This window comes from Myotis daubentonii, chromosome 7 (assembly GCF_963259705.1).
Source record: "Myotis daubentonii chromosome 7, mMyoDau2.1, whole genome shotgun sequence".
In the NCBI taxonomy this organism is placed as follows: domain Eukaryota; kingdom Metazoa; phylum Chordata; class Mammalia; order Chiroptera; family Vespertilionidae; genus Myotis; species Myotis daubentonii.
The window spans coordinates 3,245,617-3,367,512 of NC_081846.1; the positions used below are offsets into that span (position 1 = coordinate 3,245,617).

Sequence of the window (121,896 nt, forward strand, 5' to 3'; positions counted from 1 at the left end):
GGGAACTTTTGACACCTCCAAACTGATTTTTCTGTGCGCTCAATTAGAAAAAGCCATTAGGCCAAATCCCCTACTAAGGTACTGTTCTCAGAATGCCCACAAGAGGGAGCCATTGTGCCTAATCCCTTATTAGGGTGCTGTTCTCAGAATGCCCTCAAGACTGAATCCAATCAGCCTGCAGGCAGAGGTGGTCTCTGGAAGCTTTGAGTCTTTGCTTGATGTAATTAGTCAGAAACAGCATTTGATAGGTAAACACCGGAGAATGCTGCCTCGCACAACCACTTCAAAAATACAACTAAAAGACGGAACGGACATCACCCAGAACCACAGGAAAGCTGGCTGAGGGGAAATTCTTCAACTAGAAGGAAAGAGAACAGCATACTGAGATTCAGAGGAGGCGCAGTGCGGAAAATACAAAGGTGCAGAGGTGCGCGCGGAGCGGCGGTTGTGGTTTTCAATCAGAAGAGAGGCTCAGGCCCTGAGCTCCAGTTCTGGGCGAGTCTCTAGGGACCCAGACTCAAATGGGAGAAGCGGGACTGTCTGGCATTGGTCAGAACGCGAGGGCAGCTTTCTCTCTGAGGTTTGCAGCGGTTGCTGGGACTCTGAGAGGCAGAGCCTCTGGGGACGGGACTGAGAGCAGCCATAACTGCTCGACCGCCCTCTTGATCCTGTGCGACCCGCCCCGCCCAAGCCCTGCACGGAGCCATTTGCCGGATAGCCTCAGGCAAAGGCTAGATTAGAGGGCAGAAGTTTTCCCACTGCAGACACAGCTGACTCTCACAGCCAGTTGGCCTGGAGGTCAAATCCCCCCAGTATTAACTACAACAATCAAGGCTTAACTACAAGACTGCGCACAAAGACCACTAGGGGGTGCACCAAGAAAGCATAAAAAATGCGGAGACAAAGAAACAGGACAAAATTGTCAATGGAAGATATAGAGTTCAGAACCACACTTTTAAGGTCTCTCAACAACTGTTTAGAAGCTGCCGATAAACTTAATGAGATCTACAAGAAATCTAATGAGACCCTCAATGTTATGATAAAGAACCAACTAGAAATTAAGCATACACTGACTGAAATAAAGAATATTATACAGACTCCCAACAGCAGACCAGAGGAGTGCAAGAATCAAGTCAAAGATTTGAAATGCGAAGAAGCAAAAAACACCCAACCGGAAAAGCAAAATGAAAAAAGAATCCGAAAATACGAAGATAGTGTAAGGAGCCTCTGGGACAACTTCAAGCGTACCAACATCAGAATTATAGGGGTGCCAGAAGATGAGAGAGACCAAGGTATTGAAAACCTATTTGAAGAAATCATGACAGAAAACTTCCCCTACCTGGTGAAAGAAATAGACTTCCAAGTCCAGGAAGCGCAGAGAACCCCAAACAAAAGGAATCCAAAGAGGACCACACCAAAACACATCATCATTAAAATGCCAAGAGCAAAAGACAAAGAGAGAATCTTAAAAGCAGCAAGAGAAAGAAAGTCTGTTACCTACAAGGGAATACCCATTCGACTGTCAGCTGATTTCTCAACAGAAACTTTGCAGGCCAGAAGGGAGTGGCAAGAAATATTCAAAGTGATGAATGCCAAGAACCTACAACCAAGATTACTTTACCCAGCAAAGCTATCATTCAGAATTGAAGGTCAGATAAAGAGCTTCACAGATAAGGAAAAGCTAAAGGAGTTCATCACCACCAAACCAGGATTATATGAAATGCTGAAAGGTATTCTTTAAGAAGAGGAAGAAGAAGAAAAAGGTAAAGATACAAATTATGAACAACAAATATGCATCTATCGACAAGTGAATCTAAGAATCAAGTGAATAAATAATCTGATGAACAGAATGAACTGTTGATTATAATAGAATCAGGGACATAGAAAGGGAATGGACTGACTATTCTTGGGGGGGAAAGGGGTGTGGGAGATGTGGGAAGAGACTGGACAAAAATCGTGCACCTATGGATGAGGACAGTGGGTGGGGAGTGAGGGCGGAGGTTGGGGTGGGAACTGGAAGGAGGGGAGTTATGGGGGGGAAAGAGGAACAAATGTAATAATCTGAACAATAAAGATTTAGTAAAAAAAATATAAAAAATAAAATAAAATAAAATAAAAAAGAAACAGCATTTGACATTGTCCTGCACTAGAGATTGAGAGATGTAGCAGATCTTTCGAATACATAGTCACAAATCCAAACAGGCAACCAAAATGGGGAGACAAAACAACCCCCAAATGAAAGGACAAGAGAATTCTCCAGAAGAGATAAATAAAATGGAGATAAGAAATTTATCTGATAGAGAGTTCAGAATAATGACAGTAAAGATGCTCAACAGCATGATAAAAGATACAGCAACTATGAAAAAAGAGCAGTCGGAAATAAAGAATGACCTAGCACTAATAAAAAACACATTGGAAGGGATACTCAGCTGATTAGGGAAAGCTGAGGATTGGATCAGTGAATTAGAAGACAGGGTAGAAAAAAATCACTCAATCAGAGAACCCAAAAAGAAAAAACAATTTAAAAACAGGAGGACAGCTTAAGGGAGCTGTGGGACAAGGTTTTATTTTCAACCTCACCAGCACCCTGACTCACCCACATCCCTCTCCCTTCCTTAATTATTAAGCTCTCAGGACAATGAGGTCTGGTCAGCATCCAATAGTCTTAGGAACAAGATCTTGGGTCTATTGACCATAAAGACAGAGTTTTCCATCAAACTAAGGATAATATCTCAGTTGTGTTTCACTCCAACCCAGGAAAGTAAAATGACCCCACTGAACAAATTCTTGTGAAATTAGATAGAACAATGCCATGGCTGGCATCAGGACCAGATGCAATGATCAATTACCGCTACGCTAGCACCAACCAGTCAGTAGAGAAAAGGACCCCAACTCCTTCAGGCATCATGATTAATGATTTTTCCCCCTATACTGCCGGAAGCCAGTCCATCCTTGCTGCTTGACACAGTCCCTCCAGGGAAGAAACATCTGCACAGCATATGTTTCTTTTTTTTTTTTTTCCTTTTCTAATATATATATATTTTTTTATTGATTTCAGAAATGAAGGGAGAGAAAGAAACATCAGTGATGAGAGAGAATCATTGATCCACTGCCTCCTCATGCCCCTGAGGATGGAGCCTGCAACCCAGGCATATGCCCTGACTGGGAATTGAACTGTGACCTCCTGGGTTCATAGGTCAACGCTCAACTACTGAGCCACGCCAGCCAGGCTCTACCTTTTCAATTGCCTGTGATTATTGTTTTTTTTTTTAAATTAAATCTTTATTGTTCAGATTATTACATTTGTTCCTTTTTTTCCCCCCCATAACTCCCCTCCTCCCAGTTCCCGCCCCACCCTCAGCCCTCACTCCCCACCCACTGTCCTCATCCATAGGTGCACGATTTTTGTCCAGTCTCTTCCCACATCTCCCACACCCCTTTCCCCCCCAAGAATAGTCAGTCCATTCCCTTTCTATGTCCCTGATTCTATTATAATCAACAGTTCATTCTGTTCATCAGATTATTTATTCACTTGATTCTTAGATTCACTTGTTGATAGATGCATATTTGTTGTTCATAATTTGTATCTTTACCTTTTTCTTCCTCTTCCTCTTCTTAAAGGATACCTTTCAGCATTTCATATAATCCTGGTTTGGTGGTGATGAACTCCTTTAGCTTTTCCTTATCTGTGAAGCTCTTTATCTGACCTTCAATTCTGAATGATAGCTTTGCTGGATAAAGTAATCTTGGTTGTAGGTTCTTGGTATTCATCACTTTGAATATTTCTTGCCACTCCCTTCTGGCCTGCAAAGTTTCTGTTGAGAAATCAGCTGACAGTCGTATGGGTATTCCCTTGTAGGTAACTGAGTTTCTTTCTCTTGCTGTTTTTAAGATTCTCTCTTTATCTTTTGCTCTTGGCATTTTAATTATGATGTGTCTTGGTGTGGTCCTCTTTGGATTCCTTTTGTTTGGGGTTCTCCGCGCTTCTTGGACCTGTAAGTCCATTTCTTTCACCGGGTGGGGGAAGTTTTCTGTCATTATTTCTTCAAATAGGTTTTCAATATCTTGCTCTCTCTCATCTTCTGGCACCCCTATAATTCGGATGTTGGTACGCTTGAAGCTGTCCCAGAGGCTCCTTACACTATCCTCGCATTTTTGGATTCTTTTTTCATTTTGCTTTTCCGGTTGGATGTTTTTTGCTTCCTCGCATTTCAAATCATTGACTTGATTCTCGCGCTCCTCTGGTCTGCTGTCGGGCGTCTGTATAATATTCGTTATTTCAGTCCGTGTGTGCTTAATTTCTAGTTGGTTCCCCAATATAAGATCGAGGGTCTTATTAGTTTTCGTGTAGATCTCATTAAGTTTATCGGCAGCTTCTAAACAGTTCTTGAGAGACCTTAAAAGTGTGGTTCTGAACTCTATTTCTTCCATTGACAATTTTGTCCTGTTTCTTTGTCTCCGCATTTTGTTATGCTTCCTTGGTGCACAGTCTTTGTTCACAGTCTTATAGATAAATCTTGATTGTTGTAGCTAATTCCAGGGAGGGTTTGACCTCCAGGCCAAGTGGCTATGAGAATCAGCTGTGTCAGCAGTGAGAGAACTTCTGTCCTCTAGGGAGGTGCTAATCTAGCCTTTGCCTGAGGCTATCCGGCAAATGCCTCTGTGCAGGGCTTGGGCAGGGCGGGTCGCACAGGATCAACAGGGTGGGCCGGAGAGAGCAGTTATGGCGGCTCTCAGTCCTGTCCCCAGGGGCTCTGCCTCTCTGAGTCCCAGCACCCGCTGCAAAGCTCGGAGAGAAAGCTGCACTCGCTCTGACCGAAGCCAGACAGTCCCGCTTCTCCCGTTTGAGTCTGGGTCCCTAAAGACTCGCCCGGATCTGGTGCTCAGAGTCTGCGACTCCCTCCCGATTGAAAACAACAACCGCGCCCTCCGCCGCCAGCCCGCTCCGCACACTCCGCACCTCAGAATTTGACTTCAGCACTGCGCCTCCTCTGAGTGTCCGTGTGCGTTTCTCTTTCCTCCTAGTTGTAGGACTTCCACTCAGCCAGCGTTCCTGTGGTTCTGGGTGATGTCCGTTCCGTGTTTTAGTTTCACTTTTGAAGTAGTTGTTCAAAGCAGCAAACTCCGGCATTAACCTATGCCGCCATCTTGGTTCTCTGTCCTCTGTGATTATTGTTTTGTCTGCACAGCATATGTTTCAAGGGACCTGGCGTATATGGCATACTGTTCTTAATATGTTTACTCCCCTATTTAGCACTATGTGTTTTAACCAAGGTCACCTCTCCGAGAAAGGTTGTTTCCCCAGGTGGGGATTTTTCCCTGGAGTTAGGGATTTACAGGACTGAGGAAGGGAATAAATCAGTAAAACCCCTTAACTAAGTGCCAGGCAGGTAGTTAATCACTTTAACTATGAACAATCACGCTTAAGCTACATAATCTTTACTTAGGATAATCTCCTTCAGTTACTTCTTTGTAGCTTAACAGAACAATAGAGTAGTGACCTTGGAATGGAGATAACAAATGCCCTAACCTTTAAATAGAATGGATAGGATTAAAATCAACTGGTATAAATACAGATTTAACAGAATAAAGACAGAACCTAGCAAGAGAACCTAGCGAGAGAACCTGGCTATGCTGATCAACTGAACGCTGCCTCCGTGTCATTCCTTCTTCGCCGACTCCCTCCACACCTTTGGCAACCCCTGGACCTGTTGGGGCTGGACCCCAACACTATACAATCCATTCCCTGGAAGCTATCAGGGAGCCAGGTCTTTGGGCATTAGCTCACCTGTGACTCAGGGCGTGGCCCCATTTCCTCCACTAACAAACCCTCACTTTCTTGGTTGTAAACTCCTGTTTGTGTCTTACAGGGCTGTGGTGCGCACAGGCAAATGGACCTCTTCCATCTGGTAATGATGCTCTAAACATGGTTTTCTCCGAGTACATCTTCACCGAGGCACCAACTCAGATAACAGAATTAGTCATTAACTTTTCAGGCAGCCTTTACGTTTTCTTTATGTAGTGTGTTCTATACTCATCGTAATATTGTGCCATTTTTATCAACTAGTTAAGATTTCATTGTATAAACAGTAGCTGAATATATTCATGTCAAAGATAATCATTCCTTTAAAAGGTTTCTTTGTCAGGTATTCATTAAAGTAGGTTTCACATCAAAATGAGTCACTAACAGAGGGCAAACATCTTACCTATCTGGCAGGCTTTTAAAATTTTTTTTTTTAAATTTTATTAGCACTGTCTCAAATCCTCAGCCTGTATTATGTGTCCTTAACAGCACAAAGATCTGTTTTATGAATACACACAATTGGTGGGCATGCAAAGTGGAATAATCTGTGTATCATATAAAATATAGGAAACCACAATAGATGATGTTCATGGATGCAGCAGAAATTAATTACTGCTCTTTGCACTAATGCTATGCTTTGTAAACAGTGCTTTTACTTTCTTAATATTGGTCTTCAGATATTCACTGTGTGATTAAAAAGGTTTCTTGATGTCCCCAACTCCAGGCTGCACGGAGCACTGGCATCCTGCTTCAAGGCAGGAGGCAGCAGGAATAAATAAAGCGCTGCCACGCTTCCTTGGATCAGATCGGATCTGTGAATGCTGTGAGCATTGTGATGGGGAGCACGGGGGACGCAGAACCTCACGAAAGCGCCCACACCAAGAACAGCCCTTCTTCAGGGGCATGGCTGCCCCGTTTGTCTCCTGTCAACACAGTTCACAAGCTCCTCCAGGGTTCCAGCAGCAGCTTTCAGGCACAACGTTTTTAACCTAACCCTGATGGCATGGGATGATTTCTTTAGGAGGGAGGGCCATTGGATTTCCAGACCGTGAGAGGGGAATAGAAAAGGGCACACGTGGAGGTCACAGCTGTAAACATCTGAGTTCCCGAAAGTGAGAATAGACACTGGCAGTCATTAAATTAATGCCAGTATAAAAAATCTACATTCCTAGGTTAGTTCATAGGAGAGACCCATATTTGTCCTGGGGGCTCAGTGGTGGGGGTCAGGGTGAGGGTAAGTCATGGGTCCCACATGCCATGCCTTACGCTTTCTGGGGAGTTCTGTGAGAAACCAGCCCGGGACTGCTGCTAAGGAAGCCCCGCCCACTGTACTGACCTCTGGAGACTCCGATGGGCTTGACTGTGCATGTGTCAATCACAATTATATATGTAGCACTGTAGCTGTTTGTTGGGAGATTATAGGTGAATTTTGAAGTTGTTAGCTTTTTTTTTTTTTTTTTTGGTAAGTCACAGCATCTATCTAAGTGAGAGTTGGCTTTCAACATTGTGACCTGACATTTTTCCAAATTTACTGTCATTGCTTAAAACATTTTGGGGTATATCTTTCAGAATTCCATTCAACCCCAGGGGCATATTCTTTTCTATGTCCTGAGTAATATTAATCTCCATCCTTTGAGGGGATATTTTGTTTTGTTCTATTTTTTGTATGTAGTTTTTTTATTGTGGTAAAATACACGTAACATAAAACACATAGCGTTGCCATTTCAAAGTGTACAATTCAGTGGTGTTTAGCACATTCACAACGTCCTGCAACCATCACCACAATCTAGGTCCAGAACATAGTCCTCACCCTAAAAGGCAGCTCCCCACTCATTAAGCAGTCACTCCACATGGCCCTCCACCAGGCCCTGGCAACCAAGAATCTGCTTCCTGTTTCCGTGGATATTTCACATAAAAGAAACTTTCCAAGTGTTGTTTTCATGTCTGGTTTCTTTCACATCATGTTTCCAAGGACCACCCATATTTACTTTGAAGCAATAGGAACTCATGGGATAATTCTCGCTGGTTAAATGGAATACCAGTTACGACTGCCAGGGGGCACTGCGGGCCAAGTTAAGTGTTCTTTCCATTCCAGTGTTGCAAACTATAGAGGTTTCTGAGGACCTTCAGTAAAAGACGGTCCTTGAAGGCGACACTATTCCTGCCACCTTATGAGTCAGATGTTTCAGCTAGCTCAAGGTCCACCAGAGTGCTGCACAAAGAAGGCACCCCATGCGTGCGTGGGAACTGGAATCTTGTGATGTTATACTACCAGTTACATCAAGGTCTAGGCTTTAATAGGAAGGTGTATTCACTGGGTTTGGATTTGTGATCACGCAGTCACTCCAAGTATTGGGTGCCCATCTGATGCAGCTTTACTCCGGGTCACTTAGAGCTACAGCGCTGGGAACCTGGAGTCCTGGTGTGCCGGAAAGGAACGTGAACTTACTTACAGAAGTCACAGAATAGCTCCCCCTTCTAATCAGTAAGAATGAGCTGCTTCATTCTGTATTGCTTTGTAAGATCTGCGGGTGGTGTATGACAGTGCCTTATCTTCCAGAGTCACAATAATAGAGAATTATCCACTTTCATTGTCTTTCCCGAGTCAGGAATCTGAGCTTCACATCACTCTAATCCTGAGTTGGGCTCCCCAAAAACCCATTTGGAAAAATATTAGTCTAGAAAAATAAAGAATGAATGAAAACAAACGCAGTTTGATGAAAAAAGAATGGCCTCAATCTATTTTATAGAGTTTGATAAACGTTCACCATATTCTATTTACAGTCAATTTGAAGGCACTATGAATTTTATATTCTACTAAAATAAACCACCGCTAAAGAAGACATATAACTACAGAGATATTATTTCTAGAGTATTTGCTTTTAAGAGAAAATACTCAGAATCATGCAACCATAGAAATAGAAACCTCTTTTTATCAAGTCTGATGGAATTTTAGGTTCTTCTTATGCCATCTAGTGGGGGGACTAAATGGTTTTATTTGAGTTTTGTGTAGATTATTTAACATCAATTTTTCCAGTGTCTCACTTGTAGCAAGTCAACTATATTATACCTACTATATATGGTACATGTCAAATTATATGTCAAAAATAAAACTAAAGTACAAAACAAAGTGCTAACCCTGCCTTATGTTACAAATAACTTTATGCTCAAGTTTCCAACTCACATCACTAATGACACTAATTTAAGATTTTATGAGTAAGATATAGGTCATTTCTGCTATTGGTAAATTATTATATTATGGCATGATGACACATACTGATTTATTCAGTCAAGAATATCCTAAAGACAGATTTCTAGATTTTAAATAGAATGTAAGGCCTTTTCTCATGCTGTTTCCAGTCTTTCCTCTCCTCTGCCTTTCCTCTTCTCTGCATGGTGAAATCATACTCATCTTTCCAGAGTCCTCTAATATCATGTCCTTTGTGAACCTTGCCTTTGTCACAGTCTGCCTGCATATCTCTCTCTCTCTCTCTCTCTCTCTCTCTCTCTCTCTCTCTCTCTCACACACACACACACACACACACACACACACACACACACACACGACTAATTGGTCCCTCCTCACTGCATTTAGAGTGTGCTGCTCTCCACTTCAGTTAGTGCACTAACTCACATTATGGTTTTCACAGAGCTGCTTGAGGACAAGTGTCATGTCATCTTCGTCTTTGGAAAAGGAAGGAAGGAAGGGAGGGAGGGAGGAAGGAAGGAAGGCTCTATAGTCATCGCTACTGCTCTTTCTTCTTCCTCAGTTGATTGCAGAAGCCATGCCTGTCCAATTCCCAGTGCCTGGAGGCAGTGGAGGATTACAGAGTGTGTGTGAGATGAAGAGACAGGCAGGGGTGGGCGTGTAGGACGTGACAGAGCAGCAGGAGCAGCTTTCCAAGAGGTAAATGATGAGCTTCCCCTTCCTGATCCTTCCCCCTTTGTCTGAAGCCCCTTCTCCCCTAAGGCTGGAGACAAAAAGCACAAGAGATAAACCATCTCACAGTTGGATTTGGCTCAGTTCCACACATGCAGCTTATGGAGAGCAGGGATAGTCACAAAGGACTCAAGTGCTAATAGTGACAGTTCAGTTGGAAGTGAAGGGAAAAACTATAGGACTTCCCCTTTGCATGGATATGCATATGCAAAGCCTGTCCCTTGAGTCCAGCTCCAGGTACCTGACCTTACTGGCCTCTGGTCAGCACTAGGGCTCCTCACATGATCATGTTCCAAAAGAAATGGCCACCATCCCTGTGGGCCATGGGAAGAACCATCAGCAACTGACCACTCCTCCTGAAAGAGCAGCTTCTTCAGTCCCTACAGCACTGACAGTGAGCTTGGTCCTGTTGGGAAAACATTACAATAGCCCATTCCGTTAAGGGGCACATCCAAGCGTCAGAACATGATATTAAGCACAGTCTGCCTCCCTCTAACTTTCCTTGGACCTAGTGTCCTCTTTGGAACAATGTAGAGCCACACGAGACCTTCCTTCCCACGGCAGACCTACAGGTATCTGAGGAGAGCCACCTTTCTCACACCCTGGAGTCCTGAATGACCGTGGCTCATCAATTCTGTGAAAGTACAGTGACCAAAAATGGGCCTCATCCTCCACGGAGACTCTGGTTTGGCACAGCCATACAACATCAGCTCATTTGTGCTCTTTCTTCCCCTGTCCCTCAGCAAATATTTCTCTGCTTTCTGAGACACATTTAAAATGAATCCTTCTCCCCACACCCAGAGCTGCCACCTCCTTTCACTCCCCTGAAATTCTCTCTTACATTATTTCCTATTTCAAATGCCCTTTGATAGCTACCTGTGATTTTTTTCCCATCAGATTCAAGTTTCTCGATTTTACTGTTACCATCTGACCCAAATCATTATTTTTACTGCTTCCTGATTTTCTTGGTCACCTTTCTCCTCCACAACTTTGTACTGAGTATACTGCTGATCTCACACTGAACTTTGAAATGTTCAGCCCATTTTCATTGTTTCCTCTTTTACAAGTCACTTTTATATAACCACTTTATGTTTAAAACTTAGAGGAAATACATGCACACATACACACAAAATCCAAATGATATTTTCTCCTTCAAAGATCACAAGTGTCCCCGTTTTAGTGCTTTGATCTCATTCTCTGACTTTCTCTGAATTAAATACTAGTGTCAAGGGTAAACTGTTAGTGCCAAAATCATAGCTTACAATGTTTGATGAAAAGATATGCCCTGTATAATTATGTAAAATCTATAGAACTTGAAGTACATTGGAAATAACACTTGAAATAACATTGGTTGACAATCACTTCACTGAAAGATGTATCTTATCATATCGATCATTCAAATGCTGTATAATGCTCTCATTAGAGTATTTGTCACACAGGACTCACACTTAGCTCTGCTCATTGTGAAGAAGCCTACAATTCAGGCCTCTGAGCTTTGATGAAAATCTACTCCAGCTCCTATTTTAAAGACGATACCAAGTTAAATATGCAGTACTGAGTGAGAACTTGCTATCTATATCTGGACAAAAGCCAAGTTAAAAAAACAACAACCCACATCTACCCTGCCAGAGGGGCTCAGTTGGTTGAGCATCATCCTGTGCACCAAAGGGTTGAGGGTTTGATTCCCAGTCAGGGCACATATCTGGGTTGTGATCCCTTGTTGGGCACATACAGAAGGCAACTCTTTCTCTCTTTCTCCTTCTCTCTCTCTCTCCTTCCCTCCCTCCATGTCCTCAGGTGAGGATTAAAAACAACAGCAACAACAAATAAAACATTTGAATACTAGTTTGGGAGAACCAAGATGGCGGCATAGGTTAACACCGGAGTTTGCTGCTTTGAACAACTACTTCAAAAGTGAAACTAAAAGATGGAACGGACATCACCCAGAACCACAGGAACGCTGGCTGAGTGGAAGTCCTACAACTAGGAGGAAAGAGAAACGCATACGGACACTCAGAGGAGGCGCAGTGCTGAAGTCAAATTCTGAGGTGCGGAGTGCGAGGAGCCGGCTGGCGGCGGAGGGCGCGGTTGGCGTTTTCAATCGGGAGGGAGTCGCAGACTCTGAGCTCCAGATACAGGCGAGTCTTTAGGGACCCAGACTCAAACGGGAGAAGCGGGACTTCCTGGCTTCGGTCAGAGCGAGTGCAGCTTTCTCTCCGAGCTTTGCAGCGGGTGCTGGGACTCAGAGAGGCAGAGCCCCTGGGGACAGGACTGAGAGCCGCCATAACTGCTCTCTCCGGCCCACCCTGTTGATCCTGTGCGACCCGCCCTGCCCAAGCCCTGCACAGAGGCATTTGCCGGATAGCCTCAGGCAAAGGCTAGATTAGCACCTCCCTAGAGGACAGAAGTTCTCTCACTGCTGACACAGCTGATTCTCATAGCCACTTGGCCTGGAGGTCAAACCCTCCCTGGTATTAGCTACAACAATCAAGGTTTAACTATAAGACTGCGAACAAAGACCACTAGGGGGTGCACCAAGGAAGCATAACAAAATGCGGAGACAAAGAAACAGGACAAAATTGTCAATGGAAGAAATAGAGTTCAGAACCACACTTTTAAGGTCTCTCAAGAACTGTTTAGAAGCCGCCGATAAACTTAATGAGATCTACAAGAAAACTAATAAGACCCTCGATCTTATATTGGGGAACCAACTAGAAATTAAGCATACACGGACTGAAATAACGAATATTATACAGACTCCCGACAGCAGACCAGAGGAGCGCAAGAATCAAGTCAATGATTTGAAATGCGAGGAAGCAAAAAACACCCAACCGGAAAAGCAAAATGAAAAAAGAATCCAAAAATGCGAGGATAGTGTAAGGAGCCTCTGGGACAGCTTCAAGCGTACCAACATCAGAATTATAGGGGTGCCAGAAGATGAGAGAGAGCAAGATATTGAAAACCTATTTGAAGAAATAATGACAGAAAACTTCCCCCACCTGGTGAAAGAAATGGACTTACAGGTCCAAGAAGCTCGGAGAACCCCAAACAAAAGGAATCCAAAGAGGACCACACCAAGACACATCATAATTAAAATGCCAAGAGCAAAAGATAAAGAGAGAATCTTAAAAACAGCAAGAGAAAGAAACTCAGTTACCTACAAGGGAATACCCATACGACTGTCAGCTGATTTCTCAACAGAAACTTTGCAGGCCAGAAGGGAGTGGCAAGAAATATTCAAAGTGATGAATACCAAGAACCTACAACCAAGATTACTTTACCCAGCAAAGCTATCATTCAGAATTGAAGGTCAGATAAAGAGCTTCACAGATAAGGAAAAGCTAAAGGAGTTCATCACCACCAAACCAGGATTATATGAAATGCTGAAAGGTATCCTTTAAGAAGAGGAAGAGGAAGAAAAAAGGTAAAGATACAAATTATGAACAACAAATATGCATCTATCAACAAGTGAATCTAAGAATCAAGTGAATAAATAATCTGATGAACAGAATGAACTGTTGATTATAATAGAATCAGGGACATAGAAAGGGAATGGACTGACTATTCTTGGGGGGGAAAGGGGTGTGGGAGATGCGGGAAGAGACTGGACAAAAATTGTGCACCTATGGATGAGGACAGTGGGTGGGGAGTGAGGGCGGAGGTTGGGGCGGGAACTGGGAGGAAGGGAGTTATGGGGGGGAAAAAAGAGGAACAAATGTAATAATCTGAACAATAAAGATTTAATTAAAAAAAACAACAAATAAAACATTTGAATGTAGATACAAATTCTGATATACAATATCATAATGTTGAGTCACCAGAATTCCTTTGCTTATATTTATACAACATTTTTATTGAAGAAGCTTAAAGTCCTCCTTAGATATTATCTATAGAACCCTCATAGCATTCTCTTTAAGCAAGTAGAAACTGAAACAGTCCTTTAAGTGGAGGCAGCGGCGCCTTCCCCTGGGGTCATTCCTCTTGACAGACTGATGGTTTGCCTGAGGTCAAGGTCACACATAAGGTGCTAGTGTGGCAAGAAAAGATTCTAGTTTAATGATCCACCCCGAGACCCGGCTGACTTCCATAAGTACAAAGTCAGCCCTGAGACACTGCGGAGTAGGACACTGACTGAGGCACTGTCTACAAAAACTCAGTTTTCTGATAAAACATTTCTGGAAGAAGAATACAAACATACAAGTAACATATGAATGCTATTCACATGGTCATGATCCCTCAGGCCCCATCCTTTCTTGATATCATGATAGAAGACTAGCTTGGCCAGCAAGCCCTAATGAATTTATTTCCTTGTCCCAACCTGCTTTTCAGTTCCTGCCCTAGACCCTGTCCTCATTCTTTTTTTAAAAAATTTACTCTTTATTGTTAATGTTTCTAATAGACAACTAGTTAGCCTGCTGCTGCCCCTCTCCTGGAATTAAAAAAAAAAAAAAAGCCAGTAAATTTACACAATAACCCTCTTTGACCCCACAAATCAGTGGGCTTTGAAAACAGTCATACTAGACAGTGACTTGACTGAGCAGCAGCCTTCTTCACCTACCCTGACACCACCATGGGAAGGGCAAGCCACCTCTCTGGTGTCTTCTGCAGGGTTCTCTCTGTCTTTCTTAAGGTCACAGGTAGGAAGGGGCCTTTGTTTTTCTGAGTCACCTGACTGAGGCTTCTTCCATTCCCATTTCTACCAATACTTTAGTGCCTCTGATTGGGTCTTTCTCGTCTTCCTTCCCGCCCTGTACCCCCAGAGATTTCCTGGAAATACCCTGGATTGCTGGAACCTTCTACCCTCTCTGCTCTAGAATTCTGAAGGTGTACCCTCATCTTACCATCCCATCCACTTGGACTGAGCCTTTCCTTGGATTACCAATGTTTACCCAGAGTGGGTCTGACTTTGCTTTCCTCTTAGAACTTGCTCTCCAAAAGCTAACCTTCATACATACTGCGGCCACCATTCCCAGTTGCTCCAGGTTCCCATTAGTTTCTTACTAATCCCCTTTCTCTTGACTGACTTCCTCGTCCTCTTGCTCCCCACAGGCCTCATGGCCATCGCCATAGAAGTGTGTTCTAGTCCTTGCTGAGGACCTGAATTGACACCACCTTCCTCTTCACATCCTTGCTTTCCTGTTAGATTGTCACCCAGCCTGTGCGCAGCGGGCTGCTCACGCACAGCAAGTGGTTCTTGCCTAACCAGAAGCATTAACACCAACCAATGAACAAACAACCATGGCTAGGACAGATCTGCCTCAGAATGAGGGTCATAACTCAGTATGTACCCCCAGCCTGGCATGTTGACCTGGGTCACTCAACTGCCTGGATTTAGGACACTGTCTCCCAGAACTTACAAATGTCCTGCGTAAGAACTGCTTCTTAACTGGGGAAAACAATTTTCAAACCATATTTCTGATAAGGGATTTTTTATCCAGGATATACTAGCACAAAGATTCACAGCTTAATAAGGCAAACCACCCAATTACAAAATGGACAAGATAAATTAACAGATTTCACAAAAGAATATATTCAAATAGAATAGAAATACATTTTTAAAAAGATGCTCTACAGCATTAGTCATTAGGGAAATGCAAATTAAAACCAAAATGAGATACCACTGTACATGTGTCAAAATGCCCAAGTTAAAAAGACAACATCAAGTCTTGTTTGTTAGCATTCAGGTTAGTGTTACATGAATTCTGCTAAAAATCAATAGTTAACTAAGGGTAGTTTCCTGATACCTAATGATGGATTATGTTTAATTTTAAGTAATTCCTTAAAGTCACTCATTTCCTTTCTTTAAATATTTTTTATTGATTTTTAGAGAAAGAGGGAGGAGAGAGAGAGAGAGAGAGAGAGAGAAACATCCATCTGCTGCTTCCTGCACGCTCCCACTCCCTACTGGGGATCGAGCCTGCACCCTGGGCATTTGCCCTGACCAGGAATCGAACCAGCAACCTTTCTGTGCACAGACCACACCCAAACAACTGAACCACACCAGCCAGGGCTGAAGTTACTCATTTTTAATAGAACTTCAGTTATCTTTCTATCTTTCATATAACAATTTCAGTTAATAGATCAAACAGCATTACATTTTACCAGTTAAACCTTAAGCTCTTTTTGTTAAAGACAAATTTGCACAGCATTATCCTGCTGTGGTTAAAAGATGTTGCTAATGCTGGAACCAGAGGCAAATTGTATTCTGTTGCATAGTTAACTCTAGTGAGCAAGGCTGAAATTTCGTGTTTAAGCCTCGTGGACTCTGGCTGCCTGTGGCCTGGGTTTACATCCTGTTCCCGGTCTCAGTTTTGCAATCTTTATAATCTCCTTAGCTTCTCTGACTCAATTTCCTCCTGTTTAAAATGGAGATAATAGTAGCCCTTCACGTGCACTAAAGATTAATGGAGTTTATGTAGCTAAAGTTCCTGGAACAGTGCCTGGAGCACAGTAAATACCACATGAGTTATTAAGGCAGGCCAGTGGCTCAGCCATGGGAAGTCTTATTGCTGGTATTTCTCCCCTAAGTCCTTTATTTTTTTTTCTTCTTTTTTTAATTTTTTTTAATTAAATCTTTATTGTTCAGATTATTACATTTGTTCCTCTTTTTTTCCCCCCATAACTCCCCTCCTCCCAGTTCCCGCCCCACCCTCCGCCCTCACTCCCCACCCACTGTCCTCATCCATAGGTACACGATTTTTGTCCAGTCTCTTCCCGCATCTCCCACACCCCTTTCCCCCCGAAGAATAGTCAGTCCATTCCCTTTTTATGTCCCTGATTCTATTATGATCACCAGATTATTTGTTCACTTGATTCTTAGATTCACTTGTTGATAGATGCATGTTTGTTGTTCATAATTTGTATCTTTACCTTTTTCTTCTTCTTCCTCTTCTTAAAGGATACCTTTCAGCAACAACACTAATAAAAGAGAAAAATGGTAATTGGCGTACGACGATACCCTTTTCATTGGCTAATCAGGGCTATATGCAAATTAACTGCCAACTAAGATTGGCAGTTAACTGCCAACAAGATGGCGGTTAATTTGCATATGTAGGCACAATGCAGGGAGGCGAAAGGGAAAGCAGGAAGAAGCCCCCTGCCACTGACAGTGATCGGAAACCTAGGGGGGAGCTAAGAGCTGGGGGGCAGGGCAAAGGCGGCCCTGGGGCCGCCTTTGCCCTGCCCCCCAGCCATGATCGGAGAATCAGGTGCCTTTTCCGCCCTGGCCAGTGATAGCAAGAAGTAGGGGTGGAGCCAGCGATGGGAGCTGGGCACGGTCGAAGCTGGAAGTCCCGGGAGCTAGGGGTCTCTTGCCTGGGCCTAAAGCGGAGCCCACGATCGCGGGGCCACTGCAGCTGCGGGTCCCCGCTGCCTGGGCTGGAGGCCTAGGCCAGAAGCATCAGGCCTGGGCAAGGGGCCGATCCTGCGATTGGAGGGTGATGGGCTCCCAGTATGTGAGAGGGGGCAGGCTGGGCTGAGGGACACTCCCCCCACCCCACACACACACCCAGTGCACGAATTTCGTGCACCGGGCCCCTAGTTTCATATAATACTGGTTTAGTGGTGATGAACTCCTTTAGCTTTTCCTTATCTATGAAGCTCTTTATCTGACCTTCTATTCTGAATGATAGCTTTGCTGGATAAAGTAATCTTGGTTGTAGGTTCTTGGCATTCATCACTTTGAATATTTCTTGCCATTCCCTTCTGGCCTGCAAAGTTTCTGTTGAGAAATCAGCTGGCAGTCGTATGGGTACTCCCTTGTAGGTAACTGACTTTCTTTCTCTTGCTGCTTTTAAGATTCTCTCTTTGTCTTTTGCTCTTGGCATTTTAATGATGATGTGTCTTGGTATGGTCCTCTTTGGATTCCTTTTGTTTGGGGTTCTCCGCGCTTCTTGGACCTGTAAGTCTATTTCTTTCACCAGGTGGGGGAAGTTTTCTGTCATTATTTCTTCAAATAGGTTTTCAATACCTTGGTCTCTCTCATCTTCTGGCACCCCTATAATTCTGATGTTGGTACGCTTGAAGCTGTCCCAGAGGCTCCTTGCACTATCTTCATATTTTCGGATTCTTTTTTCATTTTGCTTTTCCGGTTGGGTGTTTTTTGCTTCTTCGCATTTCGAATCTTTGACTTGATTCTTGCGCTCCTCTGGTCTGCTGTTGGGTGTCTGTAAAATATTCTTTATTTCAGTCAGTGTATGCTTAATTTCTAGTTGGTTCTTTATCACATCGAGGGTCTCATTAGATTTCTTGAGGATCTCACTACATTTATCGGCAGTTTCTAGAAAATTATTGAAAGACCTTAAAATTGCGGTTTTTAGCTCTATATCCTCCATTTCTGTCATGTTTCTTTGTCTCCGCATTTTTTATGCTTTCTTGGTGCACCCCCTTGTGGTCTTTGTGCGCAGTCTTGTTGTAGTTAAGCCTTGATTGTTGTCAGCAATACTGGGGGTGATTTGACCTCCAGGCCAATGGCTATGAGAGTCCACTGTGTCTGCAGTGGGAGAACTTCTGTGCTGGATCTCTAGGGTGGTGCTAATCTAGCCTTTGCTGAGGCTATCTGGCAAATGGCTCTGTGCAGGGCTTGGGCGGGGCGGGTCCCCGGGGATCTTTGTATTTTCCGCATTGCACCTCCTCTGAGTCTGGGTATGATATTCTCTTTCTTCCTAGTTGTAGAATTTCCACTCAGCCAGCCTTCCTGTGGTTCTGGATGATGTCCGTTCCGTCTTTTAGTTATATTTTTGATTGGTTGTTTGAGGCAGCAATCTCCGGCGTTAACCTATGCCGCCATCTTGGTTTCTCCAACCCTAAGTCCTTTTAATTGTCTATGACATCTCTGGTCAAAGCACTGTGCTCCCCCAGATCAACTTCCTGTCCAGGGAGAGCAGAACCGCAGTGTCCTATAATAGACCGTAAGCCTACCTGGCCTGTCACCTTCTCAATCTCCGGTGACTTCCCATTGCAGTTATTTCTCCATTAGCAACACCCTTATGGTTTAAGTGTGATCAGCAGGATCTTTTAATACCCCAAGCATCCACTCTATATAGCGTTTGGCATATAAAGAGAAGTGGATTAATAGCGATGTTAACTACTAAAAGATTAAATAAAGAAAAAGGTTTAGTTCAAGATTTGGAGAAAGGCAGCAGATGGCAGCTGACGTGTCTACCTGAGCTCCTCGGCACAGGAGGGAAGGAGAACCCCTGATTTCTTGCGGTGACTTGTTTCCAGAGACGCCTGCCAGTGTTTCTCCATTTCTTGGCGTGCTTCTGCACAACGTCGATTCCTAGGGCTCTCCCATGCAAAAAGATTTTGGGGGGTGGAGGAGACCTAGCATCTCCCCATTTATAACATGTCCGCCCACGTGATTCTAATGCCCTCAGCTCACCTGCTGCTGCCTCATTTCTCAGAGTGATAAACAGGACACAAGGTGTTGGTCCCAGAAATGTGGGATATGAGGAGGCCTTGTAGGCCATCCAGGGTGCCTCCCCTCCATCCACAGGACAAGGAGGTCCATAGGTAGAAGCCGAAGGACTAGCCCAGGGTCACTCGGACTGAATAATTTCAGCACTGCTGAGAGGTTCCGGATCTAAAGAATTGCTTACCCACAAAACCTGCTTAAAGTGTAAGTTATTTGTTTTGCTAACACAAAGTATCAAGGCAGGACAATAAGGTTCTGTTTTAAAAGACTGCCATTGGCACTACATAATTCAAACATCCATAACTAGTATATCATGGGAGTTTTCTAATTAGCTTTCTTTTTTCTTTTTAAAAATCAACATCATTTTATGCTCTCTTGGTTTCCATAGATCAGAATTTCAGGAAGACTCAGTTCAGGATTAGGGGTCTGTCTTTTTAAAATATATATATATATTTATTGAAATATAATTCATATATTATACAATTCACCCATTAAAGTGTACAATTCAATGATTTCTACTGCATCCACAAAGTTGTGCAATAATCACAATGTAAGTTCATAACGTTTTCAACCTCTCAAAAGGAAATCCCTGCCGAAACCGGTTTGGCTCAGTGTATAGAGCGTCGGCCTGCAGACTGAAGGGTCCCAGGTTCGATTCCGGTCAAGGGCATGTACCTAGGTTGCGGGCACATCCCCAGTGAGAGATGTGCAGGAGGCAGCTGATCGATGTTTCTCTCTCATCGATGTTTCTAACTCTCCATCTCTCTCCCTTCCTCTCTGTAAAAAATCAATAAAATATATTAAAAAAAAAAAAAAGGAAATCCCGTATCCATTGTCACACCCATTTCTCCCAGCCTAGCCCATGCTCCCAACCCTACCACTGCTACTATCTTCTAAGAAACCACTAATGATATGGAACATTTTTTCCTGTGCTTATTGGTTATTTTATCTTCTTTGGAGAAATGTCTATTCAAGTCCTTTGCCCATTTTTAAATTGAGTTATTAATTTTTATATATTCTGGAAACTAACCCTTAGCAGATACAGAATGTTAAAACATTTTCTCTCATTCTGTAAGCTGTCTTTTTACTTCCTGTATAATAGTCATTGATGCATAAAAGGTTTTAATTTTGATGAAGGCCAATTTACTTTTTTTCTTTTGTTGCCTGTGCCTCTGGTGTCATATTTAAGAAATTACTGCCTAATCCAGTGATGGCGAACCTATGACACGCATGTCAGAGGTGACACGCGAACTCATTTTTTTGGTTGATTTTTCTTTGTTAAATGGCATTTAAATATATAAAATAAATATCAAAAATATAAATCTTTGTTTTACTATGGTTGCAAATATCAAAAAATTTTTATATGTGACACGGCACCAGAGTTAAGTTAGGGTTTTTCAAAATGCTGACACGCCGAGCTCAAAAGGTTCGCCATCACTTGCCTAATCCAAAGTCACAAAGTTGTACACTTATGCTTCTCATAAGAGTTTTGTCGTTCTAGTGCCTTTATTCATAACTTTGGTCCAATTGGAGTTAATTTTATAGATGTATGAGGAAAAGATCCATATTCATTCTTTTGTATGTGGATACTCAGGTGTCCCAGTACCATTCATTGAACTTTGTATATTCTAATCGATATTTTGCCCAGATTATAACATAAGTGAAGTTAGTTATTCCATGTTGAATCCCATCAGAAGATATTATCTGGAAGAACTATCATTACAGATAAGAAACATACTATACATTTAGTGTCATGACTACTGGATACATCCAGGATACAATAATATTTTTCTTTGTGACTAGAAAATAATCTGTGTGGTGTGAATCTGGCATATAGGAATGGCTACTTATGCATAACTATTCTCTTAAGGATTTTAGCATATAGTAGTTTTACTGCTTGTCATCATCAAATTAGGCATTTGTTGTCTGGTTTACAAAATGAATAACTAAGACCAGATGGTCTTAAATATCACTTTCCATTCTAATATTTTATTCTCTTAGTCTAAATGTTGACTTTATTTGAATCACGCCATATTTTATTTTCTTCTCCAGTAATAAAATGAGACTATTACTTCAAATGACTAAGGGAGTGGTCATATAACCCCAGGAAGAGGGTGCAATCCTTTGGTGAATTTTTCTTTTCCTAACACAAGCAAAAGTTTGTTTAGAAAGTCACAGACACAGAAGAGGTGAGCTGGGGAAGAAGCGAGCCAGTTGGGCTGCATGGGCTCAGGAAACAAGTTACAGAGGCAAAGGAAGGGCCCTTGGAGCTTAGGAGAAAGAAAGCAAAGGTCTGCACCTTGAAAGAAGACAGGGGAAGGAAAGCACAGTGTGCTCCAGAGAGCGAGCCAACCCTTTGGTGAACATTTCAAGGAGATAACCTATTTGCTCTCCAATATTTGTTCTGTCCTCCTGCTCTTTCATTGTGCTGCTCATGAGACTGATATAACAGCCTTAGTTAGAGAGTTTCATATTTTCATGTCATGGCCCTAAACATCGGTGACACCAAGTCCAACCTCTGGAGAAATGTGAAAAGCTGCCTTTCCATAAGTCAGCATTATGACGATAGAGATTTTGTGGCGATTTTCCTGAAGCCTTGGGAATGTATTAAGGGAAGAAGACTGGAGAAGACTAAAGAGAAACAAAACTGCTGTTTCTAAGAATCTGAAAGGCTCAGATCTAAACTTAGGAAAGCAGAGCTAGTCTTTGTAGCATTAAGACCAATGGATGGACTTACAAGGGAAGACAGACTCAAGGTCAATGTACAGAAGCTCTCTCTAAAATCCATGCTGTCCAGGATAGAGCAGGCTGCTGCCTTATGAAGCAGACAGCTCCCTCCCTGGACGGGTCTCAACAGAGGCTACTGGGCCACCATTTGGGAATGCTATGGACAATAATCCTGCATTGGGTCAAAAGTGAGGCTGAATAATACCTAAGGCTCTTTCCACACTTAAGAGACCTGGGAGTCATCCATGACTTCTTCCACATTACTGAACTCTACTTGTCATTCCACCTCCTCGACATCTCTCACATTTATCCATTCTCACTCTTAGCTCTGCAGCCACTAGGGCTAAAATCTCCTACTACTCCTCTACATGAATTTCACACTCAAGGCCAACTTTACCCAAGTTGTTGCTCCTGCCTCCTTCTTCATTCTGAATGTCTTTTCTTCTTGCCAATCAGTTCAAACTCTCCTCCTCAGGAAAGCCTCTTCTTACCCAGCCAAGCAGAGTTTTTTACTACCTCCACTGAAGAACAGAAAATACTGTGTACACACTTCCATTATGCACTTATCATCCTATATTGCAGTTTTGTGTTTACACATTTGGCTCCCTACTTAGATGATAACCTCCTTGAGAGCAAGGATCATGCTTTATCTGTGTATTAGCAGAACCTAGAAAAGTATTTCCTATAAACATTGCTCAACAAATATTTGGTGAGTAAATAAATCAATGAATGAATCACCAGGATTTCACTATTGCATTCAGCTGATTTTTTTGTAGCAAGACTTTCTTGATTTCTATTAACAGTTCTTTTAATCATATGACTGACATCTTTGGGGAATGAGACTGTAGTGCTTGGTGACTGGTACCAGTATTTTTGTATCTAGAGTAAGTACTTTTTAGCTTTACATTTTTATTTTTTAGTAGAGGCCCGGTGCACGAATTCATGCACCAGTGGGGTCCCTCGGGCTGGACTGTGGGATCAGGCCAAAACCAGCTCTCTGGTATCCCCCGAGGGGTCCTGGATTGAGAGATGGGGCAGGCCAGGCTGAGGAACCCAACTGGTGCACGATCAGGGCCTGGGAGGGACACGGAAGGTTGGCCAGCTGGGGAGGGACTGCAGGAGGGCTTCAGGGCATGTCTGGCTGTCTCACTCAGTCTTGATCGGCCAGACCCCAGCAGCAAGCTAACTTACCGATCAGAGTGTCTTACCCCTGGTGGTCAGTGCACATCACAGCAGGCAGTTGAGTGGCCTTAGCATATCATTAGCACATTACAATTTGATTGGTTGAACAGAAGACCAGTCGACCAGACACAGCATAGTAGGCTTTTATTATATAGGACTGAATTTATTGGGGTGACATTGGTTAATAAAATTATATTGGTTTCAAGTGTACAATTTTGTAATACATCATCTGTATACTGCATTATGTGTTAACCCACCAAAGTCAAGTCTCCTTCTGTCACCATTTATCCCCCTTCACCCTCTTCTACCTTCCCCCACCCGCTAGCTTTAAATTTTTTGTTCCCCATATCTTCCTCTGAAAGGATGCTTTTACTACAGGTGACTAAAAGTGTTGATTACAACAGTAAAAGGAAAGTGAAAAGTTATTGCCATGAGATTTGGCTCTGAGAAGATCCCACCTGAAGACTTCATTAATATTGATGAGAAGGAAGATAAAACAGGAAGTACAAAGGATACCATTTGATTGACAGGAGGAAGAATAGGAAAGCAAAAAGAACAAACATGGGCAGGAGAATGTAAACATCAGAGGAAAAAGTAGATGGACCACAATTTGGAATATATATATATACATATTAGTGCCATTTTGACAATCTGATTAGAAAATGGTGCTTGGAAGATCCTGGAAGTTTTTTGTTTTTTAAAAAATATATTTTATTGATTTTTTACAGAGAGGAAGGGAGAGGGATAGAGAGCTGGAAACATCGATCAGCTGCCTCCTGCACACTCCCTAGTGGGTATGTGCCCGTAACCAAGGTACATGCCCTTGACTGGAATCGAACCTGGGACACCCTTGAGTCCGCAGACCGACTCTCTATCCACTGAGCCAAACCAGTTAGGGCAATCCTGTAAGTTTTCAATCTATGGTCAAGAATAGAGTACAGCCCTAACCGGTTTGGCTCAGTGGATAGAGCATCGGCCTGCAGACTGAAGGGTCCCAGGTTCGATTCTGGTCAAGGGCATGTACCTTGGTTGCGGGCACATTCCCAGAAGGGGGCGTGCAGGAGGCAGCTGATCAATGTTTCTCTCTCATCTATGTTTCTAACTCTCTATCCCTCTCCCTCTCTGTAAAAAATCAATAAAATATATTTTTAAATAAAGAAAAGAATAGAGTACAAAGGGGCAGAGCATGGCTCCTGAAAAGGCTTTACAAAGATCAGCAGATAACGATTAGCCTAGAGATGTGTGTAAGGAAGGATGCTCAAATAGCTGACACAAGGTTTCTTCCCTTCCTGGCACAAGCAGAATCCCTTCACCCCTGTGCCATGAGAGGTAATTTTTGGCTTTCTTGGCTAACACCAGCCTGAGGGAAATTTGAGAAGTAAACAAAGTTTAACATTTATTCATCCTTTTTGAACAGCTCCTTCCATTATCTCATTTTCTTTAACTTCCTCACCATCCCTTAATTTCACTGGTTTTCCCGGCCCTCTCCCCAGTCTGTGATAGCCCAAGGCTTCCCAGCATTCCATTCTCTGGGCTAATTCTCTCCTAACCTTCCTCGGTGGCCATGGCACTATGTCCATTCTCTCTGGCAAAAGTGCTTGGCCAGTCTCAGCTAAGTTGTTAGTGACTGACTCTGGCTTTGGTTCCTACTGTGTTATTTTTCCCACACATACTTCTGCTAGAGATTTTCAGTGGCTTAATGAAAAGGCGAAATAAATATTGAACACTAAATAAAGGAAACCATTTGCAAAGCTAACACACAATAAACTTTTTATTTCAAATGGAAGTCTCATCTTTAAGGAGCTTGAGAGCCTTAAAAACAGTTTCATATTTCATATTTTATTAAAATAAACAGGACGCGCAGTAGTTCATTTTTTTTGTTTCACTCTAAAAATTTTTATAGCAGCTGTTGCTAATTGGGGAGGAGTATATTTGTCAAAGCAGCTAATCGTTTTGTATTAAAAAAAACACAAGACAGAATGTAACGGAAATTTGGAATCTGCCCAGGATGCCTTTTGAGAAATGGATGGCAATGGTTGGCATCTCTTTTTTGTACCTCTTCCTGACACTCCCTCCCAGGGGCACACCCTGCCTGTTCTCTGGGAAAATCTAAAGACGGATGTTGTCTAATACTTTAATGACACAGAAATGTGTTGTCTTCAAGCTACACTGAAGGAGCATCAAATGAGGCAGCCATAAATTATTAACAGTTGTTCCTATGAACTTGCTCTTCAAGAATGTAATACTGGTTGTCTGGAAACTCTTTCCTGTGTGTTAAGAGAAAAAAAAAATGCATACAGGAAAAGAGGAAAAATTAGGAAGGACTATCCCAGCTTCTTACTGTCAAGTAGTTCTGTATCTTTGAGATGTCAACATTTTGAGATGAAGCTTCTTGGAATATTAATTTTTCCCAAGACTTAGCCAAAGTCTCCATTGGCAATACTTGATCACTGTATTGCCCATATATTTTTTAGTAATTATATACATATTTCCATGTTTAATTTTATCCCTCAGGGTGAATCTGTGTTAAGATGCTTGAAATCAATATTTTAGGCATTTATTTTTCCTCTCTCTAATGAAGGCTATCTCCAATTCTCTCTTGCCTTTGCCTACATTCTTTTGACTTTAATTTAAAAAAAGATCTGGCCTGGCCCGTGTGGCTCTGTGGCTGAGCATCCACCTATGACCAGGAGGTCATGGTTCGGTTCCTGGTCAGGGGACATGCCAGGTCGCAGGCTGGATCCCTAGTAGGGGACATACAGGAGGCAGCTGATCAGTGATTCTCTCTCATCACTGATGGTTCTCTCTCTCTCCCTCTTCCTTCCTCTCTCTGAAATCAATAATAGAAAAAAATATTTTAAAAAAATAGATCTGGCCCTGGCTGGTATGGCTCAGTTGGTTGAGCACTGTCCTATGCACCAAGAGGTCACCAATTTGATTTGGTGTACAGGAGGCAGCTGGCCAATGTTTCTCTCTCATCAATGTTTCTCTCTCTCTCCCTCTCCCTTTCTCTCTCTCTAAAATCAATTTTAAAAACATTTTTAAAAAAATAGATCTGAGCCCTGGCCGATTGGCTCAATGGATAGAGCATCAGCCTGTAGACTGAAGGGTCCCGGGTTAGATTCCAGTCAAGGGCTTATGCCCAGGTTGTGGGCTCTACCCCCAGTAAGGAGCATGCGGGAGGCAGCCAATCGATGATCCTCTCTCATCATCATTGATGTTTCTCTCTCTCTCTTCCTGTCCCTTCCTCCCTGAAATCAATAAAAAATGTATTTTTTAAAAAATCTGATAATGAGCTTTAATGGGGATGAGCCCCAGAAATGGCTGAGGATTCAGGGATCAGCATACTATGGCCCACAAGCCACAGCATGTTTGCTGCCTGTTTTTAAAATAGTTTTATTGGAACACAGCCACACCCATTCATTTATATACTGTGTATGGCTGCTTCTTTGCTATAATGACAAAGTTGACAGAGATTTTATGGCCCTAAAATTTTTACTATCTGTCTCTTAACAGAAAAAAAAAAAATTGTTTGCCTTTAAGCCTTAGGTCATTGTCACCAAAAGCATGGTTTACAGACCGTAATCGGTCTATGTACTATTTATTACCCAATTGTAGTACTATAAGGAGCTTTCACGAACTATGTCATTATGCACACTATTGCATCCAGCTGATGTTTTTTGTGGTGAGACTTCCTTGATGAAGGAAGCAGTATACAGGTTTACATTCTGTGGCAAAGTCTTTCTCTCTCTGTGGATCAGCACTTTTAGTGCCAACAGGTTATAGGGCCTGCTTACGCCTGCCCCCACACTGAGAGTTTTCTTTAGTACATTGCCCAAATGCCTGCAGCCAAGAGAAAGGCAACTTTTCTTCTGTATTATTTCCTATTACAAAATTCCCTTTTCCAGAGACAGAACATTCAGGAGAGAGGCATTAGCTTCAGAGGACAGGGACTTTTTGTTATATGTTTTGTCACTGACATATTCCAACTACCTTAAATAATGTCTTAGCATACTAGGCCTTCAATAATAATTGGAGAATTGAATAACATTGCTTGCTTTTATTAAAAAAAAATAATCAAGATGCAATAATGGGCACATTTCCAGAGTTCCGTTATTTCAGAACACCACCAGAAAAGCCTCACCAGGAAGCCAACCATGGCTTCCTGGTTCACAGGTTGTCGCTCAACCTGAGCCACACTGGCTGGGCTGTAGTGAACTTCTTTGAGAGCAAAATTAAATATCTTAATGAGAGCAGAACAATAAATGTAATGTTTTTAGGAGCCTTTGATAAAATTCTAGACTAAAAATCACTATTAAAACAAAAGTCATCACGGAAAACAACTTGTGAAAGAAGTGCTCTAAAACCATTAAACAAAGCATGAAGGGAAGTGGGCAGGTGCACATTCAATCAGTGCACTGAACAAGCACTAACCTGTGGAATGTACTCAGAAAAACAACTTTATCTTTTCTCCTTCATTGTCCACTTACATCTATTCAGTGGGTCTCATCCTTCCCCTGCTTCTCTGTAGAAGTTTGGCTTTTCTTCTTTTCCTTAAATGTGTTCACAGTGCTTGTCCACTTTAGGACTCACTCTTGACTTGAGATAAAGTGGGAGGTGTTGATGTTTTTTTTGTAATCTCTCATTAAAAAAAAAAATCAAAACACTTTACAAATGCCCAATAGAACCTTTATGCCCTTGATATAGGTAAGGGCTCTAAGAAGGTTGTAACTCTAAAATTCGCCGAAGCCGGTTTGGCTCAGTGGATAGAGCGTCGGCCTGAGGACTGAAAGGTCCCAGGTTTGATTCCGGTCAAGGGCATGTACCTGGGTTGCGGGCACATCTCCAGTGGGGAGTGTGCAGGAGGCAGCTGATCGATGTTTCTAACTCTCTCTCTCCCTTCCTCTCTGTAAAAAATCAATAAAATATATATATTTTTTTAAAAAAATAAAATTCATAAATTCACAATTCACTTAGGTATCTGATACTCTAGGACAGGGGTGGGCAATCTTTTTGTGAGTGCATGCCAAAACCAGCAAAATCTCTGACTCAAAATTCTGCGTGCCAACCCTAATTTTTTGAGAACGTTATGCCTACTTGATATTTCTTAAGGTGTACATATGTGAAGAACCTTGAAGAAATAATAAAATTCATTCAAGTGACAAAAACACAGTATATGATGATGAAAAATACATTTATTTTTTAATGTATACATGTATACTGATAGTCCGGCAGAAAACTTTATGACTCCGTTTGATATTATCAGTGGGACTTTTGCTGCTGCGTCACTGATGACAGAGATTTTACATCAGGTTTATATTTCACAACCTTCAGAGATATGCATGAGCTACTACTTTCATCCATCAGGCTACTCCTATTATGAGACTTAACAAAATTTATCACTGAGAACAAAGATTCACAAGTGTCTGTGGATGAAAACATGGAGAGTAATGCTGTTGCAAAGTTTTTTAAACAGAAAAAATTTTCTGGAATGGCATTCCAAGTCCTCAATAGTTCGTTTTTGATACTTCTCTCTGGTACTCCTGTCTCTAATCGCTTTTTTCCAATGTTTTCCAAGTCAATTCTAAGGTCAATAAATTTCTGCTTCCAAATTGAGCTACTCTGAAATTCAGTCAACTGCATTTCAAAGTCAGCCATGTCTAGCCACGAAAACATTTGTAAGTTTAGTTCCTCCAGTTTCATGCTGTCTGGAAACCTCATGAATTTTGCTGTTTCTTCCAGTTCTCTGAATTTCGCAAATCTTGAGAAGAACTGCTCAACAGTTGACTCAATGATGTTTAAAAACAGCTTTTGAAGGCTTTGACAGTCTGTTCTGTCATCTTTTGGGAGGTCTTTGATGTGCCTCTTGAGGTTTGGGAAATATCTAAATCTCTCACCATCCACATCCTTCTTAAAGACTTCCAGTTTCTTTTCAAAAGCCTTTTTGTAACCAAACATAACATCAAGTGTCTTGCCAGTTCCTTGTAATTTAACATTTAATTCATTCAAATGTTCACAAAAATCTGCAAGAACATCAGTTTAGAAACCCACGTGGCATCAGACAATTCTTGGTAAGAAACATGTTGGTTATTCAAGCAGAGTGTTATCTCATTTAAGCATTCAACGAATCATTTCAGAACCAAACCTCGGCTAAGCCATCAAACATTGTACATTTTCAGTCCTTTATACACAGACTCTGCCTCATTCAGTAAAACTTGAAATTGTCTTTTATTTAAAGCCCGAGCAGAAATGTAATTAACAACTTTGGTAACTGTTTGCATCACTTCCTGCAGTTCCTTCAGGCCAGCTTTTGCACATAAAGCCTCCTCATTATGATGCAATGGAAACCTATCAGTGTATGACCAACTTCTTTCGCAAACAGATTTACAAAACCTGCCTTCTCACCAGTCATGCAAGGAGCACCATCAGTGGTGACAGACACTACTTTTGAAATGTCAATTTGTTGAGAAGAGAATTCGTTCATAACTGCTTTACATATTTCAGCCCCGGTAGTACGCTCAGGTAGAGTTAGAAGGGCAACCATCTCTTCACATATTTTATCACCTTTACAAAGTCGAGAAAAAATGGCCAGCCTAGGTGACAATGTAATGTCTGTACTTTCATCAAGACAAATAGAAAAAAATTGACATGAAGACAAATCTTTTGTTAATTGTTCAGCAGTATTACTCTCCAACTTAAGTATCCTATCTTTAACTGTTTTCCTGCTCAAGGACAAATCTTTAATGCGCTGAATAATCTTTTCTTTTTCTGAGAGGGTTTCACGTGCCAGCAAAAGTTACTGGCGTGCTATGTTTGGCATGCGTGCCAGGGGTTGCCCACCCCTGCTCTAGGATCTCAGCTGAAACTTCCACTTTAACATTTCATTCCACCTGAATAAGGAGGTTTAAACAGCAGAGTACACCAGGGATTGGCTCTAACGCATTCTTATGAAATAGTCTGGTAATGATTCAGGGGTGAGCATGTGTGTGAAATATCCAAAGTGACATATGACATGAAACTTTCAGTTAGTAAAATGCCAAGTGCAGAATAAACTGCAGGAAGATGGCACCAGGCTGGATGAGTGGGCAGAGACATGACAGATGAGTGTTCAAAGATACACTAGAAGATGCTTTCCAGACAAATAATTCAAACACCGTTTTCAGGGTAATGGTCTCCAGGGCATTAGTCATGACCCCTTGAAAGGATGGGCTTCAGAAAGGTACAAAGTTGTTCACAAAATAAGGATCACTTGAGATACAATTAGAAGTCTTCAGGAGCCCAGCCGGCGTGGCTCAGTGGTTGAGCACCGACCTATGAACTAGGAGGTCATGGTTCGATTCCCAGTCAGGGCACATGCCCGGGTTGTGGGCTCAATCCCCAGTGTTCCTCTCTGAAATCAATAAAAATATATTAAAAAGAAAAGTCTTCAGGAGACTGTCAAGATTTTTTCCCCCATTGAAAAGATGAGGCATTGGATAGCTGGTACAATTCCCACTAATAAAAATAAATGCCCTTCAGACAGGAATCAGATAAGCAGCTTGTTTCCGCAAAAGCTGAACTGTAGCCAGTTCTCATAGAAACTCATTTCATAAATACTTCCCTCTTCCAGAGAGAGAGAGAGAGAGAGAGAGAGAGAGAGAGAGAGGATAAATGGATTAAAAATGTCCAGGAAGGTGCTGAGGATTCTGCTTGGGATTACCCAGGGGGAAGGACCATCTGTTCCCTCTAATAGGTTAACTTGCTCTACTCTCTCTGTATTTCTTCATCAGGACTTTGCAGTTTCTGCATAAGATCAAATATTTTTCCCACTTCCCCTTTTATATTATTAAAATACCACAATTATTTGAAAAATCATTTCCCTGCTCTATTGCTTACAGTATTTATCTTAGGAGAGAGGAAATATTTTATCACAAAAGATTTCATGACATCTCTATGGCTATACAAATATTTATGTATCTTTTTAAGTGCCTTGATTGATTGGTCTCAGATCCTCTCAGATTTTATCTGATTTCAATCCCTGCTTTATTTCCTATTTAATCCTGCTTCCTAGGCCACAAAGGTCACCTTCAAAATAACTATGACTTTTGCTCAACTGGTGTGGCTCAGTGGTTGAGCATCAACCTCTGAACCAGGAGGTCACGGTTTGATTCCTGGTCAGGGCACATGCCCGGAATGTGGGCTTGATCCCCAGTGTTGGGCATGTAGGAGGCAGCCCATCAATGATTCTCTCTCATCATTGATGTTTCTTTCTCTTTCTCTTTCTCTTCCTCTTTCTCTTTCTCTTTCTCTCTCTCTCTCTCCCTTCCTCTCTGAAATCAATAAAAATATATTTTTAAGTGTTATGACTTTTATGTCATGAAAACACCAAACATAACCATCACTTAAATGACTTCAATATGAAGCATGATTAAAACCCAATGTGAGTAATTTTCAAGTAAACAGGATGTAAAGGTAATTCCAGAAGAGGAACTCCACAAATCTTAGCATTGGAACAAGCACATAACTTTCATCTGCTGAATTCTTTGAATATATGTGCTATAATATTTATTTACAAAATCGTTTAACACTTTTATACTCTCACCTCATACTTGGTATTAATATGCTATACAGTATCTCATATTTGGAGTAAAACACTTTCTTGTTTTAATGTATTCATGTAAATAATAGCATTCAGAAGTGGGTAGATTTTAATTTTTAGTAGTCTCTTGTTTTTATTCCATACATTCTCACATCTATAATAATAAAAGCATAATATGCTAATTAGACCTGATGTCCTTCTGGACGTCCTTCCGGGACGAAGCAAAGTCTACAGAAGGTACTTTCAACTCCCCTGTGAAGGGCAGTACTCTGCAGTAATTCTTTTCTGGCAGGCTCCTGTAATTTTCCATCACAAATGAGTACTCGAGCTCCTTCCAAGCAGACACACCTTCCATGTGCTCTAAATACGTGGCTGACCTTGAAATGGAAGTGGAAACCAGCCCAAGTCACATTCTACTTTGCCCTCTCCTGCTCCGAACATTTTTATATGGGAACATCAGCTGAAAAGAAATCAACCTTAAACCAAAGAATGAGGAAGAGCCACACCCAGTCTGGGCAGAGGGTGTGCATAGAAGATAAGCCAGTCTGACCTGCTTGCCTCGCTGACCCAGGGGATGGCAGGAGGTTGGGCACTCATCAGGAAGAACTTTTCCCCTAAAGGATGTTGAGGACACTGAGTTTTATACCCCTGGGAGACAGGGAGTGTTCTTATCCCCATATTTACAGGTGGGAAAACTGTACTTCAGTTGTTTTTAGTACCAGTTGGGGAATTGGCCAACTGCCTGAGTGAGTCATAGTCCAGATGCTCAATCCTACAGCCATGAGGGCCTAATGTTCTTGTCACTACTTGCATTAGCTGTGCCCAGCACACACCCTGAATATTTGATAATATATGCTTAAAAAGTAACTCCATATTGTACTGATTATCACACAAATATCAGTGTTTGTGAATATTTATTTTCAGTATTTGCATCACTAACCCTCACTACAGTACTGATTTTCACCTCGGCCGTTTGTGCCAATATAAGGAAGCATTGGCACGGACATTGGAAGTGGGCAATTCGCCCACCCAGCAGGACCATGCTCCTCACACAAATGTGCCAAACACTGAAATTTGCTGTCACTTCATTCCTCTACAAGTAAAGCTAAAATTGAAGAAAACTACCACTAGGGGGCAATAAATATCTTATCATCTGGTCTGAACCAGAGATAAATTGGTGGCCAGCAGCCATATTTCGCTTGATTCAAATGGTTTGTTGGCATGTTCATTTTAAATTTAAGTCCACATTTAATAATAAGGAGTGTTCGCATAACAATAAAGATTTTTTCAGTTTTTCTTGGAAAAAGAATGAGAAGATCTAGCAATTATTGGCTCTGTGTTTCCTCACAATAATGATTGGCTGTCACTGAGTCCAACCGCTCCATTCAGACAGCGAGGCTGTCTCCAGCATTCATCATTCATATAATCCATGCACACGTGCTCCCCCCAGCCTGCTACAGGTTACCCACCTGGCCTCTGTGGCATTCACGTTTGTGAACTCCTCATCCAAATATTTAGGCTAAGGCGGGAAGTATGGTTTTAAGAAAGATTGTATTCACTAAATGTTAGGCTTCCTTAAGTAAAATTTTAACTTTGTTTTAAAAAAACAACAACACTGTATTATCACAGATACAATAATTAAACATTACATGTTTGAAAGTGACCGAATTTTAGGTATGATTGGATGTATTTATCACTAATGTTTAACTAGCTTATTCTAATTCTGTTCTTAATCTCTGACGAAAACAGAAATTTGGATAGTCAGTCTAAACCCACACCCTGAAGGAATCAGGACCCTCCTAGAGAAGCTTCCAACCCACCTGGCACCTGGCCATTCTCTTAGCTGCAGGGGGAAGCAAGAATTGTACAGCTGCCATCAGGGTCTTGCTTAGATGCAGCCTCCCAACTTCTTACCTATTTCCTTCTCTCTCTAACAGGTAAGCTTACTCACAATCAGAACGGGCAGAGAGAGCAAGTGATGGTCAAGAAGGGCTTTGGCAAGGATACAGTATTTCTATTTCCAGACTCCCAGACTGCCCTCACTGATTAGGGTCAAACTTTCTGGTCTCCTAGAGAAATTTACTGTTGCTCTACAGAGGTAGTTTGGAGTGGCAGACAGAGATCTAGGTCTGAGAAAGGTGTGGTTTGAGTTCTGACTCTTATCACTCGCTGACTAGACATTTCTATTGTGCCCTGAGGCTCAATTTTCCTGACTATAAAGTGGAGATGTTACTATTTGCTCTTACCATTTCCCCATGTTATTGTTAAAAAGAAAATAAAATAATACAATGAAAACAAAGTGTAGAACACTGTATAATACAATGTGTTAGAATTTGAAAAATGCTTGGGAGGCAAACGGGCCTAAGATGCCTATTTTTCTTATCTAAAAGGTTTAGTAATTAAGATGCAGGTGAGCAAAATCCTCACAGTGAAAGAGACTTTTGGTAAGAGTTAGTGAGTCTTTGGGAAAGGAGCAGGCAGAGTAGTCAGCACCAGGAATCTGACTCCCCACGTAGGTAACAACTGTACTCAAATCTGCCTGATATAACTATTTGGAGTCTATTAAAGGCTCCAAAGTTCCAGGAGAAGGCTTGAAGGGTAAATTGTGGTTATTTTTTACAATGTCAGCTCTGAGCATAGTAGCCACTACCCAGGCCCCCACCCGTGGCAGGCAGCTGCGCACTCGTTCCTGGGCAGCTTGCATGCAGCGTGCCAGAGCCAGCATGGGGTTGGGGGGTGGGGGGGTGGGGGGGAAGAACACTGTCCTCCAAATATCCGGATCTGCTCTCTGATTGCTGACGGCTGTTTATGACCACAGAGGAGCAGACAAAGAGGCAGCTGCCATGTGGTACACCTACCCTCCTGCTGCAAGCCCCTCCGCCTCTGGCTGAAGTTAACTTCCATGGGTTCAAAGGGCTTACCCTTAATTTTTCTCTCTTTTTTTTTTTTGGAAGGCATACATTAAGAACTAGGACATCAAAAGCAACCACATATACAAGGGAAATTAATTAGAAAGTCACTGCACATATCCAGGCAAAGGCACAGGCTCAGAAAAGACCTGAGAAGACCTTAAAGTTACACGTCTGCCTGATTCTCAGTACAGAGACAGCCTACAACAATAAAAAAACCAAACCCCAAAAATAAAAACAGAAAACCCTAGGGAAGGAGGAGTCTTATTGCCAGAGTTACCAAATTATTGGATGTAAATGTCCATTTTTTTCAACAACCAAAAAATTACCAGGCATACAAAGAAACAGGAAAATATGGCCCATTCAAAGGAAAAACTAAACCAACAGAAACTGTCTAGATCAGTGGTTCTCAACCTTCCTAATGCTGCGACCCTTTAATACAGTTCCTCATGTTGTGGTGACCCTCTATTTCATTGTTACAAATTGAACATAATTAAAGCATAGTGATTAATCACAAAAACAATATGTAATTATATATGTGTTTTCCGATGGTCTTAGGCGACCCCTGTGAAAGGGTTGTTCGACCCCCAAAGGGGTCGCGACTCATAGGTTGAGAACCGATGGTCTAGATGGTGAATCTACTTGACAAAGACATTGAAACAGCTGTCTTAAAGATGCTCAGAGAACTGAAGGAAGACATGGAAAAAATCAAGAAAATGATGTGTGAATGAAGAGTGTAGGCAAATATAAAGACTAACAGATAATGCAGGTAGACCTTAGAGGTGAAAAGTCTTAGACAATGAAATGTGAGTAGGGCTGCCACAGTCAGACTTTTAGTCTGAGTGTTATGCAGATACTTGATAGAGCAGTCAGGGGAACTGAAATTCAGACCCAATTTCACTTGTCAAACCTCATGTCTTGGGGAAGGGGGGAGAATGGACTTTACCCCTAAAAACAGGTACCTTTTTCTAATTCACAGAAAGACACTACACAGGCTATCTGTGCCCCTGACTCCAAAGGTGTGCCTTTAAAACTGAAAGTATTAAAGAGAGAGACAGTCGGTGGTGCTGGTACTCTGCACTCAATCAAGGGTCTTCTTAACAATTTTCTCACATATTTGGAATTCAAATGTATATTTTCAAGACTTTCAGGTATGTATATCCTGGGCTTATAATAACCAGTAACAATAGATTTTTAAACGTGGTGCTTAAGTTCTTCATCTATTTTAAGAGAATACTTTAATACTATATGAGATAATCTATAATAATAAAAGCATAATACGCTAATTAGACCAAAAACGACCTTCTGGACGAAGCCAGGGCAGTGAGGGCCGAGCCCCTTGCACGAATTTTGTGCATCAGGCCTCAAGGGTATTAAATGAAACAAAATACCAATGTCTTGTTTACCTTTATATTATGCTATAATGTTTTAAGAATCATATTATTATTATTATTATCATCATAATACTTGAGAAAATCACCAGGCTCCAATGTAAAACATGGTCATTTATTATTTGAATAATAAATTCCTCATGGTAAAAGAAAGCAGCTGTGCACTCATGTTCATACAAATTGTAGTGTGAACCTAAAACACAAAACCTTGTGTACATGTATATTTTATGAAACCTAAAGTTTTATAGCTTTTTCATGTGCCTATCTAAGACATGGTGTTTTTTGGTTCCATAAGTGTCAAAATTCATTAAGTGTGCATTGTGCAAAGCATTGTGGAATTAAGCAGAGAAATATACGATTTCTGCCTTAAAAGGGATAGGTTATTTTGGCATTAAAATATCAGTTTTAATGAAGATTATAACAGCAGGAAGATGAGTCGAATATGAGCAAAATTGTACAGCTGTCTTCTACTGTTTTGATTTGTCTTTGAGGAGAGGGAGGGGGCGAGGGGAGGGAGGAAGAGGCATGTGGAGATATTGCTAATCCTCCCATGACAGGATGACAGGATGACAGGAGAATGCCAGGAGTGATATGCTGGCTCTCCAGATTGCCAGAGGCAAGCAAGTTATGAAAGCTGAGCACACCATTGCCTCCAGGTCCAACCGTGCTGGGCCCCGGCCCCAGTTCTCTCAGGCAGTAGTGCTGCGAGACTGACTATACAATGCTCACTGCCAACGCTCCCCATACGTCCTCACAGCATAGCTGTGTTCTGTACACCACTCCCACCCCCTTGGAAAGTGTCCCCCTGTGATTTCTGAGTCACCAGCAGGGTCCTCACCTGCACAGAAAAACCAAGTCCTTCCTCTCCCGTTGGGTTCCCTCTTGCCAATGTCCGCGGCACCTGACTTCAAGGACCTGCTGCCCCGCGAAGGACAGTGAAGCAGCCTTGAGTGGCCTTCACTGGGCAGAGCCTCGAAGGGGAGCCCCAGCCCCTCTCCAGGCAGTGGGCTTCCGAGGCCCCCTGCTGGCACCTAGTGCCTCTCAAAATAGAACGCCCTCCCTTCTTTATGCCTTTAAGCAAAAACCTGTCTCAAAAAGAAGCGGCAACAGTTCTCTCTGTGTTCCCACTCCTGCATCCCTCGTCCAAGAAAAATGTTTCCTTTCCCTGCCGCTGAAATGCACGCAAACACGCGCACGTAGGCCGTCAACCCGAGACTTGGGGATGAAACCTCGCCCCACGCTACCCCGCCAGCCACTCCTCCTACCACCCCAGGATGCTGACTGCCCTGCTCAGGGGAATGGCCCTTGCTTTATATTTGTGTAATTCTGGGCATGATTTTCTTTTAAACAGGAAACAGTTTAAAGATGAATGAATATTTACTTGTGGAGACCCAAACACACAGAAAAAACTTCACAAATTTTGAAGTTCAGCCTCAGCCAAGACCCTCTATTGCCTGTGGGTGAAGACATCAAGAGTCGGGAACATTGAGTTTGGTGGTTAAAGTCACCCAGGCAGCGGCCAAGCCGGGGAGAGCCCAGGGTGTCTCCTTCCCAAGCTCATGCTCACCTTGGGAGAGGGAGAGGAGAGGAGAGGAGGCTAAGCGAGGTGTCGTTGGATGCTTTTCCCTCTAGGAGAAAGAAGAATGAATTTCTCTGTTCTCCTTTGCCTAGTTTTCTTGGTCATCTGCTTGGTATGTGTCATTTCTGGCTCCTGCGTTTTCAACACAGCCGGCTCTTGTCTCCTGAGCGTGGCGGCTCGGTGGTTTTTCTGGAAGCTCAGCCTGGGCCTCCTCGGAAGGGAGCGTCGGCACAGCCCTCCCCACCGTAAAAACACGCTCTGTTTCAGCGGAGGTGGGTAACTTATGATTAAGTCTCGTTTTATTATGGCCTGAATTGTGTCTAAATTCCTTTCACTGGTTTTCTTTCCAACTTCGCGTGTTCCGGTCCACCTTTTCACATTCCTATTTTTATCTTTTGAATAAACTGATTGTGATGTGCTCCCTGGATCCCAGCATCACTGACTTGTGCTTCCTAATAAGTCAGTGTCTGCAGGCTGTCATTCATGTGCAAGCCCTCTCCTGGAGCATGGCTGCGTGGAGGTGCTGCCACAGGGCCCGCCATGGGGTCAGACCAGGACCAAGGCCCCCTCCCTCTCCCTGGCCCAGGGCAGGGCTCCTTCCCCCAGCTTCACCAGGAAGTAGAACGTAGGCACGTGTCAGCTTCATAACTGCCTAGGCTGCTCAGTGTGCCGTGGGAGAAGATATTGGGGGTTTGTGGTGGCTGTCTTACCACATTCCTGTGAAAAGCCTGCAGACAGACGGCTCCACTCAAGGGCCAAAAAGCCTTCCTCCAGCCTGTCACCTGCGGGGCTGTCCCTGCTAGAAGGCGTCAGTATCAAAAAGAAACCCCTGGGGGGCAAGATTCCTAGGACGTGTCCCCAGGCCCAAGGATTCTGTCCTTTTTGGATAGAGCCCCAGGACCCTCCGGCAGCACCCACATAATCCTGATGCAGGCTGTGCAGAGCATTCTTCGAGAAATTCTGATTACAATTTCAGAATTAGGCTCCTTATTCTTTTAAAAATCCTCTTCTTTAAACTGTGGGTGGATAGTCAATTTTAAGGAATGCTAGAGGAGGTTAACAAACAGATGGGGGAGCGGGCCAGATTCCTTCCTTCCCACCTCTACCATTCTATGATTCTGCATTTTTTAGGCTGTTATAATACATCAGAATCCACGGAATTCAGGCTCAGTATGGAGAGACAGCTTGGCATCTTTTTTCCCTAACTGAAGAATCTGCCAGATGAAGGCTTATATTAAACTATAGATACTGTATATATAGAAGCAGCTTTGGTACCTTTCTGGAGTGACTCTGCTGATGAAATAAAACCACAGACTGTGGTCTAGGTCTGTCCCCGTTCTCACCCTGTGGGCAGTAGGCTTGGTTTTACAGGATTAGGACTAGAGTGAACAGTCTGTAAAGAGGAGCAGAGGGGGAGTGTGCCTGAGGAATGCGGTGAGCCCTGAGCCTTAGAAGCTGAAAGGGCGGGCCTGGAGCATGGGGACAGGGCTGGCTCACTCCTGGTGGCGCAGACCGGGCTCCAGTGGTGTGATTTTAGAGCCCAGGACACCTGGGCATGTCATTTCTCTACAGGGGTTAAGGTGGCTGAGTGCCAAAGCCTCAAACTGTGTAAAAATAAAACTTAAAGATATGTGCCTGGAACATGATCTCTCATACTATTATAGATAAAGGATTTCCATGAACGTTTAAAGAAAGCTGTTTTCAATGTGGAGGGCGGAAATTGCCATAGAAAGTTGGAGTGGTGGGGGTGGAGGTTGGGGAAGGATGCAAATAAAAATAGATCATTATCACCATGACATAGTTCTTCTTTTTTGTTCTGTTATAATGATGGCTCCTTTTATTTTATTTTATTTAAGATAATTCAACTACTTTTATTTATTTACTAGTGGCCCAGTGCATGAAATTTGTGCATGGAGGGTGGGGGGTGTCCCTCAGCCTGGCCTGCACCCTCTCCAATCTGGGATCCCTCGGGGGATGTCCAACTGCCAGTTTCACAATCCGGGACTGCTGGCTCCTAACCACTGACCTGTTTGCCTGCCTGATTGGCCCTAACCATTCTGCCTGCCAGCCTGCTAGAGGAGGACTCAAAGTGGGCAAAAAAAAAAAAAAGAGGAAAGACTGTCAATCTAGACAGACAACCAAGGCCAGAGAATGCAGAAGAGAAGGTACCTAGCGTAGTGGCTGGCACTTAGGAACAGTCATAAATATGCATGAAGGAAGGGAGGAAAGATAGGCTTTCCTATAAAAGCTCCTATATCATTGGAAGAGGCGATGGGCTATAAAATGTGCTGTCATGATAAAATACAAATGTGACCAAGTCCAGAATCCAACCAGAAAGGATTTTAGTACTGCCTTTCAGAGGCCTGTGCAGAAGCACAGCTCGGGAAACTAGAGCAGGTGACTTAGCCATTGGTAAATGATTCAAAGGCTCATGTGATACGAACTAGAAGCCAGGTACAAAGACACGCGTGCAGGGGTGTTTCTACCGAAAGCTAAGGGGAGGCAGGGCCTTGAGGTACTTTTTGTTCATAGTTAGCGGCCCCTTCTCTTCCTCTTTCTAAAATCCCTCTTTTCACATAAAGTTCAGTTTTGCTCCAGAATCATTTGCAAATATTGACACGCGGTGGCAGAGGTGGGGGGGGGGGTGGCGGGGGGAGAAAGGACGCTAGTTAAAGAGAAAGCAGGAAGAGGATGAGACACAAAGGCACAGTATTTGATGGAGGCATTTTCTTTCTCTTTTCCTCCTGGAGGCTGGCTCACGAAGAACCCCCAAAGTTTGCCACCAGGTTGCCTGGAGTAATGTTTTCCCATGTTTCATTTGTGTGGGAGAGAGATCTTTTGATAGGGGCAGAAATAGAATACTGGGTGACCGCTATAATTGTAAGAAATATTAATCATACCCTGTTATTTTGTTCTGATTAAAGAAGGCACATTCTAACCTGGCTGAGAGGTGCACATGGGACCTGGGAGCTCACCCGGAAATGTGGCCCCTCCTGTCCATCTGGGAGCTGCCTATGATCATGGAGAGATTAACAACCTAGTGGCAGAAACCGGAGCTGCCAGCCCTTTGAAAGCCCCCAACCCTTTGCAAATCTCCAGCTCCCATTACCTGTGAACTGCCCATTTGGCATTCCCTTTTGCCTACATCACCATGTAATCTTTGTCCTTCTACCCAACAGAAGCAGCTGAAAGCTTATAGTGGGGGGCAGAGCAGATTTTTATGGATGATCTGCTACTCTCCAATACTGCTGGCAGGATTGGAATAAACGCGCATATGATTCAACCCTGTCTCTGCTTAATTGGCTCAAGTAGCAACAGGCAGCAGGGACCCACTGATTGTCCAGTTACACTTTTATTACATCCGCAGGTAGATTCTCCAGCAACAAGCACGCCCTGCACCCTTCTCTGGGCCAGCCTGTGGCCGTGAGAGAAGCAGGCCTGCTATCCTGGCCCTTATGTACCTTACAGTCCAGGCGGGGAGAAATGGTCACATAGGATTATTCATTCGATTGAAAGGAAAGAACAGGTGATAGAATTTTAACGGGGAAACACATCTGAGGAAGTGACATTTAAGCTGAGACCAGAAGAGTACGATTTGGCCAGCAGCAAAAAGGTTAGATGAGGGTTTCAGGCAAAGGGACAGCATGTGCAGAAGCAGTGACAGTCCCCAATTACATTCAGAAGGGCCTCTCCGGCAGCAATGTGGCTCTGAGCAGTGCAGTCAGAAGCTATTTTTGCACAGCATTTTACATAACATTTATAGAGTATCAACTGTGCATATTAAATAAGTTGGGGTTGATGCCTATTACATAGGAGATAAAGCCTCCAAATCTCCCCTTGTGCTCCTACCGTGTAGGAGCCATGAGGCAGCCCTGCCCATCTGAAGACCTGGAAGCAGGCAATGCGGCCACAGCATAACCCTAAGGCGAGACTGGCTGACGCGGTAGCTAAGACTTTACTAGTAGGCAGTGCCGAGGCGGCCTTGTGGGAAGGCTATGAATTTTTAACATTACCCTTACTGCAATGGGAAGCCATTCAGCTGGGGAGTAGTAACAAGACCTGACTTACAGCTTAAGAAGATCACCTGGGTTTCTTAATAGAAGTGGACTGCAAGGGACAGGAAGCTGACATCTGGTGAGCTCCTGGGCCTGTCCCTGAAGAACACGCACACACTACTCACTGAATTCTCCCCACGGTCCCCCAAAGAGGTGCTACTGTTTGCTTTACAAGTGAAGAAACAGAGTCCCTTTGAGAAGCAAGGTAAGGGTGCAATTTGTGTTATCATTGTGCAGTTCATGCATGGGGCAAACTATACACCCAATAAAATTACAGGGATTGTTTTACCATAACGTTCTGTAGGTGGGTGATTGTCATATCCAGAATGCAGTGACCATGGAAGGGTTAATATGGGTTTTGGCAGCAAGAAAGTGCCTGACCCTGGCTGCTGATCTGAGAGAGAATGAATACAGCCATGTTTGATTGAAGCTATTACAGCATTTTGCTCTTAAAACCTCTCTTATCATTGTTAAATGTGCGAAAGGCCTCTTTTCACTGTTTTGATCTTTTTGTCAGGTTGTTTTCCAGGAAGTGGTTGCTAGGAGTGAAAGAGTTATTATTTAGAGATAAATGGAGCCTAGATATCCCATTCCCTTAAAAAGTACACCCCCCTCCCAAATAAAAACCTACAGTAATTGACTTGAAAATTATTTTCGTGACACTGGTTGTGCCAGTCCACCTGCTTTCTATTGACACTGCGGTTATCTCCTTCTGCTAATGGCTCTCTAAAAGCACACACCAAGCTTCGCACCACTATGCTGTCCTGGGGACCGTCAGAGGAGTCCGGCTGTAAAGCTCTTAGAGCCAACAGCTGCTTCTAAAGGCAGGAGCATGTGTGTGCCGAGCGGCTCCTGAGCCCCCTGCCGTGGGTCTGAGTGCCAGCTGGCCAGTGTATGAATTACCCGCAAACATGGTTGCCTTATATTCTGATAATGTCTGCCCCTGGGGAAAACCCCACTGAGACTCACATTATAACAACCAGATTACAGTGACATTGTTCCACACACTGGGACAAGTTCCCACCCAGGCTCTGAGGTTCTTGGCTGTATATATCCCATTGCCCCTTCTCGCACCATCCCTTAACAGTATCTTTAATTATTAATCTAAAGGTGCATGTGCCCTTTATTGCTCTTGCAAAACTGCCATATGCTAGGCGTTTATAGCTTTTGTCTAGTCACTGGCCTTACAACAACCTTTCACCTGTTTGATATTTATAGTGTGTCACCTTGAAAGTAATGCCCATAGTATCTGTTGGAAAAACAAGAGACATGAGAATTCATCAGCAAGTGTCAACTAATCTCCAGACAAAAGCCACAACTGCATGTAACCCGTGCTCAGAATCACACTTGGGACTCAGACAACACCTTTGAGGTCACTTAGTTCAAGCTTCCATTTTAGAGGCAGGGAAACTGAGGCACTGACAGGTCAAGACACTTGCCCGGGTCAACCTGCTAGGGCAGCGGCTGCCAACTGGTGGTCCATGAGGTCCAAAAGGTTGGCGACCACTGCGCGAGGGGATGGCCAGCCTGGAGCTGGAACTCCAGTTGCCTGACTCTCACAGTTCAGAAAGCCTGCAGAGATCTATATACATTATTAAAGTTTTTAGAAAATGTATTTTTATTGATTTCAGAGAGGAAGGAAGAGGGAGAGATAGATAGAAACATCAATGATGAGAGAGAATCTTTGATCGGCTGCCTCCTGCACGGTCCCCCCTACCCCACACTGGTGATCAAACTCACAACCTGGGCAATGTGCCCTGACTGGAAATTGAACTATGACCTCCTGGTTCATAGGTTGATGCTCAACCACTGAGCCATGCCAGCCAGGCTACATTCTTAAACTTTAAGTAAACAAATTTAGTCTTCAGAAATGGACTTAAAATTTATTTATTCAATTTCTCACTGTGCAGGGACTTGATTTTCCTCTCAACATCTGTGCAGACTCTAGAAAGTTACACACTTGAGGCACTTACCTTGGCCTACTTCACAACTTATTGAGAAAAAAACTACAATTATGAAGAGACAAAGTTTATCTCCATCTTTGTTCCACATCCCCTTGTCTTCTGTTGGTATTTCTCTCAGTGTTCAGGTATCTGAAAATATGTATTCCAACCGGTTCATAGACCCTTGACCTTACATGTTTCCAATTTAGGACAACCCCTCATGTCTAGACCTTTTCCTACCTCATTTCCTCCTCTGCCTACATAAGCTTACCTCTACAGAAACTACAAACTCTTAGCTCCTCCTCTCACGGAGGGTGTTAGCAAAGCTCAGGTGCTAATCAACACCAACATTCTTTTTTTGCCTATCATGAGATGTCAAGTTCTTACTATTTCAGCCACATTCTTGGATTAAAACAATATTTCTAGAAACCTCTGTTAAAATATAATGTTAGCTGGGAGGTAAAAATCCATGAAGGAAAGAAAAAATCCACGAAGGCAGTACTGTGTGAAGGTAGTACAACCTACTGGAATTAAAATCTAAACCTGTCTCTCTCCAAATTGCAAGCATTTTCCTTTGTATCATGCCTCTTGCAGTAAAAATGTAATGACAGCTAGTGTTCAATACCAACGATAGCTAATATAGACTAAGGCTACAGATGTCTCTGGATACTTTTTTCTACCTGGAACACAAAGGTCAGTGACTTTGTGACTGTAAGATTAAATAAAGCTTGGATTATGAAGACATCTTTTTCTTGACTTAAATTACATTGGTCAACTTTAGAGTTAGTTGTGAAATAAGAACAGCTAGTCAGAAATGGCATTCAATCGAAAAAGCATAAAATGTGTTTACTTGAATTCATGAATTCAAATATTTTGGCAACACACTTTTAGGTAAATGGTCATTTTATAAACTGACCTTTATATATGCTGCCAATAGGACTGGCTTCTCAATGATCTTCCTCCTACCTTCCTCTCATATTAGGTGGGTGGATCAATCAGAAGAGAATAAAGTCCCCAAATCACAGAAGTTTAAACTGACAAAGTTTCTCTCTCTAAACTTTTATACTCTGGTAGACAAAGCAGCCAACAGCTTTAAGCATTAACAGTTATAGGGGCATAGGAAAGGAGAGACTGGAAAATTCTGCATTGGCCTGTTAAGTTTATAATCACATTCCCCTGGCCAAAGCAAGTTGCCTGGATCCATCCAACTTCAAGGGAGTACAGATATGCAATCCTACACAGTAAGAGACTGGAAATATTTAGTGGAGAGTACTAATAAGACTATACCAGATTATTTGTAGTTCCCTGAACCTACCATTTAACTTCACTCTTTTTTGTTCTTGAAAGAATGCCCTGGTCAATCTATACACTTGGGTTTTTACCTACCAAATGCCACCTCCTTTCTAGAATATTCCATAACTCCCATCGATAGAATGCATTTCTATACATATTTACCCATAAAAATACATATATATGTGTAAGGTCTATAGCATCCAGAATACTGTATTTAATTAGGAGTTTATCTATCTGTGTTTTGTCTAGCTCCTCAAAGCAAAACACCATGTTTTTTTAATCTATGTAATCTCCTTGGTGGTTGGCACAGGTAGACAGTCACTAAAAACAAGGGGTCCATACAGCCCTTTTGCAATTTGATTTTTAAAATTTCCTCCTCTTTCTGAAATATAATAAAGAATAAATTTACTCAAGATTCAAAAAGTGTCGGAAAGGTTCATTTTTTCTTATATATTTCTTTTATTTTATATGTTACATTAAACAGCCTCAATTATGTGATTGAAAATGTTACTCAAAATGATGGTAGATATGTTGAAAATTAAAAATACTAAATCCTCAAAAAACAAACAAACAAAACCCCCCCACTAAATCCTCCTATCTAGTTTGAAGACAGAGGCACACAGAGTACTGCAATAAATGAAGATATTACCAAAAGAACCCTGATACAGAGAGAAAGGACCCCTTAACTCTGCCTGGACAGGCCAGGGAAGACTTCTCAGAAGAAATGACATTTGAATTCTTAGGAAAGAGGAAGTATATCCAGATGAAAATGGAAAGGGACAATGGTAGGGGTAAAAGACATAAAATCAAATATTTGGTACTTTTGAGGCAAGTTACTAAAATGCTGGACAGATTATTTAACATTTCTGTGTCAATTTTCACACCTGCAAAATGAGATTGTACCTACTTGCCCATCTTCAACGGCTGTTATGAGGGTAACAGCTGTTACCAGGGTAAAAGGGCTGTTACATAAGAAATTGCAGAGCACCATGAAGATGTAAGATGGGGACCTGGAAAGGTCAGTGGGATTTGATAAGTAGAGAAAGGGGCTTAGGACATATACGGTGATAAGAATGGCATAAGCAAAAACTCCCAGGAGGAAAGTTGGTTAGGTAAAGGAAAACTGATCATTTTGGCAAGAATGAAGAATAGCAAGTTAAAGTCCAAACATTAATCAATCAAGCACAAGCATAGAAGTCTAGTTTAACACAAGGGCAAAGCTGGTTGTCTTAATATGGCTCAATATTATTTTTGTTGGGAGAGAAGGGAAGCAAATCTAGAATGAAATGAAAATGATTGTGAGTCCAAACTGAAGGTTAGGTGCTGGCTTCTTATGCTCTCCGTATCTCCAACTCCATCATTCTATTTTAAATAATGCGAGTCATATCATGTGTATATAGGTTAAAACATCCTATACTAATAAAAGAGAAAAATGGTAATTGGTGTACAACCGATACCTTTTTCATTGGCTAATCAGCGAGATATGCAAATTAACTGTCAGCCAAGATGGCGGCTGGCAGCCAGGCAGCTGAGAATAGGAGGCTTGGTTGCCCCAGCGATGGAGAAAGTCAAGGATCCCCGCAGCTGCAGGGCTCTGAGCTCCTGAAGCAACGACTCCAAAAGATACAATGTTTCAATTATAGAAGCTAAAAGATGGCGGTTAATTTGCATACTCAGGCTCCAAGCAGAGCGAAGCCAAACAGCCCTGAAGCAGCAGGGCAGAGAGGCCTCAGGGCCTGGGATCAGCAGAGTCAAGAGGCCTCCCGGCCCCAAGATCAGCGGAGCCGAGAGGCCTCCCTGCGCCGAGATCAGCGGATCTGAGAGGCCTCCCGGCCCCGGTGATCAGCGGAGCCGAGAGGCCTCCCGGCCCCGGTGATCAGCGGAGTCGGAGGCCCCGCGATCAGCGGAGCCGAGAGGCCTCCCGGCCCCAGTGATCAGCGGAGTCGAGAGGCCTCCCGGCCCCGGTGATCAGCGGAGCCGAGAGGCCCCGGTGATCAGCGGAGCCGAGAGGCCTCCCGGCCCCGGTGATCAGCGGAGTCGGAGGCCCCGCGATCAGCGGAGCCAAGAGGCCTCCCGGCCCCGGTGATCAGCGGAGTCCAGAGGCCTCCCCGCCCCGGTGATCAGCGGAGCCGAGAGGCCTCCCGGCCCCGGTGATCAGCGGAGTCGAGAGGCCTCCCGTCCCCGGTGATCAGCGGAGTCCATAGGCCTCCCAGCCCCGGTGATCAGCGGAGCCGAGAGGCCTCCGGGCCAGGGATCAGGGGAGCCGAGAGGCGTCCTGGCCCTGGGATCAGTGGAGCAGCGAGGCTTCCCAGCACCGGGATCAGTGTGACAGGGTGCGGAGCCCCAACCCTCTGATCGGCCCTGCTCTGTGCATGACAGGAGTGGCGCTGCAACCTCCCTATGGACCCTGCCTTGAGTGTGACAGGGGGTGGTGCCCCAACCCCCCAATCGGCCCTACCCTGAGCATGACTGAGGATGGCATCGCAACCTCCCAATCCGCCCTGCTCTGTGCATGACAGGAGGCGGGGCCCCAACTCCCCAATGGGCCCTGCTCTGAGCCCGACCAGGGGTTACACCTAGGATTAGGCCTGCCCTCTGCCACCCGGGAGCAGGCCTAAACCAGCAGGTCCTTATCTCCTGATGGGTCCCAGACTGTGAGAGGGCACAGGCCAGGCTGAGGGACCTCCTCTCCCAACCCCGAGTGCACAAATTTTTGTGCACCGGGCCTCTAGTAGATATATAATTCAGTAGGGTTAAAAAATGAGAGCAGAAGTAGATGTCATAAATTGTTCTCAGGGCAAAGAGAAACACAGACACTATAGGAGACAGAATCTCCTACAGTGTGATTTTGAATCAGTCAGAATGTCTTAACAGAAACCCAGATTCAAAGTGATTAAAATGATAAAGAAATATATCACATGCAACAAAGGGGAGCAGGCATCTGAGCTGGTTGAGTAAGTAGCTCATGAATGTCATTGAGATTACAGATTCCATCGCTCCTTGTCCTGGGTGTGTTGGTTTGCTGGGAGACTAGCTCCTCTCCTGGTAGCAAGGTAGCTGCAGCAGTTTCAAGGGAAATGGGATGTGCATGGCTGGGACTACAGATCTGGGGTAGAATCTGTCAGGGAATAAACCTCATCATCTGACTGCTCAGTGCAGTCAAATTATTCTTGCAGATAATTTGTATGTAGTGTTTTAAAAAATTTAATGAGCTGCTTATGTTTAAAAATCAGTCATATAATTTTATTTTTTTAAAATCATATTTCTTAATTGGATTATGTTTAAGAATCCAAAGAATCCAAAGGTCTGGACACTGTGCCTGTATGCCACGTAGCTAAAATGCGCCGGAATGGATTAGACGGAGCATTCCAATTCTGACTTACCGGAGCTTCATCTTTATCTAAAATAGTACAACCTGTTCTTCTTTACTCAGCTTGCCAATGGAGCCTCTCATTAGGGACATTACTCCCAGAGATTTTATGACCCTTGTGGCATTTTTACATCCATAAACATGTCTACTGTAGGATTTGTACAATGGTTCAAAAGAAATGAGGGCAAAGGCCACATTTAGCTTGAGGGTGTATCATTGCCAACTTTATTATTAATTAGCTGTGTGACCTTACCTACACTAATAAAAGAGAAAGATGCAAATTGACTGTACCTGTGTGACACCCACCAGCCAATCAGGCGTGTGTATGCAAATTAACCCAACAAAGATGGTGGGTTAATTTGCATATACAGGCACTGAGCAGCCGGGGGCGGGCCACAGGCATTCTGCACTGCCCCAGCTTCTCTGGGCTTCTGGGCAGCATGGGAAGGCAGAAAGGCGGCTCTGGCTGGAGCGAAGGCGGTGCTGGCAGCCGGAGGAAGGAAGGTCCATTCTTTTCTTTTTTTTTTAATTTTTGTGCATTTTATTTTTTAAAATATATTTGTATTGATTTCAGAGAAGAAGGAAGAGGGAGAGAGAGATAGAAACATCCATGATGAGAGAGAATCATGGATCGGCTGCCTCCTGCAAGTCCCCCACTGGGGATCGTGCCCACAACCCGGGCATGTGCCCTTGACCGGAATCGAGCCTGGGACCTTTCAGTTCATAGGCTGACGCTCTATCCACTGAGCCAAACTGGCTAGGGCAGAAGGCCCATTCTTGCACGAATCTTTGTGCATCAGGCCTCTAGTTAATTTATAATTTCTATAGCCATAAAGTTTAGCAATTGATACCATCCCTAACAGCAATATTACAAAGATAAATAGCTTCTTTTTTTTTAATCATCACCTAAGGATATTTTTTCCATTGCTTTTTAGAGAGTGGAAGGGAAGGAGGCAGGAGAGAGGGGAGAGAGGAAGGGAGAGAGAAGGATAAGGAAGAAAAGAGAAACATCCATGTCTTACATTGGCTCATTGACTGGTTGCCTCCTGCACAAGGCCCGACTGGGGGCGAAGAGTGAACCTGCAACCCAGGTACATGCCCTTGATCAGGAATCAAACTCAAGACCCTTTGGTATGTGGGCTGATGCTTTACCACTGAGCCACACCGGCCAGGGCATAAATAGCTGTGTAACTTCAAAGGAAGGAAGGATATACATATAAATCCTCACTCGAGGATATGCTTTTATTTATTTTTGAATGAGAGAGAGAGAGAGGGGCATCAATGTGAGAGAGAAACATTGATTGGTTGTCTCCCCCCCATGCACCTTGACTGGGGATTGAAACAACCTAGATATGTGCCCTGACTGGGAATTGAACCTGTAACCCTTTGGTGCACGGGTTGACACTCCAACCAACTGAGCAACCAAGACAGGCCTGGAAGCATGTATTTTATTTATTTATTTTTTTTGAGAGAAACATTGATCAGCTGCCTCCTGCACGCCCCCTACTGGGGAAGTGCCCACAACCAAGGTACATGCCCTTGACTGGAATCGAACCTGGGACCCTTGAGTCTGCAGGCCAACGCTCTGTCCACTGAGCCAAACCGGCTAGGGCTGGAAGCATGTATTTTATACTCATACTTGTTTAATGAAAGAATTACTTACATATTTATGTTTACAAATATAGCCAAGAACCAAATAATTTTTTCTGTAAGTTTCATTTAAATATTAGTCATTCTTACCTTTTGTAAAGTCTTTAGCTCAAGGATAGTGTCTGTTGGTTGCACTCTTGAAATATATTTCTAGGGTAGCTATATTGCTTACTGGTTTTACCAACTAGCATTGATTAGGAAAAATTAAATAAAGTTTAAAAGGAACCTTAAAAATTGAATATTGTATTTGTAATATTTTCTACACTTATAATTGTTAGGGAAAAATAATGGCTTTCAACATAATAAAATTTCTTCAAACAGAGAAAAAGAGAGAATATAAAGAACATCCATAATCAACTACCCAGGTGCCATATTGCTTCAGATTTTTTTTTTAAATCAATCATTACAGATGAAGCTCTCTGTGTACATGTATGTCTTCAATCCCATTCGGCACTGTATATACTCAGAGATAATAACCAAACACTGAATTTGATGTTTATCATTCCTTTGCACATTTGAAACTTTTAAACCAAATGTGTATAAATCTATAAATACATTGTTTTGCATGTTTTACCATTTTATAATCATGGTATCATACTATACACATCAATATTTAACTTTTCTTCCTCCTCAACGGTGTTTTTGAGACTTATCTACTTTAATACATGATACTGGGGATCATTGATTTTAAATAATTTATGTTATCCCAGTATATGGAAGTATCACATTATTTTATTCTATTCTCCTACTCCATTTAGGCTTTTTCTACTATCTGGGGTGCATACGAATAAAATTCTGCCTTACAACACACCACATGGTGTTGTTGCTGTGAGATGCAGCTCTATCATGAATCATGAGCCAACATTTCTGTTGTGGAGCTGCTGTTGCAACTTATAACTGGACAGAGGGAATCACATGCTGACTGTCAATGTCAGATGCTTGAAAAGTAAAGACTGAGTTTGAAGGAATCCAAGCTATATGGAGGATGAATATTGATTCCCTTTTCCCCAGAACATCAAAACACATTACTGTGGACTTGGATGCTTTTTCTCAGATGTCTGAGTTATCTCTATAAATAATGGTTTCAGTGGAGTTTAGTAATTGGCTCCTGCATTGGTAATATGATCTTACCTTCGGATGAACATAAACAGGCAAAAGTCCAGGCTCATTTTTCTTTTTCAGGGTTTAGAAATGTGACCAATGCCAGATGTTGAACCAACATTAGATTTCACAGCATAAAGCCAACACAGCATAATTGGTTTAGAGCTCATACTTCAAAACATTGCTAATTCCCCCAATTAAAATGTCCAAATACGTATGGCATGCTGAAATATCAATCAAACATCTCTTATCTAACCTTTGGTTTTAATCGATCCTGAAAGAGGTCTACTCTGACTGTTCTCTCATTGGTATTAAGTTTCAACCACTCTGGAGGTCTACTGCCTATCTTTCCGAGTTCTCTTTGTAATCCATACTAGTCTCAGGGCTGTGAAGTCTTCTTCACTGAGTTGGATGATTTACTGGTCAAGGTAAGCCAAGTCATTCGACGGTAATAACCCCCAAGTTAAAATGACTTACGGTCAGGTGTCTCTCTCTTCATGCTGTCAGTGGCAGTTACCTTCAGCTTCGTGCCATCATCCTGGGACCCAGGGAAGGACAGCCTCTTTGTGGGACATGCTGTTCTTGCTGCAAAAGAAAAATATGACAGAACCAAGCAATTACTCTTAAAGTTTACGCTCAGCAGTGGTATATATCACTTTCTTCCTCATTTCGTTGAACAAATGAAGGCATAAGGCCAACCCTGCCATTCAACAAGGTGGGGAGGTAAAATCCTACCAGTGGGAGGGACAAAATTAATTAGGAACAGTAATACAATCTACCACAGAGGCTGTTTTCATTCTCAGACAGGTATGGTTTTGACTTTTGGATTATTTATAAAATAAAAAAATTTTAAAGTTTTGCTAATATACAAGTAAGACTTTCTTATCTCTGGGACGGGTGTTAGTTCAATTTAATGCTATGAATTTACAAAAAAAACCCAACAAGCCCCCCCCCCCCCAAAGAAAAACAACCAACAAGCCCTAGCCAGTTTAGCCCAGTAGATAGAGCATCGGCCTGAGGACTGAAGGGTCCCAGATTCGATTCAGGCCAAGGGCACATGCCCCGGTTGTGGGCTCGACCCCCAGTAGGGGGCGTGCAGGAGGCAGCCGATCCATGATTCTCTCTCATAATTAAAGCTTCTAACTCTCTCTCCCTCTCCCTTCCTCTCTGAAATCAATAAAGAATATATTAAAAAACACAAAGGCAAAAACACCACATCTAGAATTAAAATCACTTTGAAAAAATCAATAAATATCTGGAGGCTCTATGCATATAATTTTGATCTACGTATAAACAATATTAACATAAATTGAGCTAATTGAAATATTTACTATATCACTCTGAATGAAGGAAAAATAATTGATTTCCACCCCACTCCCATTGCAGCTATTAGGGGATCCCTCAAAAAGAATTTCATCTATTTTATTTAAATATTTTTTTAAATTAATTTCAGAAAGTAAGGGAGGAGAAATAGAAAAATCAATGATGAAAGAATCATTGATGGGCTGCCTCCTGTACACCCCACACTGGGGATCAAGCCCACAACCTGGGAATATGCCCTGACCAGGAATCAAACCGTGACCTCCTGGTTCAGAGGTCGATACTCAACCACTGAGCCACGTCGGCTGGGCAGTTAGTATTCTAAATGAGAACATTCAAATAGTTTCTTCAAATTTGATAAAAATTTCTCTCACCATTTTTGTGTAATTTCACAAGGGAACAGAGGTTTAATTTATATAGGTAGCAAATGAAAATTTTTTTTAGATTTAATGGTATATGACATATATATTGAGGCAAGTGTTTTGTTGTTTGATTTTCGCTTGCAATTCTTCTTTCTTTAGTATTTTTTAAAAGTTATTTGTCAATAGCTGGTACCTGGGGCACTGAGCCCAGCTTTGCTTAATCTGACTGCTTTTGCAGCAGTCTGTATTTCAAGATACTTTGGAAATTCTTTCTAAAAATGAATTAAATAATCTCATTTTGGGAAGCTAGCTTCTTTTTAAATGGTATTTTATGATTAGAGTTTTTAAAACAATTCTTAGTTTGGCTTTTCAGTAATAGACCTGACAACAAATCACATTGCACAACAAAATGTATTCACTCAGGGGATGAGAGTAATTATTATCATTGGTATTAATTATTATTGCTATTAATAATTATTATTATAGCTAACAGTGCTACTGCCATTGTTCTAAGTGCTTTACATGTGTTGATTCATTTCACCTTCACAAGAATCCATGAGATAAGATACCAATATTATCCCCATTTCACAGAAGAGGGACTTAAAATACTTATTTTAATGCAAATCTAAATTCAGCTTTGGAAAAATAAGTCATGTTTGGCAGGGTTTATCAGTGAGGCTAGGAAGTTGGCCAATTAAAGCAGGAAACCAACAGAAGAAAGGGAAGTAGCAGCAGAAGCTTGTGTAGAGGTTTCCTGAACCTTACTCTCTTCTTTAAATAGAAGAATTTCAAACAAACAAATAAAAAACCTTAGGCAGTTCTTACGAGCCGTTAGTCAAAAGAGAATTGTTTTCTATTTAGCTCTAGGTCAACAAATAGCCTTTTAGTTGTTATGAAGGGCAAGATCTGGAACTTATGCATAGGTTACGTTATGATCCTGAGACATCAGCCATTTTTTAATCTTCAAAAGAACAGAGCAGCTCAGGAACTGTGCTTCTAGTGAGAATAGACACAAAGTGGGTGCGTTCCAACCTCTCCTGTGACGTGGACTGCCTTCCCAGTGGCTGTGAGACCACACCCATTGTAGGCAGCAAAGAGGAAGTCTGAGAGTAGCTCTGAGGACCCAGCCACTTGCTAGTCTGGAGAGGCCTTTGTATTTGTAGCCATTGCACGTGTAAAAAACGTTTTTATAGGGCTGTATTTTGTTTGATATGATATGATTGAAGAGGTGAATAATTAACCTCATGGAAATAGTAATTAACTGCAGTTCATAGTTCCAAAGTTGTACTTGATTAAAAGACAATTAGTAAAGATTAAAAAAAAACATTGTAGCCCTAACCGGTTTGGCTCCGTGGATAGAGTGTCGGCCTGCAGACTGAAAGGTTCCAGGTTCGATTCCAGCCAAGAGCATGTACCTTGGTTGCGGGCACATCCCCAGTAGGAGGTGTGCAGGAGGCAGCTGATTGATGTTTCTCTCTCATCGATATTTCTAACTCTCTATCCTTCTCCTTTCCTCTCTGTGAAAAATCAATAAAATATATTTAAAAACAAACAAACATTGTAGATGAAGAAAAGAATCAAATGAAGGCACTGAGTCACACTTTTATTCTATTTATGGTCATTTCAATTTGCTGTCTCTAACTTTTTCATCGTTCTTCTCAGAGGGGTTGAATTTCATCAGATTCTTCAGTTTTTCATAATGTTAGGAGTAATGTCTATTCTCACCAGTTTATCCTTGAAAGGAGGAACTCTAGAAAATAATCTATTACAAGGTTTGCTTTTTATGTTTAAGTATACTATAAAGTATTTACACCTTTAATCATTGGAAAGAATCTGCATAGAAAAATTAGAGAAACTAAGAGAAAAGAACAGGGAGGAAAATAATAACTGGATTTGTCAGTACCCTGAACGTGGTTGAAAGGAAGGCACCCACGAAACGGATTAAACAAAGTTATACCTAAAGGACGGGAGAACACTCAGGTTTATGTCATTGATAAATCAGACGGGAGAGGTTAGGCAGAGGTAGTATTTATCGTTCTTACAAAATGTGGTGTTCCTTTTCAGGAGTATGTTATTACTTTGATTCCTGTCAAATTTTAGTGACAGGTAACATGAAATAGTAATAAAAGGCCTCTAAATAAATTGCAATTGCCTTAACATTTTCTTTTTTAAATGTGATGAAGTGCTTTACACAATAGCTCTTTCCATGTTCTTCTGGTTAAGGAGCAGATAGAGCCCTGGCCGGTTTTGCTCTGTGGTTAGAGGTCAGGCCCCCGGAGTGAAGGGGGTGAGGTACCTCCATCCCGCCGGGATGGGGGTGCTTACAGGAGGCAATCACATGGATGTTTCTCTCTCTCTCTGTCTCTCCCTCCCTTCCACTCTCAAAAAAAAAAAAAAGAAAGAAAGAAAGAAAAAAATATCCTCGCCCAGCTGGGGTGGCTCAGCAGCGATTGAGCGCTGACCTATGAACCAGGAGGTCACAGCTGGATTCGGGTCGGGGCACATGCCCAGGTGGCAGGCTCCATCCCCAGTGTGGGGCATGCAGGATGCAGAGGATCCATGATTCTCTCTCATCATTGATGCTTCTATGTCTCTCTTCCTCTCTGAAATCAATAAAAATATATTAAAAAATATGTACTTATCCTCAGGTGAGGATTAACAACAGCAACAAAAAAAAGAGCAGATAGAACTTAAACATGGCAAGAGGGTGACATGCCACAGGTGACACACCCTGTAGGGACAGCCAGCTCTCCTAATTAAGAATCTGCTGCAATAGTATCAGACTCATTAGCTTTCTACGGTAAACCTGGTGATCAGTTCATGACGCGCCTGACACACACCCTTCCGGTTTCGTAAAAATCACCCCACAAACCTTTTGGGGGGAAATCTATGCATTTAAACCTACTTGTTCCAAGAAACCATCTTTGGCCCTGCCGGTGTGGCTCAGTGGGTAGGGCGTCGGCCTGTGGACAGAAGAGTCTCGGGTTCGAATGGGGTCAAGGGCACAGGCCCAGGTTGCCGGCTCCATCCCCAGTTGGGGGCGCGCAGGAGGCAGCCGATCCACGGTGCTCTCTCATCACTGAGGTTTCTCCATCTCCCTCTCCCTTCCTGAGATCAATAAAAAAATATTAAAAAGTTCATCTTAAAAAAAACAGGTCTAAAAATATATGTTTTAGAGCGTTGAGCGGAGTGACTGCAGGCTCAGAGGGACACTCAGGGGTCACGACCCCGGCCGCCCCGCCGCAGGTCCAAAAGGGCAGGCGGCCCCGGGGATGCCGGGCTGGACCCCGGGGGACCCGAACTCGCAGGCTCCCATTGGGAAGGGACGAGGCGGCTTTTAACACAGAAAAGCATCTTTCTCTCGAGCTGCTGCCCATTAATGCTTTTTGGAGATCCGGGTGCACATTTTTTTTTTTTTTTAAGGCATTTGGGACCCGGAGAGCAGCCGCCTTCTGGGACTGCCCCTCGCCCTCCGCCCGGCCCGGCCGTCCACATGGCCGCGCCGCACAACAGCGGACTGGGCTCATTTTTTCCAAAACACTTCACATCTGGGCAGTCGCCAGCCATGGAAACTGCCAGCGTCTGGGAGAGGGACCAGGCTCGTCGGGGGCTGCCCTCGCGGGGCCGCGGCCCTCGGAGGTCGCCGCACGCCCTTACCCGTCGCCGGGTCCCGCCGCCCGCCCGGTCTCCTCAGCAGCGGGAGGGAGCCCGGGGGCCTATCCGCCGTGTCCATGACGACCCCTGAGCCCGGGGCTCCGCAGTAGAGCGGCCGCGGGGTGCGCACGGCGAGAGGGAGGCGGCTGCCCCGAGGCCCGGCCGCTCCCCGCCTCGCGCGTCCATTCCACGCCTCTCCCCGCCTCCGGCCGCTCCGCCGCCCGCCGCGGTGCCCACCCAACGCCGAGGGAAGTTTGACTGCTCCAGCCCCCAATCAGAAGAGAGGTCGGGAATCTCAGCCAATAGGAGCTGGCGAAGTGGGCGTGCCCGCGGCGTGGTCCCGCCCCCGGAGAGGGAGCGCGGTATGTCCCCGGCCGCCGCCTGCGCTTCAGCCTCAGTGCGGAGCCCTCGCCGGTGGGAGCAGCAGCGGCGGAGTCGGAGGCGGCGGCTGCGGAGCGGCCACCACACCCACCCCCTCGTCGCGGGCCCTGTCCTTGCTTGTCCTCTCGCCGCCCCGCGGGAGGACGACCCCGGGAGGAGAGCGGCCGCCCACGCCCCGAGCATCTTTCCCCGTCGAGTCGGCGCGGGCTGAGCGGGCGGCATGATGCGGCTCCGAGGGTCGGCGCTGCTGCGGGACCTCCTGAGGCCGCCCGCCGCCGCCAGCGCGGCCCTGAGGCGGGCGCAGCCTCTCGCCACGCTCCGCCGCCGCACCCGGGGCGGGGGGCCCGAGGCCGCGGGCCCGGCGGCCGCCGCGCGGCTCTGTCCGCGCTGGGGCGGGGGCGGCCGGCTGGCGGGGCCCGGCGCCAGGGGCCTGTCCAGCTCGACCTCCGAGATCCTGAGGGAGCTGGGCAAGGCGGGCGCGCAGCAGCCGCAGGAGCCGCAGCCGCCGGAGCCGCAGCCCGGGGCGTCGCCGCCCGCGGCCCCGCCGGCGCCCGGCGCCAAGGACGGCCCCGCGGACACGGACGCGTTCGGCCACAGCGAGGGCAAGGAGCTGGCAGCCTCGGGCGAGAGGTGAGTGTCTCCGCGGGCGGGGCGGCCTCGCCCTGCGTGGGGGCCCGCGTCCGGGCGCGGCCTGCTGCGGGGCGGGATGGGAGCGGAGGTTGGAGAAAGAGAAAGAAAGAGATGCCGGCGGCCTGCGTCGCCTGCGCCATGTGATTAGGCCCAGCCGCGCCCCAGCCGTCGCCGTCCGCACCCCTTCGCGGGCCCCCACTTCCCTTCCCGGCCGCCCGCCCGCCCGCCCGCGTGGAGCCGCCGAGGGGCCCGGCCCGGTGATGCCCTGGCGCTGCGTGTCCGCGCCCCGCTCGGGCTGCAGCCGCCGGGCTCCTCCCGCCTGGCCCTTCGCGGGCGATGCCACACGGACACCCCCACCGGCTGACAGGCAGGGGCCGGGCGCTGAGCGGAGCCCGCGCCTCCCCGGCTCGTGGCTTTTCCGGGCTCGGGTGTCCTCCGTCTGCCCTCCTTCCGTCTCTGCCTCCGTCTCTTGGGAAACCTAACGTGGCCGAGGATCCTGACAGTTTCCAGAGTGGAAACATCCCGGTCTGCGTGGAGCCATCTGGGGCGCCGGAAGTAAGGTTTCCGCGAGGAGATGAGGGGCCGGAGGGTCACGTGGCCGCGGGGATGGGGCGCGCGTGCCGACCACCTGTTGGCCCCGGGGACCACGGGCTTGGGCCTGTGGGTTGTGCTGCGGGAGGTGGGCGAGGTGTTTTGGGAGACAAAGGTTAGAATTCCGAAGATGAAATGCGGCCGGCAGAACGCTCACTGAAAAGTTCGAGTTCAAACAGCGATCGGATGTGAACTCCTCTGTACCGCACAGCCCTTTAGTCTTCACGCAGAGCTGGTTTTTCTCCCACGGCGTGGGAAGCAGGGCCCTGGGTACTCTGTCCTGTGCAGTACAAGTGGGCACGACCCCTGTCTCCCCAGGGGTTACAAATGCTCCTGTCTGTTCTCTTTATGTCCTGCTATTTTTCTGATCTTGTACCGACATTATCTCCAGCCCCATGGAACCTTAAGTCAAATCGAAAGTGTGATTCTTCATATGTTCAGCCTCAGGTCAGCTTCATGTTTCCTGTAATTGAAGCGGGCACCTTCTTAAAACATTCCAAGCTAAAGTTTTCCCAGACTGAAAAAAAAATGTTATTTTTTTTTAAATCACTTGATGATGGGCAAAGTCTGTGGTATTCCGTGGTGATGATGACGTGATGCAGAGCAGCCTTAGGACCTCGGACACATCATTTAGCACCTTCAGTTAGATGACTCACATCCCTTCAAGATCTAAAAGGCTAGGTTTTTGTTAAATTTCCACCTCCTATGTTTTTTTAGGGACTAGAATGGGTATGGTTAATCTCATCTGATACCTTTATGATCTGGTTTACCAGACGTGTAACTAGTTTAAATACCTGTACTCACAATTGCAAAATGCGATTACTGGCATTTAAAGTTGTCCTTAAAGGCTATAGGATGGAACCTGCTTTCTACTGAAAACGCCCTCCAGTGTATGTCTCTTCAGTGGCTTTAGTATCATCCCTCTTTTCCCCCCAGAACCCTGTGCCTTGATTAACGTTGAAACCCTAGCAATGACTTTGAAACCCTATTTTGGCTAATACTGACAACCCCTACATAAATGTCCTAGTCTCCCCAGACCCCAAAGAAAACCAGCCTCCGCCAGGGATCCGTCAAGATTTTTTGCTTAGATGCCCTGGAGTTTGAGTGATCAGTAAGATAGTCTTGTTTACCTCAATTAAAAGTTTGGAGTAATAGGCTAGACTGGTTCAGGTCCTACAGGCATACCTTGCATACCACTGTAATAAAGCAAATATTGCAGTAACAAGCAAGTCGTAATCTTTTTGCTGGTGGAGAGTCTTGCCTTCAGTTTGTAAAAAAACAAACAAAAAAACCCTCAATACCTAGGAAGGGCAATAAAGCTAAATGCAATAAAATGAGGTATGCCTAAATATGAGAATCCTGAGAGTTTTCCAATCAAGGATTTCAAGAGTGAACGCCAGCTGTCTCCAGTTTACATATGAAGTGAAGAGCACTGGCCTTGAGATTGTGAAAAAAATTTATCTGGTTAAAGATCCTATTTTCTGAATGTTCTGCTGTCCTCCTTTCCATTTGCCTGTGTTCTGGGAGGTAAGCTTCCAGCTGATTTTGTTATTACTGGTGCTCAGCTTCCAAAGCATAGGTCATCCCTCCAACCGCAAACCACCTGGAATGCCAGTCCTCACTCAGGACCTGCCAGGTTTTATAGGGGGTTATTAAAAGAAACAGCCAAGTGAAAAACGAGTTAACGTTTTGTAAAGGGCTTACTTAGAACAGTTTTGGCGTGTGTTGTATACAACACAACTGTTCGTTAAACAGAATGAAATTGCTTTGTTTGTTGTAAAACCTGACAAGGACATTGGCCTTGAATTTTAGGGCTGTGTACTTTCTCAAATATCTCATGGAAAAATGGAATGATCTGTGCTCAGTTTTCCATGCAGTGCTCTTACTTAATTTTGTTACTGTCATTCTATCATTTTGAAAACCACTTTGCTTGGCTCTCCCATTTTTTAAGTTGTCTGTCTGCTTTCCTGACTCTTTGGGTCTGTTCACTGGGTAAACCCTGAGGCTGGGGCCTTTGCTGCTTTGCCATTTGTCTACCTTCTCAAGAGCATCTCCTTTTTCTCGGCTTTGACTCTCATCTTTGTGTAGGTAATATCATCTCTCCTCCAAGCTCTGTTCTCACATTTACCTCCACATACCTGATGACTTCAAATTTAAAATCTGTACCCTCATATCCACTCTTTTGTCTCATTTCAACCTATTTTGCATACTGTTTCGAGACTAATTATAGACTTTTAATTTCAAAAAATCACTGTCCTTTCAGAAAACCAATATGGACTGGAATGAGTATTATATAAAAGTCACAGAGCATGCTATAGCATTAAAGACTCCTCATTAACCTTTTTAGCAATGCTTGTCCAACATGGTCATTTTTATCACCGTGTTTCTTCTCTGTCAAGCATGCCATGCTTCATGTCTATAAAGCCTAGAAGTGTGTATATTCTAGGTCCCTGGGAAGGGTTTGCAGGTAGGAACAGGGCATTTTAAGTTACTTTTTGTTGAGCAATTTCTTATTTAATTAGAAAGGAAAAGAGATAGAACGGAAGGACCAGGTTGGGAAAATACCAGTACAAGTATGCTTTTTAGAAAATAGGTAATTCAGACAGAGTGCAATATTGAAAGTATTCCATTAAAATACCAGTGAGATCATTTTTACTCTATCAGATTGGCAGACTTTCGTTAAATCAAGTGATGCAAAGGGTGTGGGAAATGGGAACTCTTATGTTGCTGGTAGAAGTATAAATTAAATTAGTTCGGCTATTTAGGAGGGCAGTTTGGTAGTATCTGTTAAAAATTGCATACCCATGTGCAATAATTGCATGTTTGCTTATCTATACAAAATCATGGCACTTCAAAAATATTTTTACGATTAGAATAATTAAAAATACTTTATTAAGAGTGAGAGTGATTTCCTCTATCTTCAGATACTGTGATCTTGTTTTGGAAATTCATATTTTTTTTAAAAAAATTATGTTTTTATTGATTTCAGAGAAAGAAACATCAATGATGAGAGAGAGTCATTGATTGGCTGTCTGCTGCACGCCCCCTACTGGGGATGGAGCCCGCATTCTGGACCTGTGCCCTGACCAGAATCAGAGATCTCCTGGTTATAGGTAGCCGCCCAACCATTGAGCCACACCGGCCAGGCTGGAAGTTCATATTCTTAATAAATGGAAAGCAAAGGCCATAGAATCATTATATTCTATTGAGAATTGAATTTCGAAGTAAGGTTAAATACTTATGCATTTCAACAAACTGAGTTAGGTCTATAGAACAGTACTGATAATAAAGTTGCCATGGTATTTGGCAGATATAGATAATATATTTTGGAATTTAAAAAAACCCTCTATTGACAGATGACAAATTTTGTTATGATCATTTAATTATTTGCTTTTTTGTAAAAGTGAACATATTTTCATTTCAAAAGCTAAAATTAAATTGGACAGTAAGGTTAATTTTGAGATAAAATAGTTAATTTTTTCACTGAACCTCAGTCATTTTATTTGTGATTTACTTTACTACAAATTTTTACTGGTTATCAGTGAGTTTAAATTTTATTTTAATAGCATCATAATATAACATTTTTTGCTGCCTAATGTTTACATTAAACCACACATCTAGTTAGCCATGGATATATTAGTACACAATCTGTAATTAACAAACTACATGTTACTAATTAATGTTTAGGTGAAGTTCACTGATAGAGCATGAATTAGGTCCTGGAATTTAGTCTCCTTGAGATTTAACTTCTAGTTTCCAGGCTTTAGTGTTCTACAAAGAAGTCTGTGTACTTCAGAATCAAGTAATTCAGGATAGGACTACCAAATAGAATTTAATCCTTTTTTGCATGTGAGGTAGTATGTAGGGAAAGTAATTGGGGAGTAGGGCATTATTTTAGTCTGGAAAAGATAGAGGTCACCTTGAAGAGAAATTTGTTGCAGGTATTTGTGGGTTACTTTGAGATTTACAAAATTACTTGAAACCAGTAAAAAGCTGCACTACTTCCTTATTGTAGTATTGAGGTAAAGGAAAAGTATGTCTGTAGAACCTGCAAGTCTAATTTGTAGAATTTGCATTCTTTAAGGAGCTCAATCTTTAAAATCTATATAAACAAAGGAGTTGCCTATCATTTTAAAAAAATTTATCTTTATTGTTGAAAATATTATAGATGTCCCTTTTCCCCCAATGACCCTTGTCTGTGCCTTTTCACCCTTTACATCATTTGCTATTAAGAGGAATGCTTACCCAGTCAGCATGGCTCAGTGGTTGAGCCTATGAGCCAGGAGGTCGAGGTTCGGTTCCTGGTTGGGGCACATACTTGGGTTACGTACTGGATCCTCAGTGTGGAGCGTGCAGGAGGCAGCTAATCAATGATTCTCTCATCATTGATGTTTTTATCTCTCCCTCTCTCTAAAATCAATAAAAATCTATTTTTTTTAAAAAGAGGAATTCTTAAGAAAGCCTAATGAAATTACATATTTACAAAAATAGTTACTAATAATTGATATCTCTACGTGAGGTAAATAGCTTATAGGTAGAGAGATTGTTAGTATGATTTTTATCCTGGAATCTACTAAGGTATAAAATTGCTTTGGTTATGAAACAGTGCATATGAGTCATCACTGCACTTGTGATTTTTCTGACCACCTACAATGTGGTAGAAGCAAAATGTTAATGTAAGTCTTGGCTTCCTTTGGGAAATATCTCTGGTTGGTATGTAACATTATTGCTTACTAAAGAATTGTTCATCGTGAAAACACTAATTTTAAATCAGAACTATTGATATTGCATAATGAACAAAAAGTTGATAGCCTTCAGGATTTAGGAAATTTTTTTTTGCATACTAATTTCTGATGCAGGCCAAAGAAAATTTTAAAGTTGTCATGTTGCTGAGGTTATTTTGAGTGACAGTAGATTCTTCCTGGTGGGAGTTATTGAAAGAGTACAGACTTTCTGAAGAATAGTTTTTAAACTGTATGAAGAACTTTAAATATATTCATACCTTTTTAGGAATTTATGGTAGCAAAGTAAGCTGAGGTATAGGAAGAATCATCTAATATTTTGGCACAGTGTTATACATATTAGAGAAATGTGGGGAAAACTTATGTTCAAAATTAGTGGAGTTAAATGAATTATGGTACATCCACATGCCCTCCCTGTGCCCCTTCCACTGTTAGACTTCTAAAGCTGTGCATGTGGACAAGTGGCCATCAGCTGATATGAACAGCCTGGTTATTTCCTCACGTAAGCTGGCTTTCGTGCTTCTTACTTTGGCTTGCTCTTGAATACGTGTCAATAAAAGTCCAATCAGAACAGCAGCCCTAATTTAATTTAATCTCATCCTCACTTTGTACAGGATGCAGTTTCAATAAGACAGAACGAAAATTTAATCATGTAACATTTTCAAGGGTAAAACCAATTTTTGTCAAGGAAGCTGTAGGCGTAGGGTAGCTACCCACCACGGCCTGCTTTTAGTAGCCACCCCACATAGTCACGTCTCTGGATATGTGAGGCCCACCATGCACCTCCCCTGAGCCCATTTTTGTCCACACACAGCAAGTAGAGTCTGGGGCTGGGAACCCAGGACCGGCTTTGTAGGACTAATTCTGGTCGGACCACTTGAGTGTGTGATGTTGGGCATGCTGCTTGAATTTGAGACTGTCTTTATCTGTTAATTGGGGACAGTTTTACCCAGCTTGCTTCACTGTTTAAGGGTTTTAAGATAAAAGAACAGAAAGTCCTTCAAAAAAAATCTGTTACATATTTCTATTTTTTATTTTTTATTCTCACCCAAGGATATGTTTTTATTTTTAGAGAGAGAGGAACATTCATCAGTTGCCTCCCATACATGCCCCAACCCGGGATTAAACAAACCCACAACCTTCTTTGATGTATGGGACGGTGCTTCACCAATTGTCCTCTCTCTCAAATCAGTCAGTAAAAAAATTTTAAAATTAAATAAAGATCACTTGGGGCGGTAGTTCATCATTTATAAGTTGAATTAAAATAGATTTCTTCTAACCCTGAAAATTGGGCATTTTAATGGACACATAGGTAGCGACAGGCACCTTAATTCGTATGTCCTATGCTCTATTTGTTTACTGTTCTTTATAAACACCCAGTGAATGCTTACCTTCATCGCTTTGGTGATTCTGTTTCCTTTGCCTGAAATTCCCATTTGTTGTCATGTTTCCAGCTCCTACCCATCTTGCAAGTGTAGCTCAAATTCCACATCTTCTAAAAAAGCTTGACCTTATTAGTCCACAGTGAAGTACTTTTCAGTGATTGGATCCCATAGTTTCTTTATTATAATTCCTCCTTATGTACGTGTTCTATTTCCCTTAGGTTGTAAGCAGCAATTAATAACACTGTACATGTCATGGGTGGCAGTTAAATACTTGGGAGTTTTTTCACTTTTTAACAAAAATCATTTGTTATTTTAGGCAGGTATTTTGTGAGGGTAAAGTAGGGGAAGGAATGGGAAAAAGAAGGAACAAAGTGATGGTGAATGGATCTTAAAGGCAGAAATTAGAAAGGAAGTGAGGGAGAGTAAAAGGAAAAGAATAAAAAGGTATGAAATGGGTTTTTCTTTGGATTTATTAATCTATATCCTATTTTAGTTTCTGAGTGTCATAACAGTTTTATGTTTCTCCCTAGGGTATTTGGAGGAATCACTCGGGTTTACTTGATGTGATAGTTTGAAAGCCTGCTATAATCTTTTTTTGTCATTAAAACTTAAAAGACTTCTCAAGGATTTTCTAGTTATTATATAAGTTACTGAAAACTACATTTTTAGCTTTTGAATTTTAATAGCAAAATATGTTATTGTGAAGTGTTGCTACAAAGCCATATTCAATTTGAGGAGAAAAAAGGGACAAGAAAGATATTTGTAGTAATTTCTACCTGGTTGAAAGTTTGGGGAGAATCTGTACATTGGTTTGCTCACCAGATTGTTGAAGCTAACTCGGTCTCTGATCAGAGTCTAAGCTTTTAAAGGCCTACATAGGTAGTGAGAGGGAGAATAAAAAGGCATGAGACAGATTTTTCTTTGAATTTATTAATCTGTGTATATCCATCCTATTGTAGTTTCTGAGTGTCATAAACTAATTTTTATTTTGTTTTTATTAATTTTGATCATTTATTTTGTGAGAATATTTTTTAGAGATGACTTAAATCACTCTCCTATGGATAAAACTTAGTCCCTTGTCCAAAAGCAAGTAACAATTTACTTTTGCTAGGCAACAACATGGTCACTAATTTTTTTGCACTATGATACCATAAGGTAAGAAGTGTATTCCTATTTTGTTAGTTATGTAGCTTTTAGTGAAAGCAAATACCATTTACTGGTGTGATAAATACATAGAAAGCTTATTCTGCAGTTTTTTTTAAAACTACCACTGTCATTTATTTGACAAACCATTTTCTGTAAATAATCAGTATGTTATTTTTCACTGACTTTTTTGACAGCTGGCTCAATTTTCCTTTAAATTTTAAATCACTAGTATTGTTGAACACTGTTTAATGGTTTTAGATCAGGGTAAGACCAAAAAACATTGTACCTTATAAAAGTAATAACTAATAACTAGCTAGTAAGTTTGGTAGACAGTATACTCTAGTGCAGTGATGGCGAACCTATGACACGCGTGTCAGGTGACACACAAACTCATTTTTTTGGTTGATGTTTCTTTGTTAAATGGCATTTAAATATATAAAATAAATATCAAAAATATAAATCTTTATTTTACTATGATTGCAAAGATCAAAAAATTTCTATATGTGACACGGCACCAGAGTTAAGTTAGGGTTTTTCAAAATGCTGACACGCTGAGCTCCAAAGGTTCGTCATCACTGCTCTAATGGTTAATGGTTTGGAATAAGAGAAACCCATCTCTGCCACTATGCAGTCATGGGAAGTTTCATATGTATGAGCCTCTATTTCCTCATCTCAAATGGGGATAGAGTCATTTATCTTATCAACAAATAATAAATTTATTGAGCTTCTACTATGTACCTGGAACCATAATGTATTTTGGGTAATAATAGTACCTTCTGTCATAAAATTGTTGGATGCATTCATTAAAGTAGGTAGAATGCATGCTCTGAGAGTTTATAGCACAAAGTGATTTGTAAATGTTAGCTCTTATTTTTAAAATATCGCAAATACATTTTTAGAAGTTCTCTAAGAGCCAAAATTGTTTCAGGGAATAATTATATATCCGGGATATGTCATTAAATTAGGATATGTGTTAGTTTTTTTTGTTTGTTTTTTTAACATTGGCATGAAATTCATATATTTTAAGGTTCACTTTAAAAACTAAAAGTTGTAACATCTTTGAACACAACTATAAATTATATTAAAATCAACTTTAACATTTTAGGATAAACTTTATAGTTGCCATGTATAAATGTATATGCTCTGTGGACCAACTCCATAGTCTATTGTTTTTTTAAGATAGAAATATATGGATCACTAATAATAGGGAAATAATTATATTAAGTAATAACTAAATACATAAGTACACGTGGTCAGTCTTATTATCAGGACATATTTGGACAATGAGAAAAGTTTTTTTTTTTTTTAATATGTTTTTATTGGTTTTGGAGGGAGAGGGAGCAGAAACATCGATGAGAGAGAACCATCAAGTGGCCCCCTACTGGATGATGGAGCCCATAACCCTAGCAGTGTGCCCTGGAAAGACGCTCAACCAACTGAGCCATACCAGCCAGGGCGAAAAGCTCCTTTCAACAGTATAAAAACACAATTTTAAACATACTTATGCTGTGTGATAGTTTATTTTACAAAAGTAATTATAGGATTTTCCTTTGAAAGTTGTCATTATACCAATAACCCTGTGAGATCTCCTTTTCTCAGATGAGGAAACAGAATCAGACAGGTAACTCAGTTTAAGTATTATAACCAGGATTTGAGAACTTCTGTGCTAACCTTTCCTATCCAATACATAATTTCTGTCTCCCTTAGATTTTACAATCAGGTTAAACATTTGAATAACTAAAGGCCCCGATGCACGAAATTCATGGAAGAGTAGGCCTTCCTTCCCCCGGCTGCCAGCACCGGCTTCCCTCTGGCACCCAGGACCCGGGCTTCCCCTTGCAGCCCCGGCTTCCTCAGAAGGTTGCCCAGTCTAATTAGAATATTACGCTTTTATTATTATAGATATGTAAATATAGTCATAATTTTTTTTTTATAAGTACCGCGCGCTAACCGATTGCGCGACTGGAGCTCCCATAATTTTTTTTTAAAAAAAGAGCAACATTTTGACACTTGCCTGAACATTTGCTGAGCTCTGTAATTAATATTGGGTGGTTGTATTAGATTGTGCAGGAGAGTACACCATAACAGATGGTTAGGCATTAGCACAACTAGGAATGGTCATCAAGATTTTAAAACCTGGTATTAAAAAATATCTGTATTTAAGAATGAATCGTAATTTACTTGTTTTTCAGTGTGGATTCAGTAATACTGGTTTAATTTTGATAAATCGGCACTTAATGCTGTCTTGAGTAGATGAGTTCAGCCTGGTTCAATGAATATTTAATAATGGCTGTAGCTTAAATTCACTAGAATGTTCACATGAGGATTAATTTTTTCTTCTTTTTTCCCCTTTAGTAAAATAAAACAGGGTCTGTTACCTAGCTTGGAAGATTTGCTGTTCTACACAATTGCAGAAGGACAAGAGAAAATACCTGTTCATAAATTTATCACAGTAAGTTTTTATATTTTTCTAAAACTTTAAAAATCAGCAGTACTGAATCAGTAATACAGAAATACTGAAATGTAATCTTAAAGGTCATTTGATAGGTAGATTCTGACTGACACTTTCTCTTATGTTTTCAAATTTTTATTATGCTCATTTCAAGGTAATCAGTGAAAGAAAAAGAATGAGAAACTTATCCAGAAAGTGTGTAATAGTGACACTAAAATGCCATATACTATATATTCAGGTCCTGGGTAGAAGTGTTTATGTACAGAAATAAAAACTTGTATTGGAATAAGCATATACATTATTTGCACTATATATTTACACACTCTTATTTTTTTAAAAACAGGCACTCAAATCTACAGGATTGCGAACATCTGATCCCAGGTTGAAAGAGTGTATGGATATGTTAAGATTAACTCTTCAAACAACATCAGATGGTGTCATGCTAGACAAAGATCTTTTTAAAAAGTAAAAATTTCTGCCAAAAATTTAATGGTGATTGCTGTGCTATATGGTCATTTTTATTTTATAACAAAATTGCATCATTTAAGGCCAATGCTTCCTGTGTAATTGAAACAAAAAGGAGGGATTTATAAACATCAATTGTTTGAAAAACTTGGTGCACATTAAGGTTTCTTAAGACATTGGGGCTATTGTATATTTTCTTTGAAACTGATCTAAAGAAATGTAGCCATGGATGCTTCCAATGGGTAGTACCTGGGGATTACATTCACTTTACATAGAGCCTTCTCTTTGTCCTGCCATGGCTTCCATTGATCTCCACTTCCTCCGATTGTCTTACGGCTGTCTCAGCATGGTCTCTGCTTTCTTCTCACAAGGTGACTTAGAGGACATCATAAAATGAGAAGGCTTCAGACAGCCAGTATTCCTAAGGCTTACAGTTCTTCTCTGTTCCTTTCCTCTCTTTAGATGTATTCATACATAGGCTTTTATCTGTTTTCATTTTCCTCACATATTTAGAAACTAAAGATAACTTTGGAGATTAATGCCTCCATTTGGTAGATTGAGAATATTTTTTGCTTCCCTATACATACCTATTTATTACTTACCTTCATTAATGTGTTCCTGCTAGTCTGGTTACTTAATGATTTAATGGACAGCATGGTTGTAATGGGTCCCAAAGAGGTAAATGATATTTTAAACTAATAAAGTGGAAAGTAGTATAAACTTGTCAACACTACTGTAAGATGGCTTTTTTTCAGACCATAGGTTTAGGTTGAAATAGATCCCAAAGAATTCTAGTATCGACCTTGACAATGTATTTGTATGTCTGTTTGTATTTATCTTTTATTTTCTTATGGGGATTGGATGATTTGTTCTAGATATCGCCTGGGAATATCCTGGAGTTTTAAGTTATCTAAAGGTGTAAGAATTTTTAACTGAGATCCTTCAGAGTTTCCTGGCATGCTGTAAAGCATTGCTGACAGTTTGGGATTATCTTTCACCATGAGGTTCATGATTCTGTTAATTCAGCTGACCTAATAAAGCCTAGACTTTAAGGTCCGTATTGGAATTGGTGTTAGGAATTTCAAGTTTTCAAAACCTGTTTCTTTGTGGAGAGAAGGAGGTAATTTCTGATTAGCTACACCTTTGCAGTAAGGATTGTTTTGTTGTTAGTGTTCATAAACTCTCACCTTTGATTATGGAGTTACTTTGGCATATCTGAGAATGAAGTTGTCAGAGAGATGGTAGGTAGACCTGTTGATAGTAGCAATGAGGATATGCCTTGAAATTTTAAGTGAAAGCAGCAATTCACACTTTAGTACTGTTTAAATTTTTTTGTGCTCAATAAACATGTTGCTATGCTTTAATCTGAAATTAAAAGTAATTTAAGTACATTGATTATAAATCTAGGAAACATAATTATAAAATTTCCTACCTATAATTATATAAAAAACAACCACCATTATTTTAAACACTAATCCAGTCATTTAATAAAATTGATTATTGTAATACAAGCAGTTCCCAATGGGACACAAATGTGTACTAGTATGTAAGCAGGCAGAAAAGCCTTAAATCTGTAGGCATAAGGGTTGATCTTTCAAGCCCTACAACAGTGGTTCTCAACCTTCTGGCCCTTTAAGTACAGTTTCTCATGTGACCCAACCATAAAATTATTTTCGTTGCTACTTCATAACTGTAATGTTGCTACTGTGATGAATCGTAATGTAAATATCTGATAGGCAGGATGGTCTTAGACAACCCCTGTGAAAGGGTTGTTCGACCGCCAAAGGGATCGCGACCCACAGGTTGAGAACCGCTGCCCTAGAATGAGTTGATTTAAAAGTGCTGAAAATTAATCTTTCCAAAATAAGTTTTCTAGTTAGTGTTGCCAGAAATAAAACTATTTCACCTCCATGCAGGTGGGAATGAGATGGTATAGTGGAATTCATTTCCCCAGAAAAATAATTAAAGATTTTATTGAAAATAATTTCAATGAAAATACATTTTTGGTTAGTATATTAAGCCTTTGAGGATAATCTGAGAAGCACCTATTTATGACTTTTTAAAAAATTGATTTCAGAGAAGAATGGAGAGGGAGAGAGATAGAAACATCAGTGATGTGAGAGTCATCGATCTGCTGCCTCCTGCACACTCCACCCTGGGGATTAAGCCTGAAACCCAGACATGTGCCCTGACTGGGATTCAAACCGTGATCTCCTGATTTATAGGACAGTGCTCAATCACTGAGCTGTGCTGGCAGGCTGACTTTTTTTTTTTTTTTTTTTTAATATATTTTATTGGTTTTTTATAGAGAGGAAGGGAGAGAGGTATAGAGTTAGAAACATTGATGAGAGAGAAACATCGATCAGCCGCCTCCTGCACCCCCCCCCCCCCCCCCCCTGCGGATGTGCCTGCAACTAAGGCACATGCCCTTGACCGGAATCGAACCTGGGACCCTTCAGTCCGCAGGCCGATGCTCTATCCACTGAGCCAAACCGGCTACTGCAGTCTGACATTTTTTTAAAAAATGGGAAAATGAATTCTGAGCATATTGTTTGGAGCATAATCTATTTGAAAGTTGGAGACTGCCTGTTAGTCAATTATTTTTAATGCTAATAACCTTAAAATTAATAGAAGTAGGAAATTTATGTGGAAAATGAATGCCATATTCATGCATTTTTAACCATATGAGTATTAGAATTTTATGTGTAATCACAATTTTTGGTCTTTTCTCTTTTGGGGGAAAATGAATGGTAATCTTTGCATTTGTATAATGTTTTAATTTTCTTTAAAAACAGGGTTATTTTACTTTTGTAAAATATTGACATACATTACAGTTGTTAATAATAAACAGTTAAGAAGGAAAGAAAAGTGATTATTATTCCCAGTTTGCAGATGAGAAGACTGAACAAAGCATGAGAAAGATGTGACCTGCTGAAATACATAAGGACTTCCTCCTCAGAGTTCATTTTTTATGACTTCTAATTATAGATTCATTCCATCTATATTAAAATAACTCCCAAGAAAATATTTGCTATTTGGAATCTCATCCGTACACAATTAGGCACACTTCTGAGTTTAAAATTGCTTCTGTTGGCCACAGAATTCACCAGTTAAGGCTGCTACCATTGCTTTACCAGCACTTTATTATAAAGAAAAAAAAAATTCCTACTTTACTGACTGTACAATTTCGTTAATTATAAAGCCTTTTAAAAGTGCTGATAATTTTAAATAGTTAAGTAGTTGGTAGTAGGTTAATAATTTAAATTTGTTTGGCAGTTCTCATTTTCTCATGCATAATTTCTTAAAAATAAGGATGTGTATTTGTTTTGATGCAGATACAGCGATTTAAGATCAGGAATTGTCTTAACTTTTCTGCAGAGTAATACACTCAGTATATGTCTTGAAACTCTTATGTACAAATTGAATTGCTAATTGAAATATATTGGTTGTTATAAATGAATGCCAAAATTTAATTTTTAGATTAACATTAAGAAGGTATCAAATTTACTGAAGCAAATACTTGTTATCTCTGGAGTAGCAATTATTTATACATCTATAGGTTAATAATGGAAAAATAGGACTAATTTATGTTCTGACCGGGGCACATCATTATCACTGAAAACAACTTATTTTGTTTTATATTGTTTTAATCTTATGTTGATCAAGTGAGTATATATTCTGAATTTTCATTAATAGTTAAAAGTGAGTAGAATAATGTAATTGTTTTGGTGATCCAAATATAAATTTAATTATACTACATTATATAATTTCATTTAAAATTCATTATTTTTACAAGCATTTTAATGTTATTTAAGAGACAATAATCTGACTAAACAAAGTTGATTTTATCTCCATTTTTTTAGCTTAGAAATGCAAATTTTTCAAAATGTAATTCAGGAAAAATACGTTAAAACACAAACTTCAGCTTTTTGGAAATACTAGTAATACTTTTATAGGAACTAAGATTAAAGTTTAATTTTTGTTACCTAAATGCCATGTTTAAAATCGTTTTATTCATTTTTAGAGAGAGGTGGAGAGAGAGAACGTGGATGTGAGAGCGAAACACCAATTAGCTGCCTGATGTATGCCCCCCACCAGAGACCGAGCCTGCAGCCAGGGCACCCCCAGCTCTGGTGCCTGAGATAATGCCCAGCCAACTGCGCCACACTGGCCAGGGCTAAAAACATGTTTTTAGATGTTCTTGATACTTAACCTGATGGGATATTCTGTTTTAATCTTTGGTATAATTTTTTTGGCAATCTAATTTATTTTGTTAACTTGAAACAGATTATAAGCAACTACATGAAAGGCTGCTTAAAGGAAAGAAACTGTAGAAAGAATATTATTTCTAGAATTTAGTTTGTTGTATAAAATGATTAATTTCTCTATTGTTTAAATATTCTCGTAATGTTATTACCAAGTACTCATATTTGAAGGGCATTCAGTCGACTTATTTTTTTTCTCACATTCCACAGATGTGTTCAGAGCAACATTGTTTTGTTGACGCAAGCCTTTCGAAGAAAGTTTGTCATTCCTGACTTTATGTCTTTTACTTCTCATATCGATGAGTTGTATGAAAGCGCTAAAAAGCAGTCTGGAGGAAAGGTAACATTTTTAATGTGAATATTTTCCTAAACCAATCACTTAATAAAATAAATTCAACTCAACTTGAGGTATAGAGAGTAAAATTGTGTAGTTTTCTTATGTTTTGCTAATTAAGAAATTTAAGTTAAATGAAGCCATTGGATAAAGTACTTTTAACATTTTAAATATTTGAGTTTGTTATTTTTGGCTAACAAGTTTACAAACTCTTGATTTTCAAATGATTGAGGTGGCTTTAAATCTCTAATAAAAAGTAACTTTACTGGGAATTTCTGCAGATATGATATTCTCAAACATTAAATTTTTAGTTTTAAAAATCCTCTAAATAAAACTAAGGGTTATTTAATTTATTTCTTCTCCATATTGAAAGATTTTAGACAATGAAACCCTACTGGTATGACCCTGATTAAAGAAATTCTCTATTTCTTTCCCTTATTAAACATACTCAAATTGTAATTCCTTTTTTAGACTCTGTTCTTTCCTAGGAAGAGAGAGTGCTTTGGAAAACAGGATGGTGGAGACAGATTTCACCTATAATTCTAAATCTGTTGTGCCCTTAGTTATTATGAATATTGTCATAAAAGACTACAAAGCCACCAAGTGCTATAAAATAAGTATTCATTGGTGGAAACTAAATTGAGATAAAATTTTTGGTAGATGAAAGTATTATTTTCTTGTATTAAATCTGTTAATTTCTAATATTTTGATTAGGTTGCAGACTATATTCCTCAACTAGCCAAGTTCAGTCCTGATTTGTGGGGTGTATCGGTTTGTACAGTAGATGGACAGAGGTAAGTTTATTTCAAATTCATGAAAACCAGTCATTTGTGAAGTACGAGGTCAGTTGCAAAACATGCATGATTTCATGAAGTTTATGAAAGTTGTCTTTGCGAAATGCTTACACTACAGGCACAGGCACTGACAGACGAGGATCTAGCACAGTTATAGAAAGGATACTGATGTGAGGTTACTTCAAAGAGAATGATTTGATTTTAAAAACCAGTGAATTAAGGAGAGGCCCTTGGGAAAATGGATGAAGTCTGCAATATTTTTTTTTTTGTCAGTTAAAAGGAAAAAACTTTTTTTTATTTAAGGACTTAGCTCAGAGGTATCACCCAAGGTAATTCTTTTTTAAATTAAAATAGAACATAAAATAAGCAACACCTACGTGTATACAACTTTATTTATAGCATAGATGTAATTTATCCTAGATTTTGTGAAAACTAACAGGTCATTTAGCCTTATAATTTTAGGTTATTTCTAAGAAAATGTCCAGTTAAAGCTTTCATTCCCCATTTGTTAAATTCTGATATGAAGTGCCTTTATTCTAATCTTTTCATTATTTCTTCTTATTTTCCTCAAGTATTTATAATAAAAAAACATACAGTTTAGTCCATTCATTTATGAGATAAGGAATCTCAAGCCCAGAGATCATATAATACTGGAAGAATCGAAATTAGAACCTAGGTCTCTTAACTTAGAGTGCATTTGACTAAATGTTCATCTAGTCTATTAACATTTTATCCTCATCTGGGCCTGTAAAATATACTAAAATGCCATGAAAGGACACAAATCCAGAAAACATGTGGCCTTATCCTGATAGAGCACATTCCAATAGGCAGTAAGGAAATGGTTTATCATGTAATGGAAATGTTTATATTTGGAGAAAATCATTGCTATGTAATGCTTGCACATGGCTTTTCTCTTAAACATTGTGTATAGAGGTGATTCTTTTAGTTTAGTTTTCTTATCTAGAGAATTTTAAAAGACAACTTTGGACTGTTTTTTTTATTTATCCTCACCCAAGGATATTTTTCCATAGATTTTTTTTTTCTTTTCCTTTTTTTTTTTTTTTTTTTTTTAGTGAGAGAGAGAGTGGAAGGCAGGGAGAGGGAGGGGGAGGGAGGAAGGGAGAGAGACGTCGATGTGAGAGAGACACATCCATTGGTTGCCTTCTGCTTGTGAGCCTGCAACCATAGTATGTGCCCTTGACCGGAATCTATATATGTAAAAGCCTAAGGAACCATTTCGACTGGTCACTGTACGTGCACTGACCACCAGGCGGCAGATGCTCAAGGGAGGAGCTGCCCCCTGGTAATCAGTGCACTCCCACAGCCAATGTTCTGTGACTGGCTAACCTCCCTCGGTCTCTCCCCCAGGCCGGATGGCCCCTGTAAGCCTTGATCGCCAGCCAGGCCTAGGGACACCACCTGTGTACGAATTCGTGCACTGGCCTCTAGTCAAATATAATGCAAATATCTCTCTGTTCTTAACACATTGCGTACCACATAGAAATCTCTAAGACATACGCCAGGGACCGCACGTTTTTGGGCAAACTGCACGTTATTTAAATCCTCATAATGCACTTTAGGTGTTGTTTTTCAATAATTATAACATTTGTATTTACAAAAACAATTAAACAATTAAAGTTCCTAGTACTTTTTTAACGTATGGTACTGCGTAAAACATTTTCCTCTATGAAGAGGGACCAAACAAAATTTACATAAGTATCTAGATTCACTCCTTTTTCCATTGGGCGTGAAAAACGAGAACACTCGTGAGCGGTCCTTAACAGGTGGCGCGCGAAACACGAGAAAACTCCCGAGCGGTATGAAATGTGTTAAGCTTACATTATAATGGCGTTAGTAAGGATTTTTCTATTTTTAAACCTATTCTCTACTTCATGTGCATCCCAACTTGGTAATATATGAAGTTTTTGTTCTGTTTTTATCTACATGGTGATAAATGATAACTATTAGTGCTAGCTATACTGGATGCCGTATATAATGGTGCTGGAATTGTAAGTAGATATGGTTGACAAGATGAAGCATTTATTGATAGTGTCTCAGAGAATGGTATTGAATCTAAATTGTGCTCCATTTAAAAATTAACCATGGTTTAGCTGTGATTAAGGCTATGAGTATAAAAAACAAGGTGACTAATTTCTAAAAGGGCTAAGTGATTTTATATGATTGAGTACAGGTTGGAATAAGGAGGGTCGTACCCGCTTGCCCTGAGGAAAAAATTTATATTATTTAATTATCTAATTTGGAATTATTTTATTACCCAAGTACTTTTAAGGCTTGGCTTTATTTGCACTGTTCCTCTTAAAATAAACATACTTACATTTATTTTTTAATATGTAGGTAAAATTTGTGGTTGAATTATAGGGAAACCGTTGCAAATTAGCATTACCATGTAAATATAACACCAATGATTCCAGTTTATCCTAAGTATTATTTAATCTTCCTTTAAATAGGCATTCTATTGGGGATACCAAAGTTCCATTTTGTCTTCAGTCCTGTGTAAAACCTTTGAAATATGCCATTGCGGTTAATGACCTTGGAACAGAATATGTGCATCGCTATGTTGGGAAAGAGCCAAGCGGATTGAGATTCAACAAACTGTTTTTAAATGAAGATGGTAAGAATTATATAAAAGTTGGTCAGAAAAAAGATACCTTTCCTATGTAAACTTAAGTGGGTCTTTTTTTGGAGGGGGAACATTAAAAGCATTCATACTTCATTTTTCATAGAATTCTGTGAAACCAGTGGAGATGTTTTCATAACCTACTTTTTTAGATGGTTATTTTAGGCATCTCATACCACTGGAAAGTGGAATAAGGAGAAGATAATAGGGGTGGGGGCAGGATAAGATTTTTACTTTATAATCACATAGGGCAATAGCTTATAGTAAAATCTCACACTATCTGGAATTTGCTTTCAGAGAATTCATGGAGTGTAGCTGAGAGTGCTAGGTGTGACTTACTGTATATTGGTAATTGTTAAAGCTAAAGGATAGCTATACATGGGTGTTTATATTTCTGCTTTTGTATATTGTATTAGGGGCCCAGTGCACGAATTTATGCACCTTGAAAGGAACTGTGGGCCGAGAGGCTGCAGTGGGCACAGGGGCGGGTATCGGCCAATCCTCCACACCCCTGCCTGGGCCCTCCCATCGCAGTCCCCTGGTCCCCTGTCTGCAGGCAGCCCCCATGGGCTGATGGTGCCAGCCCTACTCGCACCCACTGCTGGCACGGGACTGGCGCTGTCAGCAAGTACAAGCAGCGGTTCATGCCCCAGTCGCCCCTCAGGAGCCAGGGGGAGGTGAAGAAACCCTCAGCGGGTGCGAGAGCCAGGCGGGACTGTGCACATGGGAGCAAAGAATTTTCAGTAACCACCAGAGGCTCGACCCAATAATGGCGACCGGTGCCCCACCTTGGTCTGGCACCCCCACTCACCTGCTCCATCATCCTGCCATGGCCGATGCCCACTATGTTCCGCGCACGCCCCTTGGTGGTCAGCACATGTCATAGTGACCAGTTGTTCTGCGGTTCAGTCTATTTGCATATTAGTCTTTTATTATATAGGATAGGATATATTTGAACTTCCATAATAAGTTTTAAGTGGTGGCCCTGCTTGAGATAGTGTTTTTCCTTTTTCTGTTTTGTAACATTTAATATTTGAAAGAAACATTTTGCATTAAATAGTTAGACAACTAACAAGCCTTATTACTTTACAGGGATCCAAAAGAAAAGGGAGGATAAAGGTAGTTAGTACTTTTGATCTGATAGCAGTTGGTGTTTTAAATCTACATATCAACCTATAGATTTGTGGGGGTTTTTTAATGTTTCAGGCACATGCTAGGTTCCTCATTGTGTAAGTTAAGATAATTGAAGAAAGCAAGAGTGAAGGAATTCAGTAGTTGCAATAATGGTTTGGAGAAATACTTACGTATTTTTTCTTTATTTTGGATAAAAATGAAATGTGATTTATAGTCATTGTTTTATTTTGTTAGTGAAGTTAGAGGGTATTTTCTCATGTTTCTTTTCCTAATTATTTTGGGAATGATTACATATTATTCTTTTATTATAATCTTTCTAATGTGATGCTACGTTTGACTATGGATATTACCATAAACTCATAACTTCAGTAAGGACAGTACATGCAGGCGTACTTTATTTATTAAACCCACTGAAATCAAGGTTTAATGTGGAAAAAAAGATTTAATATGGGAAGAACAAATATTTTTGTTCTAGCAAGATTAAACATTTTACAAGAAAAACTTAATATTTTTCTATGTAATGTAAAAATAGAGTAATCTAGGAAGTTCTGGTGAATTGACTGGTGGTGGTTTTTTTAATCCTCACTTGAGGAATTGCTTTTGTTGATTTTTTTCGAGAGGCAGGGAGAGAGAGAAAAATTGATTGGTTGCCTCCTGTACATGCATGGGGCCTCAGGGAATCACCAGGGCTGGGTGAACAGTGATTGTCAGGTTGATGGGACTCAGATAGAGTGCCTTTCTGCACCTGCAGCAGGAGGGCTCGGCAGTGAAAGCATGGCCTCTGCCAGCACTTGTGTCTGAGAGAAAGCTGCCCCTCCAGTCCTTGGCCCAAAGCCAGACAACTCAGTTCCTCCCTGTATGTATGTCCCTGGTGCCTTATGGGCTGCTGCCCCGGCCCTGGGGCTCAGAGGGAGTGAGTCCAAATAAGTCCACACGCAGGCCCTTTAATAGGAGTGCCTGAGACTCTAGCAGCCCTCCATCTTAACTTAATTCCTGCTGGTTTTCACAGCCAGAAGTTATAGGGGTTTCTCTTCCTGGCACTGGAACCCTGGGCTGGGAGCTTGGTGTGCATCAATATGTTGGGAAAGAGCCAAGTGTGAGCGCCGGGCGGTTCCCCTCAATTTTCAGGGGGCCTCTGAGCTGCGAGTTTCCCCTCCTAATTTTTAACCTACACACGTAGGTGTGGGACTGGCCTGTTCAAATCTCTGCCCCTCCTACCAATCTCCATTTGGCTTCTTTATGTCCTTAATTATAGGACTTCTGGTCAGTCAGAGCTCATGCCATTCTCAATAATGGCTGTACTGTAGTTTAGTTTTAATTTTGATATGATCTTTGGAGGATGACAGTACCATCTTTACCTATTCTATCTTGACCGGAGTCCTCTATTTAAGCGTTATGACTTGCTGGGGTGCTGGTGCTATTGTTATCCTAGTTTACAGATGGGAAAACATGCACAGTGAAGATCAGTTAGTTGTCCATAGTCAAATAGCTAATAAATGGCAGAATTAGAAAAATTGGATGCGCTCTTAACACATTGTATGCGGGAAACGTATTTATACGTTTTACTTATACGTTTTACGTTGACTGGTAGTAGAGCGCGGGACACGTATTAACACGTTTTTTATAGACTAGCGGTAGAATGCGGGTAACGTATAAATACGTAAACTAAAGTTATCGTAATTTTACTGAACATTGCCATTTGCGCAAAAAATTAGCAAAAATGGCCCGCGCCACCTGTTAGCGCGATAAAAACTACCCGCAAACAATGTGTTAACACTACTAAGCACTGCCTTCTGTACATGAATTTTTGTTCACGTATACAATTATTACTAGAGGCCCGGTGCACGAAATTCGTGCACTTGGGGGCGGGGGGTCCCTCAGCCCAGCCTGCGCCCTCTCGCAGTCTGGGAGCCCTCGGGGGAATGTCCAACTGATGGCTGGAACAGGCCTAAGCCAGCAGCTGGACATTCTTAGCTCTGCCTCGGAGGTGGGAGAGTGGGCAGCCCAGCTCAGGGCTTCTGGCTGAGCGGCACTCCCCCTGTGGGAGCGCACTGACCACCAGGGGGCAGCTCCGGTGCTGAGCATCTGCCCTCTGGTGGTCAGTGCATGTCATAGCGACTGGTCGTTCCACAGTTTGGTCGATTTGCATCATCTAGGATAGCAGCTTCCTGGAGGTGCATTACTGGATTGATATGTAAGTGATTTTTAAGTGCATTCCTCCATACTCCCCATCACCCCCCAAAAAACTCTGACAGTGGCTTACATAAAGAAATAGGTACATGTTCATGGGGAAAAACTATGCGTCACAGAAAATGATATCAGTTATTCGAAATAATGCTGTTGCTTTTATGTGTTACAGATAAGCCACATAATCCTATGGTAAATGCTGGAGCAATTGTTGTGACTTCATTAATAAAGGTAAAATGGTGACATTTCCTTTTTATCTAGTACATCTTTTTAATAACTAAAGCATAAATGTGAATTTTGGATTATTTATGTAGAACTATAAAAAGTTTTCTTTTGGTGTTAAATTACTCTTTTGGTATAAAATTAGGATATCTATTAATGTAAAAATTAATGATATAATTTCAAAACAGATGACTCATTGTAAATTTCAACATTTATTCTTGATCTGAAGAGCTGCCAAAAATTCAAAGTCTGCTGAACAATAGGCACAAGTTTTTCTTCTTATAGTTTTGATATTTTTTTTCTTTCTGTTCCTTTTGGCTCTTTTAAAATGCACAGATGTAAACAGAGTTAAAAACATTTTATTGTTTAATGTTTGTCATCAACATATGTAGGAACAAATGTTCTGGTACTTTGTGTTAAGACAAAGTACATTTACCCTTGAATATTCTCAAGTCTTTGACATTTTCATGAACTTTAATTATGATTTTCATTTAAACTTGTTTTATTTGGTTTACTTCAATCATACTAGTATAATAACTAAAATAATTAAGACTTAATTCCAATTATTAAGTTACATTATTTTTTATGCTTTGGTTTGCATTGTATGTTTTAATTAAAAAAATTTTTCAGTGTCTGGTTTGCCTTAATAATTGGAAGCTCTAATGTAATGTTTGAAATTAGTATTTGAAAATAGTTCTGTTGTGTGGTATTTAGATTTTATTATGTACGTTAGTTATAGTCAAGTAAGTTTCATTTGTGTTTGGAACATTTATGTGCTGTCTTAGTAAATCTGTGCTGTGTGTTCCAAGCTTGAAAAAGTAAATGTATGGCTTTGTAGGTAGGTGTGTGAGTGAGGATGGGATGTCTTGGCTAGACAAAGAATGTTTGAATATCAATTATGCTCTTGGCCCAATTAATGAAAATTCATCTACTTTGTATGCTAGAAATCCTGTTTCATGAATTTTATATGCTCATGAGAAGAGGCCTTTAAATTAGAAGACTAATCTTAAGAATATGTATGTCTATTGACCCACTCAATCCTTGTAACTCTAATGACGTAGGTAATGTAGCCAAGTGTTATTTTTTAATGTAACTAATTCAGTAAGCTCTGGAAATTTTCATTTTGTCCATTATAGCATCTAGTTATTTATGACTGTTTTGCATAAGAGAAAAGTTGTCAGTTTGAGGCGAAAAGAAACTTTGTCTCTTCTAGAAAATTATAATATGAATATAGCTAGGAACAGCCCTGCCTTCAGGTGGCTTACATTATAGTGTGGAGTATACACAAGTAAATGGGCCCTTACCATGCAGTGCAATAAACACTGCAATGAGAGAAAAGTCTCATTAATTGTTAGATTTGAATAAGTAACTTGAATTAGAGGTGAGCAAATTTATAATAATACATTGTATGTGTTAATAGTGCTTAATGAAAAAACAAGAAGGGTTCTGAACCTTTTGTGGATCTTCCCAGAAAAAATGTTCACATACCATGATTTTATGTAGCTTTTTGGGAGTTCACAGACCCTTTGAAGCTGCTCCATGGATCCTAGTTTGAACTCTTATGCTGGAGAAAGATTCATGTGGCACAACAATAGTATCAAGAAAGGGCATATGCAAATGCCTTCCTTAACTGCATTTGTCTTCTGTTTAATGATTTCTGGGTTTAACATACCACACTGCAAGGCCGTGTGTGGGAAATGCATGTCTGGTCATACCATACCGTCACTTCATTAGTTTCACTTACCATGTTCATTCACAGCCATGAACTTTACATTAAGCCATATTAATGTGAGCACTTAGAAACAGAGTTAAAACACACATACACAAGTGTGGTTCAGCGTCCAACAGAGCAAAAATTTAACTGAGTCATCTTGTATTTACAAATTTGGTCATGATTTTAAATTTATAAAAGTTTAAATTTACTGGAAATGAAGCTTTAGGGTATGGTTTATATTTAAGGTCACTTTAAATTTTTATTTTTATTGTTTTTCAGAAGGTGTTTCACAAGGGGTTGTTTTGTTGTTTTTTTAAATGACCTTTATCTAAATCTAGAGGTACATCAGGGGTAGGCTTGGTGTACCTCTAAAACTCACTGCCCCAGTATATAATAGTCTTCAAGAAAGAATTCAAAACTCTTATATTAATTGTATGTAATCTCTACAAGTTATATGATCATGTAATGTTTATGAGTTGGTCATTGAAATTGGGGTGAGAAAACCATAGCCGAAAGGTTCTTCAAGCCCAGCCCTCTTACTGTAATATGTGCAGTGAACAAATTCCATGGGTTTTAACTGCACAGAATCGGGCTTGAGCTAAATCTCCTGATTTTTCTGTTTGCTGTTTCTGTTAATTACATCTTTGTCTTTACCTACCACAATTATATTGTCCAAGAAGCAGAAATTTTATTTTCTGAATTTTAATTTATACAAAAGATACAAATTTACTGGCTTAAAAGTCACGTCTGATTTTCAGCGGTTCACGGTCATTCTTGAGACAGTAGCGGGTGCTCACTACCTATAGACCTAGGCCTTTGCTCCAGGAGCACCCAGAGCATGGGTATTTTATCATGGCTACGAGATAGGATTCTCTTTTTTAGCTTTTTGTTAATGTCTTTCAAGCTATGTTTTTTCCTTTCAAATTCAAAACTTTATTATGGTGCTATTAAAATAGTCTCTTCACGTTACTTCCGTACATACACACACACACACACACACACACACACACACACACACACAAAGTAGAGTCTTTAGTAAGACTCTTTATTTCATAATTTTGTAGTATTGATATTTTTTCCTTGTAGGATTGGTGGTGATCCTCAGGAAATGGGGCAAGAGGCAGAACAAGTGTTCAAAGGATTAGCAGATTGTGGAGAAAAAGGAGGATTTGGACAGAAGGAACCTGTTGCATAAATTCTTAACTACTAAACTTGTAGGAAACCGCCAATATTTAACATTTTAAACAAAGCTATATAGGTAAATACCTTCATAAAAGAAATGTCATTTTGTACATTAAAAAAAACATAAAAAATAAAGGTACTACCTCTCTTTTTCTCTATGGTAGCTATTAAATTTAAAGGAATACTTTCTGATGTAGTTTTATTGGATGATGATGATGATGTGATCACTTGATTTAAAGAGGAAAAATAAATTTGAAAGGAGCACTGTTATTCTGGGTGGAATAGTAGTATTCTTATGTAATTTTTTTCTTTCCAGTGGTAAAACTTTTCATGTAGCTGTAGTTTGAAAGTTAAGCCTGATAATAACTTGAGGGTTAGGACACGAAAAATGAGGATAACATATTACAAGATTATTGCCACACTTCTGCTTTTTTATCTTAAAAGACTTACATTGTCTTCTTTGTTTATGTATCTATTCTAGTGGTAGTTTCCAGTGTTTGTCATTTGAAGAAGCTGTTTTTTAATATCAGACGTATTTTTTAATTTAGAAAATCAGAAGTTTCCCTTCTTTCTCTTAAAACGAGTTAATCATGCCCCATGAAAATCTGCCTGTTGCGATGCTCAGTTTGGCTATGTCAGCAGTAACCTGTCAAGCTGACTGGGAAGCCACATTTGTAAGGCGGTTTGTGGCTCTGGGAGCAATCAATGATGCCTTGGACTTGCTAACATGCATAAGAAAGGGTTGTATGGGTTTATTACTTCATGTTTATATCAGTTGGTTTATTTGAGGTTTCTTTTAAATGAAAAATAATTTATTGCCAAACAATTCACTTTTTTGTTGCTTTATTTTTAAGCAAATTTATTGGTTTAAAAGTCACATCTGATTTTCAGTGGTGCATAGTCATTCTTGAGACAGTAGTGGCTGCTCACTACCTGTAGGCCTAGGCCTTTGCTCAAGGAGCACCCAGAGCGTGGGTATTTTATCATGGCTACGAGATAGGATTCTCTTTTTTAGCTTTTAGTTAATGTCCTTCAAGCTATGTTTTTTAATCTATGAAAAAACTAGTTTTAGAACATTATTTTTTATCTGTGATACTTATTAAAATACTCCAAGTAGTTAGCTTTTAAAGCATTCTCTTTAAAGCAAGATTAAACTTGGGAGTATTTTATAAAATTTTCAGTTACTTTGTTTTGCCTTACTTCTAGGCGTCTTTTCTCTAAGATCTATAATTGTCAGTTGGCTTTTATATCTCCATATTTTATGGACGCAATCAAGTTATTTATATACAAAAGAACGGATTAATGCAGTGACTTTGTCATTTTTATATTAAATTTATTTCTGTTAACAGTGATATTTTCACCTGTTAAATTGTATAATACATGATTCAATTCATGAGTATTTTGTAAAAACAGGTTGTAAAACCACTCTAGTAATACATTTTATCAGCCAGTATTGAAAGTCACTGCCTCTTTATCAAATTTTCATTCATAAAGTTTTCTTTAAAGGAATGTAGATTCTTTAATATCTTTGATAGGTATGTTTATAGAAAAATAAATATATATAATTTTGTAATCTCGGTCTGATTACTGCCTTTTCAAACAAGCCATGTGGTTTGCTTTTTAAAAGTCATTTGGTCAGCCCTGGCTGGTTTTGAAAAATAATTTATTGCCAAACAATTCACTTTTTTGTTGCTCTATCAGTGGATAGAGCGTCGGCCTGCAGGTCCCAGGTTTCATTCCTGGTCAGGGCACATGCCCAGACTACGGGCTTGATCCCCAGTGTGGGGTGTGCAGGAGGCAGCGGATCCACGATTCTCTCTCATCATTGATGTTTCTCTCCCTCTCCCTCCCTCTCTGAAATCAATAAAAACATTTTTTTAAAAAAGTCATTTGATCAGTGGATTAGAAATTTAGTAAGTATATTTTGTCCAGCTTATTTTTTTTTTAAGTTTTCCTGCTATACTTAATGTAACTTTTAAAGATTAAAATAACACGATATATAATAATGCTGCAGTGATTTAAAACTGGAATAAACATATTTCTGGTCATAGGGTTTTTTCCCCCCCAAGAATAAAAGGCATATTAATAGCTTTAGATTATGTTTTCAAATCTCCGTTTTTATATATGCTTTTTTAGAAGTTAATCTGCCTTTAATCCACATTTCCTCCCACTTCCCAAAAGAAAGGTATACTTCTCATGTGTCCCAAATTTTACCATGGTGCACTGCTTCCGGTTCTGAAAACCTGTGGGCCACCAACAAAAGAACATTTGAAATAGTGGAGTCAGTGGTAGTGAGGATGTGAAGCACTGTAGTGACTGGGAGCAGGTCCTCTTATAATACCAGGTTGTTTCCAGTTCTTTGGTTTCAGCAGAATAGAAAGAGGATCTAATCGAGGTTTAGTTTTTGTAGCAGCAATAAGCATAATTTTTGAGGATTACTGTGACTTCTGTATGTAATGAGATAGATGTGTAAAATACTGTGACACTGCTTTTAAACCTTTTCTATTTCTATCTTCTCATCTGTTGTCAGTGATATTTCTCAACTTGTGCATTTGTAAAAATTTAAAATAGTGAAAGAATTAAACTCATTCTAATAATAGAAAATATCCACTGATACATGAACTAATTAAAAATCAAATATTGTTTTAAGGGTAAAGAAAATATTCTCAAGGACGAATTTTGTAAATTAATATGAGAAATTATTAGCAAATAGACGTTTTCCCTTTAATATTTAATGAGAAACTTCAGACATACACAAAATAAATGGAAGAGTCTACCCAGCCCTCATATGCCCATGACCATTTTAATTTTCACCCATGTCCCTCCACATCGCTGCACCCACTAATTGATGATGAGGATGGTTTTTTAAGTTCACGTTTGCTTATTTGTTTGCAGGGTATTTATTCTATTTGTATGCGTATTTTTATCTTTACAAATAAATTCTATATAGTAACTTTTTCAAAATAAAAATAACATGACATCTTATGATTGTTTGGGTTCATGAAGTCTTTCCAAGAGATACAGGGGCAAATATATTTATTGACTTACATTAAATGCTATTTCCAGGATAGATAATAAGAATAAATAGTAACCAAGTGCTTTTACATTTAAATGGGGTAAGTTTTGGAGAGAGTTTTTTTGAGTCAACACCATCATTCAAATATTTTATTTTTATTTTTTACATAATTTGTCTAGAACACTTCAAGTAGCTTACTCAAATTTTTTATAATGATAGGCATTGGTAAATATGAAAGTTTCTTTAAAAAACCATAGAAACAAAACTCAATCGTACTTGATTTTCGTAAGCTACAAAAAGGTGGCCATAGTCTAGGATTGGAATGGGGTTTTTTTCTTTTTCTTTTATTTATTTTTTATTTTTTTATTAAACACAACAGCCAAATAAGGAAAATTTGTGTTAATTTTATAGGGCACAGTTTAGGTGAGAGAATGAAAGTTCAATATAACTTGTTTTACATTGATTAATTGTATAACCAGTAATCATGTGACATCACAATGCAAATGCTGACATCCTTTTCCAAAAGAGTTGTGGTTCTTTTTGTTTGTTAGTTTTTTTGGCTTTTTATTTTTTATGCTTTTTTAAAGGTTAAAAAGGTTTTTGTGGTTTAAATGTTGTTAAATATTTTACAGCATTAGAATCTATGGAATATTTTGACAACTGCAACAGTTCAATGAAGTTGGTAATTTCTTCTTTTAATTATTTTTCATTGAACAGCTTTGGAGTTACATTTCTACATTCTAATTTCTGGTGTATTATAAGGAAAGAAAACTTAAAATATGTCAGAAGAACGTTTTAGAGAAAAGACATAGTGATTACAATATGGCTGTAGCTAAATTATCCTTGTATAAGTTTGTTAATAACTAATATGATGAAAAAATGTGGTGTTCTTTCTAGCTACTGATTGTATATGTGGATTGCGCATCCTTTCTTAAATGATTTTTAGGATTCCACAGATTGTCAGCCACATTCTAATCTGCTTATAAAGTGGAGAATGAACCTGGCTTTATTCAATTAAATAATACTCTCATACAGGTTTTCCCCCCATACTAAAATTTGAATTGTAATGTTTTGGATTTTTTGAAGGTAAAATTAAAATTTTTTATTTTTAAAACTATAGTTGTCAAATTTTTTTATTTTGAACCTGTTTTAAACTTACAGATGTATTGTTTCTTTTGGGTGCACATCACCAATTAATACATTTGATTTCAGATCTACAACTTACTGCTTTGTAAACTTCACTGAGGTAAAATGCAACCGTTTGGCTACTTGAACTGATCTACATTACATAGGTTTTACCTATTGACATTTGCAGTAGCTAACATGTCAGAAATAGAAGCGATGAAACAGTACATCTTCTATATTCTGAATTGGCACAATGTTAAATACAGACGTAGCTAACTTTTTAGAGACTCTGAAATATGTTTTTTTATTTCAGGGTTTATTATATAACAAGTGAGATAATAAAAGTAGAGCTTTCTCTACACTAGTAAAATCTACCCAGAATGTTTGCATATACTAGAATTAAAAGATTAATTTTGCAACATAACTCATTTTTCTAACTCACATATTGGTTTAAGGTTATTTAAAAAATATAAGTAGATTGCTCTTAATTTAAAACCATACTTACTTTTTCTCTAAGGGTGAAACTTTATTTTAAGTTTTTTAAAAATATGGAATTAACATTGTCTAGCAGATTATCTGTCATGAAAGATACGGGATTTGGAGTAAGTTGTATTTAAAATTCTATAACTTTGGGTTGCGTAAAGTTATACTTAAAATAAAGCATTCCCTTTGTAACTCAGATAATTTTCAACATAGGATATTAATGAAAAAATGTATATAATTTATGTAAATATTAGGTTACTTTAGAAGCATTTTCTAGATTTGAAAGTACTAATGCACAGTATATTAATTTTGATAGTTTGAAATTTTTATATTCATTTAAAACTTAAATGTGATACCTTCATTAATGTTTTCATGTCTAATTTCTTTGTAGCAAGGAGTGAATAATGCTGAAAAATTTGACTATGTAAGTGCAATATAGAATTCAGTTTTCATGCTACATTCTTTATATCTTTGTTTTTTGATACTGACACTTTTAAATTTTGGTTTATAGGTGATGCAGTTTTTGAATAAGATGGCTGGTAATGAATATGTTGGATTCAGTAATGCAACGTGAGTCTGCTTTATGACTTAGGATTTTATAATGGGCCATTCCTCTTATCTGCTTTTTATCAACCTCTCTCCTTAGTAAAAAAATATATGTGTATCTCTACATACATACACACACACATACATTCTAGAGGCTTGGTGCCCGAAATTCCTGCGCAGGGGGCGGGGGGAGGAGTGGTGGTTCCTCAGCCTGGCCTGCGCCTGTTCCCAGTCCAGGGATGTCTGGCTGCCGGCTGGGGCCTTCCTTCATTCTGCGCCACCCCCTGGTGGTCAGTGCGTGTCATAGCGAGTGATTGAACTCCCAAGGGGACACTTTGCATGTAGCCTTTTATATATATAAATATGTACATTTATATGGGTGGCTTTTATTGTAAACTGTTTGAAATTACGTAAACATCATGACGCTTTACTTTTAAATAACTTCACCTGTGTATCCTAGGAATAGGGCATTTTCCTACATAACTATAGTACCATCGACACTTAAGGACATTATTTAACATGTGATATTAATCAATATATAGATGTCCCCAAATGTCCTCTAAATGCCATAAACTAATGAAGGAACTAATCATGGTCTCTTGTCTTTTAAAGTAAAACAGTCTGCCTGCCTTAGTCTCTTGCTTTTAAAAATTTTATTAAATGACTTTTTTTTAAGCGTGCCAATCACTTATTTTCTAGAGCAGGAATTACCTAACTTTTTCTGTGAAGGACCAGGTAATAAAAATTTTAGACAAGTGGTCTCTGTTACAACTATTAGTTCTACTCTGAGTATGAACATAGCCATATAAACAAACCTTATTTATAAAAACAGGAAGCAAGTTGGATCTAGCTCATGGGCTGTCGTGGATATTCTCTGGTTTTTATAGGCCTGGTTGTTTCCTTGTGATTAGATAAAGTTCAGACACTTTTGGCAGGAGTTCTAATTAGGTGATGCTTTGTATGTTTCAGAGGGCAAACCTTTTCAGGTTGTCTGCCTTACCAACAGTTATTCATCAGCTTCAGTAACTTTTCCAGGAAGCTTTTTGTTAATTTCATCTTACCCTTCTGTGCTCTCATATTTCATTGAACTATTTCTATATCTTGTCTTTGCCCCATTGTCACCATTAGATTCTGCCCTCCTTAAGACCTGGTAGAGTGACTTCACACTATTTCTCTTTTTCCCATCAAGTCTGAAGATTTGCACAACTGCTCTCATTTTAGTCAAACTTCTCCCTCCAGGTCTATCATCACTACCTAAATTCAGGCTTCCTGTAATTCTCATTACAGTAGTCACCTAATAACATCACTCATCCTTTCTTTTTCCCATTCCCAAACTGATGTCAGAACTAACCTTCTAAAATGTAGAGTTAACAAGGTAGCTTGTTTGAGAGCTTTCAGCTTTCATTTTGTTGGCAATCAAGAGCTATTACATTTCTTAGCATTTATCAGTCTTGATAATTTGGTCCTAGTCTCCTTTGTTAGTTATTTTTATTATTATTAACCTTTATTGTTGAGATTATTACAGAGGTCCCCACCCCCCATAGCTCCCCTCCACCCAGTTCCCACCCCACCCAGGCCCTTGCCACCCTATTGTCTGTGTCCATAGGTAATGCATACATGCATATAAGATCTTTGTTTAATCTCTTTCCCCACACCCCCTTCCCTCTGAGAATCATCAGTCAGTCAGTCAGTCAGTCATTTCCATGCCCCTGAGTCTATTCCATTCACCAGTTTATTCTGTTCATCAGATTTTTTTCCTCATTTGATTTTTTAGATTCAATTGTTGATAGATGTGTATTTGTTGCCACTTTGTTGTTCATAATTTTTATCTTTACCTTTTTCTTCTACTTCCTCTTAAAGAATACCCTTCAGCATTTCATATAATACTGGTTTGGTAGTGATGAACTTCTTTAGCTTTTTCTTGTCTATGAAGCTCTTTATCTGATCTTCAATTCTAAATGATAGCTTTGCTGGGTGGAGTAATCTTGGTTGTAGGTTCTTGCATTTCATCACTTTGAATATTTCTTGCCACTCCCTTCTGGCCTGCATAGTTTCTGTTAAGAAATCAGCTGACAGGTGTATGGGCACTTCCCTGTAGGTAACTGTTTTTCTCTTGCTGCTTTTAAGATTTTCTCTTTGTCTTTCGCTTTTGGCATTTTAAATATGTGTCTTGGTGTGGTCCTCTTTGGGTTCCTCTTGTTTGGGGTTCTCTGTACTTCCTGGACTTGTAAGTCTATTTCTTTCACCAGGTAGGGGAAGTTTTCTGTCACTATTTCTTCAAATAGGTTTTCAATATCTTGCTCTCTCTGTTCTGCTGACACCCCCATAATGCGAATGTTGGTACACTTGAAGTTGTCCCAGAGACTCCTAACACTATCTTCATATTTTTTGTTTCTTTTTTTCTTTTTGCTCTTCGGGTTGGGTGTTTTTTCCTTCCTCATATTTCAAATCATTGTTTGATTCTTGGGATCCTCTAGTCTACTGTTGAATCCCTGTATATTATTCTTTATTTCACTTGGTGTATGCTTAATTTCTGACTGTTCCTTTTTCTTTCTTTTTTCTTCTTCTTCTTCTTTTTTTTTTTTTTTTTTTGCAATTCTCACCAAGATCCTTGAAAGTCTTACTAAGTCCCTTGGAGGTTTCTAGAAGATTCTTGAGTAACCTTATAACCGTGGTTTTGAACTCTATATCCAGTAGATTGCTTTCTTCCATTTCTTTCATTTGTGACATGTTTCTTTGTCTCTGTATTTTGGCTGCTTTCTTGTGTTTGTTTCTATGTATTGGATAGAACGGCTAAGTCTTCTTGAGTTGATAAGAGTGGCCTTGTGTAGTAGGTGTCTTATAGGGCCCAATGGCTCAGCCTCCCCAGTCACCTGAGGTTGACACTCTTGGTGCACCCCTTTGTGGGCTGTGTGCATAGTCTTGTTGTAGTTGAGCCTTGATTGCTCTTGGTGTCACTGGGAGGAATTGATCTTCAGGCCAATTGGCTGTGAGGACCAGCTGTGACTACAGTGGGAGAGCTGCTGTGCAGGAGACACCCCTATGGAGCAGGACTTGCTTCAGTGGGGCTTTGGTGTTCACTGAGTCTGCCCCTTGACTGTGTTGCTTGTGGATGTGTAGAGTTGTAATCTGATATGGTCTCACACTGACCACTGTCTATACTGGCTCTTGGGTCTCCAGGGAGGTGCAAAGTCAGCCACTGCCTGGGGCCACCAGCAGGAGCTACAGAGAGATCTGCAGATTCCTCCTCTTTGTATCAGATTTGGAAGTGCCCAGACGAGGCCCAGCTGTGAAGCAAGGCAGGCTGGTGCTTGTGCTGGGTCTTCGGCCTTTTGATAGGTTTGGGGCTCCCTGACCCAGCTGCAGCTTTTTGACAGGTTTTTAGCCTGAGAAAGGACAGGCCCTTCATATGCAAAAGCCGTTCCCACAACTTGGGTGGGGTTGTAAATTGTGTGGGGCGGGGTCTCAAGGAATCACCAGGCAGAGCAAACAGAAATGGCTGCCAGTCAGCCCTGCCAGGAGCTCCCAGCACAGGAACAAAACGGCTCAGAGCACCTCCATCTGGAAGAAAGCCGCCCCCACATTCCTGCCTCGATGCCAGACAGTCCAGTTTCTCCCCATATGGGTCTGGGTTCCCCAGAGTCTCACCCAGCACTGGAGCTCAGAGCAAGCGGGAGCTTGTAATTGTAAGCTCAGTTCAGGGTGCCAGCCTTTTAACCAGCCTGTAGTTCTTACTGCCCGTAGGGACTTCTGTCCCCAACTCTGGGACCCTGGGCTGGGCTTCTGGTGTGGGGCTGGGACCCCTTGCTCCTCCCGGTGGCCTCCACAGAGGCTATGTCCCTCCCAAGTGCAGCCCACGTGGGTGCCGGACCAGCCCGTCCTGCACCTGCTCACCTCCTGCCAGGCTCCCTGCTTTACTTCTCTAGTTGGAGGACTTCCATTCAGCCAGCTTTCCAGCAGTTCTGGTTGATGGTTCTGGAGTTTCCTTGTAATTTTGGTGTGGTTGGGGGAGGCGGTGAATACAGGCATTTGCCTACGCTGCCATCTTGGTTCTCTCCTCCTTTGTTAGTTTGATGTTTCTCTACTCTTCTTCATAAATCCCATTTCCCAGATACGTCAGAATATTTGCTATTTTTCAATGAAATGCCATATTTTATGCCTTTACAACTTTGTTCGTGCTGCTGCCTGGGCTTCCACCTGAAATCTGTTAATCCAGTGAATGCTGTAAGGCCCATTTCATGTGTCCCCACCTCAGTGCAATGTCCATGTATTCCCTTAGTTAGAATTGACAATTGTACTTTTGAGAGAGCTAGAAAATTGTGCATTTTAATGGTGGAATATTTGGTAATTAGCTTCTTTATTAAAAACAATAGGAGGATTAGAAAGGGCCTAGTTCCGTGGTCGGCAAACTGTGGCTCTCGAGCCACATGCGGCTCTTTGGCTGGCCCCTGAGTGTGGTTCTTCCATAAGATACCATGTGCGGGGCAAGCACGTACAGTGTGATTGAAACTTTGTGGCCTATGTGCAGAAGTCGGTATTTTGTGGAAGAGCCACACTCAAGGGGCCAAAGAGCCGCATGGTGGCTCGCCAGTCGCAGTTTGTTGCCGACCACTGGCCTAGTTTATTTTAACCTTTTTACAGCTGAGAAACTTAAGATGGAAAGAGGTGTCACTGAAATGACTTGCCTAAGGCCTCATAGCTAGCAGGCCTATCGACAGAACTGGGACTGGGACCCAGCAGTCTTGACCATGAGGTCCGTGTTCTTTGTACTGCAGTTGCACATACAGATTAAGCTACAGAACCATACTTTTACAGAAAATAAAGCAAATGTTATTTTTTTTTCTAGGTTTCAGTCTGAAAGAGAAAGTGGAGATCGAAATTTTGCAATAGGATATTACTTAAAAGAAAAAAAGGTTTTTAACTTTTGTTCTATTTCAAGTTATTCTTTTAGTTAATAAAATATATGAAGATACATGCTAAGAACTCAACAGTCGATTTTAAAGTTACCTACTATTTAAGATTTAGACGTTTTTGCAAACTAACCTTGAGTTATGCTATCAAAGTGTTCATGTTATTAAATTGATTTGTATCTGGCAGTATTCAAATATTTGACTAGTTATGTTAATGCAAATTTTGTGAAAGGATTCACCCATTTACTCAAATAAATGCCTTACTATTGTTGATTACACTTGATTTTTTAAATTTTAAGTGGCTGGTCCAGTAACTTGGCTTATGAATTATGAATCAGTTTATCATTGTCATTTAAACTAGAATCTAGAAGTCTATATGTGATGTGATTTTGTTTTATTGTTTTTTGTGATTTCATGTTAATACCCTTTCTTAGGTTATGTGCTATTTTGTTATCAATTAAAATAAAACATCAATGTACATTTTTAAAATTTAATCTTATATCTGCATTTCCCCCCCTGTGTTTCTATGTTTTTAATTGCCTTTCTTTTTTTTTTTTTTTTTTCAGTGTTTTCCAGAAGGCACAGACATGGTTGGTATATTAGACTTCTATTTCCAGGTAATTTACTTTAAATATATGAATTGTGTATACAAATAAATGCGTGTATCATTTAGCACAATATAGATATCTCTGAAATCTTGTCTGTGAGCCAAGAGAAAATACATTTCCCACTGACATTTGAAACAATATACTCATGAAAGACACTCCCATGTGTGTATCTCCTAAAAAGTCATGACTCGGGATGTATCAGGGAATATTTATTTCTGTAAACACATTCTATTTAAGAAGTGTCAGGAACAATTGACAGCTTGTTATAAATGGACTTCTGTTTTCCTAGCTTTTACATTTTGTTTGGAGGAGTTAACGACGGTTCATAGTCAGTTGCAATTTCTCAATTCGCTTCTGCAGTCACATAGTGGGTTTTCTTTTAAGGTAGAACAGCAAGCTCCGCTCTCTTTAGACTCATCATCTGTTGTGGTATAGACTCAATTAAAGATAGTATTCCTGGACATCCCTCCCCACATACTTTCAGCTCCTTCATTTTTATCACTTTAATACCATTAGCGCCTCTGATGGGTCTGTAATGTGAAGCTACATAGTAACAAATTATTAATTTCTAGCTTGCCTGTCTTTATTTTTGAAGGTGCTTTAATTTTAACCTTTCAGTAATCTTAAAGAATTTATATTAGGGAAGTTGTTTGAAGTAGATTTTGATAGAAGTCCAGATCACAGTTTGTCACCTGCCCAATGTGAAGAACTGTAAATTGTAAATTAAAAAAAAAGAAAATTTGTGAAATCAAATAAATATTTGAATGTTAGGAGATAGTTAAAAGGAGGCACTTTGCTTTAGGCACACATGATTCCAGGCCCCAGCTGTCTTGTCATTGTAAAATCGAGATCTAACGTGACCCCCTTTTAGCCATGCTAACCTAATTTCAAACTGAGCCCCAGTTTCATTTTCTGTAGCATTTTTAAAAAATATGTTCTTAACTGATTTTAGAAAGGGAGGGAGGGAGAGAGAGAGAGAGAGAGAGAGAGAAACATTGATGTGAGAGAGAAACATTTATCAGCTGCCTCCTGCACACTCCTACTGGGAACGGGTCCCAAAACCTGGGCATGTGCCCTGACCAGGAATTGAAATAGCAACCTTCTGGGATGATGCTCAACAAACTGAGCCATGATGGCCAGGGCTGTAGAATATTTTTGACCTAACTTTCTGCATTGAAAATACCATGAGACTATTGGTGTGAAGTTTATTATTTAGTATCATATTTACTTTTATCCAGCAGCCCTTATTTTTTCCCCTAGCCCATATGAATTTCTTCTATATGTGTAAGTTCTTTTCCTTTGGTATACATATTTAACTTTGGCTATTACATGCTACTAAATCTGTGACATTTCTACACTTCAGTGCAGAAACCAAGAGACAGCCACAGAAGTACTACATTTTGTAGAAGGGCTGCATCTAATTAAACATTCATCAGGGTATCAGGAAAGTACTCTTAAATTAGGATTTGTCGTATTAGGAGTGTATTACCTTATGACACACAAAACTCATTAATACTAAGTATAAATTAAGAAATGATTGTTAGAATTTAAATTTCATTTATTTTAGAAAGGTTTTCATGATTACATCAACCTTTGTCTTTGCTGAATGGGTCAGTATAGTAACTATAGATTCTGTAGTTTTGGGGGAATTGGGAAGAGGTTTTAATATAAATAGGCAAAAGTGAAAGTCAGTAAAAAAGTGGCTTCCAGTCATTGCAGTTAATTAGTCTTTCTTTTTGCTGTCTTCAAACCCCTTTGCGCCTCTTGTATATAGATCTTGAGGTATGAGTGAGAAAGTTTCTAAGTCAGAGAACTCAGTTTTTTTTCTTTCTCTTCTCCAGGCCCTATTTCTCCTCTACTTTTCACCCATTTTGTTTGCTGTTAATTAAAAATTAAATAGACCATACTTATTGTTTTAGTTTTATGGGTAAATTTGGGTTTGGTATAGTAAACTTTTTCCATTCGTTTGATTATATTTAACTGCAAACATTTTATTGTACATTGTAACTGGGCTTTGCTTTTCTACATTCAGCACCCAGGGTCAGTAGGAAATAAATACTTGAATGTTAAGAGATGGTTAAAAGGAGGCACTTTGCTTTAGGCACACATGTGTCCAGGCTAGAGCTGCCTTAGGTTTTTCTTCTCTGGGTCCTTTGCATGTTGCCGTACGGGGATGCTGAGCTTCGTTATAGGCAAAGTGTCAGGCAGTTAGCATTCTTTCTCTGAAGTGACAATTTCTCATGTAGATGTACCTGTTATACTGCTTTATCTAAAAATACCTCATGTCTCCTTTTTTCCTATTGAGTTAATAATTATGTTGGTGTATCTTAGAGAAAGCATTAAATATTAATCAGTTCTGAATATTACATGGAGCAATTACAAATACAGTGGGGCCTTGACTTACGAATGTCCCAACTAACGAGTTTTTCGAGATACGAGCCGTCTCGGCCGATTTTTTGCTTTGAGTTGTGAGCTAAAATTCGGGTTACGAGCCAACTTCAGATACCCCACCGCTAGTTGACGCAGTGAACGCCACAACATCAGCCCAGCATTCAATTCATTGTAATGGTGAAAATTGATTTGACATACGAGTAATTTGAGTTACGAGCTCCGTCACAGAACGAATTAAACTCGTAAGTTAAGGCCCCACTGTACTAGTGCGTAGGGCCTGGCTGTTCCTAGCCTAGTTCTGCCATTAAAAGACTGAATAACTGGGAAAATCAGAATAAACCTTAAAGGGGCTAGAACTTTGGTCAAATTAAAATCTTTAGAATGTCAAGTTATATTAAAATGACCCCTTTGGAATCATTTCAGATCTGTATGAAAAGCCAGATAAAATAGATGATCTTAGAAATCAAATGCAATACTAAAAATAACGTGAGCCTAGATTTTCAGAATTCGTTTTTTGCTTCCATTTAGTTATGCTCCATTGAAGTAACGTGTGAATCAGCTAGTGTGATGGCTGCAACACTGGCTAATGGCGGTTTCTGCCCAATTACTGGTGAAAGAGTACTGAGCCCAGAAGCGGTGCGAAACACGCTGAGTTTGATGCATTCCTGTGGCATGTATGACTTCTCAGGGCAGTTTGCTTTCCATGTAAGTTATTGTTTAATCTTAATTTTCTCTGTCAAGAAGCTAGTCTGGACTAGTTCTTTTAAAACTGCAGTTTGAACTTTGCTTCTCAAATTGTACTTTAATTTTTGAGAGAGAGGCTTGTTTTCAAGGTTAATTTGTTACAGAATTGGTAAGGAATAGAGTTACTGTTAAGCAGTCTATCAGATGTTCTTAAGAACCTGAAGTTTTATTTATAGAACCTCATCACTTCTTTTAAGGCATTCCAGTATACAGGTTAGTATAGACTACTTTCATTGTTAATGTTTAAGTTCAGAAATAGTGCATAATTGTGATGTTTAACATTTTTTGGTTAAATCCACAGATATTTTAAAGGACATAAAGTATATTAAAGTTAAAACTTAAAAATCTACTGCTTTAAGTTCTGTTGTGCATTTGCCACTTGTAAAATGTGTAGACTTTTTATTTCAGTCTGTTTATGTCAATAAGCAAATGCCCTAAAATGATTATTTTATTTTAAAACAGAAAAACAGACTTATTTAATGTTATGCATCACTCAACTTTAATACTTACCAATACATGACCAATTTTGTTTCATCTGTATGTATACCTGCTTCCTCCATCCTTGTCATAGTTCTGTCTGTAATTCTAAATGATAGCAGCTCTTAAACCCACAGCATCTTTCTTACATAAAAAAACAAAAAACCTTAATCCTTAATATCATCAAAATATTTCATCACTATTCAGGTCATCTGGACTGTCTTATAAATTGTTATTTTTCTCTTTGACTTGGGCTGCAAATAGTGCCTTACAATTATGATTGGTTGTATCTCCCTCTATTTTTCTTCTTTAATCTATAGTCTCCCGCCCTGCCTTCTCTTTTTTTTCTTGTTATTTTGGGTTGAAAAACTGGGTCATTTATCCTGTTCAGTTTCTCACAATCTAGATTTGCCGATGCTCTCACTGTCTGTTGTATTCCTTGTGACTCGGTAGATCCCATTCAGGTGAATTTTTTGTTTAACTTAGTTTTATACAAGATTACTTGTAGCAAGAGGAACTTATTGTTTGAACGTTAGTAAGCCATTAATTTTGTCTTTTATCAGAATTATTATCAAGTTTTGCATAATGTAAAGGTAAATGTCTTGAAGAGGATTAACTTGAATTACCATCTTATCTCTATTCCTCAAAATTTCTCTGACATTATACCACAGAATCTTTTAAGAAGATAGAAATTCTCATTTTTCTAGTCAAAATATTTGTTGAAAATCATTTTTACACTTAAGCAGTACCTGTTTATTATAAAAACAATTAGAAAGTGTAGGCAGAAAGAATAGAATAAAAACATAAGCCCACAAATTAGAATATCTTTCAAATTTTTCTACATTTAAATACATCCTAACTGTTTTATATCTGTCTTTCTTTTACCATATTATAAGCATGTTGGTAAATGCCCACAACATTTTTAAAGGTGGAATTCTGTATAGAAATAAATACACCATGACTTTTAAGCCATTTATGTTATTGTTGCACATAATAACTTATCTTATTTTAAAATGTTAACATAAATGATCCTTTTTTCAAATTACTTTCAGGTTGGTCTTCCTGCAAAATCCGGAGTTGCTGGGGGCATTCTTTTAGTTGTCCCAAATGTCATGGGCATGATGTGCTGGTCACCCCCTCTGGACAAGATGGGCAACAGTGTGAAGGGAATTCACTTCTGTCACGTAAGCATGTGTTCTCAACGGAAATAATGATCATATAATTTGAGCCATCTTATGATTCTAGTTTTTATTTTTTTTACTCATTTTCATAGTTTATTGGTTGTTGGCACTCTGCCTGCCTGTCTGCCAGTTACTAGGTAGCCATGGGAGCACTCATAGAGGGCTCTCCTAGAACCATCCTTGCAGAAAATTAATTTTCTTTGATGCTTGTATTTTACTATTTATGGTTGTAATTACTTTTTGGTTTCCAAAAGCTCAGCAAAACATACCAACTTGGAGAAGTAATTTGAAACCCAATATAAATTAAGATTATTATAGTGTATTGTATCATCTTTAATCTTGCATGGTTGAATAACTTTATCCATAAAAGTATTTTTTTTTTTTTTTGAGGAAACAGGCACTGCAATTTAAAATTATTACACTTCTTGACTAGTTCAGTGTTCTATGTTGTGACCCAACTCTTGCTAATATTTTAGCTTCCAGCTTATTTACAGTTATTACTTCCCAGGGTCTTCATTTTTTCTCCAGACTTTATTAATTAAAACTCTGATTTATCTTCCGTTTCTTATTTTCTATAAAAATTAGAGAATGATACGAGATTGCTTGCAGATTATAACAGACTGTAATCAGAATATGTATTTGTATTTTTGTGGTGTTTTATGGTTATTTGAAAGAATTCTTTCATATGGCCTGTTATTATAATGCTCACTTTATAGGAAATGAAACTTAAACAAGTTGAGTTGCTGAGTCCTGTGATCATGCTAGTAAGCAGTGATCTCAAATGTGTATCCATATCCTTTTCTTCTATTTCAGTCCTCTTTTTGATGGATTGTGTTGCTTTAGTAACATGCAGAAGTGCTTTGTAGGAGATAGTAGTTAAATTGGGCTGCATTCGTATAATTTATTCAGTTATGAAGAAACAATAGTTAGTGAATAGCTAATTTCTTATACCTGGCTCTGTTTATTTACAGGATCTTGTTTCTCTGTGTAATTTCCATAACTATGATAATTTGAGACACTTTGCAAAAAAACTTGATCCTCGAAGAGAAGGTGGCGATCAAAGGGTAAGCTAAATTCTTATTTAGATTGTTATGCAATATTTTTTTAAGAGAGAGAAAATGAGACTCACCAGTTGAAATAAAATTTAGTGTAATTGGTAATGGCCTCATATCTGTACTGATCGCAAATGAGTGTAAAACAAATTGTTCACATTTTTATCCTGGGCCAGTACTTCGTAGATATTAAGTATTGATGTTTTACTTAAATTGAAACTGGTTAGCCTAACAGCAGGGTTTCCTCTCTTCCCATTTTTTGCTATTTTAAGCAATATTTTAAAGAATTGATTCTGCCAAGACACGTTAGAAAGCGCTACAGGCTGTAAGAAGAAAGCCTGTTTTTACTCTTAATACTTGTCTAGAATTATATAGTCTTGGAATGAAGTTTACTTTGACGTGGATGGATATGTAAATGGGAAGGGATTATGGTATTACAGTATTAGTGAGACACCATACAAAGCCTCATAAGTTTTATAACCCACTATTGTTGAAGTGTTTTTCTACAAAAAGTGTTTAATGCAGTATCCCTGATACTCGTACTATTTTTTTTATTAGTGTGCTTGGCTTCATATTACACAAACACACACACTAGTTGTTTAGAGTTAGTATTAGGAATCAGGACTTAAATTTCAGGAATAAGATTTTTTTTGTTTTCATTGTTGTTCACTGAACTAAGGAACTTGTTTTGAGTTTTAATTAAATTCCTTTGCAACCGTATGGAAAATGTATGTAATAAAATTACCTAATTAGACTTGAAGCTTATATGAAGCACTTATAGGTAGAAAGAAAATCTTTTAATGCATAAACTAAGTAAGTTTTCATGTCATTAGTTGCCATCAAAAGTCACTTATAATAACATATGAAAATTAGAGCCAACACAGTAGGCACTCCCATGAGAGTCAACATGAATAACATGGAGCTAACATCAAATGGTGGTGGGTGAAAATGTGAGCAGATTTTAATAACATTCACTGAAAAATACCATTTTATAGCTCGGACCTTTCTTCACTCAAGTGCACTAATAAATTATGTATGTTGCTTGAACAACTAGCATTCCTTGGGACCATTGGACTGTGAAAGTCTCCAACAAGAACTTGCTTTAAAAGAGACAGTGTGGAAAAAAGTGTCACCTGAGTCAAATGAGGACATCTCTACAACTGTAGTTTATAGAATGGAGAGTCTGGGCGAGAAAAGCTAAAGCAGTGGGCGCTAGTTTCAGAGTGTTCTTCATTTACCTTTCACACATCTTTAGTGTTTTTGCATAATATAAATATTTATATGAGTTTTTTGTGTTCTCAACCTTTGCTGCTAAGCCATAAAACTTTTTCTCCTTTTAGTCTTTGTGTAAAGGTAGATTTGTCAGTTTTGAAAAAGTATTTATAAGTAAGTAAAGCAAATTTGCTTTATTCTAAAAAACGCTAAAAGATTGAATTATGGAGTCAGGTAACCCCATTTAAAATAGTAATAGAAATTTGTAATTTTTTGGTTCTAAAACCCACACATTGAACTTACCAGTTTCATTACATTCTGTTTCTTCTTTTCCAGTTTTAAAATTGACATGTCTTTAGTGGCAATAAAAAGTATTTCTAAGCTAAAAAGAAAACTTAAAATAATGAATCCCAAATTATTTAATACAGCAGATTATAAAATTAGCTTATGTTTACATGTCATGCCATTTTTAGTGATAGATTGGCTTTAAATTTTAAAAAATTAATTTAAAATTTTACCAAACACTCTATAAGTCGTGTCTTTGCCTTTTTGCTTTGCAACTCCTATGTTCTGTCAGAATTGTCATGTACAGGAGTGTCTTATGTTACTAAAACATTCCAGCCAAAGAATTTCAGGTACAAGATAGTGACATGTTCTCTGCTAAGAAGCTATGGTCACCAGAAGGAGCAGAGTGTCTTCAAGTGAAATGTTTACCTGATTATTTTCTATTATGCACGTAGCCTTTTCTGTTATATTTAAATAAAATTGGTGAATCTTGGTTTTAGCTTTTAGTAATTTTATTCCAATGGTTTTACAAATGCTAATGAATCTTTTATGACAAATTATAGCATCTCATAAAGTTTGTTCTATTGGAACTCTTTTAGAGTACTTAGGAAATTGAGTCTGAAGGTAGTGAGTGTTCTACTAAAACACCTATTAGATATGAATCCTTTTGTTTGGTTATAAAAATGGAATATTGAGAATCAAAACTTGTTTTTAAGAGAAGAACTATACGTTCTATACAATCTGATATCAAAGAATTAAAAGTATTTAAAGTCTGTCTTGGCAAAGTGATTATAAAATTCTGTAGGACCTATTCACTCTTCCTCCTTCCTCCATGCATCTCTGTTCTCCCCACAGTTTCTCAGCTTCCAGGTGCTTTTTGTTAATTCATTTTTAAACTTATAGATTTTGGAGGTGCAGGGGTAGGATCTAGAAAGAGAACTTGATAGTTTCTTGTGTCATGGCATATTTGTGGTAGGTAAAGTCTAATAAAAGTAAATACAGGATAGCAAGAAATATTTCACTGGGTCATTTAGATACCAATGCAAATATAGATGTAAAAATGCCTGATCATATGATTTCTTGAGTTTGGGAACCATGATATTAGGAAAAGATGTTTCCTCCTAAAGGTGTTGTTCAGAAGCCTTTTGGTCTAACATAAGTATTAAAACTTTTCTATTTAAATAATTACGTTATGTGAGGTTTTAGAGGATTTTACCAAGGACTTTATGGTTATTTGAATGTTCCTCTAATGTACAGATGTATATTCTAACTGGATGCTTCTGGTGTGGCCGTCCACAGGAGAGTAGTGTGTGTGGAGGCCTCACCTCTGCTAGACCCTGGGACAGTAGACGTTCAGAGCCATTTGTGGTTTGGGGAACTGAATGCCTTAGATGTCAGTTTGCAAAAAAGGCGTTATTTCCCCCCCCGCCACCTCGTGTCCTAAATTCTTACATTTTACTATTTTATTTGTAGGTTAGTTTTACTTTATAAATGAAAATTTAATGTTTCATATTGTATTCATATTTGTATAGATTTCAAAATTGTTAATCTGTGGCACCTTTTTATGTTGGTAAGGCTAACTGCTCACTTACCAGCGGAGTAGGGCGCTGTAAGCTACTGTATTTATAGCCTCTGGTTAAGGAGGGGCATCCAGAGATGTGTAGGAAGGCACAGAAGGAAGACAGGGAGGTATTGTGAATAGGCCCTCCAACTTTACTTTGCAAAAAAGGGGGAAAACTTTGCCAGATTTAACGACATTATTTTAATCCCTTCAGTGTTTTTAACACCTTTTCAAATACAGTTCTTGAAAAGTACCCAGTATTGTTGGATTTAATGTTTCATGCCATTACTGATTCTTGATATTCAAGCACTTAAAAGTCAACGTATTTGTTTTTCTTTTCATTCATCATTAACATTTCATTTGAAATGTATATCTTTCTTGAAATACTTTATTTTTAGCATAAATGTTGTGCATTTTAATCTTCATGTTTGGATTAAAACATTTGTGTTATTTAGCTTTCTTTCATTTGCTTTGTATATTTAATAATGTATCTTTTATTTTCTAGTATGCCTACTTTTTGTATTGTACAATAAATTTATTTTAAGCGGATTTTATTGGGGTTTTTTTTTTTTTCAATGACAGCAATTCCAGCATTTATATATAACAAATATTTAGAATTTTAACCTTAAAAAATTATCCTTTATGAAGATACTATTAAAATGCTTTATATTCTTAATTATTTCTGAGGCTGCTGTGAAGAAAAAATTAGAAATACTCCTAAGGGATTCTTCCTTATTTTCTTTCTTTTCTTTTTTTATAATGCAGTGTAGCATTAGTGGGGTTTTTTTCCTATTAGTTGTACTAAGAGTATTTGAATAAAGACTTTTTTCCTAGTTCTTGGTTTTGTTTTGTTTTTTTGTTGTTTTTGATTTTTATTTGACAGCCTAAAAAAACAAAACACTACCCTATTTTTTGCAGGTCTTTCTGGTATTTGAGGAGGAATATCACTGTTGTTATTGAATATATAATCTGTTATCTAGAGTTAAAAAAAAATTGTTAAATCAAATGAAGATAATCTCAGTAGAACTTATATTGTGAAATAACTATAAATATAGGAATTTACCTTAGCTATTTTCAAGGAATTCAGTTTTCAGAAGGAACTTAGTATATTTCCATAGCACAGTTAAAATTATAACAAGTTTCCGTGCATTGTGGATCAAATACAGCACTTAAAATTTTCCTGTTTGATGAAATTTGCCATTCATGTAACAGCTTATGATCACTTGTTCTAAAAGATCCCTTGTTTTTTGTTGGTGTGTTTAACTCATTTGATGCACATGAAAAGGTAACCCAAAGAGCTTAATTGTCTTGGCTCACAATGTAGCGTCCCATAGGCATGTATGTATGTGGAAAGAATCACTGATATAGACTGATAGGTCAACCTGTATCATGATAATCTATATATGATGTATGTGTTATACGTGCAAGTGTTTGTGTCTATCTGTATCAATGTCTATCTTGCCAGCTATCTCTCTCTCCACATTCTGAAAACCAGCAGCAGTTCTTTCCACATAGTTTGTTATGCATAAATGATTCATTGAGCTATTCCGATTCCAAGTTTTGTCATAAAAGAAGCTCTAATATTTTTGCTGCCCCAGAATTTATTTATTGTTCAGTGTAACGTGAAGGATACGTGGTTTCTGCTGTTCCCATGCACTGCCACACTATCGGGGTGAGAGAGCCACCCGTATCAGGCAAATCCACAGCAGGGAGCAGGGCCATCAGCGTGCAGCGGAAGTGACTGCCAGTCTCCAGCACTTGTTCTATAGGAAGGTTTCTTTCAACCTAAACAGTGCGCTGCTCAGTTTCAGCAGGTACTTTATGAAATAGTTGATTCTAAAAGTTATGCACTATTTTTAGTTTTAAGAATCTGCTTTACTGTTCATTTGTAAAAATTTTGTTTTTTCTCCTAGAAAATGCTAGAATGCTTTTTTTTTTAAACAAAGTAATGTAATTTCTGCTCAGTCTCTTCTTTGCCATTTTATATTAAATGTAATACTTACATTGCATAATAAAAACCAAAACCAGGTCTTGGAGATGCAACTTGCTGTGATGCATCATGGCACATCCCTCAGATTTTCACTTAGATTACTCCGAATAAACTTGACCTGATGACCACTTTCTGTCATGGCAAAATAGAATATTCGTTATTTCTAAAATATAGTTCAATCTTTCTAGATCTTTGATCATCTTCTGTTTACCATAATCTTAGAGTTTGTTAGAATCACATTGGGCTTGAGAATAATCTTAAAGGTTATCTGCTATAAACTCCCACTCCATCCAACCCCCTTTCCCAGGTTTCTCACACCTTCCTTTCTCAGTTAACGTCTTTGTAATTTTTTATGAGTCAGTCTGTTTTATGTTTCGTTGGAACAGCCTTCTGCTTGTGGGTTCATTTTTCATGAGAAGTGTGGTCGGCAGTATTTAGGATGACGAGACGTTATTTGGCAGACTGACTCCCATCCGTGTTCCCTTGGACTGCTTGTGTTTTTCTAGTGAGCAGTCGTCTACCACAGTTTATAAAGACGGGTCACGTGAGAAGTGAATGTTACAATTATACAGAAGCTCTAAAAATAAACATTACCCTGGAACCTTTGAAAGAAAGTGAGTGTAGCAGAAATGTGACTCTAAAAATAAATGTGCACCATTGGCTTTTAACATAAATTCCTTTGGAGCTAGGCTAAATGCGTAAGTAAAAAGATTTTAAACAAGCAAAAGGCTGTTAAAGTTCTAGACAAATGTTTTCTTTAAAAAACGTTTTTTTCCTTTTTCTTTACAAGTTAGCTCTTCCAGCATATACTATGCAAAATGTATAGCCACTTCCCTCGTTTTTACTTTAGATATTTGGATCTCCTAGTGTCTTCAGAGCAGGGCCCTGGTTTTTCTGTTTATTACTCCACTGTGTTAATTGTCCTCAGTACCAATCTATCTCATAATTCTGGCTTTTTATTTTTTACTTGTGAAGGAAATGTATATTGCTTTTGTTACAGTGCACTAATTTTTTAAAAAACCTTTGTTGACTTAAATGCTAAAATTCAAATATTGTTACTCCAAAAAAAAGTACTGCTCCTTAATTCTCAATTTAACCTGGTCTGGGAGCTCTTCTCCCCACAGGTTCATGCCGGGGAGCCTGGCTCTGAGCCGGTGAAGCGCTCTTGACTTCACATTAAGCCCTATTACCATTAGAATGACGTGGAAGTAGTAACACCAGTGATGCAAGTGTAACTACTCAGATTTGGGCCATTCCATTGTGAAATCCAAATTAAAATCATAAATTTTTAGCCTCTTACTAGACTTTTTTATGTTAGAATTAATAGTTTTCATTATTTTGCATGTGTTTCACAAATTATCACTAAAGGACACTTACAGATTGTCCTTTGAGAGGATAGCATAAAACTTAAGTCTTGACTTAAATGAGATTAATGATGTATGAAACCATGGTATTATTAATTGAACTCCATTCTAGATCTGTTGTTTTGTTCTTTGAGTCATTCAAAATTAAAAGTTCTAATTAGAAATCTTGAAATATATTTATTTCAAGTAGTCTTTTTCATCCTTTCCTATCATTCATTTTTGGCTGAAAATCAGGTATTTAAAAAAATTATATCCAAGTTGCTTATAAAATTGGGGTTTTCATTTTCAGATCTTCATATTGCTTATATATTTGTTACCAAACCTTTTAATATTATTGACATTTGCCATTCTCATTTTATTTTCTTTCTTTTAAAAAAAATATTTTTTTTATTGATTTTAGAGAGGAAGGGAGAGGGAGAGAGAAACATCAACGGTGAGAGGGAATCATTGATTGGTTGCCCCCTGCATGCCCCACACTGGGGATCAAGCCTGAAACCCGGGCATGTGTCCTGACTGGAATTGAACCATGACCTCCTGGTTCATGGTTCGAAGCTCAACCACTGAGCCACACCGGCTGGGCTAGTTTTATTTTCTTTCAAACATGTCAATCCAAACTTCTTGATTGGTCTTTGAGATGGGAGTCTGCCATTCTCCCAGGTTCTGTGACTGACTCCTGAATAAAACCTCTTTCCTTTCACACCAAAAAATAAAAATAAAATCCAAACTTTTTTCAATATACTATGGCTTCCTGTTGATCATTTATTTCACACTCAACTTCAAATACATGCATCTGTGGGTTCAATTATATGCACAAGATTTATAATTTAAATAAATCACCTGAATCATTGCTTCTATTTTGAATCGAGATAAATAAATGTCACATTTTCTGCACTATGAAACTTCATTAACATCTCCATGAAATACGGAAGTGATTTGTTAAGAGTCGGTGGTGACTAATACCATTTGACCCTCTTTAATCATGCCAATAAAATACTTCTTCCTTAATGCCTCACTTTTATTTTTTACCTGAAAGACAAGCTTTCGAGAAGGGCTGATCTTAAGGAGTGGAGTAGAGCTGAGCTTCCTATTGGCCTGTGTGTGAGGTGTCTCAGCGGTTACAACCGAGTTTAGAGCACTTATGACGTCCTTTTCCCCTAATGGAAACACAGAGGAGCACGGAAAGCCAAGAAATGAAAGCTTGGGAAACTTAATTTTTATTTGGCCGCGGTTGTGCGATTCTGTTTCACATCCACCGTGTGTCTCTGCCACAGAATCAGCCCCGTTGTCGCGGGCCCCTCCCCTGCCGGCTGTCCTGAAGGGGCCTGGCTGCTCACGGGGCCACTCACCTTGCTCGGCTCCGGCTGGAGGCTGATGCGCTGCGCTTGTCGTCTTGGCTTTGCAGGGGTCCTTACGCAGCAACCTGTGAGGCTTGGGTTCTGTGTTCAGAATCTGGTATCTTGCGCAGAAGTTCTTCATAGACTGGAGCTTGGTTTTATCTTTGTTTTGCATGTTGGGTTTAAATAGCACCAGTGAGTGCTGGGCGGTTGCACATAGATCTGGATGGGTCGCCCAGTGTGAGTTAGCAGAGACAGGAACTTCTGAAGTTCGTTTTCTACCTTAAAAGTCCATGTAATTTTTTAAAATGTCCTGATACCCGGTTTAGTGTTTTACAGCTGTGATACCAGTTCTATGACTATTCCTTCTCCACAGGAAGATGTGCCATTCTAATTCATTCTGACAGGACAGCAACCCATAAGAATCCCTTAAAAATAGAAATCACAGGTGGAAATGACCATGCATACCTAAATCAACTGATTTAAAGTGGAAAAGAACGTCCCATCCATGCCTGCTCCCTGTGCCCAAAGGCCTTGGGAGTCTGGACTTTGTCAGCCTCTGTCGGAGGAACTTAGTGTGCAGACTGGAGCAGAGTGGACAGTGGGGGGTCCTCAAGAGCATGGCCCTAGGCCAGTGATGGCGAACCTATGACACGCCAACTCTTTTTTGGTTGAATTTTCTTTGTTAAATGGCATTTAAATATATAAAATAAATATCAAAAATAGTAGTTTTTGTTTTACTGTGGTTGCAAATATCAAAAAATTTCCATATGTGACATGGCACCAGAGTTAAGGGTTTTTCAAAATGCTGCCACACCGAGCTCAAAAGGTTTGCCGTCATTGCCCTAAGCCCAGGCAGTCTGGTTTGCTAACAAAATCCTGCTTTTGTAGATTTTCACCCAATGACAATTTTAGTCACTTCCAGCAACAATGCATGCACAGTACACCATTTTCAGAAACGGTAACACCTACATTTGAATGGCCTGGCTTTTAGGATCATTGGTAATAACTAGTACTTACTGTGGGTCAGCCACCAGGGCAAAGCATGCTTTGTTGGATTTTTAAATCTTCATAAAGTATTTGAAATAGGAACCCCCCAAACTGTCCTCACCCAGCCCCATGGCTGCCTCCAGAGCCGGGCAAGGGGTTCAGAGCACTTACCAGAAACAAGAGGCTTTGGAATCTACTTCGGACCCAGCCTATGTAGAAGAATCCTGTTAGGGTTTTTCCTTGTAGAATTTGGTTCTGCTTAAAGAATTTTCCACTTACTGTAGATTACACCAACAAGTGAGTGTGTGTAATTCTGTGGTCTCCATCCTTGCTTCTCGGAATGAGTCCTGATAAGAATTACAAACGTTAGTGGTAGATGTAAGTCTCGAGCGAAGGCCCTGGGAATCGTGTTGTGTGCGAGTTTTATATAGTTCCCTCAACTGTCACCTTGCGTATTTGAAGGGTCTTAAAACCCTGTTCTCGAGCTGCTTCCTGTATTCAGTGCAGGACTAGCAGTCACCATGGAACGTCTAGGACAGCACTGAGGGGCACGGCACAGGAGCAGACGCTGTTCCTGGCCTGTTCTGTGGGGGGCGTGAAGCACACTGGACTTCCCCATGCAGTCATGGAATAAGTGAAGGAACGTAGGCCCTGGAGACCAGTGGGCATGAGGGATTGCTCTCTAGAGTCAGAGCCGTCGGGAGGGGTGCTCGGGTGCCGTGTGCATTTGCTGTGCTGGTGTTGAGGGCGTCCAGAGGAGAGGGGCCCTTAAGTGAGACCAGGATTCTGCCTGTCATTGACCAAACTTTGTTTCCTGGCAGAAAGAGCCCCCCCTCTTTTCAGGGAACTTGTTTGTAGTAAGTTTTTTCCAGACTCAATCTTGATTCCAGTGGCCCTGCTCCTGGTTTATTTATTTTTTAAGTAATACAGGCATTTGGTGACCAGTTAATGCTTGTAAATAAACGTGACGTTCCATCATGACAGCGGGCGCCTCGTTCTCGGCGCTGATGTGCTAACCACGGAGTTTTACGCGTCTGTAGGAGAGGAGGGGGCCAGGAAGATGGGGCGCGAGAGGCGGGCACTGTCCGTGGAGCACCGGCCTCAGGCCTGCCGGGAGGGGCAGCGCGGTGTCCCCATTGGCTGCTGCTTCTAGAAGGGAGCACTGGCCACACAAAGACATCGCTGTTCGCTCTCACACGCGGGTGCACTCAAGCCGTGGGCGTCTTTGGAGACTCTCCACTGAGGAACAGGAGCCTCTGAGATCAGTCGTTCACCTGCTGCCAGGCCCTGCACGTGCTGCTCACCTTGGCCCCAGGCTCACATTTCACCCCACCTGCTCTGTTCCCTTCATTTTCTTCAGTAAAAACATGCCCTTGGTTAGCAGCTCAGGAGGAAATTGGTGTCTCTGATTTTTCCGTAAATGGTTTCTCTGTGGCCATTTCTGGTTTCCCATCTCAAGTTGTAGCCTTGGGATGGTATTGAAGTCCCAGCTCAGGTTTTCGTAGGGGTCTCGGCCCCGTAGACCCTGGATCCTGGTCTGGAGGCCGAGTCCGGCTCGGACAGCTGCTGGGGCCCGTGCCTGCCCTCGCAGCGGCGTCGCCCGGCTCAGGTGTTGAGCGTGCTGTCCTTCCCTGTGCGGCCTTTGATGATAGAACCAGGGATGACCATTCTTAAAGCACTGGGCTTAGTCCAGGCAGAGCAGGCGTTTCATATTAGCCACTTGGTTGTCAATAAAATATAATCACTTTTGGTCAACATGGGTTGTCAGATTTCTTTGATATAATTGTGAGTTTAAGAAAAGTTATTTCATTGGGAAATTTTGAAAATGGTATGCTTACGAGATTTATTACTTAGCTAATCAAGAGCAGAATATAGTGTTTGGAGCTGACACGTCTAAGGTTGCATTTTATAGATGAAGTGTCTGCATTCCCGTTCAGAGTACAATTGACTGACACTCTGTTAAAACGACCATGTGAGAACCCGCATTGGTGTAAAATTTCTGAAACGTGGTCATGAAATTGCCAAACTTACTCCCTCAGGAATGTCTCTGATCCCCGATCGTGTCTGTGTGGATTCACTTTGTCTGTCGCATGTGAACAGTAGTGTCTGAATGAATCGCCAGGACGCGTAGGGACGGGGCCTCACGCCAATCTTAGGCCGTGGGCCACGCAAGCACTCTCGTCCCGTGTTCCTGACCCCGGGAGCAGGAAGTCGGCTCAGTGGGCAGGAAAGGGAAAACACCTGTGGTCACAGGCTTCTCGTTACCCCCGTGCCGCCCGCTGACTATAAACATGACCTTCGGCTGCGCTGCACAGGCTCTCGGGCTCTGACCTGGCCTGGTGAACAGTGTCTGTGGGAGGGAGAAGGCTCTAAAGGCCCGTTGTAGTGAAGCTTTTTAACAAGAACGATCTGCAGAGGCGATGGTTTCTGTAACAGATGAGTATCTCTCTCCCGGCAACAGGTATGCCCGGGCTGGAAACAGGAGCCGCTCGTCTGCCTGGAAAAGGGCGGCTCTGCTGTCCCAGGTGCCCAGGGCAGCGACCTTGGGAACTGTGACCCTGCTGTCCTCCGTCATCGTGACTTACGATAAGCTCAGATAAGGCCGCTGGCTCAGGCTGGGGGAGATCTGATAGGGGAAGGCGGCAGCGCTGGGAACTGCCGCAGCGGGAGAGCTGACAGCGTTTATAGGTGCTCGTGGCCCCTGCCCAAGTGCAGCTCCTCTGCTATGGAGGGGCTCCCACAAGCGGGGAGAGGCACCCCGGAAGCTGAGAGCACTTACAGGCTGTGGAAGCCCTGGAGAGTGAGTCATCAGAACAGGCTGGCCTGCTGGCAGCTGCTGTTAACCCATTGCTTGCCAGGCCCTGGTCTTCCTGACAGGTGTTTTAAAACTCACCTAACCGGTGTGCACTGGGGAGTGAGGGGTGGGCAGAGCAATGGTTAGCGCACCCCCTCCTTTGCCCGTCGGCTTGGCACTGGGTGAGTCCTCTGTAGGGTCCCCCTCCTCTCCCCCATGTGGTTTTCGTGGGCCTCGTGGCAGAGGGCGTGCCCTGGCGTCGGGGATGTCAGTGGGGACTTACTGCTGTCCCAGCACTGCCAGTTCCCTGGTCCCAGCCGCCCACTCCTGGCGCGGAGGTTCGACCTTCCGAAAGGTGGCTGTGGCTCAGTTCAGTGGCGCCGTGCTGTACCCTCCTCCCTGTGTGTCTTCTGGTCCGGACTAAACGCCCCCCGTGCAGCCCTCCGTTTTCATGGGAAGACTCCCGAACCCCCATGTTACGTTTAATGTGTGTGCTTTTTAAGACAAGCTAATGGTTTCTCCCACCCCCTGGTTAGCCGCAGAGCCTTTTAAAGTGCATTGTATTTTTCTGCCATTCTCCTTTACATTTATCTCCCTGAACTGAAGCATGCTTATGAATAAAGTATTAGTATACTCTCAGTGACCTGATTATATTCCCAAATCAGCCTTTCATGGGCTTTATTAATAAGGAATGTGCTCTTAGAACTTTGGAAATATTGAATAATTGGTGATACATGCTATATGTGATAAAATCTCTTCCAGTGAGCTTGGTCTAAGTTCAGAAAGTGGAAAAGGTGTAGGTGTGCATACAGTCACAAACAGGCCAGGGACTTACTGCCGATAAACGCTGTGAAGAATGGGAACTGTGCGTTTAAGGTTAACATTCATGCTGTGCCCGTCGGAATTCCAGGGTGAGATGTGTGTGTGGGCTGGTGCCGTCCATCAGAAGCACGTGTAGGAGCAAGGAATGGCTGCTGATGTAGGAGACTGGCCTGGGGCTCACAAGGAGGGGCTGAGTGCCGAAACCGGTTTGGCTCAGTGGATAGAGCGTCGGCCTGTGGACTGAAGGGTCCCAGGTTCGATTCCGGTCAAGGGCATGTACCTGGGTTGCGGGCACATCCCCAGTAGGAGATGTGCAGGAGGCGGCTGATCGATGTTTCTCTCTCATCGATGTTTCTAACTCTCTATCTCTCTCTCCCTTCCTCTCTGTAAAAAATCAATAAAATATATTAAAAAAAAAAAAAGAGGGGCTGAGAATAGCATTGCAGTGAGAAATGGGGGGAGGAACTGTGATTTTAGGGAAGAATTAGCATGTACTGTGGCCGGGAAGGAGCAGAAGAGACACTCAGGGCTGTATTGGGAAGAGGGTATCTACTTGATGGCTGTGAGCACCACGTGGACAGTGTGGGCCGTGAATGCTGGGTGAGAGCCATGAGGAGGCGTGCAGCCTGGGGGCTCCCCGAGTCTTGTGAGCCGGCCGGAGGGAATGGAGAGATTGACCAGGAGCCTAGGTGCTCCCAGAGGGAGAGAGGGGCGCAGACAAGACAAGAACAAGGCCAGTGGTAGGACCGTGTTCTGCCGGGGGGGAGAGAAGAGGCAGCAGGCTGAGGAGTCCTATCAGGAATGATTCGGGGACGTGTTGACACCCCTTGCTGAGAACGGTAGTGATCTGAGCAGTGTTTTGTGAAGACAGTAAGGAGTATGTGGAGGGTGGAAGGAGGACTAGATGCAGGGCCCCAGGGAGGAGAAGCGGATGAATTGGGTAGCGCTGTTTGAGGAAGTTAGGGGAGGTAGAATTAATCATGACTCTAACGGAATCCCCAGGCGGTGCTAACAATTTGAATATTTGATAACTTGGGAGAAAATGTTTAGTGAACACACTTTAAAATTGAGATGTAGTCGACGACTAACTGAGCGTAAGGTGTGCAATGTGTTGATTTGAGTGAGTCAACCATTTCATGAGCATCTATTAGAAGGGGAGCCACGCGGGTCATGTGGGAAGAGCAAGGCGCAGTCTCTGCCCAGATGGAGCTTGTGTTGAGCGGGGAGGGACACGGAACGGGGGTAACTACCTAAAGCCAAGTGCTCGGAGCCCCGAGGAGAGAAAGCAAGGAAGGGGCTAGAGTAGTGGTTCTCAACCTTCCTAACGCCGCGGCCCTTTAATACAGTTCCTCATGTTGTGGTGACCCCCAATTTCATTGTTACAAATTGAACATAATGAAAGCACAGTGATTAATCACAAAAACAATATGTAATTATATATGTGTTTTCCGATGGTCTTAGGCGACCCCTGTGAAAGGGTCATTAGACCCCCAAAGGGGTCGCGACCCACAGGTTGAGAACCGCTGGGCTAGAGTGATGAAGAAGAGGGCAGTGCTTTAGAGCTGCCTGGGAGTGAGACCAGGCAGCGGGAGGGGAGCCCCTCACCGCCTGGGGGACAGCACCCAGCAGCAGGGGCAGGCCTGGATGCCCGGGACCAACAGGACAACTGCCTGGCCGGGCAGAGCCACACGGGGCAGAGGGTGGGGAAGGAGAAGTGTGACCGGAGTGGGGCAGTTAGAGTCCTGAAGCCACGGTGAGGGTTTGCCTTCTGTCCAGGGTGTGATGGAGGGCCACCAGGAGTGCCACGATGTCTGTTTTAAAAGCTGCTTGTGTGCTCAGCCGGCGTGGCTCCGTGGTGAGCATCAGCCTATGAACCAGGGGGTCACGGTTCCAGTCCCGGTCAGAGCACAGGCCCGGGTTGTGGGCTCCATCCCCAGCGTGGGGCGTGCAGGAGGCAGCCGATCCATGATTCTCTCTCATCACTGATGTTTCTATCTCCCTCTCCCTTCCTCTCTGAAATCAATAAAAATATATCTTAAAAAATTTTTAAAATAAAAAGCTGCCTGTGGCAGCGGAATTGAACAGAGGAATACAGCCACGGGCCGCCTCACGAGGGGTACGGTCTGAAAAATGTGTCGCTGGGTGATTTCGTTGTGCAGACATCACAGAGCACCTGCGCGCACCTAGACGGCAGGCCCCGGGCTCTGGGACACACCCCCTGGGCGGCAGCCCCGCTGACCCACACGTGGTGATGCGATGAGAGCCTGATGAGAGCCAGAGGCTGTCGCATCCCCAGGGGGTAGGGCGCAGTCGAGAGGGGTGAGAAGTGGGTGCTGACCACACTGGAGGTGGAGCCTGTTTGTGGATGAGGCCGATGTGGGCTCTGAGGCAGAGTCAGGGACGCCTCCAGGTCTGCGGGTGGGTGGTGTCCCTTAGAGAGAGCTCGTCCTGCCTCTGAGGGAATCAGGCCCTCTCTCACAGCCGTGGGAGGGACCCGCCCCGCGCTCCTCAGTGCAGCCGGGCAGCAGCCTGGGCCACGGGGGAGTGGTGCCCTTCCATACAGGGGCGCCGGGAGAGGAGCTACGAGGTGGGGTGGGGGAGGCGGTGGAAGTCGGAGACACCTGATAAACATCCTGGAGGCAGCGTCCAGCAGGCGGTCGGATGTGGGCTTTCAGAGCCCGGGTGGGGAGCCCTAGCGTGTGGCAGCCTGCGGGGAGGTGTGCCATTTTTAAATAAAAAGATTGAATTAATACAATTTTATTGATTTCAGAGAGGAAGGGAGAGGGAGAGATAGAAACATCCATGATGAAAGAGAATCACGGATCAGCTGCCTCCTGCATGCCCCACATTGGGCATCGAGCCTGCAACTCGGGCATGTGCCCTGGCCAGGACTCAAGCCCTGACCTCGTGGTTCATAGGTAAACGCCCAACCACTGAGCCACGCTGGCCGGGCTCAGGTTAAAATCTCCGAAGAGTCCCCAGGGCTGTGGCTTTGTCTGTGGATAGCTGGGTTACTTTCCACCCCTCCACTTAAACTTCTCTCTTCCACCATTAAGTCCAGTATCAGTTGCTGAAGTTGCAAAGTATAAGATAAAAGTGGGAATTTACTAAGTATTTACAAATAGTGTATGTTCAGTAATTTAGTTTCTGAAAACCAGGGCTGGCTAAAGGCTGCATGAAGGCTGAGGAAACCCAGAGGCCTTTGGGTTAAACCAGCCTTGTCCTTATCATAAGACAAGACGGTGGGTATTGTCAACAGCAGGGACCTACTGTTTGGGGAGGGTCCGCCACCTGAGAGCAGTGTTGGGGCTGAGCCGCTGGGCTTGCGGATAAGACCGTCTTCCCGTGACACAGCCTCGTCCGGGGTCCAGGTGCCTCGTGCTGAGCGCGGCCTCTGAAGGTCTGAGAGGAGCCGGCGATGGCGATGGGGAGACGGTGACCGGGGCAGGGCCTGGGCGCCGGTTGGGCATGCCTTCGTTTTCAATCATGATGGGACATGAATGCTGTGAGCACGGTCAGCTCACAGTCCTGGACACGCAGGGAGAAGGGTCCTGAACACATTTCAGAGGCCCAGCCATGTGTTTCGCACGCAGGTTACAAGTTTGCGTCCTTTTGCGCCAGGTGACGACATTCCATCCCTTCCCTCCCGCATCTAATCTTTAGTGTTGAATTTCCCAGAATCCTCTAGTGAAACAGGAAAGTAACGCCCCCGTGCCTGCCTTAGGTGTGGACATGCATGCAGTTGGGGTAACTGGGCGACCGGATGGAGCGTCCCCAGCTCGCGGGAACCCCCGGGTGCCCATTCCATTCTGTGTCTCCCCCGTGAAACCTGACTTTTCCTGTCTTCTCAGGTGAAGTCGGTGATAAACCTCTTGTTTGCGGCCTACACGGGAGACGTGTCTGCACTTCGGAGGTATGTTCCCGGGAGGGCTGGCGAGCGGCTCACGGATGTTCATGAAGCAGCTTCTGGGCACGTGGCCATCTGAAGGCTAAGCTCCCACCCCATCTCTGGCCGGAGGGGGAGGGAGGGGCAGTAAACAGGCCGCATGGCACGGCGTATCTAACATCAGGTCTTTTGTGTAGAGCTGCAACCCCAGTGTGGTCAAGTCTGTGCTTAACTTCCATCTTTAGAGTCTGTCAGTCCTCGTGTCAATGCTGTGCCGTGCACTTCAGAATGGCTAAGAGACTGGTCTTCATGTTCTCACCACGAAAACAATGATGTGGGCTGCCAGGTGTTAGCTAACCAGCACTTCGCTGGTATTTATATTGCAATATATAAATGTATGCAACACATGTGCACCTTAAACGTACATCAAGTTACATGTCAATTACATCCCAATACAGATGTGCTCTCCAAAGACAGTTAAGAAAAATGAGGTGACTGGTTCTGGCACGCCGTGGCCTGTACCCTGTGGAGTGGGAGCTGGGGGAACACTGAGTGAGGCGCTAGTTGCGTGCCCGCTGAAGCGCACACTTCGCATGGTGGTGTCACTGTCCTTGCGTTTGAGTCACTGGAGTGACGCTCACCCTGTGCAGAGGGCGAATGCTTCCCCTTACCCAACGAGAGCAAAGCTGAGGAAGGGGGCGAGGTGGCCGTGGCCAGGACGGACCAGGACCGGACCTCGAGCTCCGGGTGATGAGCCTGGTGGAAGGCCCTGCCTCCAGGACCTTAGCCCGAACCCAGGGTGTGATGCTGTGTGAGTGGAATATTTTGTAAACACACAGTGAAGAGCTGTGCCTCCACATTTTCAGGTTTGCCCTGTCGGCCATGGACATGGAGCAGCGGGACTATGACTCCAGAACGGCCCTCCACGTGGCTGCCGCTGAGGGTAAGGCGTGGCCCCGCGTCCACTTGTTTTTCAGACTTGGCCTCGACTCGGCACTCAACTCTGCCTGCTTTGTGTTGGATACAGGTCACGTTGAAGTCGTGAAATTTTTGCTGGAAGCCTGCAAAGTCAACCCTTTCCCCAAGGACAGGTGAGCCCAACAGGCCTTCTAACACCGTGGCAGGCCCGGGGTGCGCTAGTTAAGGGTGGCGTGTTTAAGCCCACCAGGTGCATGTGGGAGGCGTGCTTGAACTCGGGGTGGTGCCTTCTCAAGGCAACACCAAACCGTGTCTGCTGGGGAGAGGGTCCTCTCTCCCGTTCTATTTCTTACCCAGAGATGGTCTCCTGTCCAGCATTTTCCACGTCAGTGTGTGGTCAGCACACGTAGGAAGGAAACAGCTGTTTGCCCTTGGAAAGAGCAAGTAGGAACTGTGTCCTCATGGGTTTTCAGCGACACGGGGTAGCCGAGACATGGACAGGCGCGCACTGAGAGCATGTATGCATGCTGCTGCTCTGGAGCCCCCAGCGAGCGTACGGGGTTTCCGAAATGCCCCATTGGGCCCGAGTCCCTCTCGGAGTCTTCGAGGAAGTGGGACTTCAGTCCGTGCTCTGGGGAGACGAGGCTGGAACACAGTCCGCTCCTCTTCTCTCCCTCTCGGCCCACATGGCAAACTGCCACTCATCCTGCAGGAAGCGTGTCCAGAGGACGGCCCAGGAGCAGTGCAGCGTGTGTAGCTGCTCGAGCTCTCCCCACGCACTTGCACGTCAGAACTGCACGTGTGCTCATGCGCTCACACATGGTAGAACTGCACGCGTGCTTACGGACTTAGGTGCCCCAGTGTCTACAAGGGTTACGCCCTGTTGGATTGATCCCTTTACCATCATGTAGTGCCCGTCTCTTCTCACAGCCTTTTCGCCTTGTTGTTAAAGTGTAGTTTGTCTGATATGAGTTTTTCTACCCCAGCTTTTTCCCCCCTTTGTATGGAATGTTTTTTCCATCCCTTTACTTGCAATCTGTATTTTTCACTGAGGTAGATCCCTTGTAGACAGCATACATCAGAGTCATTATCCGTTTTGCTACCCTGTCTTCTGACCCATGAGTCAGTGAGGAAGGAGAATAACGGTTTAGAAGAATGGAAGGAGAGAAATACTCGGAGAGATTGGATATTAGTGAGTGTGGATTGGATAACTGAGGACTATATTCAGTTTGGAGCATGTTGGTTATTCTCTGGTTAAGGTTTTACTTTTTTAAATTAGAGGTTTAGCTTTTATTAGGTCAGCTTGCAAGAAATGCAGGAAAGTTATGGAGTCCGTGTCTGAAAACTGTGAGCAACTTTGTCAGTGTGGTAACACATTGGTTCTCTAAGGCCATACCTTTATTAGCAGCATCCTAAAACCTCACGCTGGGATGACAACCCTCCCTTTTATCCCCAGACGTGACGCCCACGCCGGCTTTTTCCTTAGCAAGAAACTGAACAGCGCTCCTCTCACTCTATAATCCCAACCACATTAGTCACCACATGTGGAGATACCTACTGTGCTTGCGTATTTAAGGATTGGGGTGTGTTGTGTGTTTTTTGTCCTAATTGGCCAGTAGGAACGTAGAAGTGAAGTACCCATCTGATAGCAAAGGTTAGCTAAGCAAATAACTTGGTAACCAGGTATTCAACTATTTGAGATTGTAAGTTAAACCAAGACAATTGTTTTCTTTCATAGTCAGCGTCACCTCCACTTGAAGAATAGGCTTGAGCAAATTTAGTGTATTCTGTAAAGTTGATGTTTTGCATTATTTCATGGAAAAAGTTGTAAAAAAGGTAACTTGCAGTTAACATTCAATCCCCCCCCCCTCCCCCCGAAAGACAGGGGACTGAAAACTGTCCTCACCTCCCATTTAAGGCCACCGACTCCCTAAATAAATGAAGGCCAGTAAAGAAGTAAAAGCAACTTAATTCAGCTGGGGACTTTTGCGGGGGAAATACATGTAAAATGTTACTTACCTGATTTTAAAAATTAAGAACAGGTTACCAAACTTTATCCAGAAATATTTTTCAAGTGAAACTGTACATACAAAACCTTGTGGATCCATATGGTGGCCTCCTTCAGAAGGTGAAAGGTTAAGGACAGAGATGGAGGAAACGGAAGGAAGGGAAGCCAGAAGGTGGCGAGTGGCATGAGCCCGAGTGCCTGGCGGCCAAGGACCAGCGACATGAGTGAGGAGGAAGGGGGGCTTCGTTGTTTGTGAGGTGTTAGGGGGCCAGTGGTCACCCTCTGTCCCTTCCTTGGGTTGTGTGTCACCGTCAGCCTCATTTCTTAGAAGGCCAGTGAGCTGGTTCACCACTGCTGGCCACTCTTCATGTCTTCTCGTCGGTCTTCCCGTCACCCTCAGAGCACAACCCCAGCAACACGGCCGGCAGGCAAGGGTTGCGCTCCTGCCCGTGCGTGGCCCTGGGTCCCACCTTCACCAGAGAGGAACACGCCCATTCCTTGGGGGTCGATCTTCTCCTGCGATGTGTGCTTGCACCCTGATGAGGTCGCGGTTATTTCCAGGCCTTTGAGATTCACTGCGATTCTAATTAATAGGAACGTAATTTTCCTAGCAAAGGCTGGGGCATGGATGCCTGCGTTTTCTTTGGACTTTTTATTGAAAGCGAGCTCCCTTGAGCTTTTCAGGCAGTCCCAGCTCGGGGCCAGGAGTCTCCTGTGTCCGCCAGCACTAGGACTTCCCCTCCGGAGGCACCTACGTGCTGTCCTCCTCCTCCCCGGGCCCCCCGGTTGCCTCCCAGGCGGCTTTTTGAACCACAAGCCCCTTCTGTTTATTCCTCCCACTGGTGGTTGCTGGTCGCATGGCTGAGCTGGCACGGCCCTTCCCTGCCCCCGAGCCCGGAGGCGCCTCATGCCCCTTCCCGTTGCTGCCCGCCAGGTGGAACAACACGCCCATGGACGAGGCGCTGCACTTCGGCCACCACGACGTGTTCAAGATCCTGCAGGAGTACCAGGGCCAGTACACGCCGCAGGGCGACGCCGACGACGGGAAGGAGAGCCAGACGGTGCACAAGAACCTCGACGGCCTCTTGTAACGCCCGGAGCCCATGCAGTCACGTACCTGTGTCACGTGGACTTGATCAGGGCGCGTGTGTCTTTCTGCCTCTAGGTGTGTCTCCTACAGCGTGGGTCAGCGCCGTGCTACCGGCAGTCTCCTCGCTGTCCGCCCAGGACAAACCTGATCTCTTGGGGACAAAATAGAAATAAAACCACCTCCCTCCACAATGTGAGCACTGTTGACCTGGTGCACTGTAGAATCCGATGTAGAAGTAGTGCCAGTGCTGGCTTCGCGTGAGGTCCTCATGATTCTTGTGTTTGTGGACTTTCAGTTTTACGCATCAATAGAAATTAAGCTGTTATATACACAGCCTGTCCACAGGGGCGAGGCTGCCTTTAGAAGCAAAATAGTGTGATTTCCAGGACTCCACATATAGACTTAGTCTGAGCGTTTGAACAACTGCCTGCACTTATGGTTGTGTGTTGAAGATTTCTCCCATCCCCCTCGCTTCATGATGTGACTTTAAAAATTATCATAGTTAACAGCTGTGAGTAGGATAGACCAACTCTGATCAGACTATCAGGGCATCTGTTCAAGATATGTTTGGTGACCAAAAAAGTGTGTCAATGGAGTTCTACTTTTGGAAATTTTTCCTTTTTCTACGTCCCCTCTGCCCAGCCTCTGCCCTTTAGCTGGGCAAGGGGGTGTGGCAGGCCCGTCCTCATGTTTCCACACACGTCAGATCTGGCATGTGAGCTGTAAGGAGCTGCCTGTCTATAGATGAACCAAACGGAGTACGCATTGGCCACACTGACCCGCCCAGAGGGGGTGTGCTCCTGCGGCTCTAAGACCACATTTCTCAGCTTCCAGGGTAACTTGAGAAGCACTCCGAGTCCGAGGGGAACTGCTGCAGAAACTGCACCAAGAGGTCTGTTCCCTGTGGGGTCCACCAGGTCACGCGGTTCCTTGATAGCGGACCTTTGGGTGCACTGCAGCGTTTAACAACAAGGCCAGATCATTGTAAATTGAACCCCAGCATTTTTCGGGGAAGGAATTGCACATATACTTTGAAGGGGTGTGTTAGAATATCTGATATTAAGTGCACACACACACGCGCACACATACACGCACACATGCACATGCACACACATGCGCCTCGACTTCTTCGAAGCTGTTTAGTGAAATGAGCAGAACTCTCAACCCCAGAAAAGCTAGTGGCTACACTAATACGGCAAATCCCTTCCCCTTTTCTATGGGCAACACGCTGCTTCCGAGGTTTATGGTGCCGGACGGCCCGTTGACCCCGCTAGCAGCCTCCACGTGTTTCGATTTTTGCTTCCGTCTAAGTTAGTGGCTCGGCCCCGCCCACTCCCTGACAGCGCGTCCTTGAGGACGTGTGGCCGTGGCCGTGGCCGTGGAGGACAGCCGCCAGCACGAGGCCGGCCCGTGTGTCTGTGGGAACGAGGCGGCGGGCCTCCAGCGGAGCCCGTGGAGCTGGGCGGCTGGGGAGCAGCGTTGCCCCGGGCAGACCCCCCACCCGACACCAGCGGGGTCCCCACTTCAGGAGCAGTGCTGTGAGCTGGGGGAGCCCTCAGACGGCTCCTGTGGCGGACGGTTACTGATGACCCGGACGCTTTTCTTTAATGAAAAGAGGTTCTCGCTATTATTTCCGAACGAAGTCTTCACCTTTTCTCCGACTGACTATTTTGTAAAATCTTGTGGTTTAGCTCAGTGTGCCCTTATCTACCCACGAGGCTACGTGCGCTGCACACTGGCCCCTGCTGTGGCCGCTGGCTGTAGGCTGACAGTCTGAGTACCTTCGGTTTAAATGCTTTGGGCTGTGCCGCTAATGGATGCCACCTGTATACTCCAAAGATCTTTGTGTTTGGCGTTAGGCTCCTCTGCCCAGGGGAGCGCTCTGGTGATGTTTACTCAAGCTTTGTACTCACTGCTGTTTGCTCTCTGGGCTCTCATCACGGGTGCAATGTGCTGCCCCCCACGCTCCTGAACCTGGGAGCTGGGCGAGTGGTCGGCCATGGGGTGCTGTTGTCTGTCTGGCCGGGCCTGGGTGACGGCCTGTTGGGTTTAGACTCTTCCTGGGGATTGTTCAGCTATGAATGTATTTGCCGCCAGAACCTCCCACAGTGAACTAATCGTAACTGTTCAGTTGTAAGTATTCTGAAGTCGGGAAATATTTATTTTAAGTGAAATTGGGTAGTGTTGCTTTCCACAGCGTAATAAACACACGTATAAAAAGACCTATGACAATGAAATTTTTAAAAAAACAGCCACGGGGTCTCTGCCAGCCCTGGGGTGGGCATGCCCTGGGCAAGGCTGCGCTTGGCTGGGTCGGATCCATTCCTGATGCCCGCGGAGAGCCAGGCGCCGGGCAAGGTGTCGGGTGGGCACCGTGGTGGTGAAGGTGAGAGCCCTGTATGGACTTGATCTCTGAAAGCGAGAGGGTGGGGGGCCGGGGCAGTCTTCCTGGTCTTACCTGCTGACCTGACAGTGAAGTGAGTAAATCTGTAGTCGCAGACCAGATGGTACGCAAGTAGCTCAGGAATGTGTGAGGCGGCACTTAAACCAAAGGCGGGGCGGGGGGCTGTTACAG

At 41.6% G+C, this 121,896-nt stretch overlaps 1 protein-coding gene and 1 long non-coding RNA gene across 8 annotated transcripts; one reads left to right on the forward strand and one right to left on the reverse strand.

Annotated features, from left to right (window-relative positions):
- Positions 1 to 31,562: 31,562 nt before the first annotated feature.
- On the reverse strand, positions 31,563 to 56,649 carry LOC132238064 (uncharacterized). The gene is made up of 3 exons (XR_009453720.1): positions 56,276 to 56,649; positions 51,414 to 51,521; positions 31,563 to 32,022 (listed from the first exon to the last, which is right to left on the reverse strand). It is a non-coding gene; the product is annotated as an uncharacterized LOC132238064 (long non-coding RNA).
- Positions 56,650 to 56,683: 34 nt separating this feature from the next.
- GLS (glutaminase) lies at positions 56,684 to 121,541 on the forward strand. 7 transcript variants are annotated; one of them, XM_059702592.1, is made up of 18 exons: positions 56,686 to 57,283; positions 67,503 to 67,599; positions 67,943 to 68,064; positions 72,540 to 72,669; positions 73,378 to 73,457; positions 75,926 to 76,089; positions 79,589 to 79,647; positions 87,550 to 87,582; positions 87,670 to 87,728; positions 92,551 to 92,617; positions 93,181 to 93,231; positions 96,142 to 96,318; positions 97,887 to 98,018; positions 98,987 to 99,079; positions 115,271 to 115,332; positions 116,172 to 116,248; positions 116,333 to 116,396; positions 119,091 to 121,541. In XM_059702592.1, exons 1-18 carry the CDS (start codon positions 56,874 to 56,876, stop codon positions 119,320 to 119,322), a joined length of 2,109 nt encoding a protein of 702 aa, XP_059558575.1. In that variant the 5' UTR covers positions 56,686 to 56,873; the 3' UTR covers positions 119,323 to 121,541. The 7 variants fall into 7 exon arrangements, with proteins under 7 accessions (XP_059558577.1, XP_059558575.1, XP_059558576.1 ...); XM_059702593.1 differs by having other exon boundaries at positions 56,687 to 57,283; positions 119,166 to 121,541; XM_059702594.1 differs by lacking the exon at positions 96,142 to 96,318 and having other exon boundaries at positions 56,684 to 57,283.
- The last annotated feature ends 355 nt before the right edge of the window (positions 121,542 to 121,896 follow it).

What these genes read in the sequence shown, in the direction of transcription:
- GLS (XM_059702592.1), top strand. Translation starts at nt 56,874, where the DNA reads ATGATGCGGCTCCGAGGGTCGGCGCTGCTGCGGGACCTCCTGAGGCCG. An exon ending in GACAAAGATCTTTTTAAAAA is followed by an intron (nt 68,065 to 72,539) that starts GTAAAAATTTCT and finishes CACATTCCACAG; the next exon opens with ATGTGTTCAGAGCAACATTG. An exon ending in AGGGAATTCACTTCTGTCAC is followed by an intron (nt 98,019 to 98,986) that starts GTAAGCATGTGT and finishes GTTTATTTACAG; the next exon opens with GATCTTGTTTCTCTGTGTAA.